Raw genomic sequence first — 144179 nt, 5'->3', positions numbered from 1 at the left:
GACAGGCTCGGCTGGGACTAGGCAGCAGGCATGCGCCAGGCGTCGTGTAGCAGGACAGGCAAGGTATACAGCATGGCACGACTTCAGTTCAACACAGCACTTGACCAGTATAGCATGGGATACACGTTACAGGTTGCAGGTACGGGGAACACTGGGAACTGGAAAACACTTAGGAGACCATTTGCATAGACATACTAGGATAACAACAACAAGGCTCAGGCAAGGAAAGAAGGGGCTTGGCCCCTCTTATAATCCAGGGCTCAAGGGCTAATTTTGTACTACTTTCAGGTTCGCGGGCTGGCCCTTTAAGAGCGGGCACGAGCTCACAGTTCCATGGCTGCGAGCGTCAGGAGGTGAGTGAGCCTGATGGCCCGCAGCCATGGGCATGACAGTATCCCACCTCTTACGCCCTCTCGTCTTGGGACCAGAACGAGAGAGAAACTTCTTCAGGAGAGTAGGGGCATTAAGGTTCTCTTCTGGCTCCCAGGACCTCTCTTCAGTACCAAATCTTCCAATCCACCAAATAAAAGGTCCTTCCACCCACTCTCTTGGTGTCGAAAATCTCCTTAACCTCAAAATTCTCTGATGAAACGCTGGGAGCCACTGCAGGAGTGGAAGTCTTAAAGTAGTGGTTCAAGATCACCGGCTTCAGCAGGGAGACATGGCAGGAGTTGGGGATCCTGAGCGTAGGAGGCAGCCGAAGCTTGTAGGAAGCAGGGTTGATTTGTTGCAAAATCTCGAAGGGTCCAAGGAACCTGGGAGCAAACTTGTAGGATGGCACCCACATTCCTAGAGGACAGCCAGACCTTAGTGCCTGGAAGAAACTGGGGAAGCTCTCATCTTCTTGTGTCTGCCTTTCTCTTCATGCGGTCGACCACCAGCAGAATAGAAGATCGCGTCTGCCGCCAGATCTGTAGAAAGTCCCCGAATGCAGAGTCAGCTGCAGGCACCTGGGACGTAGTGGAAACAGGAAGAGGCATATGAGGGTGTTGGCCATAGACAATGAAGAATGGACTCTTAGCGGTGGACTCACTAGTGTGGTTGTTGTAGGAGAACTCAGCCCAAGGAAGCAGCTGCACCCAGTCATCATGCTGCTTGGAGATAAAGTTTTGTAGATAGTTCTCCATAATCTGGTTTATTCTCTTGACTTGACCATTGGACTGGTGATGGTAGGCAGAGGAAAAGTTCAACTTCACACCGAGGAGTACGCAGAGGGCTCTCCATAACTTTGAGGTGAACTGAACCCCCTGATCCGAAACAATATGCAGAGGCAAGCCGTGCAAACGGAAGATGTGTTGGATGAAGAGACTGGCCAGTCAGGAAGCGGATGGTAGGCTGGTCAGTGGAACGAAATGAGCCATCTTGGAGAATCGGTCCACCACCACCCAGACCGTACTGCAACCAGCAGAGAGAAGCAGGTCCGTGACCAAGTCCATAGAAATATATTGCCAGGGGGCATCGGGCACAGGCAGCAGCTGGAGCAGGCCCGTCAGTTTGGAGTGGGCCACTTTATGTGTTGCGCACACCGTGCAGGAGGAGACAAAGTCCGTAATTCTTTGGGCAGCATGGGCCACCAGAACTGACGGGCAATTAGGTCTCGGATCTTACAGGCACCCGCGTGACCTGCCAGCTTGGAACTGTGACCCCAGCGAGGGATTTTCCCTCTGTCTGCCAGACGTACAAAAGTCCTTCCCGGAGAAATGTCTCTACCTTGCAGAGGGTTGACAGAGAAGATGCAGGAAGGGTCAATAATATTCTGTGGGGACACCACAGAGTCCTCTATCTCAAACGACCTAGACAAGGCATCGGCCCTCATATTCTTGTCGGCAGGAGATACTCTGTGGAGACTCCATAGTGTCCTCTGTCTCAAATGACCTGGACAAGGCATCGACCCTCACATTCTTGTCGGCCAGAGGCTAGTGGGATTCGAACTGGAACCGGGCTGACGGGGATTCAGTCATTGGGCCGTCTGGAGATAAGCGAGGTTCTTGTGGTCCGTAAATATCAAGATGGGAACAACTGCGCCCTCTAATAGATGTCTCCACTCCTCCAGAGCCAATTTGATGGCCAGTAACTCCCGATCCCCAATCGAGTAGTTGCGTTCTGCGAAAGAGAAGAGCTTAGAGTAATAACCACATACCATAGACTTGCCCTTGGAACCTCTCTGGAACAGGAGTGCACCAGCACCGACAGAGGAGCCGTCCACCTCCAACGAGAACTGTCGAGAAACATCTGGATGATGGAGGATAGAGGCTGACATGAAGGCACTCTTCAGGTTATTAAATGAGGCCTCCACTTCTGGAGTCCCCACCTTGGCGTTCATGTCTTTCTTGGTGAGGTTAGAGATAGGAGATGTCAGTGAGGAAAAGTTTGGTATGAACTGTCTGTAGAAATTGGCAAATCCCAGGAAGCGCTGTATGACCCTCAAGCCTTGAGGGCGTGGCCATTCCAGGACAGCCTTTACCTTTTCAGGATCCATCTTGAGACCCTGATTCGAGATGTTGTAGCCCAGGAAGGGTAGAGCATCTTTCTCAAACACACACTTCTCCAACTTGGCGTACAGGCAAATCTCCCTCAACCGTAGCAAAACTTGGCGGACATGTCTCCGATGAGTCATTGGATCTGGAGTAAAAATCAAGATATGATCAAGATAGACCACAACACAAACATAGAGGTGGTCACGGAAGATGTCATTAACGAACTCTTGGAAGACCGCGGGAGCATTACACAAGCCAAAGGGCATTGCCAGATATTCATAGTGTCCATCACGGTTGTTAAATACCGTCTTCCATTTATCACCCCGGCAAATCCGGATTAGGTTATAAGCCCCCCGCAGGTCTGGCTTAGAATTTTTTTGGGCTCCTTGTACACGATCAAACGGTTCAGAGATCAATTGCAACGGATATCTGTTTTTTACCGTGATCTGGTTGAGAGATGCAGGGCCGCAGAGAACCATCCTTTTTCTTGACATAGAAGAACCCAGCTCCAGCTGGAGAGGAGGACTTTCGTATGAATTCCATCTCCAGGTTCTCCTTAATATAAGCAGACATGGACTGAGTCTCTGGCAATGAGAGAGGATATAGCCTACCATGGGGAAGGGAAGCACAAGGAATCAGCTCGATAGGACAGTTATACACCCAGTGTGGGGGCAGCGACTCTGCCTCTTTCTTGCTGAAGACATCCGAGAATGTGGAATAATGACAAGGCAATCCTGCCAAGGCCCGAGGCAGAGGAGACTGAGCCGGATGAACCTGTACCAGCCAACGGTTGAGATACTCGGAACCCCACTGGAGAACCTCTCCGGAATTCCACTCCAGGACTGGGGCATGTGGTCAGAGCCAGGGCAGGCCCAGCAGCACAGATTCGACAGCTTTAGCCAGAACAAAGAACAAGAGGAGCTTGGAATGGAGGCCTCCCATCTGGAGCCTCAGCGGCTTGGTCACAGCTACAACCGGGTCTGGCATAGGCAGTTCATTCACAGATGCAACCCTCAAAGAACTCTCCAGAGGGGTTGTGGGCAATTGGAGAAGATCCACCAGGTCTCTTCTAATGAAATTAGCAGTGGATCCAGAGTCCAGATTAGCAGAGACCTGGTGCGTTTTTTCGTCGGACACTATGGTCACAGGAATGGACAATTTAGACAAAAGTCCTTTTTTGCCCAGGGTTGTCTCTCCCACCAACCCTAGGTTCTGGAGCTTTTGGGGGCACAGACGCACAAGATGGCCTCCGAGCCCACAATATAGACAGAGACCCGAGGTGCATCTGCATTGTCTCTCCTGGGTAGACAGCTTAAACTGGTCCGTCCTCACAGACTCCTTTGGTGGATCAGCAACTGAGGACAGCAAGGGTTGCTGTAAAGTAGGAACTGGGCTAGGGAATTGTCACTCCCGACGAGATTCTTTGAACTGTTCTCGGATCCATATATCAATATGGGCAGCCAGAAAGATGAGGTCATCCAGGGTAGACGGTAGATCTCGGGTGGCAAGCTCGTCCTTAATCTCGGGAGACAGTCCCTGCCAGAATGTAGCCACCAGGGCCTCATTGTTCCACAACAATTCTTCTGCCAGGATGCGGAAGTGGATGGCGTACTCGCCCACAGAGGTGTCCCCCTGGCGTAGTTTCAGCAAGGAGGCGGCTGCAGATGAGACTCGTCCAGGCTCCTCAAACACCATGTGAAATGTCCGTAGGAACCCCTGGAAGTCACGGGTCTCTACTCCTTGTCTCTCCCAAATAAGGTTCGCCCATGCAAGAGTCCTGCCAGTGAGGAGAGAGACGATGAAAGCGACCCTTGCGCCGTCAGACGAAAATGTCCTTGCACACAGGCTAAAGTGGATCTGGCAATGGTTCAAAAATCCACGGCAGGTCTTCACGTCTCCATCATAGCGGTCAGGAAGCGGCAAAGAAAATCGGGGATCAGCACGGCCAGGAGGTATAGCCAGAGGATCTGTACTGCCAGGAGGTGTAGTAGGAGGAACGGCAGTCTGCACCTCCAGCTGATGTGCAATAATTTTCAATGCCTGGAGGAGTTGGTCCTGTTGAGACTGGAGGTCTAGCATATCCGCCCGCATCTCATGTGACGTCGTCATGGTCTTGGATCAACCAGCGGGGTCCATGGCCTGAGCCTACTGTCACGAGGGGTACGTGGACCCACTGGGCCATACCGCCTTGATGGTATGGCAGCTGGCCAACACGACACAGGTCACAGTCTATAGTTGGTATAGTGTACCTGTGGTAGCGCAGACAGTAGCAAGACAGGCTCGGCTGGGACTAGGCAGCAGGCAGGCACCAGGCGTGGTGTAGCAAGACAGGCATGGAACAGAGCACAGCACGACTTCAGCTCTACACAGCACTTGACCAGGATAGCACGGGATACAGGTTACAGGTAGCAGGAACGGGGAAAACTGGGAACTGGAAAACACTGAGGAGACCATTTGCATAGACATACTAGGGTAACGACAACAAGGCTCAGGCAAGGAAGGAAGGAAGGGGCTGGGCCCCTTTTATAGTCCAGGGCTCAAGGGCTAATTTTGTACTACTTTCAGGTGCGCACGCTGGCCCTTTAAGAGCGGGCACAAGCGCGTGTGCACCCTACGGGACCCGGCCGGGAAAAGCGGAAGTGAGCGCCGGAGTCTCCTGAGGAGGAGATGTGGACCAGCGTTCACAGTTCTATGGCTGTGAGTGTCAGGAGGTGAGTGAGCCTGACGGCCCGCGGCCATGGGCATGACAATATGTATCTCTACAAATGTAACAAATTTGGATGATATATTGAAATGACTGCCTCTGCTCTCACAGTGTGTATCCTTCATACAAAGGATCAATATCTGTAACAAAAAAACAAAAATGAATATACATATTTTTTATATTAAAAGATAATTGTGACACAATTCTGAAAATGTTTATGTGAATTTAAAAACAATAGATGTAAAAGTCTTACTGACACCCAGGAGAACAATCTTGATCAATTCACTAGGACTCATGGCAAATAGCTTGAAAAAAAATGTAAACAGATAAATGTGTGGAATGTATGCATAGTCTACATTAAAGGGATCCTGTCATCAACATCTTACCTGTTAAACTAGCCTGACCCCTCAATGGCCGCAGCTGTCCAGAGTTCGTTCCTGTTCTCTTCTTTCCTGAAGTCCTCCTCTGTCAGTAAATATAGTCGTTTAAACTTTTCCCGCCTTTTATGGTAATTATTTTTCCCTCTGGGACGGATCTTCTTAACCACGCCCACTGCCACCACCTGTCCGGCCCTGACTGGCTAAGGAGTTGTCAATCAAAAAGAAGGAGGTGGAGTCCATTCTGAGATGCTGGAGGAATGAAAATCTGACTTTTCAGATGAAGATTTGATTCTTTTCTGCTCATTTGCATACGGTGTGGGACCACTGAAAAACGGAATACTAAAGCTACAGAGCTTACTTAGAACATATTTATAGCTTAGATGACAATGATTTTTCACCCACTTTCACCAGGTATTGCTGGCTTTATAGCTAAAATGCTGGTGACAGGTTCCCTTTAAGTCCTTTTGGAGACATGGTTTCTAGAGTAAATATCCACTCCAGTTCTTTTCTTTTAAGTGCCAGTTCTCTATCGCCTCCCCGTCTATTATGGGGTACTGAATCAATGATTTTAAAACACAACTGGGATACGTTGTGTCTGCATTCTACAAAGTGTCTAGACACTGGTAAGTCTCGTCTTTTGGTATTGATAGTGGACTTGTGGTTCCTCACCCTGTGGGTTATTTCAGTAGTGGTCTCACCCACATAATATAAGCCACAAGGGCAACCCAATAAATAGATTGCAAAAGTGGTCTTACATGTATAAAAGCCTTTAATTTTAAAAGATTATCCTGTCTGAGAGTGACAGAAACTGTCACCCTTAATCATATTACATCCAAGCCAAGGGTAACAGCCACGTTTTGGAGGGGCTAAAACACTCTGTGATCCTTTAACTTTGGAACCGATATCTGCTTTTACCAGCTTATTCCTTCGGGTTTTATCTTTCCGATATGCTAGCATTGGCGGCTCTTGAAATTCCTGAATTAAGGGAAAGCTCTAGTCAGTAGGCGCCAATCCCTTCTCAGAATATTCCAAATTTCTGAACTAGAAGTAGAGAAAGTTGAGACAAAGGGTAAACGGGCGTGTCATTAAAAAAAAACATGAAATTTGTTTAGTTCCTCCTCAGAACCAGTCCAGATGAGGAAGACATCGTCTATGTATCGCCACCACCGCAGGACTCCATTTTTGGTGCTGTTACTTGCTCTCTGTTCCTGCTGTTCCAAGGAGTTGATTCATCCTTTCACTGTTAATGTGCACATGGCCTGATGTTCAGCTTGCTTTGAGTGCTGTGTTTTCGCTATTTTTTTGACCTTTATAAATCCTAACACGTACATCTCTGCCCAAAATGTTGGAAGGAGAAATTGAAATTGTTGGAAATCCACCACAAGTGTTTACTTATACCCAGGAGGATGTGGATCGTATTCTACAGGGACTCACTGGAAATGTCGCTTTTTTGAGTATACCTACAATTTAAAGTGTAAGAAAAAAATGGGAAGCAGATTGCAAGAGGCTGATTGCTTTGGAGCTACATCTCTCTACATTGGGGGAATATTTTAAGTGCCAACGCATACCACGTGGGTTGCGATATCATCTGAGACCCAACTTATTTCCATCAAATATCAGCTTTAAGGAGCGATTTGAGGGCATCTCAAATAAATATTCTCAGGACTTATTACTCTTGAATATCGAATATTTACAAAAAGAAATTGATATGATTAAGATACGAGTGAAAGGGATGGTCAACTCAAGGAGATGATGGTGGCATCTGAATATCAATTGTATCAAAACAAAATGTCTGATTTTTTCAAGAAATTTCTCATTGAGATTGAGAGAACAAAACATCAAAAATGGCAACGCGATCTGGATGATTATACATCAGGAAAAAATCTATTGCTGGCAAGGGGATGAAGCAGAATACAGAGGCCCATTGAGGAAAGATAGAAACACACGGAGACATCATAAGATGGCAGACACCTTTGTAACCGACTCAGAATTATTGGATGATCCATACAATGTTCCATTTTTAAGGGACAACACCGAAACCCCAGGAGAAAGCAGTCTCGCAGGGGCCATAGGAGGCAAAAGAGAAATGGTAACCAACACCAAATTAAGGGGCAAGACAATCGCCATTACCAGACTAGGAGAAAGAATCCTTAAGCCTTGTGGTGAATATTTCATCTATTTCATTGAATATGTTGCAATTTGAAATACTTAATCGTGGACTATCATTCTGTCCCACGACTTTGCTAATTGGTTTGAATTGGATCTTGATTTAAAGTGTTTTTTTTAGAATGTTAAGATTGAAGGCACATTTTTCAGGTCAACCCAGTTTTGTGCCACTGATTTAAGCGTGCCTTTATCTAATGATTGCATGTTTGATATGAAGAGTCTAAATGTAACTAAAAAGAGTAGATTTCAGCCTCCTCATAACTCACATGAGATAGAAGCATATATTTCATTGGTAGATAAACATACTAAATCATTTAGTAAAAACAACTTAAAAGAGAGAACCATCATAGGAATATGACATGTCTAAAACAGATAGCGTTAAAAGAACTAATTTATAATACTTGTCTTACTGTTAAACCAGCAGATAAAGGGAGTGCCATCGTGGTGATGGACACGTCCTTTTATCTGCAAGAAATGGAGACACAGTTGAATAATCATGATGTGTAAATTTTCATTCATGAATAATTGGGATTACTTGTTGATGAAGCTTTTTCTACAAAAGTCATTGAACTGGATCTCTGTGAATTTTTGAAGGTCAGACATCCGGTTACTCCAGTACTGTACCTTCTTTCTAAGATTTATAAGGACCCATTAAAACCCCCAGGTCGTCCAATTGTATCAGGGAGTGAATCTTTATTTGTTCCAGCAGTGATGTTTGTAGATACAATTTTGAGGCCGTTTTAAGCATATTTACTCAGAAACCATGTCTCCAAAAGGACTTAATGTAGACTATGTGTAATGTCCGTGGTCGCTGACCACGAACTCCTTCCATCCAGTCGACGCTCTTCTCTCAAGAGATGTCTGCACATACGGCCGTCCTGCTCCACAGTGGCAACCAGGGTGCTCTCACGAGCGCAGTCCAGACTTAAGAAGCCAGAGCGCACGCATGTTGGAGATTGAGCTAATTGCTCGCAGAACACCCTGGGCTATAAGAAGGTCCCAGCCCCGTCCTCCCACACCTGAGCGTTGTTGTTGTTTTCCAAGTCTGTCTTGCAAATGGTCCCCTAGTGTTTCCTGCTCCCAGTGATCCATGTTCCTGTATCCTGTAACCTGTATCCGGTTTTAGTGCCGTGCTGAGCAGTTGCCGTGCTGTACTGTATACCGCGCCTGTCCTGCTTCTCAAAGCCTGACGTCTACCTGCTGCCTAGTTCCTGCCAAGACTGCCTCGCTACTGTTCAAGCTGCCGCAGGTACCCTATATGGACTATAGACTCTGACCTCCGCCCTGTTGGCCAGCTGCCATACCGCCAAGGCGGTACGGCCCAGTGGGTCCACGAACCCTACATGACACTATGCATACATTCCACACATTTAGTTGTTTAAATAATTTTTCAAGCGATTTGCTGTGCGTCCTAGTGAATTGATCAAGATTGTTCTCCTTGGTGTGAGTTAGACTTTTACATTTATTGTTTTTAAATTGACATAAGCATATTCTGAATTTTGTCACAATTATCTTTTAATATAAAAACATGTATATTCATTTTTATTTTTTGTTACAGATATTGATCCTTTGTATGAAGGGATACACACTGTGAGAGCAGAGGTAGTCATTTCAATATATCATCCAAATTTGTTACATATCTTTATGTCATATAAACAGATTTTTTTAATTTTTATACATATATATATATACTTTATGCCCTCTTTTAGTGATGCGTGTGGAATAAACTTGAATATTACATGAAAAAATATGACTATTGGTCTCAATGAATTACTTTGTATCTTATATTTAATATGATATTTGTCTCTATATACTATATTCGTTAACCCCTAGGCGCACCACGACGCAACTGTACGTCCGGGTGGCCAGTGTCTTAGCGCACGAGTTACTGCGCGGTTCCCGGTGCACACTGTCGGTGACAGTGGGCACTGGAAACAGGGAGGACAGCTGCCCCCAACAGCTGACACTCCCCAGTCACCGACATTGGACCCGTAAAAGCGGTCCAATGCCGGCGATCGATGTAATTGGTGGATCTGTACAGATCCACCGATTACATCATTTCTGCAGATAAAGTGTAAAAAAATGTTCTGGGACTTGTAATTAGTCCCGAAATGGTTACTATAGACACCCCCCCCCCTGCCCCATGCCCCATGTAACAGGCAATGGACGAATAGGAGTGGTCCATTACCGGCGATTGCCTTGATTGGTGCGTCTGTTCAGACCCACCAATCACAGTGTATTCTTAGCCGGGGGCGGGTAAAAAATACCCTCCCCAACAGCTAACACTCCCCAGTCACCGGCATTGGACCCGTAAAAGCAGTCCAATGGCGGCGATCGATGTAATCATTGGATCTGTACAGATCCAAGGGGTGTAGTTCCCAAATGGGGTCACTTGTTGTTTTTTTTTTTTACAGTGTTGAAAACTGTTTCTGGACTTGAAATTAGTCCGGAAACAGTTACTATGGACCCCCCCTACTGCCCCATGCCCCATGTGACCGGCAATGAACCAATAGCAGTGGTCCATTGCCGGCGATTGCTGTGATTGGTGGGTCTGTTCAGACCCACCAATCACAGTGCGTTTTTTACACAGGGCGGGTGAAAAATACCGGACACAGGCTCTGATCTCTTTGTTGGTGAAGAGAAGTTGGAGAGATCAGAGCCTGTGTCGTGTTGTGTGCCCCACACAAAGTTAAAATCAGAATTAACCCCTAATTTCCCTCTCCCCTGTTCCTAGTGTGTGAGCCCACACACCTCCCAGTGTATAAGGGAGATTTTCTTTTTTTCATCCAAAATAATTTAGTGGCAATCCGTAGCGTCATTGGTCAGTTAGCGTCAATCCGTAGCGTCAGTTAGCATCAATCCGTAGCATCAGTTAGCGTCAATCCGTAGCTTCTGTTGTCAGCGTCAATCCGTAGTGTCAGTTGGTGTCAATCCGTAGTGTCAGTTGTGAGCTAGCGTCAATCCGTAGCGTCAGTTGCGTCACTTGTCAGTTAGTGTCAATCCGTCACTGTTAGTCGCGTCATTTGTCAGTTAGGGCCTGTTCACATCACCGTTGGCTTTCCGTTCCGGGGTTCCGTCGGAGGTTTCCGTCGATTGAACCCCGCAACGGAAAGTGAAACTGAAACCACAGCTTCCGTGACCATTGATATCAATGGTGACTGAAACATCGATAATGGTTTCCGTTTGTCACCATTCCGGCAGGTTTCAGTTCCGCTATTGATTCTGACGATAAAACGGAAACCTGCCGGAATGGTGACGAACGGAAACCATTAGCAATGTTTCTGTCACCATTGATATCAATGGTGATTGAAACAGAAGCTGTGGTTTCAGTTTCACTTTCCGTTGCGGGGTTCACCCAACGGAAACCTCAGACGGAACCCCGGAATGCTGTCAACGCTGATGTCAACAGGCCCTTAGTGTCAATCCGTCACTGTCAGTCTCATCACTTGTAAGTTAGTCAGCGTTCATGTTAGTTAGTAAGTGGTACTAAGTGTTATAAAAAAAATAAAAAAAATAGTTTGTTCGTGTTTAGTGTTTTCCATAAGATAATTTAAAAAAACTTAGTGTGTCAGTGTTAGCATTAGTTAGTGTTTAGTGTGAAAAAAAATCTTTGTTATACTACGGTTTGTTAGAGCTACGTGTGTATAAACTACATATATATTTACACACAAATTAATAAAATGGCTGTGAAGCGTTACACCGCTGAAGAGGCATATGCCATGATCGCATCCGATACGGACTCAGCGAGCAGTGAGGAACCAAACTTCTTTCTCTTATCCTCCTCCTCATCTAGTGACAGCGAGGAACCTCCTCGTAGTCGCAGGAGGGTTAGTGCCCAGGTTCTGCCTGACCCTGAAACTGCCGTTCTGCCTGACCCTGGTACTGCCAGCAGTGATTGCTTACCCCCAACCAATTACACCCCCCCCAAATACCAGAATTTACTGATGCGGCAGGAATTCATGTGCAGACGGAAGAACTGCCTGTAATTGAATATTTCAAATTGTTCTTTACCGACAATTTTATACAGCTTATGGTGGACCAAACCAACATCTACGCGCACCAATTTATAGCCGAAAACCCAAACTCCTTTTATGCCCAGCCCAATCGTTGGCAACCAACTAATTGTGCACAAATGGAAAAATATTGGCGTTAGTCCTCAACATGGGTCTCACTAAAAAGCCCAAAGTGAGATCCTACTGGTCCACAAACATTCTCTATCATTGTCCACTGTACCGCCATACAATGACCAGACCCCACTTTGAGGCAATCCAAAAATTTCTGAACTTTAGTGACAACTCCCTATGCCCCCCAGGATGACCCCAATTCCGACAGACTTTTTAAAATTAGGCCCCTCATAAACATTTTTTCTCAAAAATTTCCCGAAATCTACACCCCCGACAAAGAGATTTCAGTTGATGAATCTGTGGCATGTGGGACGGTCCGAAAAAACCAGCGGCACCTTCCCAAGTCCCTCATTGGCCAATCCCTGCAAATTGGAGAAAGCAGGGCATTGCTGCAGGATGGGTTCCTGTGTCTGAAATACCTGGATAAAAAACATGTATGCATGCTGACATCTATACATGACGCCAGCTGCACCCGTCCCCACATGTGGATTCACAATGTCCACGATGAAGCCTGTGTGCATTCAGGGATATAATAAATTCATGGGGGGGGGGGGGGTTGATCTGAATGACCAGGTTTAAAAACCGTATAGTGCCATGTGGAAAAGCAAAATTTGGTAAAAAAAAAATTGGCAGTGTACCTTGTACAGTTAGCACTGTACAATTCATTTTTAATTTTCCGTAAAGCTGGCCACCCGGGTACCTACTTGGAATACCAAGATAAAAATTATAAAATTTCTATTGCTTGGAGACGAGGTGGGGGAAACATCTGCAGCTTCAAGTAGTTCTTGCCATATCGTTCCTGGGCAGCACTTTCCAAGTGAAGTGCCTACAACACCAAAAAAACAGCGGGCACAAAAAAGGTGCCGTGTCTGTGCAAAAAGGGATATCCGTAAGGATAACATATATCAGTGCGACATCTGTCCATCAAAACCGGGACTCTGTATGAAGGACTGCTTCCGCATCTTCCACACCTCCCTGGATTAAAAAAATTTATACTTTTGAAACCCCCACCCCTGCCATTATCATTCTGGTCTTTTACCCATTTTTAAAATTGGACACTCTAAAAAACTCTATAACAAAACTAAAAACCCTCAATATACCCCTAGATGAATACCTAATACTATAACAAATGTGTATGATCGGCACCATTTTTTAGGCCTATGCTTGTGGCTAAAAATCATCCAAGTAAAAATAAGGCCTCAAAATCCTTGTTGTGCTTCTTCACTTCCAGGGACTGCTATGTGTCCAGACAACATATTTAGACCACTTTGGGGGTATTTCTAAAGTCAGAAGAAATACCCCAATAAATATTGAGGCGCTTTACTTCACTTATATATTGTGTCTGAAAAATCTGCCCAAAAAAATGGCGCATTTGTAAAGAATGTAACATTTTATTTTTCAAGCCAGAAAAACTATGGGGGTCATAAAAGTGATCACACCCCTACATAAATTCCTTGAGGGGTGCAGTTTCCAAAATGGGGTCACTTCACTGTACTGGTACCTCAGGAGCTCTGCAAACACGGCATGGCACCTGAAGACCATTCCAGCAAAATCTGCGCTACAAATTGCGTTCCTTCTCTTCTGAGCCCTGCCGTGGGTCCAAACAGCAGTTTATTACCCCATATGGGGCATTGCCGTAATCGGGAGAAATTGCTTTACAAATGTTGGGGTGCTTTTTCTCTTTTAGTCTTTGTAAAAATTCTATGTTTTTTCAGGAAAAAAGTAGATTTTCATCTTTATAGTCTATTTCCACTAAATTCTGCAAAAAACCTGTAGGGTCAAAATGCTAACTATACGCTAGAAATATTCCTTGGAGGGGTGTCGTTTCCAAAATGGGGTCACTTTTGGGGGGATTTCCACTGTTTTCCTTCCTACAGGGCATTGCAAACACGACATGGCACAGACAACCATTCCAGCAAAATCTGGGCCCAAAAATCCAAATGGGGCTCCTTCGTTTCTGAGCCCTGCTGTGGGTCTAAACAGCCGTTTATTACCACATATGGGGTATTGCCGTAATTGTGAGAAATTACTTTACAAATGTTGGGGTGCTTTTTCTCCTTTATTCCTTGTAAAAATTTAAAAATTCCATGTATTTTCAGAAAAAAAGTAGATTTTTATCTTCACAGTCTATTTCCACTAAATTCTGCAAAAAAAAACTGTGGGGTGAAAATGCTAACTATACCCCTAGTAAAATTCCTTGAGCGGTGTAGTTTCCAAAATGGGGTCACTTTTTTGGGATTTCCACTGTTTTCCTTCCTCCAGGGCGTTGCAAACACGACATGGCACCAACAACCATTCCAGCAAAATCTGCTCCCAAAAATCCAAATGCTGCTCCTTAGTTTCTGAGCCCTGCTGTGGGTCTAAACAGCAGTTTATTACCACATATGGTGTATTGCCATAATCAGAAGAAATTGCTTTACAAATGTTGGGGTGCTTTTTCTCCTTTATTCCTTGTAAAAATTTAAAAATTCTATATTTTTTCAGAAAAAAAGTAGATTTTCATCTTCACAGTCTATTTCCACTAAATTCTGCAAAAAACCTGTGTGGTAAAAATGCTAACTATACCGCTAGAAAAATTCTTTGAGGGGTGTAGTTTCCAATATGGGGTCACTTTTTGGGGATTTCCACTATCTTCATTCCTCAAGGCCGTTGTAAACACGACATGGCCCCGAAAACCATTCCAGCAAAATCTGCACCCAAAAATCCAAATGTTGCTCCTTCATTTCTGAGCCCTGCTGTGGGTCTAAAAAGCTGTTTATTACCACATATGGGGTATTGCCGTAATTGGAAGAAATTGCTTTACAAATGTTGGGGTGTTTTTTTGCCTCTAGTCCTTGTAAAAATGCTATGTTTTTCCAGAAAAAAAGTAGATTTTCATCTTCACAGTCCATTTCCACTAAATTCTGCAAAAAATCTGTGGGGTAAAAATGCTAATTATACCACTAGAAAAATTCCTTGAGGGGTGTAGTTTTCAAACTGGGGTCACTTTTGGGGGATTTCCACTGTTTTCATACCTCAAGGGCATTGAAAACACGACATGGCACCGACAACCATTCCAGCAAAATCTGTGCTCAAAAATCCAAATGGTGCTCCTTTGTTTCGAGCCCTGATGTGGGTCTAAACAGAAGTTTATTACCACATATGGGGTATTGCCGTAATCGGGAGAAATTGTTTTACAAATGTTGGGGTGTTTTCTTGCCTTTACTCCTTGTAAAAATGTAAAAATTCTTTTTTTTTTCTGAAAAAAAAGGAGATTTTCATCTTGACAGACTAATTCAATTTAATTTAGCAAAGAAAATAAGGGGTGAAAATGCTAACTATACCCCTAGATAAATTCCTTGAGGAGTGTAGTTTACAAAATGGAGTCACTTTTGGTGGGTTTCCACTGCTTTGGCACCACAAGATTTCTTCAAACCTGACATGGTGCCTAAAATATAATCAAAAAAAAAAGGAGGCCCCAAAATCAACTAGGTGCTCCTTTGTTTCTGAGGCCAGTGCTTCAGTCCATTAGCATACTAGGGCCACATGTGGGATATTTCTACAAACGGCAGAATCAGGGCAATAAATATTGAGTCGCGATTCTCTGGTAAAACCTTCTGTTTTACAGAAAAAAATGTACTACAAATGAATTTCGGCCAAAAAAATGAAATTCTAAAATGTCACCTCTACATTGATTTAATTTCTGTGAAACGCCTAAAGGGTTAAGAAACTTTGAGAATACTGTTTTGAATACTTTGAGGGGTGCAGTTTTTAAAATGGGGTGATATATGGTGACTTTCTAATATATAAGGCCCTCAAAGTCACTTCAGAACTGAACTGGTCCCTGAAAAAAAAGCCTTTTGTAATTTTCTTGAAAATGTGAGAAATTGCTGCTAAAGTTCTAATCATTATAACGTCCTAAAAAATTAAAAGTATGTTCAAAAAATGATGCAAAAATAAAGTAGACATATGGGAAATGTTAACTAGTAACTATTTTGTGTGGTATTACTATCTGTTTTACAAGTAGATACACTTAAATTAAAAAAAATTCAATTTTTTGCTAATTTTCTCTATAATTTGGTGTTTTTCACAAATAAATATTAAATTTGTCGACCAAATTTTTTCACTAACATAAAGTACAATATGTCATGAGAAAACAATCTCAGAATTGCTTGGATAGGTAAAAGCATTCCCAAGTTATTACCACATAAAGTAACACATGTCAGATTTGAAAAAATGGACTGTGCCACAAGGCCAAAACAGGCTGCGTCCTAAAGGGGTTAATGCTTGCCTTATAGTTATACACAAAAAATGTGTGAGTAGTAGACACCAGTATTCTGGTGTGGTTTCCTGTGTTCAGGTATAACCTTTCTTCTCATTAGACATTGTAGTTACTATACTATAATAAGGTTCTATTTTAGAGCTATTCAACATACATATCTATATATACAAATTAATCCTTTTAAAAAACAATTATATTCTGTATTTTTTGTATTATGAGTCATACCTGCGTATGCATTATTACTATTATTCCATATATCTATTTATATTACCTTGTTTTGTTATTCAGGCGTATGTGGAGACAGTTTTGTCTCCGCGCAAGCGCGATTTCCCTGCGGTCCAAAGATGCGTTCAACTTGCGCACTTCCAGCATCAGCGCCATCTTGCGCATGCTCATTATGGACTGTAGGTCACCGATGTTTGCTCCATGCTGTCATGGTGTGGGGTGTGGACCCACTGCGCCGTACCGCGTAGCGGATAGGCAGCTGGCCATACTGGTACAATAAAATGTCCATAGTCCAGAAAGGGTACCTGTGGCAATGTAAACAGTAGCGGTGATTCAGGCTTAAGATAAGGCTCCGGCAGCAGACACCTGGTGGGTGTAACACAGCAGATGCAGCGGAAGACAGCTCGACTTCAACTCTAGACGGCACAGAGGCACAGTAGCACAGGATACAGGGTACAGGCAGCAGGAACAGGTAACACTGGGAACTGGAAAACACTGGGAGACCATTTCCAAGACAAACTTTAGGTATACAACAACGCTCAGGCAATGATCAAGATGGCAGAGCCCATTTAATTGTCCAGCAGCATTCTGGACTGATTGCAGAATACCTGCAATTGTGTGCGCACTGGCCCTTTAAGGCCGTGCACGGGCGGGCGCGCGTCTTGCGTAAGACAGTCTCTGAAGCAGGAAGTGAGTGCCGGCGTCTCCCAGGAGGGAGATGCCGCCGAGAACTCACATGTCCATGGCCGCGGAAGTCAGAACGACGGGTCACGGCCATAGACGTTACACATTCATTTCTGAGAGGTGGCACTGTAAGTTTGATTATAATGTTTATGTATCTATTTTCAATATATTATTGGCCTCTGCTTCTTCTCCCCTTCATTAGGAGTTAATGATATGGATTAATACAATTACAACTTTTTCATTTATATTTAATGTGCTATTTTTCATTATTGAGAGATGTTGTGTTCGAATATACCTATCATATTACACTGATCCACATGGTTACACTGTGTTATAGTTTTCATATTAATATGTCTCTATATATGTTTATTTATAATACATTATCTATTAATTGAATTGTATACTGTATACCTTATGTATTTCCTATATAAACTTGGCACTATGCACTTTTGAATTAGGTTGAGAAAGGTTCAGGTGTGAACTGAAACGTTGCTCATTCTTTTCACTTTATGGTGAATAAACCAACATCTCTCCAATTTTGAAGTCTTGGTGCTGTTACTTGTTCTCTGTTCCTGCTGTTTGTGTTTCACTGGGAGGATACCAATGGGAATTTTATTGGTTAGGGCCTAACCTTAAGGCCCCATGCACACGAACGTAAAAACGCCCTTGTATGTCTTCTCCTGTCTCTTTTAACTGTGCTCTCTGGAACTCTCGGTCCGTGTGCAACAAACTCACCTTTATTCATGACTTATTCCTTTCTAACTCTCTCAACCTTCTGGCTCTTACAGAAACATGGCTACACCTGTCTGACACTGCTTCCCCTGCTGCTCTATCTTATGGTGGTCTCCAGTTCTCTCATGCCCCCAGAACTGAGAACAGGCAGGGTGGAGGAGTAGGTATACTTCTTTCCCCACACTGCACTTTCCAGGTCATTCCCCCGGTCCCCTCACTCACATTTCCCTCTTTTGAAGTCCACACCCTCAGACTCTTTCACCCTTTTCCCCTCCGAGTGGCAGTTGTCTACCGCCCACCGGGCTCACCTCGCCAATTCCTGGATCATTTTGCTGCCTGGCTTCCACAATTTCTATCCTCTGAAACACCCACTCTCATCATGGGTGACTTCAACATCCCCATTGATAACCCAATCTCCTCATCTGCCTCCCAGTTTCTATCTTTAACCTCGTCCCTCGGTCTGTCACAACTTACTAACTCTCCTACACATGAAGACGGGCATTCACTTGACCTGGTCTTCTTCCGGCTCTGCTCAGTTTCTGACTTTATTAACTCTCCTCTCCCGCTTTCTGACCACAATCTTCTCTCCTTTACTATCAAATATTCTCTGCCTCCTCAGGTCATCCCTACGTATCAGACATACAGAAATCTACATGCCATTAACACTGTGAAACTCATAGACAGTCTACAGTCCTCATTGTCCCCTATCTCTTCCCTCTCCTCTCCCAATCTGGCTGCCAAACTTTATAATAACACTCTCAAAAATGCATTGGATGAAGCAGCCCCCACTACACTCCGAACCACCCGACAAAGACGACGACAACCCTGGCACACGCCTCAATCCCGCTTTCTTCACCGGTGCTTGAGATGTGCCGAACGACTGTGGAGAAAATCGCATTTGGATGCAGATTTCCTCCATTACAAATTTATGCTCAAAACTTACAACTCTGCCCTTCACCGCGCCAAACAAGTCTACCTCACTTCTCTCATCTCCACACTATCTAATAATCCAAAACGCCTCTTTGATACTTTTCACTCCCTCCTTAGTCCTAAAGTGCAGACGCCAATCACAGATCTCAGTGCTGAAGACCTGGCCAATTATTTTAAAGTTAAAATTGACAACATCCGGCATGATATTCTCTCCCAGTCCCCTAGTAACATCGATCCCCTTCCCCCCCGCACTCCCTCTTCTTCACTCTCAGCATTTGACCCAATAACTGAAGAAGAAGTCTCGAGGCTCCTCTCTTCTTCTCGTCCTACTACCTGCCCTAGTGATCCTGTCCCCTCACACCTCCTCCAGTCCCTCTCCCCAGCTGTCACTAGTCACCTCACTAAAATATTTAACCTCTCTCTTTCCTCTGGTATCTTTCCCTCCGCTTTTAAACATGCCATTATAAACCCATTATTGAAAAAACCAACACTTGACCCATCCAGCGCTGCCAACTACCGACCAGTCTCTAATCTGCCCTTCATCTCTAAACTCCTGGAACGCTTGGTCTACTCTCGCCTTATCCGCTATCTCTCTGCTAACTCCATTCTTGACCCCTTACAATCTGGTTTCCGCACTCTACACTCCACAGAAACTGCCCTTACTAAAGTCTCAAATGATCTCTTGGCGGCTAAATCGGACGGTAAATCCTCTCTCCTGATTCTTTTGGATCTCTCTGCAGCCTTTGACACTGTAGACCACAAACTCCTACTTAACATGCTCCACTCTATTGGCCTCAAGGACGCGGCTCTCTCTTGGTTTTCCTCCTATCTCTCTGACCGCTCGTTCAGTGTGTCATTTGCTGGTTCCACCTCTTCTCCTCTTCCCCTTGATATCGGGGTTCCTCAGGGATCAGTCCTAGGTCCGCTCCTCTTTTCTCTCTACACAGCTCCTATTGGACAAACCATCAGCAGATTTGGCTTCCAGTACCATCTCTACGCTGATGACACCCAATTATATACCTCTTCCCGTGACATCACCCCTGCTCTAATACAGAACACCAGTTATTGTCTGTCCGCTGTCTCTAACATCATGTCCTCTCTCTATCTGAAACTGAATCTTTCTAAAACTGAGCTCCTTGTGTTCCCACCATCTACTAACCTCCCTAAACCTGATGTCTCCATCTCTGTGTGTGGCACTATCATAACTCCTAAGCAGCACGCCCGCTGTCTCGGGGTTATTTTTGACTCAGATCTTTCCTTTACTCCTCACATACAATCACTTTCACGCTCCTGTCATTTTCACCTCAAAAACATCTCCAGAATCCGCTCTTTTCTTACGGAGGAAACTGCCAAAACTCTCATTGTTGCTCTGATTCACTCTCGTCTTGACTACTGTAACTCATTACTAGTCGGTCTTCCCCTCACTAAACTCTCCCCTCTCCAATCTATCCTCAATGCAGCAGCCAGGCTCATCTTTATGACCAACCGCTACACCAACGCCTCTAATCTGTGCCAGTCACTGCACTGGTTGCCCATCCCCTTCCGAATAAAATTCAAACTTATTACTCTCACCCACAAAGCTCTCCACAGTGCTGCACCTCCTTACATCTCCTCCCTCATCTCTGTCTACCACCCTACTCGGACTCTACGTTCTGCCAACGACCTTAGATTAAAATCCTCCATAATCCGAACCTCCCACTCCCGTCTCCAAGATTTCTCTCGTGCTGCACCCGTCCTCTGGAATGTGCTACCCCAGACAATCAGATTAATTCCCAATATCCACAGTTTTAAACGTGCCCTGAAAACACATCTATTTAGACAGGCCTATAACATTCCCTAATCTGACTCCTTTCCATGGCCCTCCATTTAGATTAGTCATCAGAATAAGATTCCCTCACACTCCTTCTCTTCATGTCCGTCATACACGGATAGTGGCTGGTGACCGGCTCATGCAGCTTTATGTTACCACCGCATGTGTATAAAAATGGCCGGACTATTGTACAGAACAAACACTGTTACACTTTGTGTCTCCCTTATGTCCTCATAGATTGTAAGCTCTTGCGAGCAGGGTCCTCACTACCCAGGTTTGAATTGTAAATGAACTTTGTCACTATGTAATGTCTGATATTGTTTGTATCATGTTCCCTCTAAATTGTAAAGTGCTGCGTAATATGTTGGCGCTATATAAATAAAGATTATTATTATTATTATTATTACTTCTATTGGCCACGGGTACCTTCCCGTATGCTTACGGGAAGGTGCCCGTGCCGTTGAAAAATATAGAACATGTCCTATTTCAGGCCGTAATTACGGCATGGGCAGGCCCATAGAAGTCTATGGGGCTCCCGTAATTACGGGTGACTACGTGTGTGCACCCGTAATTACGGGAGCGTTGGGGATAGTCACTGTCCAGGGTGCTGAAAGAGTTAAACGGTTGGCAGTAACTCTTTCAGCACCCTGGACTGTGACTTCCGATCACAATATAGATCAACGTGTAAAAAAAATAGAAGTTCATACTTACCCAGAACTCCCTGCTTCTTCCTCCAGTCCAGCCTCCCAGGATGACGGTTCGTAAATACTGGTGCAATACGGGTCGAATACATGTGACCATGGACCCGTATTTACGCCAGTATTTACGGGAGGAAAAAAATACGTTCGTGTGCATGATGTGAGATTTATTTCACTTTTTAGCAATTTATGATAGTGATACAATGCTGTTTGTTCTTTTCCAAGGAGTTGATTCATCCTTTCACTGGTAACGTGTATATATATATATATACACAGTGAAGGAAATAAGTATTTGATCCCTTGCTGATTTTGTAAGTTTGCCCACTGTCAAAGACATGAACAGTCTAGAATTTTTAGGCTAGGTTAATTTTACCAGTGAGAGATAGATTATATTTAAAAAAAAAACAGAAAATCACATTGTCAAAATTATATATATTTATTTGCATTGTGCACAGAGAAATAAGTATTTGATCCCTTTGGCAAACAAGACTTAATACTTGGTGGCAAAACCCTTGTTGGCAAGCACAGCAGTCAGACGTTTTTTGTAGTTGATGATGAGGTTTGCACACATGTTAGATGGAATTTTGGCCCACTCCTCTTTGCAGATCATCTGAAAATCATTAAGATTTCGAGGCTGACGCTTGGCAACTCGGATCTTCAGCTCCCTCCATAAGTTTTCGATGGGATTAAGGTCTGGAGACTGGCTAGGCCACTCCATGACCTTAATGTGCTTCTTTTTGAGCCACTCCTTTGTTGCCTTGGCTGTATGTTTCGGGTCATTGTCGTGTTGGAAGACCCAGCCACGAGCCATTTTTAATGTCCTGGTGGAGGGAAGGAGGTTGTCACTCAGGATTTGACGGTACATGGCTCCATCCATTCTCCCATTGATGCGGTGAAGTAGTCCTGTGCCCTTAGCAGAGAAACACCCCCAAAACATAATGTTTCCACCTCCATGCTTGACAGTGTGGACGGTGTTCTTTGGGTCATAGGCAGCATTTCTCTTCCTCCAAACACGGCGAGTTGATTTAATGCCAAAGAGCTCAATTTTAGTCTCATCTGAACACAGCACCTTCTCCCAATCCCTCTCAGAATCATCCAGATGTTCATTTGCAAACTTCAGACGGGCCTGTACATGTGCCTTCTTGAGCAGGGGGACCTTGCGGGCACTGCAGGATTTTAATCCATTACGGCGTAATGTGTTACCAATGGTTTTCTTGGCGACTGTGGTCCCAGCTGCCTTGAGATCATTAACAAGTTCCCCCAGTGTAGTTTTCGGCTGAGCTCTCACCTTCCTCAGGATCAAGGATACCCCATGAGGTGAGATTTTGCATGGAGCCCCAGATCGATGTCGATTGACTGTCATTTTGTATGTCTTCCGTTTTCTTACTATTGCACCAACAGTTGTCTCCTTCTCACTCAGCGTCTTACTTATGGTTTTGTAGCCCATTCCAGCCTTGTGCAGGTCTATGATCTTGTCCCTGACATCCTTAGAAAGCTCTTTGGTCTTGCCCATGATGTAGAGGTTAGAGTCAGACTGATTAATTGGACAGGAGTCTTTTATACAGGTGACCATTTAAGACAGCTGTCTTTAATGCAGGCACCAAGTTGATTTGGAGCGTGTAACTGGTCTGGAGGAGGCTGAACTCTTAATAGTTGGTAGGGGATCAAATACTTATTTCTCTGTGCACAATGCAAATAAATATATATAATTTTGACAATGTGATTTTCTGTTTTTTTTTTATTTATATAATCTATCTCTCACTGGTAAAATTAACCTAGCCTAAAAATTCTAGACTGTTCATGTCTTTGACAGTGGGTAAACTTACAAAATCAGCAAGGAATCAAATACTTATTTCCTTCACTGTATATATAGATATATATAGATATATATAGATATATATATATAGTTATTACAAAAATTCCTTTTTTTTAAAGAAATAAAGAAGAAAATGTGCAGAGATGGTTTGTCATATTGTGTGCAAAACATAGGATGTTACTGAAGAAATATTAACAAGTAAACAATATATCTTCTTTCATGTAGTGCAGCTTATGAGGCGTTCAATACATTTTAGAGTCCACAATTACAAAAGGAAGAAAACATTTTGAAAAACCTGTACAATATGAGAGAAAATTACAGTACGTATAAAGTAACATAACCAATATATATCAGCAAAGCAACATACGGTAGCTCATTCAGAGGAGTCTCCAAAAGTCACACTGTATGAAATACTATCTCAGACACAGAGAAAGAACACAAATACTAGACCATGGGTCCAGGTGGTCGTGGAGAAGGAGACAATAAAGGGCTTCAAATTCCAGCACCGAGGCAATTTATATAGAAAGGGGTAGCTATCAATCTGTATTGGGCAGCATATTCGATGACTAATACCAAGGAGGCCAAGTCTTATATAGTTAATCAAGTGTACCGAGGTGCATGGACATCAGTTTTTCTGTAGCGGTGGGATGAGTTAATTTTTTTAATCCACTGGGCTAGGGTACAAATATGGTCATTCATACTATTCTTGGCTATTGGTTTTCATGCCTGGAATAAGTTTTTGTGCAGGGATATACGCTGAACTCATGACAGCTGTGGTAATAAGCTGAGTATACAGCACTAACAAGTCAGTGGTATGGGTAAACCCATAATGTTGTGGAAGACCCTTACCACGTGGACCCAGAAACTCTTAGTCTGGGGGCATTGCCAGAGGGGTCTTGGATAGATTTGGGACATACATTGTCTCTACCAGGACAGTTTATAGCCGCACTTTCTACAGACAAATAATGTAAATACTGTATTTTTTATCAGTAATTACAGACAGTAAATACTGACAGTAATTACGGACCCATTCATTTCTATTCGCGACGGACACCTTTCAGTATTTTTACTGGGTGTCCGTGCTGAAAAAATTATAGAACCTGTCCTATTCTTGTCCGTAATTGTGGCACGGACTCTCCTTTAGAAGTCTATGGGCACTTCCGTAAATACAGACGGCTACGGATGTGCACCCATAAACTGTCCGTATTTACTGAAGCATTGCTATGCAACATGTTGGTGATATCATTTGCAGACTCCCTCTTTTTTTACGGATTCGTATGTACGGATCAAATACGGATGCAATATAGACCGTATTTACGGACACCCTTCTGTATATACGGATGAATTACGGATGATTACGGATCCGTATTTACGGACAGTATTTACAGATAGATGAAAATACGGTCGTGTGCCTCAGTAGCCTGTTTTGGATAACAAGGGGATACTTGAGTAAGAATTTCCTCCCAGTCATCTGTAGTTAGTTCATCAACAACTACTTCCCATCATAAATTACTTAATACCTTTGGGGCTACCCTTCATTATTTGAGTGACATTGATTTCTGCTTTAATTTCTGCTAGTTTCTGCAATAAATTATAAATTTGTTGAATCGCAGGTGGCTCTCCCCTTCTCTAAACCACGCACACTTTTCTAAAAAGTGCCATTAGCAGCATAAAAGAGAAAAAGTTGCAACATTTTTACGCAGATTGGGGCCATTATATGGAAGGAAACTGGGGTAAATCATTTAATAAATTTAACCACGTATTTTTAAAAACTCTCCATTTAGCTTCTATATCCCTATTTACAAGTACATGGTCCCAGTCTACAAGACTAAGAACTTCTCTCAGTTGATTTAATTTTCATCCCCTAAAATTTCAGATTTTTGTAGCTCCCTTTTGTACTGTTTTATTGAGTATTATTTAGAAACTTACCATATAATGGTCACTTTTACCCTATTGCTCCCGGACCTCTACATCGATATTGTGTCTCGTCTATTAGATAAGACCATGGCCAGTACATTATCTCCTCTTGTTGGTTCATCTAAGTGAGTGAAATAATTATCTTGAATAGTGGATAAAAAGTTTAAGCTCTTAGCACAAAAACTAAGCACAATGTAAAAAAAATTTTTCTCAAGCACAATGTAAAAAAAACAATCAACATAACTGGTATTCCGTCTGTAAAAGTCTGAACTATTACAATATATCATTATTTAGTCCACACGGTGAACACCGTAAAAAATAAAAAACTTCAGATTTGTTGCTTTTTTTGTCACTTATCCTCCCACAAAAAAATTCAATAAAAAGTGATAAAATATACCCCAATCATACCAATGGAAACTACAGCTCGTCCTGCAAAAAAATAAGCCCTCATACCGCTAAATCGACTGGAAAATAAAAAAGTTATGGCTCTCAGAATATGGCGACAAAACTCAAATTTTATTTTTAACAATCAGTTTTTTCCTTGTAAAAGTAGTAAAACATAAAAAAAGCTATATAAATTTGGTATCGCTGTAATTATATTGCCCCGCAGAATAAAGTTAACATGTCATTTTTACCACACGGTGAATGCTGTAAAAACAAAAACACCCAAAATATTAAGCGAATGAATGAATCAATCGCTGTTTTTTTTTCCTATTCCACCCCACAAATATTTTTTTCCGTTTCCTACTACATTATATGGTACATTATATGGTGCTGTGAAAATCTACAACTTGTCTCGCAAAACACAAGCCCTCATATGGCAATATTGATGGAAAAATATTAAATTTACGGCTTTTGGAATGTGGGGAGGAAAATCCGAAAGTGAAAATCCGGAAAATGGCTGTGGCGCGAAGGGGTTAAACATTTATACACACTCTATTGTTTTTGTACAATTATCCTCGCACCTCTCATTGTGTGTTTTCCTTCGTACCCATTATATCTTGTGCAGCATTATCCATGGATTTTATAACGATACTATTTCTTCATTTTGTCTGTTTCATTGACTGTGTGGGCTCTATAGTGTTATTTTGGTGGATTGTAGGTGGCTGTTGTGTATACCACTGGGTATTCTTCCATCTTATGCTAACTTTATATCTCTCTGTACATGGTTCTTTTTTAACAGTTTTTTCTTACTATGTATTGTATTTAACAGATGTGTAATAAAAATTTTCTATGTTGTGATTTTTGGGCTTTTTTCTCTCTTTTGGTTGCATATAGGTTGTCTGAAGGACCCTTTTGGACAGAAAAATGGTATGATATCTTTCCCGTTGGAAGTAGATTATAGGGTTTTGTCAAGGTCAAGACAACCAGACAGGGCCCCCATCTGATTTTGATTAAATTTCTGTCTTCTCTAGGCAGGAACCGAATAATCAGAGGGGCACGTGACACTCATAATCTACAATACAATGGTGTATAAATTTCATCATTCCTTGGTTATCTCTTATCACAAGTAAAAAAAAAACGAAATTATAGTAAATGCATCAGCATGTGGGTGAGAACAACATCTGACACTTAGTTACGCCCACTTTAAGAGAAAAAAATAAAATGTGGCTAAAATGTGGGGAAAAGGCCCAAAAACATTTTTGCGGCTTTTGGGCCACTTGCAACATTTCTACACCAAATAACTGGAATAGAAACGTTGTTACCCCCTTTGAGTATTCGGTCATGCCTTTCGGTCTCAGTTGTTTTCCAAGAATTTGCTAATGACATTTTCCGTTGTGATGTGGTGTATTTGGATAATATTCTTATTTTCTCTCCAGATCTCTGCTCTCATCAAGTATGACTTGTCTTACAGCGTATCAGGGTTGAACTATGTTTGTGTCAAGCTGGAAAAGTGTCTTTTTTGAAAGATCCAGTTTAATTTTCCTCACTCCAAATGGATCCAGCTAAATTATCCGCAGTAGTCATGTGGTCTAGTTCCCAATATCTTAAAGCCATTCAGTGATTTTTGGGTTTTGCCAATTATTATTAGCAATTCATTCCTTATTTTATTTGGTAGCCCTTATCTCTGCTCTTACAAAAATGGAGCTGACTGAGCTTTCCTCAGCCTTAAAGAGGCTCTGTCCAGGGGCGTAACTATGACACAACCCCCCCCCCTTGTAGATAGTGCCTTTTTTACAGCCCCCTCCATGTAGAGAACGCCATACAGCCCCCCTGTAGATAACGCCATACAGCCCCCTGTAGATAACGCCATACAGCTCCCCTGCAGAGAACGCCATACAGCCCCCCCTGTAGAGAACGCCATACAGCCCCCCCCTGTAGAGAACGCCATACAGCCCCCCTGTAGGGAATGCCATACAGCCCCCCCCTGTAGAGAACGCCATACAGCCCCCCTGTAGGGAATGCCATACAGCTCCCCCCTGTAGGGAACGCCATACAGCCACCCCCCCTGTAGGGAACGCCATACAGCGTCCCCCCCTGTAGGGAACGCCATACAGCGTCCCCCCTCCCAAAAAAATGCGACCAACAGTGTGTCCTACAAAATACATGTATCCCCTCTCCACAGGATCTCCACAGGATAGGGGATACATGTGTGATCGCTGGCATTGATAGGGAGAACGGGGGACTGAAAGTCCCCTGAACTTCTCCATGACAAACCTCTGACTTCCGGCGTCTGCGCAGCTCAATAAAAATGAAAGGAGCGCTGGTCACGCATGCGCACAAGCACGACCGGCGCTCCATTCATTTCTACGGAGCTGCCGACACAGACCCTGGAAGTCCGAGGTTTGTGATGGAGAACTTCAGGGGACTTTCAGTCCCCCGTTCTCCCTATCAATGCCAGCGATCACACATGTATCCCTTATCCTGTGGAGATCCTGTGGAGAGGGGATATATGTATTTTGCTCTATTATGCGCCTTCAGGACCAGACACAGTTTAGCCATTTTTAGCACGTGTTAGTTAAATGGCTATAACTTTTTTATTTGTTGGGCTAACGACGTGATTTTTGCGACGTTTTTTCCATAGACAATGCAGGTTTAATTTTTTATCGTTTTTATACACACCTTTTTTGCTATTTTAGAATTTTTATTCATAAAGTTTGAAAATAATAGTAAAAAAATAAGCTTTTTTACATTTCAGCTATTTTTTTTTGGGTAATAACATAGTTTTACCCTAAAATAGACCTTTTATTTGTGATCACCATTGTCTACCGTAAATTTTTATATATTACATGTCTATATTAGGGTAATTGGGTCAGCGCTAGCGTTACAACAATGATTGGCGGGGGGGAATGTTTTTTTTGGGGGTGGGTATTTTATGTGTATTTATTATTTACATTTTTTTTGCACTTTACTTTATTATTTTTTTATTACTATGGTCTGTCCCCCAAAGGTCAAAGAAGACCTTTGGGGAACTTTATATATTTTTTTTCTTTCTTTTACACCATGTTTTTCCACTGTAACTGGGGCTGCACAGCAGCCCTAGTTACAGTGGAAATCAGCCCTCTCATAGTGACGATTATCACTAACTGGGCTGTGCTGGGTCTAGTAAGACCCAGCAGCAGCCTGCCACTAATGGCACCCGGCGATCATGTGACCAGTCACATGATCACTGGGAGGAATAGAGACAGCGCCGCTGCTGCTGTCTCTATTCCTGTACACAGCGCGCATTCAGCGCTGTGTACAAGTGATCAGAGAAGACATAAGCAGCGAAAGCTGCTTCTATCCTCTCCTCAGGGTCCCCGGCAGTCACTGACAGCCGGAGACCCGACATTCAGCTGCCCGATCGCGCGGGCAGCAAGTTAAAATCCGAGCCGTAGAAAGTCTATTGCTCGGGTTTTAAGGACCCTGACCGCTGGCCGTAAAAATACAGCCAGCGGTTGGGAACCAGTTAATGGCAGAGCGGGGAGATACCTCCCTGCTCTGCCGTAGTGTTCAGTGGCGTCCCGCTGTAGCAGCCATAGCGGCTGCTAGCGGAGCCTCCGGCCATGGTGGGGGCCCGTGCCGGCGGGCAACACGGGCCCCCTCATGCCGCGGGCCCCGTAGCAGCCGCTACTGCTGCTACGGCGGTAGTTACGCCACTGGCTCTGTCACCAGTTTATAAGTACCCTATCTCCTACCTAATCTGATAGCCGCTGTAATGTAGATAACATCAGTGGTTTTTATTTTGAAAAATGATCATTTTTTAGCAAGTTATGAACAATTTTAGATTTATGCTAATTATTTTCTTAATGCCCAACTGGGCGTTTTTTTACTTTTTACCAAGTGGGCATTGCAAAGAGAAGTGTATGACGCTGACCAATCAGCATCATACACTTCTCTTCATTCATGTTTAACTGTACTCACAGCACAGAGTGATCTCGCGAGATCACACTGTGGTGTCACATACTCCCACAGTAACTTTACCAAAGTGTTTTGAGAGTGAATAGACATCACCTCCAGCCAGGACGCGATGTTTATTCACACTCCCGAGACTTCGGTAAAGTTTCTGTGGGATTGATTGGTCAGCATCATACACTTGACTTTACAACGCCCACTTGGTAAAAAGTTAAAAAACGCCCATTTGGGCATTAAGAAACTAATTAGTATAAATCTAAAATTGTTCATAACTTGCTCAAAAATGATAGTTTTTCAAAATAAAAAACACTATTGTTATCTACACATTGGCACATAAACTGGTGACAGAGCCTCTTTAAAATAAGCCTTCTCCTCTGCTTCAGTTCTTAATAGACCAGACCCCAAAAAACCTTTTGTTTTGGAAGTGGATGCTTCTTCAGCAGGAGTAGGCACAGTAATCTCTCAGAAAGAAGATGAAGGTAAAACCCTTTCCTGTGGGTTTTCTCCAAAACCTTTTTCCTAACTGAGAAAAATAATGGCATCGGAGAAAGTGAACTACTGCCTATTAAGTTGGCCCTCGAGGAATGCAGACATTTGTTGGAAAGAGCTTGTCACCCCCTCACCATTTACACTGACCATAAAAAATTACTGTACCTGCAGACGGCACATCATTTGAATCCTCGTCAGGCTTGTTGGGCTTTGTTCTTCTCTCGATTCAATTGTTTCCTCCATTACCGAACAGCAAACAAGAACATCAAAGTTGATTCCCCATCTTGCTCCTTTGACTTTGAAGATAAATATCCTAAACCACAATAAATTATTGACCCCAGTCGCATTTTGCCTTTGGCTCCAGATGCAGTTTTAGTATTCCTCAAGGGAAGACTTGGTGCCTTCTAACCAAAGAAAACAAATTCTCCATTGGGTTCATTCTTCTAAATTCTCGGGACAAACTGATATTAGTCTCTCAAAACTCTAGATTTAGTCTCTTATCACTGCTGGTGACCTTCTTTAAGGATTATGTTGCAGCTTGCTCCACTTCTGCTCAAAACAAAGCTTCACACCAAGGGCCTGCACGGTTGCTTCATCCTCTGCCTATTCCCCACTCTCCCTGGACTCATATCGCTATGGATTTAATTACTAATTTACCAAATTCCTCTGGCTGTGCCATGATCTACATTCACAGTTGACTGTTTCTCTAAGATAGCAAGATTTTTCAAATCTGGCATGTTTCCCTTTATATGGTAATAACTTTGGAATGCTTTTACCTATTTAAGCGATTCTGAGAATGTTTTCTCATGACACATTGGACTTTATGCTACTGGTAAAAATTGGTCGATACATTTAGTATTTAATTGTGAAAAACACCAAAATTTAGCGATAAATTGCAAAAATTAGCATTTTTATAAATTTAAGTGTATCTGCTTGTAAGACAGATAGTTAAACCACACAAAGTAGTTGCTAAGTAACATTTCCCATATGTCTACTTTAGGTTTGCATCGTTTTTTGAACACCCTTTTATTTTTCTAGGATGTTACCAGGCTTAGAATTGTAGCAGAAATTGCTCACATTTTCAAGAGAAATTTAAAAAATATATTTTTACAGGTACCAGTTCAGTTGTGAAGTGGATTTGAGAGGCCCTATATATTAAAACCCCAATAAATCATCCCATTTTAAAAACTTCCCCCCTCAAAGTATCCAAAACAGCATTTAGAACGTTTCTTAACCCTTTAGGTGTTTCACAAGAATTAAAGAAAAGTAGAGGTGAAATATACAAATTTCAGTTTTTTGCAGAAATTCATCTTTAATTCATTTTTTCTGTAACACAGAAGGTTTTACCAGAGAAAAGCAACTCAATATTTATTGCCCATGCGTGGCCCTAGTGTGCTTCTGGACTGAAGCACAGGCCTCAGAAAAAAGGGAGCACCTAGTGGACTTTAGGGCCTTCTTTTTATTACATTACATTTTAGGCACCATGTCATGTTTGAAGAGGTATTGTGATACCAAAACAAAGGAAACACCCCAAAAAAGACCCCATTTTGGAAACTACAACCAAAAGGAATTCATCTAGGGGTGTAGTGAGTATTTTGACCCCACAGGTGTTTCATAGATTTTATTAGAATTTGAACATGAAAATAATTTTTTTTCCAATAAGATGTCGTTTTAGCTAAACAAAACATGAAAAAAAATGGCAATTTTTCCATAGATATGCCAATATGTGGTGCCCAGTTCGTGCCACCATGAAATGACAGTTCTCTAATTATTAAGCTGTGTTTCCTAGTTTTAGAAACACCCTACATTTGGCCCTCATCTTTTGCCTGGACATTCGACAGGGTTTAGGAGTGAAAAAGTACCATGCGAAATTGTGGCCTAATTTGGCGACTTACAAAGTATTGGTTCATTATTGCAGAGGTTCTGATGTGAAATAATAAAAGAAACCCCTGAGAAGTGACCCTATTTGGAAACTACACCCCTCAAGGCATTTATTAAGGGATGTTGTGAGTATTTTGACCCAACAGGTCTTTTCCATAAATGATTGCGCTGCGGATGGTGCAAAGTAAAAATTGCAGTTTTTTTTCCCCAGATATGCCATTTCAGTTGGAAATATGTATTTACAAGGGGGGCTGTGTGGAGCTATTTACAGGGGGCTGTGTGTGGATCTATTTACAAGGGGGGCTGTGTGGGGCCATTTACAAAGGGAGCTGGGTGGAGCTATTTACAAGGGGGTGCTGTGTGGAGCTATTTACAAGGGGGGCTGTGTGGAGCTATATACTAGGGGAGCTGGGTGGAGCTATTTACAAGGGGGAGCTGTGTGGAGCTATTTACAAGGGGGCTATGTGTGGAGCTATTTACAAGGGGGCTGTGTGTGGAGCAATTTACCAAGGGGAGATGTGTGGAGCTATTTACAAACGGGAGCTGTGTGGAGCTATCCTCAAGGGGGGCTGTGTGGCGCTATCTACAAGGGGGTTGTGTGGAGCTATTTACCAGGGGGGGCTGTGTGTGGAGCTATTTACCAGGGGGGCTGTGTGGAGCTATATACAAGGGGAGTTGGGTGGAGCTATTTATAAGGGGGGACTGTGTGGCGCTATTTACAAGGGGGGATGTGTGGTGCTATTTGCAAAGGGGGCTGTGTGGCACTATCTACAGGGGGCACAAAGGGGGCACGGTTACTGATGGAGCACTATTATTGTGTCGAGCACTGAGGGATCATTATTAATGTCTGGGACACTGTGGATTACGAGTTTGTTTAGAGGATGGTATATACAAAATTGCCACCGGCTATTTCCCAACTACCACTAAATGATTGTTATTAACTTTATTAACCCCTATCCGCACGAGTAAGTAACTGTACGTCGTTGTGGGAGGTTACTTCCCGCACGAGGACGTACAGTTACTGAGATTTTTCCTGGTGCACACTGTCGGCGACAGTGTGCATCGGGAACCGGGAGGTCAGCTGTCGCCGACAGTAGTGTAGTGTAATGTATGTATTCTAGCAGCGATCAGAGCTGCAGGTCAAAAAGATAAAGTGTAAAAATTTAAAAAAAGTTAACAAACAAAAAAATAAAGTGTAAAAAGTAAAAAAAAATTTAATAAAAATGTTTTAGAAAAGTGTAAAAATAAAAGTTTTTGTTTTCCTATAATAAGACATTTATTATAGGGAAAAAATGAAAACGTTAAAAAAAAGTACACATAATTGGTATCACCGTGTTCGTAACATCCCAAACTATGAAACTATAATGTTAATTTTTCCGCACGGTGAACGCCGCAAACAAAATAAACGGAAAACTATGTCAGCATCGCTATTTTTTGGTCACCACCCCTCCCAAGATATAGAATAAAAAGTGATCAAAAAGTCGCATTTACCCAAAATAGTACCAATGAAAACTACAACCCGTCCCGCAAAAAACAAGACCTCCCACAGCTTTTTTGACGAAAAAATAAAAAAGTTACGGCTCAGAATAGGGTGTCTCAGAAAATAAATTATTTTATAGAAACGTAATTTTATTGCGCTGAAAAAAAAAAAAGCAGCAAAACGTAAAAAAAAACTATACACATATGGTAATCATACCGACCGGCAGAATAAAGTAAAACGGAATTTATTGCGCACAGTGAACGCTGTAAGAAATAAAGAATTTAAAGCCCCAAAATCGCTGTTTTTTGGTCACCTTAGCTCTAAAAAAGATCCTGTGGGGTCAAAATGCTCACTATACCCTTAGAAAAATTCCTTTAGGGGTGTAGTTTACACAATTGGGTCACTTTTGGGGGGTTTCCACTGTTTTAGTCCCTCCGGGGCGTTGCAAACCCGACATGGCACTGAAAACCAATCCAGCAAAATCTGCGCTCCAAAATCCAAAAGGCGCTCCTTCCCTCCTGGGCCCTGCTGTGGGTCCAAACATCAGTTTATGACCACATATGGGGAATTGCCGTAATCAGAAGAAATAGCTTTACAAATGTTGGGGTGCTTTTTCTCCTTTATTCCTTGTAAAAATGAAAGAATTCTATGTTTCCACAGAAAAATAGGTGATTTTCATTTTCACAGACTAATTCCACTAAATTCTGAAACAAAACTATGGGGTCAAAATGCTAACTATGACCCTAGAAAAATGCCTTGAGGGGTGTAGTTTCCAAAATTGGGTCACTTTTGGGGGGTTTCGACTGTTTAGGTACCACAAGACCTCTTCAAACCTGACATGGTGCCTAAAATATATTCCTAAAAAAAGGAGGCCCCAAAATCCACTAGGTGCTCCTTTGCTTCTGAGGCCTGTGTTTCAGTCCATTAGGACACTAGGGCCACATGTTGGATATTTCTAAAAACTGCAGAATCTGGGCAATAAATATTGAGTTGCGTTTCTCTGGTAAAACCTTCTGTGTTACAGATTTTTTTTTTATTACAAATGAATTTCGCCCCAAAAAATGTAATTTGTCAATTTCATCTCTACATTGCTTTAATTCCTGTGAAACGCCTAAAGGGTTAAAATACTTTCTGAATGTGGTTTTGAATACCTTGAGGGGTGCAGTTTTCCAAATAGGGTGATTTATGGGGACTTTCTAATATAGAAGGCCCTGAAAGCCCCTTCAGAACTGAACTGGTCCCTGAAAAAATGGCCTATTGAAATTTTCTTGAAAATATGAGAAATTGCTGCTAAAGTTCTAAGCCTTGTAACGTCCTAGAAAAATAAAAGTACGTGAAAAAAAATGATGCAAACATAAAGTAGACATAAGGGGCATGTTAACTAGTAACTATTTTGTGTGGTATTACTATCTGTTTTACAAGCAAATACATTTACATTTAGAAAAATGCTGAAACTTTTTCACAAATAAATATTTATCGACCAAATTTTTTCACTAACATAAAGTACAATATGTCACGAGAAAACAATCTCAGAATGGCTTGGATAGGTAAAAGAATTCCGGAGTTATTACCACATAAATTGACACATGTCAGATTTGAAAAAATCATCTGCGTCCACAAGGCCAAAACAGGCTGTGTCCTAAAGGGGTTAAGCTACATTAGCAAACAAATGAACCACATATATGTTTAAAAATAAACATGCATGCTGCTGGAGTAGTACCATAGGACAATGCCTATGTAGTGTATGGTACACAGTGCTAATGATGTCCGGCGGCTGCAGAACGCTGAGCCAAATCAATAGTGAAGTGACAGGATCCAGCAGCAAATCACGTTGTTAAAAATTACTCAGAACCCCCCCGACATGTTTTGCTACACATGCAGCGTCCTCAGGGGTATTGGGGCTATTGACGGCACGCTGCGGATTTCCTGGCATAAAGTAGACCGGAAGGGTGCAACAGGTAGGGAATCGGCCAATCAGATTCAGGCAGAGAGGTCGAGCCTCTTGCTGTTTGACGAGCACCTGAATGGTTCAATTAGGATACTATATGGTTGGACTATGGAACAGTGTCCCTGGCGCATGCGCATAAGGGGCATGCAGTCACAAATTGATTTATCCATTAAAAATCAATAGAGAACTGCCCAATCAGGTTGGAGCAAAGGGGTCGAGCCTTTCACTGTGTGACAGGCACCTAGATTGTCCAATTAGGATGCCATATTGTTAGCCTGTAGCACAGTGTCCCCGGCGCATTCGCACATGGGGCATGCAGCCATGAATTGGAACACTCAGTCTAAGTTTCTACACGGGCACATTGATACATGACAGCGTCCCCGGCGCATGCGCAGAAGTCATTGCATCGCTACGTGAACTGTAAGTAAAGCCATAATAGTGGCTATTGGCACAATGTTGGAGGGATTATAATATCCCAAGGGACTTTCACTACTGCGCGTTTGTGCAAATTAGATGCACATATTGGATAGTATCCATCATGGCAATATAGGTATTAGAATTGAATATATAGACCAGGAAAAACGAAAAAGCGTAGCTATCAATATGTCATGATAAAAATAAGGTGGTTCAAAAGAATACGAGTAAGACATAAGCAGTGTATATTATGTTTCAAGAAACTAGACCTCTCATTAAGGGAGAAACTCCTCTGAGTTGAGACATACAACTGATGAGAAGGTGTGTCTCTAGAGTTAAATTATAAATTTGTTTATAACCCAAGATCAGTATTTAAGATAGTATAAAAAATTTTAGTCATCAAAGGAATGCTGCAAAAGTAAAGCCTACGTTGTGTCCCATAGGGCTAAGAGTGCCGAAACAGTGAATCCACCTTCCTCTTGCAAGAGTTTACGATCAAGGTTCCCAACTCTTGGGCCCAACTTGATCTGAGTGATGCCCCAAAATTTTAGTGATCGGGTATTGCCATCATGGACAGATCGAATGTGTCTAGATAGAGGTGTATCCACTTTATTGTTGATGGCACTGAAATGTCTGGAGATTCTTCTCCTCAGTTCTTGGACAGTTTTGCCCACATATAAAATGAGGTCACTTCTGGGGGGTTTCCAGTGTTTTGGTCTCACAGGATAGGGGCATTTAGCTATATAAACAACTCCACTGCTTTGACAGTTAATGAATTGTTTGATCTGATAAACTTTGCTGTCTAGAGGATTACAGAAACTTTTAGTGGTGAGCATAGACAGGCAAAAAGAGCATCCCCCACAAGGGTGGGATCCTGTGACTGACAATTTAAGCCAGCATTTGGATGCTGATGAGGACTGAGAATAATGACTATGCACAAGGTAGTCACGTAAGTTCTTACCTCTTCGGTAAGTAATATTAGGAGTGATAGAGATTTGGTCACAGAGATCAGAGTCTGCACGAAGGATAAGCCAATATTTTTGAAGGATTTTTGTGACCTGATAGGAACAGGCATCAAAAGTGCAAATACATCTGACAATCGAGGAAGATTGGGCAGGTTTAGAGCCTGACCCAGTATTAGAGAAAGACTTGAGATTTCTACAATTTAATTCACACAAGCGATCTCTTCTGTCTGTCGCCCTGGCCCTGGGCTTTGTGTAGACATTTTTTTGGGTAGCCTCGGGCAAGGAATATGGAAAATAAACCATCACATTCTATTTTAAAAGATTGCTCATCGGAGCAGTTTCTTTTTGCTCTCAGGTATTGTCCTATTGGAATTCCCCTCTTCAGGGAGGGAGGATGGTGGCTCCACCAATGTAGGAAGCTATTTGTAGCTGTGGGTTTCCGAGAGATGTTAGTTTGGACACCACCACCAGGATCCACGGAAATTCTGAAATCCAGAAATGTAATCTCTGTATGGTGTATTTCATAAGTAAATTTCATACCAATTGAATTACTATTAAGTATTGACATGAAGTCAGTAAATAAAGAAGAGTCCCCATCCCAAAGAATCAAAATATCATCAATATATCTACCCCAAAATAAAATGTGACAAGTGAAACAAAGTAGATACTCGTAAAAAACAATAGTGTCTTCCCACCACCCCAAAAATAAATTTGCATAAGTAGGTGCACAGGTTGTGCCCATGGCAGTGCCTTTCAATTGATGGTAAAAAAAATTGCGAGAGGCAATGTGGATTTTCGGTAATGCGTAAAAGGAAGCAGTAGTAGGGCTTGGATTGAATAAAAACCTAAATTCATCCTGTGTGATGATATTTTGAATTTTGGCATCAATTAGAAGAACACGTAACTCTGCCAGAAAAGTCAAGCAACCTGTGGACCATATGGACATAGTCTTTCTCGTCCATGACCACAATGAATGTTGCCTCCTTTGTCGGATGGTTTCAAGACAAGGTGTTCCTTTTTACATAGTTCATCTAATGCCAATCTCTCTGTCTCATTAAGATAACTTAGGGCCCTGGCTTTATCTGGTTTAAGCTTCTCCAATCAGCACTGACCATCTTAACAAAGATATCGATGTGAGCACATTGAGAGAAAGGAGGTGTTATTTTAGAATTAGGATGTAATGAGGAGAAGAGGCATTGCACACTGGCGCCTCCAACCTCGTTTTCAAGTAGCACATTTTCAAGATCTTTTAGGGTATTAGTTTCTGCCAATGTCACTCCTACCTTGTGCATTATTTTTAAAGAATTTACATAAAGCAATCTTCCTGGCAAATAAATTGACGTACTTAGTCCAATTAAACTCGTCGAACGCAGGAATTGGGGTGTACGATAGTCCTTTACGTAGCAGGGTCTCATGATGCAGGCTTAAGTAAACAGAGGAGATATTGCAAATTTGCATTTCATCTCCCCCAGTGTTATCACACGAGATGATTGATGATGCTATTGGTTCAGACCCCAGCGCAGATTGTGTGGTCCTAAAAAAGGAAAACCATGCAGTGTGGAACTATTTACAAAGGGGGGCTGTGTGGAGCTATCTACAAGGGGGACTGTGTGGCGCTATCTACACGGGGAAGCTTTGATGCACTATCTACAAGGGGGGGCTGTGTGGTGCTATTTGCAAGGGAGGGCTGTGCGGCGCTATTTTCAAGGGGGGGGGGCTGTGTGGTGCTATCTACAAGGGGGGCTGTGTAGCGTTATCTACAAGGGGGGGCTGTGTAGTGCTATCTACAAGGGGGGCTGTGTGGTGCTATCTACAAGGGGGGGCTGTGTGGTGCTATCTACAAGGGAAAGCTTTGTGGGCCTATCTACAAGTGTGGCTGTGTGGTGCTATCTAAAAGGGGGGGCTGTATGGCGCTATCTAGAGGGGGTGCAAAGGTGGAACGGTTACTGATGGGGCAATATTATTGTGTCGAGCACTAAGGGATCATTATTAATGTCTAGGACACTGTGGATTACGAGTTTGTTTAGAGGATGGGGTATAGGCGTGGAGATTGCTGGAAAAGCGAGAAACCAACATGTCTGTGTGTCAAATTCTGCAGAGACGAGTCGTCGCTAGAATAAGTCATCACAGTGGTCTGGGCCGGATGGAGAAAGAAAGGGAAAGTCAACGACTAATCAGAGAAAATATCACCTAAGTTAGCGGGGGAAAGCTACAGGCGATGATTGGTGAGTCTTCCTAGCACACTGCATAGTGCACAGGCAATGATTTTCCGTAAAAATTTTGGTCTGTCCGTGATTTTTAGCTCAGTTGTCCAGAAATTTCTGAAGTGGAGGTTGGCAACCCTGGTGTGTGAATATACCCTGACCATAGATCAATTTTTCCCTTGCAACTTTCCTTCCCATTGAGTACAATTACTTTTAGAAACACATACGGTACATACTGCATGTACATGGATTGAACAAAGGTGGAACTTTGTTTCGTTTATTATAGTATGATAACATAATCTGAGTGTAGCATCTTTTGGTGGGTTGTATATCCCCCAAAAATGACAAACATAAAAATATAGAAAATGTCCATATACATTTGGAAATGTTGTGATGTCTCATATATGCATAAACAGATTTTCCACATTTAGCTATGTAGTATAGATTCACATTATATTATACATTATTTCTTCAATATGTATTTATTATTGCTTTGTATCCAATATATAAAGGGATTGGTCAGAGATGGCTCACTTTTAGTAGTAAATAAAAAACAATAAGCGCATTTCCCCATGTGTACACGCTGCACTAATGCTATTTTCTAAGCTACAAAGCAATGTGTGAGATGACTCTGCAGGACTTCAGCTTTCTAAATCTGGTAACTTTCTTGAGCATTATACCTGGCACATTATCACATAATGTAGTTTATCTTTCACAGCAATTTCAAGACAATGTTTTTAGTTTTTTATTGATCAGTGCTTTTCGTAGCTAACATAGGTGTTGTATAATGATGATGGTAACATAATAGCTGTCAAAAAAAGCCATGGGAAGATTATTGCATCCTACTAGCATGTTTCAGTAAAAAGGAAACCAAACTTATAAATTTATTTTATAAACAACTCTATTGTATTTTTATTTCTTCAAAAAAAGAGAAAGCACATGTGGGAAAAAGCAATGCGAAATATAGCAGAATGAGAAGTCCAGGTAATGCTGTAACCCAAAGTGCAGACAATTTGCATTTTGGAAATGAAAAAGGGAAGACAGAGAATGAAAAAGAGGAAAAGAATGGAGGGGTAGGAGTGGGTTGTAAACAAGATCCTTAATTGCATTGGATGGAATATCATATAAGTCCAAATGAAGAAGTAAACAGAATTTAATATTTAGCTGAAAATACAAGAAAACTCTGAAAATAGGTCATGGGTGCCTGATACTGGAAAGGAGAAGCCAAAGGCCAGTTCACTGCGCATAAGAAAGAGAGATCTTCTGTGTAGGTCAGAGCTATTATGTATTAAAAAAAGAAGCCCTACCATTGGGACCATATTGTCTCACATACTGGGACTTTGTCCTCCAAAATAGCTAAAAAAGTCTCAAATATCTCTGAGTTTTGAAACAGTTTTCTGAAAAGGAATTGAAAGAGATTTCCAACTGACAACAATTGTCCACTTGGCAGCGGAAATAAAATGTGTTGTTTTAAAGAGATAATTGGGATGGATGCATTAAGTAATGCCGACCAAGGAGATAGTCTGACATGAAGATTCATTCCGGCCTGGAACAACCTCTCAGTATGTTTTGCCGACACACTTGTAACAGCGGTTCACAGTATTACAGCCATCTCCCATTGAAGTGATTGGGAGAAGGCTGTAATAATGTGAATCGCTGCTACAAGTTGCGATTCACAGTGCGAGCAGTAAAGGGAATGAAGGGGAAGCAGCGCTCGTACGAGCACTGCAGCATCTTCAAAACAGCTGATCGGCGGGGATGCCAGGGAGTCCGACCCCGCCCAATCAGATATTGATAGCCTGTCCTGAGGATAGGTCATACATTTTTTGGGACTGGACCAGTGGCGTAACTACCGCCGTAGCAGCCGTAGCCGTAGCCATATCCTGTGGATAGGGGATACATGTCTTCTGTAGGACACACTGTAGGTCGCATTTTTTTGGGAGGGGGGACGCTGTATGGCGTTCCCTACAGGGGGGGGGCTGTATGGCATTCCTTACAGGGGGGGGCTGTATGGCGTTCCCTACGGGGGGTTGTATGGCGTTCCCTACAGGGGGGGCTGTATGGCGTTCCCTACAGGGGGGGGCTGTATGGCGTTCCCTGCAGGGGGGGCTGTATGGCGTTCCCTACAGGGGGGCTGTATGGCGTTCCCTATAGGTGGGGGCTGTATGGCATTCTCTACAGGGGGGGCTGTATGCCGTTCTCTACTGGGGGGGGCTGTATGGCGTTCTCTATAGGGGGGCTGTATGGCATTCTCTACAGGGGGGGCTGTATGGCGTTAGCGCCATACAGCCCTCTCTGTAGAGAACGCCATACAGCCCCCCTGTAGAGAACGCCATACAGCCTCTCTGTAGATAACGCCATACAGCCCCCACTGTAGAAAACGCCATACAGCCCGCCCTGTAGATAACGCCATACAGCCCCCTCTGTAGATAACGCCATACAGCCCCCCTGTGGATAACGCCATACAGCCCCCCTGTAGATAACGCCATACAGCCCCCTCTGTAGATAACGCCATACAGCCCCCACTGTAGAGAACGCCATACAGCCCCCTCTGTGGATAACGCCATACAGCCCCCTCTGTAGATAACGCCATACAGCCCCCACTGTAGAGAACGCCGTACAGCTCCCACTGTAGAGAACGCCGTACAGCTCCCACTGTAGAGAACGCCATACAGCCCCCACTGTAGAGAACCCTATACAGAGTCCCCCCTGTAGATAATGCCATACAGCCCCCTCTGTAGATAACGCCATACAGCCCCCCCTGTAGAGAACGCCATACAGCCCCTGTAGATAACGCTATAGAGCCCCCTCTGTAGATAACGCCATACAGCCCCCACTGTAGAGAACGCCATACAGCCCCCTCTGTGGATAACGCCATACAGCCCCCTCTGTAGATAACGCCATACAGCCCCCTCTGTATGGCGTTATCTACAGGGGGATGTATGGCGCCATCTACAGAGGTGGCTGTATGGCGTTATCTACAAGGGGGGGTTGTGTGACACCCTGGGGAGGGGGGCCCCAGTCAAAAGTTTGCTATGGGGCCCAGTCTTTCCTAGTTACGCCCCTGGACTGGACCCCTTTAATCTTTTAATATATTCCACCGAACCATTCATTGCTTTTTTGACGCAACTTTAAACTTTATGTATCTGCTTAATACATTTTTAAAACCCTCTTTATATGGTTAAAATAAAACATATCAGAATGCCTACATCTATATAATATTTTATATTATAATCAATAAGGGAGACAGCGGCCTGACCATGTGTGTGATATTTTTCTAATAATTTCATTTTTTTTTTAACACTTTGCAATTGAGAGCACATTTCCTAAATGAGACAGTGGTGTTTTAAATAAAAATACCTACAAGATTCTCATATAGTGATAAACAGTAGGTGCCATATAGGAAGCGGGGGCGGCGTTTCCAGAGCAGAACAGGTCAGTTAGGCTTTATGGACATGGTTTTGTACGGAGCTATCATAGGGCACATATAGAGGTGAATGGGGCCTTAATGGTACCTCCATATGCCTTTGAAATCATATGGAGGTATACAGAGGCTTTTTTCCATCAGTTTCTGTACATACGGAGCTATTCTCCCCTAGAAGCACCAGTAGGCCATACGGCTTCCTGCACAAGGCTCTGCATGCTACCTGCATCTCTCCTGTAAGATCGGGCGAAGGTAAAGGGACACTTTAAGCATCCTATAGCAAATAACAAACTATAATAACCTCCAACTTCTGACAGGCCATGACATAACAAAAACAGCCTTTTGCAGGCTACAGCTCCTGCCAAGGCAGGTGACAGTCAATAAATAAATTGAGTGACCTAGTATTCTGCAGTGAAGAGGGTAACATAAATTTCTACTATGCATTTTTAGGTTACTTCAGTTGAACTCACATAGGGTAATGTTTCAGGCGATAAAAGGTGCTAGTTATTGGTGATAGGCAAGCAATTGGCAATATCTGTTGTACTTTTCCCCAGAACGGTTAAACCCCTTGCCACCGCAGCCATAATGTAGCCATAATGTGATTCCTGGCAACTTTAGAGTGATTCCTCCATTGTTTTTTGGGGTTTAGTTTTTACGGCACTCCCCATGTAGTATAAACCACATGTTAACTTCGTTCTGCAGGCCGTATAAAAAATATATATAAATTTGGTACCACTGTAATCGTATTGATTACAGTGGTACCAAATTTATATATATTTTTTAAGTTTTAAAACATTTACAAAGAAAAACAAATACACTACACCCCTTCCAGCAAAATGACGGGTCTGGTACGTCGGTATTGCAAGTAACTTACCACAATCAATCTGATGTACCAGACCCGTTACGTAGATGAAGCGGGCACAGGAGCTGTGCTCGCTTCATCTTCATCTGCGGTAATATACACCGTGTTCCAAATTATTATGCACATTGGGTTTAAGTGTCATAAACATTTAATTATTAGTTTTTCAATTAAACTCATGAATGATATTGTGTCTTAGGGCTCATTCCGTCTGGAATTTGAGGCAGATTTTCACCTGCCTGCACGCCGTTTGCTGCGTTTTTTTGCTGCGTTGTTTGACCGCGGCCATTGTGCGCCATGGGCAAATTTCTCTGCCTCCTATTGTCAATGGGAGGTCAGAGACGTAAACGCCCGAATATAGGGGCAAGTAGCTTCTTCCCGTGAGTGGGAGGCATATTCGTTCATTTTTTTTACTCGTTTTCCGACATGGTATCAGCGTAAAAAAACTCAGTGTGAACTCCCCCTTACACATATACTGAAGCCTGCCTGGCCCTGCCGTCTGCCACGTTATATAACTTCAAACTTCACACACATTATATTAAAGGGGTCCTCTGGACATTTTATATTGATGGCCCATCCTTAGGATAGACCTACAATATCAGATCAGTGGGGTCCGTGATTGATGGGACCATAGCGTTCTTCGCCGTGAACTTCTCAGTTAACAAGCACAACACCATACATACAAGGGGCGACTGTGCCTGGGATCGCATTCAAGTGAACGGGACTGAGCTGCAATCCCAGTCACAACTGCTACCAATGTCTACGGCATTGTGCCTGGTAAACACTGAAGAGGTCAAGGTGACTAATAATTCGGCCCCTTCAAAAAAGCTGATCGGCGGGTGTGCCGGGAGTTGGACCCCCACCGATCTAATATTGATAACCTATCCTAAAGATAGACCATCAATAAGAAATGTCCAGAGGACCCCTTTAACACCCTAACGACATGCCACGTACATGTACGTAGCAGCCATCATGGGGAAGTATGGAACGGGCTGAGCGCCCCCCATACTAACCAGGGTTGCGTGTTTTTTTTTTAATTTCAATAAAATATTTTTTCTATGTCTATGTATTTTTTTAAAACTTTATTTCTACCTCTTTAGTAATAGCCGCTGGATGATTGACAGCATTAATTACTAAGGAGGGGCTTAATGTTAGCCGATGCAGAGGCTAAAACTAACCCCCATTATTATCCCGGTACCCACCGCCACCAGGGGTGCCGGGAAGAGCCGGGTATGATCCAGTACCTGACCATCTGTAGTGGTGGTTGGGCACTGGGGCGGCCACTGGCTGGTATTATTAGGCTGGGAAAGGCCAACAACAGTGGTCCTTCCCACCCTGCTAATGCTAGGCTGCTGCTGTGTTGTATCTGGCTGGGTATGAAAAATGGGGGGGGACCCCACTGCATTTTCTTTTTAAATGGAAAAAAAAACAATGTGGTGTCCCCCCCATATTTCATAACCAGCCAGATACAACACAGCAGCAGCAGGCAGCATTACAAGGGTGGGAAGGACCACTGTTGTTGGCCTTTCCCAGCCTAATAATACCAGCCTGCTGCCAGCACAGTTCCCAACCGCCGCAACAGATGAGCGGGAACTGGATCTTCCAGGCAACCCTAGTGGCAGACGGTATCGGGGTAATAATGGGTGTTAGTGTTAGCCTCGGCACCGGCATAACATTAAGCCCTGCCTTAGTAATGGACGCTGTCAATCAGCCAGCGGCCATTAGTAAGATTTTAGTAATAAAGTTTACAAAAAATACAAGGACTTAGAAAAAATATTTTATTGAAATAAAAAAAAAGCACCACCTAACCCTTGTTAACGACTTTAAAAATAAAAAAAACTTTGTCATTGACGTAGTACTTGAATCCGAAGTAGACCAACAGCCGAACCTGTAAAAAAAAAAAAGACAAAAAAGATTAGTAACACATAAAAAAGTAAAACAATTATTATCTTAAATTTCCTGGTCCAGCGCTGGAGACGCAATGTCAGTGAGCTGAGTCCTATATCTAATCCTATGATGTGTGATACTGTCTGCTGAGCCACTGTATCTAAACCTATCCATAGCTACAGGGTCATAGTGCTATAGATATGCTGCCTCCTATATATACAGACACATACAAGTACACACATATACATACACGCACACACATTTTTTAGGTGATATGTATTGGGGCTATTGCCCCTGACTTTTTAGGACCTTAGTGACGCCCCTGGCTGCTAGTCCTGCATCGTTGATTCACTTAGGAGACCCAGCTATGCAGCTGAAAGTTGGAGGGTTCCAAGAAGGACTTTTGTATCAGGGCCTATGAGCCTTCAGCTACGCCCTTGACAGCGAGTGGGCTGTATGACACTATCTACAAGGGGGCTGTATGCTGTATGGCTCTATCTACAGGAGGGGCTGTATGGCGCTATCTACAGGGGGCGCTGTGTGGTGGAATCTACAAGGGGGGGTTTGTGTGGCACCCATGGGAGGGGTGGGCCCAGTCAAAAGTTTGCTATGGGGCCCAGTCTTTCCTAGTTACGCCCCTGAGTGGAATCCCCAGTCAGAGCATTGCCGATGCTCTGGCTGGGGATTCTGCTCAAGAAGAAGCCCCTAACATCACTGTCCATATATGGACAGTGTTGTCAGGGGCAACCCCAGAGCCATAGTCCCAGGCAGAGCACTACTAGCACTCTGCCTGGGACCCCTGTTCTGCTCCTGACATCACTGTCCATATATGGATAGTTATATACGGAGAAGAGCTGAACTCCCGGGCAGAGCGATAGTAATTGCTCTGCACCGGTACTCCAGCTCTGGGGAAGCCCCTGACATCACTGTAAATATACGGCTAGTGATGTCAGGGGCAACCCCAGAGCCAAAGTCCTGGGAAGAGCGTTTCTAGCACTCTGCCTGGGACACTGCTCTGCTCTTGACAACACTGTCCATATATGGACAGTGATGTCAGGGGCTTCCCCAGAGACGGAGTCCCGGAGCAGATCCACATCTAGCGCTCTGCCTGGGACGCCTTCTCTCCTCCTGACATCACTGTCCATGTATGTTTCCCCAGACACGGAGTCTCGGAACAGAGACACTTCTAGCACTCTGCCTTGGACTCCTATTCACGTCCTGACATCACTGTCCATATATGAACAGTGAAGTCAGGGGCTTCCCCAGACACGGAGTCCCGGAGCAGAGCTGCTAGCTCTCTGCCTGGGACTCCTCTCCTCCTGACATCACTGTCCATATATGGACAGTGATGTCAGGGGCTTCTCCAGAGACGGAGTCCTGGAGCAGAGACTCTTCTAGCGCTCTGCCTGGGACTCCTTCTCTCCTCCTGACATCACTGTCCACATATGGACAGTAATGTCAGGGGCTTCCCCAGACACAGACAGATTCTCGGAGCAGAGCCGCTTCTAGCGCTCTGCCTGCGACTCCTCTCTTCCTGACATCACTGTCCATATATGGACAGTGATGCCGTGACGATGGCAGCGTTAGGACCCAGCAGCCGAGTGGGCCCCCCCAAGGGTAGTGGGCCCCCGGCACTTGTCCGTGTTCGCCGTGTGCTGACGTCGGCCCTGATAGTCAGGGCCAATAGTATAAAGGATGAGATTCACCAACATTTATGGTGGAGTTGTTCAAAGTCCAATTAATGGCTCTTCTTTCTCTTAGAAGAATTCCTTCTTACAAAACTGTACTCTTCTTTCTTTCTACGAACTTCTCTATACTCTTCTTTCTTTATGCGAGCTTCTCTATAGCCTGGTGTTATAGGCAGCCTGTCTCTGCATACTAGATTGATGGATCCAGGAGCAACTCCAACTGAACTGTTCTAACTGACTGACTAGTGTAACTAACTGAATATCTGGGTCAGGGCCCACTATATCTAAGCTCCTCCCACCATCTGGAAACTTCTGGGAAAGGCTAGTCCTATATAGGCTGCAAAACAGTGCATTGCAAACTTACATTTATATTTTAAAGTGACAATACCTAAAAGTGCAAAATGTCATAAAACATTATAAAACGTATTCAAAACATATTATTTCCCAAGTAATGTTTTGTGGAACACTACTTAGGCCTCATGCACACGAACGTGCTTTTGCGGCCGCAATTCCCCCGAAAATGCATGGGAGAATTGCGGCCCCATTCATTCCTATGGAGCCACGCACACGACCGTGGTTTTCACGGTCTGTGCATGGCCCAGGAGCCCGCACCGCAGAAAGAACGGGCAAGTCTTATTACGGCCGTGTTCTGCGGTCTGGGCTCATTGAAAATAATGTCTGTCACTCCGTGGCCGGCCGACCCGAAAATCACAGCCGTGCACATGGCTACGGTCGTGTGCATGAGGCCTAAATAAGGCTGATGCAAGACACAGTTGTGATGAAGCAAATTTGATAGGAAACAGTTCTCTATATTTTCTCTATATGCAATTCCCAGTTGCAGGGTGCACAACGTTTTGGGTTAGTAATTCTGTCTGCACGGTACCAAACTAATATCTTTAGAGCAGGCAGCATGGTAGATGCAGGAATTCTGCTAGGTTAGGCCAGTGACCATGTAACCTAGTCCCAGGTGTGAGGTCCAAGGAATCTTTAGCTCACAAACTTTCTCTAAGCTCCTTCTTTGAGCCTCCTCTCTTCACCTCTTCCAGGAGCATCTTAGAGATGCTCTATAGTGACCCTGCTTTGTTTCCTGTGACCAAGATCTGTAAGTCAATGTCATACACAGGGCCGCCATCAGGGGGTTATTAGGGGTACTGATGTGAGGGGCCCGGCCAAACCTAAATTGAAAGGGGGGCCCGGAAACTGCCGCGACTTGCCTTTGGTAGAAAAAACAGGCTCCTGCAATGGGGCCCGTTTTTTTCACCAAAAGAATTTCGTGAGCAGCGGACCCCCCCCTCTCGTCATGGGGGCCATCAAACACCGCCCGCCCCCACGCGCGACCGATCGCGCGCACCCACAAACTCCCGCGCGTGCGCACTCGCGAGCGTCCGCGAGCGCGCACCCGCGAACGCCTGCACTCGCGACCGCCCATGTGCGCGCACCCACGAAAGCCCGGAAGCGCGCACAAGCGACAGCACGTGCGCGCCCGCGATCGCTCAGGCGCGCTCGCGCAACCGCGAACGAAGTGCGTGCAGCCACGGACACACAAGGACATAACTTACCTGGAGCCTGGCTGGAGGTGAAGGACTGGACGTCTGGACCGAAGACATCGCCTGGAAGGCATCGCCTGAAGAGGACTGGAGTGGGAGCCAGCAGCTCTTCTGACACAGTGAGTAAAGTGCGTCACCAGGACTACGGCCGGGGTATGTCTAAACTTTTTTATAAATTTAAAAAAGTACCTTTTTTTTTTCTCTTTTGTGATTTTTGCGGCAGAACCGCAGCATTTCCGCAACAGAGGAGCAGCGATTCCACAAAATAAATTGACATGCTGCGGCTTAAAAAGCCACACTGCAGGTAAATTTTTTTGCAGCGTGTGGATGAGATTTGTTCAAATCTCATCCACTCTGCTGCGACTGTAATACGCTGCGGATTTTCCACAATAAAATGTGTTGCATAAAAATCCGCAGTGTTCATGCCTAGTGTGTTCCTACCCTAAGGCCGGATTTACACAAGCGTGTGGTTTTTGCGCGCGCAAAAAACTTGGCGTTTTTTCGCATGCAAAGGGTCCATAACAGCTCCGTGTGTCAGCAGCGTATGATGCGCGGCTGCGTGATTTTCGCGCAGCTGCCATCATTATGACACTCTGTAAACAGAAAAGCACATGGTGCTTTTCTGTTTTCATTCATAGTTTATACGGCTGCGGAAGTGCTGGGCGTGATTTTCACGCACCCATTGACTTCAATGGGTGCGTGATGCGCGAACAATTCACAAATATAGGACATGTCGTGAGTTTTATGCAGCGGACGCACGCTGCGTGAAAATCACTGACAGTCTGCACGGCTCCGTAGAGTAACATAGGTCCGTGCGAGGCGCGTGAAAATCACGCGTGTTGCACGGATGTATTACACGTTCATCTGAATAAGCCCAATAAGGCCCAGTTCAGAGTTTTTGGGCCTTGATATTGACTCGGACACTGCGTCAGAATCAGCACCAAGCAACTTCCAAAACCGCCTCCCATTGATTTAATCTGAAATCAATGGGAGCCAGTCGCGGAAAAAAGAAAAAGCAGCATGTCCTTTCTTGCCGCTGTTCCACCTCTGACCTCCCATCGAAATCAATGGGAGGCAGAAAATGCATTTTTCCCTGCGTTTTTTATCTGCTGTCCTCAATCGCCGCAGGCAAAAAACGCAGCAAGATAGTGTGGACAGAATCTGCCTCAAAATTCGGTGCGCGGTTCCAGCCGGTCACGGGTGCGCGCTCGCGGACGCTCGCGAGTGCGCACGCGTGGGAGTTTGCGGGTGCGTGCGATCGGTCGCGCGGGCGGTGTTTGACGGCCTCCATGAGGAGAGGGGGGGCCCGCAGCTCACGACATTCTTTTGGTGAAAAAAACTGGCCCCATTGCAGGGGCCTGTTTTTTTTCTACCAAAGGCAAGTCGCGGCAGTTGCCGGGCCCCCCTTTCAATTAGGTTTGGCCGGGCCCCTCACATCAGTACCCCTAATACCCCCCTGATGGCAGCCCTGGGTAGCATGATATAGTGCTGGACGGAGTACCGTTAACAGGCGGTGCCATGGTAGGGGGGCCCAGAAAATTTAGCTGTATGGGGCCCTAAAATTCCTGATGGCAGCCCTGTTCATACAGGTACATCAACATCATAAATGCAACTGTAGTGTCACTCCTGTACATTACATTTGGCCCTTTTGTTCAGGTATTGACAGAAGTTAAGCCTCACTTTGAAACTTACAAGGGATTCATCAACCGCAATGGGTTTTTTGGGTATAACCTTTGGTGATTTTAAGATTAAAGTGTTCGGTGACAGCTGCAACTGCACCAAAAACAAGAACCCACGGAGTCGCAGGTCGCCATTCTTGAGTTCCAGCCACATGGGTCAGTACTCTATTTTCCACCTTAGATTTTCCTTGAAAACCTTTCTTGCACTCAGCACTTTATGACTGGTAGGTGTATATTCAATGGAATCAGTAGCATAGGCTCTATGCTGTTATTTAGTTTATGATCTACAAGTAAACCCAGATCATTCTTAACAAGTGACTCCCCCAGTGTAGCTCCCCCTAGGACATATGATGCATGCAGGTTGCTGATACCCAGGTGCATAACTTGCAATATGCGTGTGTGTGTGTGTGTGTGTGTGTGTGTGTGTGTTTATATGTGTCTGTGTGTATAGTTATCATCTACGACATTATCTGCACTCAGAGAGTTATCACTGTGTTATCTGTGGTGTTACATAGGACTGCAGGTAACGCTACTACGTTATCTGTACTCAGAGACTTACCACTGTGTTATCTGTGGTGTTACTTAGGACTGCAGTTAACATCTACTACATTATCTGTACTCAGAGAGTTATCACTGTGTTATCTGTGGTGTTACTTAGGACTGCAGGTAAACATCTACTACATTATCTGTACTCCGTTATTACTGTGTTATCTGTGGTGTTACATAGGACTGCACGTGAAATCTACGACATTATCTGTACTCAGAGAGTTATCACTGTGCGTTATCTGTGGTGTTACATACGACTGCATGTGAAATCTACTACATTATCTGTACTGGGTATGTATGGGTCCGCTTGTGAATGTGCCTTTGTGCTTGTATATATATATGCTTTTTATGTATTTGTATATGTTCCTGTCTGTGTATTTATCTGCCTGTGTGTGTGTGTGTGTGTGTGTGTGTGTGTGTATGTGTCTGTACATCTATATATTTACCTGTATGTACTGTATATATTCCAGAATGTGTGTATGTATATTTGCCTGTATGTCTAATATCTGTCCTTCTGTATGTACAGTATATGTGTTCCAGTATGTGTGTGTTTATATATGTGGTTAATTTTTGGTTTGTGTAGGGGGCGGCAATAGAGAGTCCCGCACAGGACGCCATCCAACCCAAGGCTGGCCCTGGTCAGGGGTCACTGTAGATGTAACGACAGCAATAAAGGGGGGCAATATGTAGGGATCGTTCTTCACAGTGACTGGGCTCTTACCTCTTACTGGAGCATTGAGGAGGAAATCTGGGGGGATCGTTCTTCATCTCACTGGGACAACGAAGGGGAGATCTGTACACCGACTCCTACAAGTTCTCTAACAGAAATGAGCTTGTCAGAGTTGGTGATGCCAGTAAAACAGAGCTTTTGTAATGCAGAGCTGTGATTGGTCAGTCATTTTTGACTGACCATCAGGCCTCATCAGGCCTCATGCACACAAACGTATTTTTCCCCTCCCGTAAATACTGGCGTAAATACGGGTCCTTGGTCACACGTATTCGACCCGTATTGCACCAGTATTTACGGACCCGTATTCTCTGCAAAATTACACTGCACTAATCATCAGCCCTTCTCTCTATCAGTGCAGGATAGAAAGAAGGGACAGCCCTTTCCGTAGTAAAAGTAAAAGAAATTCATACTTGGTGACGTGTCCCTCTTTCGACATCCAGCCCGACCTCCCTGGATGATGCGGCAGTCTATGTGACCGCTGCAGCCTGTGATTGGCTGCAACGATCACATGGGCTGAAACGTCATCCCAGGAGGCCGGACTGGAGGAAGAAGCAGGGAGTTCTGGGTAAGTATGAACGTCATTTTTTTTTTACAGGTTGATCTATATTGTGATCGGTAGTTTCTGTCCAGGGTGCTGAAAGAGTTACTGCCGATCGTTTAACTCTTTCAGCACCCTGGACAGTGACTATTTACTGACGTCGCCTAGCAACGCTCCCGTAATTATGGGTGCACACACGTAGTCACCCGTAATTACGGGAGCCCCATAGACTTCTATGGGCCTGCCCGTGCCGTAAATACGGCCTGAAATAGGACATGTTCAATGGATTCTGTAGGTTAAAGGGGTTGTCCAGTCCCTAAAAATTGATGGCTTGTCCTCAGGATAGGCCATCAATAGCTGATGGGTTGGGTGTCTCACTCCCGAAACCACGACGATCATTTTGAAGGGGGTGCAGCACTCGTACGAACGCTGCTTCCCCTTTATTTCTGCTTGCTCACTGTGAATCGTCAACACACAGTGATTCACAGGTTTTGCAAGCTTCATCTACCATTCACTTCAACGGGAGAAGAAAGCTGCAATACCGGTGAATCGCCGCTATATCTGTGTCAGCGATTCACAGTGAGCAAGTAGAAATGAAGGGGAAGCAGCGCTCATACAAGCACTGCTCCCCCTTCAATACAGCTGATAGGCGGGGGTCCCGGGAGTCGGAACCTGGCCCATTAGCTAATGCTGGCCTATCCTGATAGGCCATCAATTTTTAGGGACTGGAAAACCCCTTTAATATATATGAATCTGTTGTGAGGGGTAGACCATATGAAGTACTCAATGCTGTCGCTCAATAGGCTAAGTTCAAGGTCAACCCAGAGTTTATGCCTAGGAGAATTTTGCTATTCAAGGAATATACAGATGTGAACACTACAAATCTACAAACTTAAAGGGTTATTCCCATCTACAAAAATCGAGCTATTAAGCTCACCCTTCTAAAGATAATAATTTTTGTAATTACCTGTCTTTAGCCCAGCGATGTCGTTTTCGGGATATTCTTGCTTGAAGCCGCCGTCAGTCCCTCTTTGTTTATAGCTCGAATGTCTAGGGATTCGGCCACCACTATTTACCTTTAGCAGTGGCCGCACATGCGCAATGATATCCTCTTTGTCCTTAGGAGAGGATGTAATTTCTAGCATGAACGCGCATATCGGCGCATGTGTATTAGATGCGGGGTCGGCCACCAGCCGTGAGGAGAAGTCAGCTGCCCGCTCAAGGTACTGCATGCAACGTGTGTTTGTTTGTGTCTTTGTGTTTGTGTGTGTGTGTATATGTATATGTGCATATGTGTGTATATGTGTGAAGGGTGCTGTGGTGTTGCAATTCACGGTGTGCTCGTCTCCACCAGGCTTACCATGCCTGGTTGAGACGAACATTCTCCCGATGTTGCTAAAACTACATTAGCTAGCAATGTTGGGAACGCGCACACTGCAGAGCGGCTTGATTGACATCAAGCCGCTCACGCCCCTTTTTATAAAAGATAACCAGCACTAGCTGAGTTATCAAGTTTCAAAAAACGGTAGTTAGGGAATTAATTTTGAAAAAATTTTAACAGGAAATTATTCTTTATTTCATTTCAGCATAGAATGCCTAAAAAATATATTTTATGAATACCGATGTGTCGGGATTGTGAATAGACATCACGTCCTGGCTGGAGGTGATGTCTATTCATTCTAAAGACACTTCAGTAAAGTTAATGTGTGAGTAAGTGACAGCACATCGTGATCTCGCAAGATCACTATTGTAACGTTTATGGCCACGGTCCGTCGTTCGGTCATTAACCTCGACGGCCGTGGCCATGGACATCTTACCTCGCTGCAGCGTCGTCCTCCTGTGAGGCGCCGGTACTCACTTCCGGACTTCGAGTGTCTCCGGCGGGCACACGCCCGCACGTGCACAGCCTTAAAGGGCCAGTGCGCGCATTTTTGCAGGAAGTCGGCAATATAGCCCAGGATGCCCTGGGCTATAAAAAGGGATCTGTCCTCTTGCTCTTTGCCAGAGCGTTGTTTGTTACCCATCGTTTGTCGTGCTTATGGTCTCCCAGTGTCTTCCAGTGTCTTCCACCTTGCTCCTGTATCCCGTATCCTGTTTCCGTGCTACCTAGTTCTAGTGCCGTGCTGTGCTATTGCCGTGCTGTGCTACAGTCTAGGCTTGATCTGCTACGCCTCACCTAACGACTTCCCGCCGCCTGGTCCTAGACGTGCCTGCCTCGCTACTGCCTACGATTGCCTCAGGTATCCTCGCTGAACTAATTGAACTCTGTACTTACCTGTTTGGCCAGCTGCCACCCCGCTACGTGGTACGGCCCAGGGTCCACACCCCGCATCGTGGCAACTATGTGCGGAGTACATGAATGGAGAGAAGTGTATGACGATGATTGGTCAGTGTCATAAACTTCTCTTTACAACGCCCACTTGGTCAAAAGCTAAAAAACGCCCAGTTGGAAAGAAAGTCATTATCATAAATCTACAATAGGTCATAACTTGGTCAAAATTGATCATTTTTCTAAATAAAAAACACTGCTGTAATCTACATTACAGCGCCGATCACATTATGTAGGAGATAGGGCTCTTATAATGTGGTGACAGAGCCTCTTTAAAAACCATAAGGAATTAATACGGAAAAGATATTGGAAATTTGTATAACTTTTAATTATACAAAAAATTACATTAACATTAACTTACTGAAACCGAACAACCCCTTTAACCCGTTGGCACATAATCACGCAGAAGCCATGCCCGCAAGATCACCGCTGGAGCCCGGCTGTGACTGACAGCTGGGCTCCCGCTGCAACAGCTAGGATTGGAAAAACCTCCAATCCCGGCCTTTTAACACCTTAAATGCCGTGGTCAATAGCAACCGCGACATTTAAGTTATTTGACAGAGGAAGGGAGCTCCCTCTGTTAACGATCAGCGGCCTGTGAATACAATCACCGACCGCCGATGGGTTGCCATGGCAGCCAGGGGCCTAACAAAGGCTACCAGGCCTGCCCTTGCTGTATGCCTATTAGGGTATGTTCACACGATGAGAGGCATTTACGTGTGAAAGGACAGACTGTTAACAGCTGCCTCGTTTCACACGTAAATGCTCCTCCTCGCATTTTGCGAGCTGTCTGAGACGCTCGTAAATCTTGAGCTATGCTTCATTGAGTTCAATGAAGAACAGCTCAAATTACGTGGCAAAGAAGTGCCCTGCACTTCTTTGCCGAGGCAGTCCATTTACGCGTCGTCGTTTGACAGCTGTCGTCTGCACAGTACGTCGGCAAACCCATTCAAATGAATGGGCAAATGTTTGCCGACGTATTGTAGCCCTATTTTCAGCCGTAAAACGAGGCATAATACGCCTCCTTTACGCCTGAAAATAGGTTGTGTGAACCCAGCCTTAGGCCGCACCAAAGGCATGTCCTAATAGATTGCCTGTCAGTTTTCCACTGACAGGCAATAATGCTTTGGTATACTAAGTATATCAAAGCATTATATAAGCGATCAGAAGATCGCATGCTAAAGTCCCCTAGTGGGACTAATAAAAAAAAAATTTAAAAAGTTAAATAAAATGTATTAAAAAATAAAATAAAGATTACAGTAAAAATTAAAATAAAACCACTTTTTTTTTTTCCATAAAAAGGGGTTTTATTTACGAGAAGTGCAAAAAAAAAACACAAAACACACACATATATGGCATCGCCGCAATCGTTACGAACCCCTGAAATGAAGTTAACTCATTAAGTAAACTGCAGGGTGAACGCGGTACAAAAAAACACACAAAAACTATGACTCAAATTATTATTTTTTCCATTCCCCCCACCAAAATTTTTTATAAAAGTTAAACAATAAGTCCCATGTACCCCAAAATGATACCAAGGAAAACGACATCTCGTCCCTCAAAAAACAAGTCCTCATATGATGACATCGACATACAAAATAAAAGTTAGGGTATGTTCACACGACAACGCAAAATACGTCTGAAATTACCAAGCTATTTTCAGGCGAAAACAGCTCCTGAATTTCAGACGTTTTTACAAGTGCATGCGTTTTTCGCGGCGTCCATTACGGACGTAATTGGAGCTGTATTTCAATGGAGTCAATGAAAAACTGCTCCAATTACATCCCAAGACGTGTCCTGCTCTTCTTTAAAGTGGGCGTAATTTTACGCGCCGTCTTTTGACAGTGACGCGTAAAATTACAGTTCGTCTGCACAGAACATCGTAAGACCCATTGCAAGCAATGGGCAGATTTTTGCCGACGTATTGGAGCCGTCTTTTCAGGCGTAATTCGAGGCGTAAAATGCCTCCATTACGTCTGAAAATAGGTCGTGTGCACATACCCTTACGGCTCTTGAAAAGCGGCGATGAAAAACATCTAATTGTTGTTTAAAAGTGTTTTAATTGTGCAAAAGTAGTAAAAAAACTATACATATTTGGTATTGCTGTAATCGTACTGACCCATAGAATAAATGTAACATGTTATTTACACCGCATAGTAAACAGCGTAAATTTAAACCGTGAAAAACAATGCTGGAATAGCTGTTTTTTTTTTCAATTTCCTCCCTAAAAAAATTAATAAAAGATAAGCAATATAATATATACACCCAAAAATTGTGTAATCGAAAAATACAAACTTGTCCCGCAAAAAACAAGCCCTCATATGGCTATATCGACATAAAAATAAAAAAATGATGACTATTGGAAGGCGAGGAGGAAAAAACAAAAAAGAATGCTTGGCCCTTAAGGCCAAAATACACCTGGTCTTTAAGGGGTTAACATTGTACGGAATACCCCATATAAGAGATTTTGTACAGTGTCCTGTGTATAATGTAAATGGCCATGTAATGTAACAGACACGTGATCACTGGTATGCAAAAAGGGAGGCACAGCGGGAGAACAGGTTTGAATTTATATTGGTAAGTGGCCTTATTTCATATATGAAGCACGATTTTGCTAAGAAAAAAAAGAATCCTGTTCAACCCTTTTATCTAATTCTGTATTTTTTTTCTTTCACCTTCCAAAGGTGAAACTTTCAAAGTATTTTTCTGTTTTTTGGTTTTATTCTTCAATAAAATGTGTTGTGTCTGAAAAGATGTGTATTATTATGTAATAGGGCCTGGTACTGTTTCTTCCCAATGTTACTATTAGCAAGGACAAAGGGCAGATTGTAACAATATGATCTAAACCTAATATATTATGTATCCTTCCCACTTAATAAAAAGAGCGAAAAGCAATACTACTCATGCTGTTATGAGATGAATGTAGATAAATGAAATACTGAATGACTATTAAGGTATAATATACTTAAAATGAAAAACCCAAAAACTTCTATTAAAGCAAAATTTTGAACATCTGATATGAAACCCCCTTCCAATAAAAGAATGAAATACAATTTGATGATTACATGCTGGAGAGATATAGGATCAGGCTGAACATCAAGTTCCTTTCTTGAAAACAAACTGGTGTCATGATGGGAATTCTGGTACAGAAAATGTAAGCACAGTAGGGATTTTGAGAGATAAAAATTCTTGTACAATACTAGATTGTATTTGTGCTGCCCGCAGCATTTCAGGGACACTGTAGAACAGGATGTTTAAAACATACAATTCAAACCATACTCAAAGGAATAAGCAACCGTTGAGAAATTCTAAGTCCAAAGTCTTGTTTTGTCTACATTAAAAAATAACAGTAGACCCCTAATGTGAGAAAAACAAGACAAAGTGTGTCTTGTCTACAATAAGGGAATCAAGTTTTTCATCTAGAAAAGCAGTGCCAGAAATGTGCTGCTAGGAAAAAAACATGCAGTAACATGTGTATGGAGGGACTCAGAGTCCTGATGTCAGGATTTAAACGCAGAAACTCCTGTGTCCCAGGCAGCAGTTCTTCTCACTGAGGTAACTGGTGCTGCTGGACAGCTCTACTGGTGCTGCTGGACAGCTCCACTGCCGAATCTGTTGTCTTGTTTCTCTTTACTTTTGCTTTTTTGGTTTGTTTACCTAATTGATCTCACCATTTTGGCTTACTATATATGTCTGCACTTGCACTTTCTGATTGCCAGACTATTGAGATCCTGCCTGTAGTCTAGTTCCTTTTTTGCCTTACTCTACAAATTGTTGCTGCTCATTTGTGTACCTAACTTGGATTGTTTCCTGACCACATCTCTGCCTAACGCTGCAACCTGTTGCGGCTTATCTGTGTACCAAACTTAAACTGATTCCTGACCACAATAATCAGTATATAATTTTTAACCTATTAAGAAAAAAAAAGAGCAAAATGTTATTACTGGAGAGACAAAGTAATACAACACCCACATCACCCATGAAAGAGAAGTAGTTACCATAAATTTTCTATGCAGGTTTTAAACAAAATTTCAGAAGAAAAAGCAATTTAAATATTCCAGTCTGGAAAGTACCTCGCTCACAGTCATAATGTGCAACATTGGGTTAATGTGTGAGGTACATGATGGGATTAATTACAATTAATGTGAGGCACATGGAGGTTCAAAATTGATAACACCATGTGCCTCACATCAGAAAACGGAAGGACATTTTTGTGGCTTTTTTTATTGTTGGCAAAGTATCGTGTTGGTATCGAGTATCGCAATACTACTCTTAAGTATCGGTATCGAAGTCCAAATTCTGGTATCGTGAGAACCCTAATAGCAATCATTAAGCCATCTTTTTGCAGTCAAGTTGTAATCATTATAGTTAACTATATGGCTAACTTTTCATTGATACAGATGAATATACAATGTATACACATATATGTGGCCATAGGGAATGGGGTATTTACTGGGTGGGAGCGATATTCTATTACACTGTCACTGGATATCTGGGTAGGTTTGGAGCAGACAATGACAATTTTGGAACTGAAAATACTCTCAGCAACACAGTTGGCAAACTGAGTAAGTACTGGGTATTGCTAGAGTTTAGTAGTCATTTTCTACAGACCAAGCTGTTTGGGAACATTTTGTTGATTGAAATTCTAGTCCCTGTTACATAGGAGGCTTTGCAAATCACAACAGATTTTTTTGAGCTGTCACATTCGAATTATAAAGGTAATTTTAAAGCCCAACTAACCAGCTGTCACTCAGGGTTATTCTCTCCTAATTAAAACCCAGAAGAGGCACGCTGACACAATCCCAAAGGGTTTAGAGTTAATCCAGGAACAACTTCTTGGCCAAGCTGTTTGAGCAGCCTTGCTTACCTGTCCAAGGTGTTTGTAAAAGAGTCTACAGAAAACTGCTCTAAAGGGATACATTTCAGCAAGGAAAGAACTTCGGGGCCATGCTAGGATACCTATTCTCTGGAACAGGCTGTTTGGGAATCCTTTTCTTCAGAATTTTGATAACAGAAAACTTGTATAACCATACTAACTACAGTATGCAACTATGTAAGATTGCACCAGGGCTCCCACAAACAAGAAGCTTTCCCAAACTATTGTACCTACTACTGCACAGACTACTGTTGAGACACAATCCACTCATTGCTCTCCATAGATCTCATGTCATAGTTACATAGTTTGTACGGTTGAAAAAAGACACATGTCCAACAAGTTCAACCAAGGGATGGGAAAGGGGAAGGAAAAAATTTCTACACATAGGAGCTAATATGTTTTAGTTCTAGGAAATTATCTAAACCTTTTTTAAAGCCATCTACTTTCCCTGCTGTGACCAGCTCCTGCGGTAGACTATTCCATAGATTCACAGTTCTCACAGTAAAGAAGGCTTGTCGCCTCTGCAGATTGAACCTTTTTTTCTCCAGACGGAGGGAGTACCCCCTGGTTTTTTGAGGGGGTTTTACATGGAACAGGATTTCACCATATTTTTTGTATGTGCCATTCATATATTTATATAAGTTAATCATCTTCCCCCTTAGTCGTCTTTTTTCAAGGCTAAATAGGTTTAGTTCTTTTAATCTTTCCTCATAACTTAGATTCTCCATGCCCCTTATTAGCTTCGTTGCTCTTCTTTGCATTTTTTTCAATGCCAGGGCATCCTTTCAATGAACTGGAGCCCAGAACTGGACTGCATATTCTAGATGAGGCCTCACTAATGCTTTGTAAAGTGGTAATATCACATCCCTGTCCCATGAGTCCATGCCTCTTTCAATACAGCTGATTGACATTGCATGCTGTTATTTAATTTATGAACTACAAGTACACCCAGATCCTTCTCAACAAGTGACTCCCCCAGTGTAGCTCCCCTTAGGACATATGATGCATGCAGGTTGTTCGTACCCAGGTGCATAACTTTACATCTATCTACATTAAACTTCATTTGCCAAGTGGACGCCCAAACACTTAGTGTGTTCAAATCAGCTTGCAATTCACGAACATCTTCTAATGACTGAACTATATTACATAGCTTGGTGTCATCTGCAAAAATAGAAATAGTGCTATTAATCCCATCCTCTATATCATTAATAAATAAGTTGAATAATAGTGGTCCCAGCACTTAACCCTGGGGTACACCACTTATTGCCGGGGACCATTCAGAATAGGAATCATTGACCACAACTCTCTGGATACGGTCCTTGAGCCAATTCTCAATCCAATTACCAACTATAATTTCTAAAACTATAGTCCTTAATTTACCCATTAGACTTCTATGAGGGACAGTGTCAAATGCCTTTGCAATGTCCCAAAAACACTACATCCACAGCGGCCCCTCTGTCTAGGCTTCTGCTTACCTCTTCATAAAAACGAATCAGGTTGGTTTGACAACTTCTGTCCTTAGTAAAACCGTGCTGGCTGTCACTTATAATACTATTTTTTGTCACATAATCCTGTATATAGTCCCTCAATAGCCCCTCAAACATTTTCCCCACAATGGATGTTAAGCTTACTGGTCTATAATTACCCGGGGAAGACCTAGAGCCCTTTTTGAAAATAGGTACCACATTTGCCCTACCCCAGTCCCTTGGAAATATACCAGTCACTAGAGAATCTCTAAATATTATGAAGAGGGGGACAGAAATAACTGAACTAAGCTCCTTAAGAACTCTAGGGTGTAACCCATCTGGTCCCGGGGCCTTGTGTACGTTTATCTTATTTAATTTAGCTTGCACCATATCTACATTCATCCAATTCAGTATATCAACTCATATATTAACAGCACTGGCACCAGCTACATCAGCTTCTATTTCTTCTGTTGTAGATACAGAGCTGAAGAACCCATTTAGTAACGCTGCCTTCTCTTAATCCTCAGTGACCAACTCCCCATTACCACTATCTAGGGGTCCTACATGTTCAGACCGTGGCATTTTTGCATTTATATACTTGAAGATTTTTTGGGAATTTGTTTTGCTATCCTTGGCCACCTGCCTTTCATTTTGTATTTTTGCTGATTTTATTACCTTTTTACAGATTTTATTAAGCTCTTTATATTTTACAAAGGCTACAGATGTACCCTCAGATTTGTATTTTTCAAATGCCCTTTTTTTGTCATGTATTGCCTTTTTTACAGAAGGTGTAAGCCATGTGGGGTTTAATTTTAGTTGTTTATACTTGTTACCTATAGTAATAAATTTTGCACTATAATTACCGAAAGTAGGTTTGAAAATCTCCCATTTTTCATTTGTACCATTATTTTACATCAGTTCTTCCTAGTCTATATCCTGAATTGCACCCCTCATCCTGGGGAAATTGGCCTTCTTCAAATTAAGTGGTTTTTGTCCTCCCAGCCTGTGTTTGTTTTTTACAGTATATGTAAAATATAACTATATCCTGATCACTGTTACCGAGGTTTTCACAAACATTGACGTTCCCAACAAGCTCTGCATTACTAGAAATGACCAGATCCAACAGAGCTTCACCTCTAGTCGGGTCTTCCACAAACTGGCCCATAACATTTTCCTGCAACCGGTTGAGGAAATGTCTCCCCTTTGCAGTTGAAGCCGAACCATGACACCAATTAATATCCCGGTAATTAAAATCTCCTATTATCACTACCATACCAGCCTGTGCAGCCCGCTCCATCTGTTTATATAGCTGAAATTCCATCTCCTCAGTTATATTAGGGGGTCTATAGATTACTCCAAAAGTAATTTTTTCAGTGTTTACCTCCCTTTGTAATTTGTAACCTCCTCACAATCTTCACCCTCTAATGTCTCATTCACACTTACCTTCATATCACTACTCCCATACAGACATACACCACCACCTTTCCTATTCGCCCTGTCTTTCCTAAATAGTGTAAAACCTGTAAATTTACAGCCCAGTCATGTGACGAGTCCAGCCATGTTTCAGCAACACCAACTACAGTGAAGGAAATAAGTATTTGATCCCTTGCTGATTTTGTAAGTTTGCCGACTGTCAAAGACATGAACAGTCTAGAATTTTTAGGCTAGGTTAATTTTACCAGTGAGAGATAGATTATATTTTAAAAAAGACAGAAAATCACATAGTCAAAATTATATATATTTATTTGCATTGTGCACAGAGAAATAAGTATTTGATCCCCTACCAACCATTAAGAGTTCAGCCTCCTCCAGACCAGTTACACGCTCCAAATCAATTTGGTGCCTGCATTAAAGACAGCTGTCTTACATGGTCACCTGTATAAAAGACTCCTGTCCACAGACTCAATTAATCAGTCTGACTCTAACCTCTACAACATGGGCAAGACCAAAGAGCTTTCTAAGGATGTCAGGGACAAGATCATAGACCTGCACAAGGCTGGAATGGGCTACAAAACCATAAGTAAGACGCTGGGTGAGAAGGAGACAACTGTTGGTGCAATAGTAAGAAAATGGAAGACATACAAAATGACTGTCAATCGACATCGATCTGGGGCTCCATGCAAAATCTCACCTCGTGGGGTATCCTTGATCCTGAGGAAGGTGAGAGCTCAGCCAAAAACTACACGGGGGGAACTTGTTAATGATCTCAAGGCAGCTGGGACCACAGTCACCAAGAAAACCATTGGTAACACATTACGCCGTAATAGATTAAAATCCTGCAGTGCCCGCAAGGTCCCCCTGCTCAAGAAGGCACATGTACAGGCCCGTCTGAAGTTTGCAAATGAACATCTGGATGATTCTGAGAGTGATTGGGAGAAGGTGCTGTTTTCAGATGAGACTAAAATTTAGCTCTTTGGCATTAACTCAACTCGCCGTGTTTGGAGGAAGAGAAATGCTGCCTATGACCCAAAGAACACCGTCCCCACTGTCAAGCATGTAAGTGGAAACATTATGTTTTGGGGGTGTTTCTAAGGGCACAGGACTACTTCACCGCATCAATGGGAGAATGGATGGAGCCATGTACCTGAGTGACAACCTCCTTCCCTCCATCAGGACATTAAAAATGGCTCGTGGCTTGGTCTTCCAGCACGACAATGACCCGAAACATACAGCCAAGGCAACAAAGGAGTGGCTCAAAAAGAAGCACATTAAGGTCATGGAGTGGCCTAGCCAGTCTCCAGACCTTAATCCCATCGAAAACTTATGGAGGGAGCTGAAGATCCGAGTTGCCAAGCGACAGCCTCGAAATCGTAATGATTTACAGATGATCTTCAAAGAGGAGTGGGCCAAAATTCCAACTAACATGTGTGCAAACCTCATCATCAACTACAAAAAACATCTGACTGCTGTGCTTGCCAACAAGGATTTTGCCACCAAGTATTAAGTCTTGGGATCAAATACTTATTTCTCTGTGCACAATGCAAATAAATATATATAATTTTGACAATGTGATTTTCTTTTTTTTTTTTTATATAATCTATCTCTCACTAGTAAAATTAACCTAGCCTAAAAATTCTAGACTGTTCATGTCTTTGACAGTGGGCAAACTTACAAAATCATCAAGGGATCAAATACTTACTCCCCCATTTTGCTTGTTAGACTTCTGGCATTTGTGAACATACACTTTAACTTGCCTTTAAATGTTTCACTTTCAGTATCAGAAATTTGATTATTTGACAGTATTTGGGCATTTTTATTTTCACTGCTGTTTTGTAACGAAAGGATCTCCTTATCTTGTTGCCTAGTCCTCTCCCCACAGTCTGTTTCTACCCCCCCCCCCACCAATATAGTCTGACCCCTCTCTAACCTAACTATCACTTTATTTTCTACATTGGCTCCCCTTCTCAGCCCTAGTTTAAATACTCCGCCACCCCAGCAAAGATTCTCTCCCCCATTACAGCGGACCCCCTTCCATTTAGGTGCAAATCATCTGCAGAATACAGTTTGTACCCCAATGAAAAGTCAGCCCAGTGCTCTAGGAACCCAAAGCCTTCTCCTCTACACCAAGACTTAAGCCTTGCATTTAACTCCCTGAGCTCCCGCTGTCTTTCCTGTGATGCGCATGGCACAGGCAGTATTCCTGAGAATACTACCTTGGAGGTCAGCTTGTAGCCAAGTTCTTTAAAATTATTCTTAAGGCTCCTCCCCCTACCATTTATTCTGTCGTTGGTACCTACATGGACCACAACAGTTGGATCATCACAGCCCCTCCCAGCAATTTGTCCGCACGTTCCACCACATGCCGAACCCTGGCACCAGGGAGACAGCAAACCATTCGGTTGAGGCGGTCTTGGCGACAAATTATTCTATCCATCTTCCTGATTATAGAATCCCCTACAACTATCAATTGTCTTGCCTTACCTGCATTACCATCCCGCCGACTACTAGCTGGACTGTTCTCCCGGCTGTTAGGGAGATCAGTATCCACTAGGGCTGCCATTTCTGAGACCGACACCCTCGCATCATCACCGAATTTGGCAATTTTGCTTGGAATGTCAGAAACAGGATTGGCCTTCCTTTTCTTGGACCCCTTTCTACTGCTGATCCTAACTACATTAACCCAGCTACTTGCCTGATCCTGCTCACCCATGTCTTCACCCTCCAGTTCTAACCCACTAGATACAGACAAATATGCAGTGGGTGTAAGTAAACTGACAAATCTCACCTGCATGCACAGTTTTAACACAACTAGAAATAATTTACAGAGGTTGTCTTATGAAAATAACCCCTGTCTGTATGCCCTATTAGGGCATATGGATAACATTGAACTGTGGCTCTCACTGTGGTGGACTCAAGCGAGTTAAAATGAACAGTTTGCCAGGGTGTCGGAAGCCAAACCCACAGCGGTAAGCTGATTGAAGCTGCATCTCCCATATTAAAGGGTTTGTCCAAGGCGAGACTTTAAAGAGGTTGTTTAGGTTAAACAACCTTGTTGTAACTTACTTGAAGATTACTAGGTGGAACCACAACAAGTTATAGGTATATGTCTTGTTTAGGAGATTGCTCAAAGTGCTAATTTTGTGATTATGATCTTTTAATTTTTCTACAAGAAACCAGACGCAATCAGTTATTCTGTATGTTAAATGCATATATTTGCACAGCACACAATAAACACAATATGAAGTATTACATGGTGTCACAAGTGGGATACCTGAACCAGAAAGACTTGTCTATATGAAAGGTATGTTAAAGTAATGTTGTGTTTTTATTCTATTCCATGTGTTTAAAGGTTCTTCAAAAATGTAGCTTTGTTAGCCAGACACAAAACTAAGTAGTAAAATCTAGTTTTGGCTGGTTCATAAAGGCAGGGACATAGGACCACTCTTTGTTCCTTTTGAGAGACACATCTGGGTGTATCATACTAGTATTGTATGCATACTTTGCTTATCTTTTAAGATGTTAGGCTAAATTTCTATTGGTTATCGACGTCCGACTGACGTCGAATTATAGGTTTTGTCAAATGATGCTCTAAAATGTACTCTCATTTTGCTATACAATAAAAGATGGGGGCTGAGGGAATATCCTTAGAGACTCCACATCAGGCCAAGAACTGTGGTCTGACATGGAGGAAGGGGAGGGCCCAACTACTTGCTCTCCGACAGCTGTCATCCATTACAATTAGGAACACAGGGTGAACTGATTTGATAGCATTTGCCTATCACCTAACCTTTGGATTACTTTAACATTTTGGTGCCGAAACCCAGGAGACAATCCTCCCCAGCACAGATGGCCAGTAGTCAGGGGACAGCCAGAGTAATAAAAACCATGTTCTTACACTTTTACTCCGCCTGTGCTCTGTTCTGTCTAGTGCTGTTTGCCTTGGGGATCTGTCTCCTATGAAGTAAGTTCACCCTTGTGTATTGTGATAAGTTTGTGACAAACTGAGGACCTCAAACACCTTGCATCATTTTGGATTCCTAAGAAAATTCTAGAACAAGGGAGGTCAGGGATTTAGAGACTCCAACAACCCTAGTATAGGTGTAACGTCTATGGCCACGGTCCGTCGTTCTAACTTACCCCTCGACGACCGCGGCCATGGACATCCTGCTCCTGTGCTGCGTCGTCCCCCTGTGAGGCGCCGGCACTCACTTCCGGGTATCGAGACTGTCTCCCGGAGGGTGCGAGCGCACTCGTGCCCGCTCTTAAAGTGCCAGCGCGCACACATTAAATCATCATCATTAACTCACATTATTTCCTAGACTATAAGAAGGCCACCGCCCTTCTGATCCTCGCCTGAGCGTTGTTGTTTCCCAAAGTTTGTCTTGCGAATGGTCTACTAAGTGTCTTCCAGTTCCCAGTATTCCCCGAACCTGTATCCTGTGCTATCCAGTACTATCCTGGTCTACTGCCGTGCTGAACTGTTGTCGTGTTGTGCTGCATTCCACTCCTGTTCTGCTACTCCACGCCTGACGTCTACCTGCCGCCTGGTCCCAGCCGAGCCTGCCTTGCTACTGTCTACATTGCCTCAGGTACCCTTTCTGGACTATAGACTCTGTACCATACCTGTTTGGCCAGTTACCATCCCGCTACGTGGTACGGCCCAGTGGGTCCACACCCCATATCGTGACAATAGGGTTCAGGAAACCCAAGAGAGGCCAGGGGATCAGGTATCCCAACAATCCCAACATAAGGGTTCAGGGAAACCAAGAGGGGCCAGGGGGGTCAGGGACCCCCAACAACCCTAATATAGGGTTCAGGGAACACAAAGGAAGCCAGGGTTTTCTAAACTAGAAGCATTAATGGGTGTCCATTGATGCAAGGAACAAGAGGAAAATGGCCATAGAGGTGGTAGGGGCGAGGTCAAGAAAATGGCCATTAAACCATATAGAGAAAGTGTTTAAATGAGCAGGGATGCCCAAAGATAGAACTTTGGATGTAGATCAGTGGAAAACGTTTCAATACAGAAATAAAGGATGGCTTGAGGATCACAAGGTGGATCCTTAAGTAACAGAATGGATTAGAGTGTGAAAGGAGGTTGCAATGACAGGTTATAAGGAGTGTAAATCTGATATGCCTGTCAATAGGATACTGGACAGTAGTAGATGGAAAAAATCAGAATGGGTTTCAGGACTTTATGAAAGCGTGGATAGAAGTGTTTAACAGTTGAAAGTGTGAGATACACTGAAATGTATGATGGGGAATAGTTTGTGTATACAGGCATAGTGTCATGTTGGGTTTGTGGATCCACTGGACCGTACCACCTTGGCGGTATGGCAGCTGGCCAAGAGGGCACTGGTTACAGTCTATAGTTCGTATAGGGTACCTGTGGCAGCTCGGACAGCAGCAAGGCAGGCTCGGCTGGGACTAGGCAGCAGGTAGACGTCAGGCGTGGTGTAGCAGGACAGGCGTGGTATACAGCATAGCACGACTTCAGCTCAGCACAGCACTTGACCAGGATAGCACAGGATACAGGATACAAAAGCAGGGAACACTGGGACCTGGGAAACACTAGGAGACCATTTGCATAGACAAACTAAGGGTACAACAACAATGCTCAGGTGCGGGAGGAAGGGGCTGAGCCCTTCTTATAGTCCAGGGTGCTATGGGCTAATTAAACATGAAAGTCCGTTGCGCTCCCTGTCCCTTTAAGAGCGGGCACGAGCATGCACACGCACCCTACAGATCCCGACCGAGGTGAGCGGAAGTGAGCGCTGGTGTCTCCTGAGGAGGAGAACTGGGTCCAGCGCTCGCAGATCCATGGCTGCGGGCATCAGGCGGTGAGTGAGCATGACAGCCCACGGCCATGTGCTTGATACAGAGACTTTGACAAGAAGAGTGATTGTACCAGTGATGATGATGACTAATACAACTAGGCACATTGCAGTGAGTAATGTGGATTATGACGAGAAGTATTATGTAGACATGCATACAGTGTGTGTATCGCAGACTAGTTTGTGGAGCAGACTGGTGCAAATGACAAAGGACTGACAAATGTGTTAAAACGCTTCCCAATTTGAGAAAAACAAAAAGAAAGCAAACAAAGCAAACGTGTGTAAAAAAGCTCTAGAACACTGAACTTAAAGAGGCTCTGTCACCAGATTTTGCAACCCCTATCTGCTATTGCAGCAGATCGGCGCTGCAATGTAGATTACAGTAACGTTTTTATTTTTAAAAAACGAGCATTTTTGGCCAAGTTATGACCATTTTTGTATTTATGCAAATGAGGCTTGCAAAAGTCCAACTGGGCGTGTTTAAAGTAAAAGTCCAACTGGGCGCGTATAATGTGTGTTACATCTGGGCGTTTTTACTTCTTTTACTAGCTGGGCGTTCTGACGAGAAGTATCATCCACTTCTCTTCAGAACGCCCAGCTTCTGGCAGTGCACAGACACACAGCGTGTTCTCGAGAGATCACGCTGTGTCGTCACTCACTTCCTGCCCCAGGTCCTTCTTCTCTCAGTGGCGTCTCTACTGCTGTAGCAGCCAGAGTGGCTGCTAGCGGCGAGACTGTGCATGATGGCGCCCGTGCCGCACGCTGGGACGCCCCCACACCATGGCGAGCTCGCCGCTAGTAGCCGCTGTGGCTGCTACAGCGGTAGCGATGCCACATTCAATAGTATCTGCATCCTAAGGACGCAGATAATATTGAAAACTATAGCAGAACAGAGCGGTATCTACCTGCTCTGCTATCTACTAGGCCAGTGGTTTCCAACCGGGGTGCCGCGAGAACCCTTAAGGGTTGTCACGACACTCCTCTGAACCACAGCCGTGGCAACTCCTGAAGCGGAATACCCGTCCACAGCGATTTCCGACGCTGTGACCGGGAATTCCACTCCAGGAGAAGCCCCTGACGTCTCTGTCCATTTATGGACAGTGACGTCAGGGGCTTCTCCTGGAGCCGAATCACCGCGCCAGCAACGCTGTGGACAGGGATTCCGCTTCAGGAGTTGCCCCTGATGTCACTGTCCATATATGGACAGAGACAGTGGTGTAACTATAGGGGTCGCAGTTGCGACCCGGCCTGGAAGCCAGGGGGGCCCGCGGCCCACCACACCACATCAATGAAAAGTTACTATAGTATCTGGGGCCCATGTAATAAACTACATGGGCCCCTGTTACTGTACTTACCCACCCCCCTCTTTCCGGAGCGCAGTGGAGGCTCTGAAGTTACAGCGCTGTGCTCAGCGCATGACGTCACGACACTATGCACTGCGCACAGCCTCCCGACACTTGATGGAGTAAGGACCTCCGCTACAGAGGAGGTAAGTTTAATATTACTGTTTTGCTGAAGCTGATGGGTTGGGGTCCGACTCCCGGGTCCCCCGCCAATCAGCTGTTTTGAAGGGCGTGCAGCTGCTCGTACGAGCGCTACTTCCCCTTTATTCCGGTCACTTTCTCACACTGAATCGCCGATACGGACATGTCAGCGATTCACAGTGTGAGCAAGTAAGGAAAATGAAGGGGAAGCAGTGCTCGTACGAGCTCTGCACCCCCTTCAAAACAGCTGATTGGCGGGGGTCCCGGGAGTCGGACCCGGATCCATCAGCTATTGATGGCCTATCCTCAGGATAGGCCATCAATGTTTAGGAACTGCACAACCCCTTTTAAGCCTACCATGTGGTAGGCTTAGATACAGGGCCCCAGCAGACAGTAATCTTATACTGTATAAGATTACTGTCTGCCGGACCCTGTATCTAAGCCTACCTTAGGCTTAGATACAGATGCGCAAACAGAAAAAATGGGACATAGATAACATCAAAACCACAAAAAAAAGGCCATACTTACTAGGTAGGTGGGTGGGTGAAAACCCGACTGACACCCCATGTACTATTCACAGCACTGACCCCTATTCATCACATTTATTTATTTATTTTTATTACATTATCACACAGTTCTGACACTTTCATACATACATATTTTTTTTTTTAACATCCATTCACACCCTAGCACTACACTAACACTGACACTCATTTATCGCACACCTTTGAGCACTTAGTTCACCACTCCCCTCAAGACTAGTGGGAGGGGCTATCACTATTTAATGCACACTCCTTCTGCAGCATTTTTTGACCTGTCTGCGTCCTGCTGGGAACGGGTTTTCACCCACCCACCTACCTAGTAAGTATGGCCTTTTTTTTGTGGTTTAGATACAGGGTCGAACAAACAGTATCACACATGCACATGAGCCCTGTATCTAAGGCCCTATTCACATCACTGCTGCCCTTCTGTTGAGGGGTTCTGTCAGAGGTTTCCGTCGGGTTAACCCCTCAATTGAAAGACAAACGGAAACCTTAGCTTCCGTTTGCATCACCATTGATCTCAATAGTGATGGAAACATTGCTAATGGTTTCCGTTTGTCACTGTTTTGAACGGGTTCTGTTGTTTTGGCGGAATCAATAGCGTATTGGACAATGCAAAACAACTTAATCCTGTCACAGCGGTGACAAACGGAAACCTTTAGCAACGTTTCTGTCACCATTGAAATCAATGATGAGGGAAACGGAAGCTGAGGTTTTAGTTTATCTTTCTGTTGAGGGGTTACCCGATGGAAACCTCCGACGGAAGGGCAGCGGTGATGTGAACAGGCCCTTAGTAATGGTGTTTTTGGTGGGTTTGTATCTGGCTGGTTATGAAAAATGGGGGGGGGGACCCTACGTCATTTAAAAAAAAAAAATTATTGGAAAGAACGATGTGGGGTTCCCCCATTTTTATAACCAGCCAGATACAACGTAGCAGCAGCGGCCTAGCGTTACCAGGGTGGGGTCGGCCACTGTTTTTGGGCTTTCCCAGCCTAATAATACTAGCCTGCGGCCACCCCAGTGCCCCTCCGTCACTACAGATGGTTGGGTACTGGATCGTACCCGACTCTTCCCGGTACCCTTGGTGGCAGTGGGTACTGGGGTAATAATGGGGCTTAGTGTTAGCCTCCTCATGTCTAACACTAAGCCCTGCCTTAGGAATGGACGCTGTCAATCAGCCAGCGGCCGTTACTAAGGTGGTAGCAATAAAGTTTAAAAAAATACAAAGACATAGATAAAATATTTTATTTAAATAAAAATCCCACACACAACCCTCGTTATCCATTTTATTGAGAATAAAAAAAACAGTTATCGAAGTAGTCCTCGAATCTGAAGTAGTCCAACAACCGAACTTGTAAAAAAACACAAACAAACAAAAATAATTAGTAACACATAAAAAAGGAAAATAATTCTTATATTTACCTTTCCTGGGTTCAGCGTTGGAGCCCCAATGTCAGCGAGCTGGGCCCTAAATCTAATCCTATCATGGGTGATACAGTCTGCTGAGCCACTGTATCTAAGCCTATCATGTCTGATAGTCTGCTGAGACGCTGTATCTAATCCTATCCATAGCTATAGCGTTGTATTGCTAAGGATATGCTGAGATTATATATATATATATATATATATATATATATATATACACACACGAAACAAGAGCAAATAAACACAGCACTCCACGAATCCAGACAATAAGGCCATGTGCTCGTCACCAGGGGATGAATCAATTCCCCTTCTTTTTAGATAGAAACCAGCATAGAACGTAGTAACGGCACCAGGACTCCAAGACAGATGAAAAACAGGGTGGATTTATTCACCTCAAATACAGCAACGTTTCGGTTCAACAGGAACCTTTCTCAAGCCATCCCATGCACTTAGGGGGCATTATACTGTGTGGAGGCCACTAAGCGGACATTATACTGTGTAGGGGCACTACAGGGGGCAATATACTGTGTGTGGCACTTAGGGGCCATAATACTGTATGGGCACAAATAGAGGACAAAATACTGTGTCCTTGAAGGGGTTATAATATATTATATTAATAAATATTATTATACTGTATGAGGGGCATAAAAGGGGCATTAAACTGAGTGTGTGGCACTAAAGGGGCATTAAACTATGTGGGGCAGTGGCGTAGCTAGGGGGGCAGGCAGGGCATGTGCCCCGGACACAACTTAGAGGGGGGCACCAGGGATGCACCGTCCATGATGGCGGCCTGCTGCCTCTCTGAGGGGTCGGCAGCGCCACTGAAAACACCCGCCACCACCCCCTCCTGCACTATAATTGTACTGGCATCTATAAGTTCCGTGCCCGGCCATTCAGCGCCTTTATGAGTGAAAAGGCGCAATATTTTGCGCCGCTTGTGTCGTTGAAAGGCGCTGATTGACAGGGAAAGTGCCCTGCCAATCAGCGCCTTTCATAGACGCAAGCGGCGCGATCACGTCATCGCGCTGCTTGCGTCGTTCAATCCCAGGAGACCTGCGCAGAAGACAGCAGGTCTCCATTGCCGCCGGACGGTGCGGGAACGGTATTAAGGTGAGTTTGTATGGTTTGTTTCTATATCCTAATAAAAAAGTGTGTGGCATTATCTACGGGGGATGGCTTTATCTACGGGGGATGGCTTTATCTACGGGGGATGGCTTTATCTACGGGGGATGACTTTATCTACAGGGGGGCTTTATCTACGGGGGGCTTTATCTACGGGGGGCTTTATCTACAGGGTGGCTTTATCTATGGGGGGGGGCTTTATCTACGGGGGGGCTCTATCTACAGGGGGGCTATCTGTGGAGCACTATATATTAGGGTGGGCTATATGTGGAGCACTATATACAGGGGTGGGCTATATCTACAGGGGGGGCAATATACAGGGGTGGGCTATATGTGGAGCACTATAGGGGGAGATATATGTGAGGCACTATATACAGGGGTGGGCTATATGTGGAGCACTATTTATATGGGGAGATATATGTAGGGCAATATCTATAGGGGGCTCTATGGCAGGCACTATCTACAGGGGGCACAGTGTGTGTATGTGTGTTGGACACAGTGTATGGTGCTATTATAATTAGAGGTGCAGTGTATTGCACATTTATATTTATGAGCGTAGTGTATCGTATAATGAGAACTTTATCTTTGTTTATAGGTGTATATAAAATATGAAATGTTTAAAAACTGAAAAGAATAAGGCTATGTTCACACTGAGTTTTTTTTACGTGGAAACCGCGCTGCAAAGCTCGTCAAAAACGGCCGAAAATGCCTCCAATTGATTTCAATGGGAGGCGGAGGCGTCTTTTCCCCGCGAGCGGTAAAAGCAGGAGAAAGAAGGGACATGCCCTATATTTGGGCGTTTACACCTCTGACCTCCCATTGACATCAATGGGAGCCAGAGAAAGCGTATTTCGCGGCGTCTTATGCGAAATACGCAGCGAAAAATGCTGTGAAAATCGACATGCAGGGAGAGGAAAATCTGCCTCAAACTTCCAAACGGAATTTTGAGGCAGAATTTCCGCCTGCAAAAAACCCCTAAAGAGGCTCTGTCACCACATTATAAGTTCCCTATCTCCTACATAAGGAGATCGGCGTTGTAATGTAGGTGACATCAGAGCTTTTTATTTAGAAAAACGATCTATTTTTACCACTTTATTAGCGATTTTAGCTTTATGCTAATGACTTTCTTAATGCCCAACTAGGCGTTTTTTTACTTTAGACTAAGTGGGCGTTGTACAGAGGAGTGTATGACGCTGACCAATCAGTGACCAATCAGCGTCATGCACTTCTCTCCATTCATTTAGTCAGCGCATAGTGATACTGCGTTATTCACTATGTGCTGTCTTATACTGACATATTAACGTTACTGAAGTGTTTAGACAGTGAATAGACATTCATTCCAGCCAGGACGTGATGTCTAGTCACAATACAGACACTTCGTTAACATTTCTGTGGTACTTACAGCAGAGAAAAGCGTAATCTCCCTGTAACCTGTCATTTATAGCGTGATCTCGCGAGATTACGCTTGCTCTGCTGTTAGTACCACAGAAACATTACTGATGTGTCGGGATTGTGAATAGACATCCCGTCCTGACTGGAAGGAATGTCTATTCACTGTCAAGACACTTCAGTAACGTTAATATGTCAGTATAAGACAGCGCATAGTGAACAACGCAGTGTCACTACGCGCTGATTAAATGAATGGGGAGAAGTGCATGACGCTAATTGATCAGTGATTGGTCAGCGTCATACACTCCTCTGTACAACGCCCACTGGGTCTAAAGTAAAAACACGCCCAGTTGGGCATTAAGAAAGTAATTAGCATAAAGCTAAAATCGCTCCTAACGTGGTATAAATAGATAGTTTTTCTAAATAAAAAGCACTGCTGTCACCTACATTATAGCGCCGATCTCCTTATGTAGGAGATAGAGAACTTATAATGTGGTGACAGAGTCTCTTTAAGACATCTGAGCGGCAAACTACAGAAATGGGCTGTGACCGGGAGAAGTCATCATTGAGGTCTGGACCGGATGGAGAAAAAGAACTAGAATCTGACACGTCACCTGTGAGTCACTTAATGTAAATGTTTATTCTGCCTCTAATCAGCACTGTACAAAAGATGCCTGCCGGCAACAAAAGCCCTGTTTTCCAACTAACAATGAATTAAAATAACAAAGTTTTATTGTGCAATTATAGCAAAAAACAGACTACATAGAAATTAAAAGAATCAGGTCCAAAGCTGACGCCGATCAGCATAGTGCAATGTTGACAACTCTGTTAAGGGAATACAGAGTGCCAGCGGCTGCAGAGCGCTGCACTCAGGTCCACAGTTTAATTATTAGTAGTCAGCAAGGACTTGGATTTAAAATTTCAGAAAGAGCCCCCGATACCCCTGTAGACGATACATCCGTAGCGAAACATGTCGGGGGGGCTCTTTCTGGAATTTTAAATCCAAGTCCTTGCTGACTACTAATAATTAAACTGTGGACCTGAGTGCAGCGCTCTGCAGCCGCTGGCACTCTATTCCCTTAACAGAGTTGTCAACATTGCACTATGCTGATCGGCGTCAGCTTTGGACCTGATTCTTTTAATTTCTATGTAGTCTGTTTTTTGCTATAATTGCACAATAAAACTTTGTTATTTTAATTCATTGTTAGTTGGAAAACAGGACTTTTGTTGCCGGCAGGCATCTTTTGTATTGACTTCTATGTGCCCACCAACTATTGGGGTCCATCTCTCTAGTATTTGCTAATCAGTACTGTAGTCACTGTATGATCTGCAGCGAGATGATGGGTGGTATGATTATGATATGATTTATTTTTTGTAAAACCGCATCTCCCAGCATATCCTTACCATTGTTTGGGCCATGCTGGCAGCTGGAAACAATTTAGTGCAAACCTATACGGCAGGGGTTGCACTAAATTGAGCTGTATTTGTGCTGGTGTTGTATATATGTACTGAGCTTTGTTCTGGTGCTGTATATATGTAGTGAGCTGAGTTCTGATGCTGTATATATATGTACAGATCTTGGTACTGTCGCTGTGTTTATGTACTGAGCTTTGTTCTGGTGCTGTATATATGTACTGAACTTGGTTCTGGTACAGTATATATGTAATGAGCCCTGTTCTGGTGCTGTATATATGTAATGAGCTTTGTTCTGCTGCTGTATATATGTACTGAGCTTGGTTCTGGTGTTGTGTATGGAACTACATTGCTTGTAAAATGTACAAATGTTTTTATGCTCGAGTTACATAAAAAAAATGTGGAAAATAAATGACACGTCATTGGTAGAGAAAACAAACATGGCGAGGGGGAAGGAAATGTCGAGATGGGGGAGGGGGCACACTGAATCTTTGCCCCGGGTGCTGGAGAACCTAGCTACGCCTCTGGTGTGGGTCCACTATATAGGGCATTATACTGTGGGGGGCATTATACTTTTTTTATGGGGCATTTTTTTATGCTGAGGTGGGGCGCCGCAAAATTATTTCGCGCGGGGCGCCATCTATCCTAAGGCCGGCCCTGCAGACTTGTCATATGACAAGCATGCACTTCTTTGGTTCATTTTGAACCTATTTTTTTTTTTTATCTGCATGTAAATGCAACTCAATATATCCTTATGGACAGAAGCTATCGCAATACAAGTCTGTGTATAGCCCCAGCCTAAATCACACATGACAATTTTAAGGTTTGATTGGTGCAATGCATGGTCAGCCCTTGGCACTTCAGGACTGGAGAGCAGACAAGCCCGCCGTATAACGTGGTGGGCGGAGTCAGACAGAGCACATTTAGATCATATTGCAGCTCACGTTCTTCTCAATGACGGCCTTCGCAACAGATGCGCTTACCTTCCTGCTCCCTATTGGCTGAGGGGGAAGGCTGTGTCTACTCTGCAATCAGCGATTGGCAGAGCCGGAATTGACGCGCTTGAGTCCCTAAAGTTGTGTATCTCACCTTTGGGCTACTGATTGTCCCTCTCCCGGGGGAGTCTTGCTGGTGGTACGGTCCGCCAGGTAGTTTTGTCACTGTCACGTCGGTGCGAGCAGGTAGGTAAGCACGTCCTTCTCGTCGTTTAGCTCGTTACCGTCCCGTTTACGGCTTGCAGGCCTGCTATGAGCGCACATTTCCCGTTCTGTCTTGTATGGATGCTGCGCCATGGCATAGCAGGACGCAGACAAGTCACCGAGAAACGTGTTCCGAGCATGTGTATGCGGCTGCGTCTTTGTCATCAGCTGTTCTGACCACGCTATGGGGCGTCCTCAGACAGTGCGTTATGTGCCAGTGAATGGGTACTATTGTCGGGGGGATGTAAAGTTCTACCCAGCACAGGGGAACTTGCTATGTTGATCAGGTCTGTTCACACTGGCTTCAGGTTTCTGGATACTCTGCTACAGGTCTGTGCACACTTGTATTAGGCGCTGTTCACATTTGTGCTCACAATCGGTCGGTCTTTCCTGTGTTTCTAAAGCCAGAAATAGAGCAGTTAATGGTGTCCTTCAAGATTTGCTGCATCAGTATTTTTTTTTTTAATCAGATCTAGCACTACAGTTATTACAACTATGTTGTAAATGGAAGCCATGACGCTAATGTGAACAGAGACTGAGCCCTATTCTGGTTTCTTTTGAAGGTCAGAATGGTGTAACATTCTACGCACTAAAAGTAAACCTACCCAGTAAGCGGACAAATCCATTATAAATCAATACTAGTGTTAAGGTCCCAGCTCTAGTGAGGTGACTGCTGTGTCCAGGTGGAGAATAAATATAAAGGTGGTCCGTGCGTGCAGAACTTCCCACTCACTTGTATGAGATCTATGGAAAAGCTGAGCTAGTGTGTGTGTGTGTGTGTGTATATATATATATATATATATGTATTCCAGAATAAGATGGTCAAAAGGTTTGAAAAGAAACAAACTTTCACGTCTATGACCTGAGAAAATCAGAAATGTGGAACATCAAGACTATTTCTGTTTAGAAGAAAAGTTGCTTCATAAAGTTTTTGTATTTTAACCCTACAAGGTCTTACCATGCGGCAAGTTCTGAAGTGCCGGAGATATAATGCAGTTTATAACCACTTGGTACGTGGTCACCACAAAGCTGTACTCGCTATAAGAAGAGAAGACATCAATGCCTGGGAGAGGCGAGCACCTCTGGCTCCTAAGCATGTGAAGGAGCTTACAAACCTTGGCTACAAGGTCCTGGTGCAACCATCAAATAGAAGAGCTATCCATGAGAAGGTATGGTCCTTGTAATAAAATTGACCAAGGTCTTGTACGTTTAAACTGGGGTGTGTGAGGTTTTTTTCCCCCTACTTTAACCAAGATATCAAAGAAAAGTGAATGGAGGGTTTTAAAATGAATATTCCTCTGCAGAAGAAGGAATCCTATGTAGGTCAGATAAGCTGATCCTTGAAGATTTCTCATGGGGAACTGTGATGCTCATTTTTTGACCTTTTTTTTAATTTTATTTTTTTCTAGATCTATGTCATTAATAAAAAATAAAAAAACATGGCGAAACTACAGTACAACCGCATATTTTTGACATGTATACGCCGCAGTTTTTGCCGGGATGTTTTTGGATGTGTTAAAGAGAAGCTATTTGACTGCTACCAAGGGTCTGTCCGCGCTGAGGATGTTAAATGTGTGTCAAAAAAAGTTAAAATAATCTCTGTAGGGTGCATACTTTAAATTTGACACTTTTATTATAATTATTTGCTTCGTGCATAATGGTGGAATTATTTTGTCATGACCTGGGTATTGCTATCTTAGACATTTGTGGCATATACACAGGATATGTCATAAATGTCTGCTAGATGCTTGTCTCAATTCTGGGACTCACACCTATATCGAGAATGGGGGGTCACTCGACCCTCCCCCCTTATTTTGCATTGTGAAGTGGCTGCTGGCCGCAGGGGACTAGTGGAGAGAGGGCCACGCATGCGTGCGTCTTGCTCTATTCTGAGAGAAAGGAAAGAGATGCGTGTGGCCCCTTTCTCCACTTGTCCCCAACTAGAATCTGCGACCAAAGGCTCCCAGAGCTAGCACCTGCATCTGTCAGACATTTATGGCATAACTTGTGGTAAAGCCATAAATGTCCAAGATGGGAAGAACTCTTACCACCCACCCCACCTAAAAGAACGGGCTAATGCCACATTCCTTTTGCCAGGAACACCTCATTTTAAGTGCTGCCTTTAATGGTACTGTGCACTTTTGCATTGAATGCCATCAGCAGGGATAGAGATGTCACACTGACAGCCTGATCCTGTACTGTAACGGAACGAAAATAATCAGTTTCCTGTCGTTCAAACCCCTGAACTTGGCTCTCCTATTGAACATTGTTCCCTAATGCAGAAGCGCTGCTTTAACCCCTTCTTGACATTTATATACAGTTCATAGCAGGGAAGGGGAAATATGTATGGAATAGGCTGTGCCCGCTCCACACTGAGCGAATGTCGGCTGTATGTTACAGCCTATATCTAATGGCCGTCCTCGAAGATAACTCTGATCCACGCCATTTACTAACTTACTTAATTTTCCTTGGGCAATAGCGACCGATGCATCTAAACTGTTAGAGGAATGCGTCCCCTTCGACAATCCATCAAGAACCGCCCCCGTGAAGCAATCGCGGGGTGCCAATGGTCGTCACGGCAGCCGGATGGCTAAATGAAGGCCCCGAAGTCTGCCATCTTTGCCCCTATTAAGTCCTCTTGCAGACGACGCAATAACTGTTTTATAGGCATCTTATGCTCCTAAATGCCTTGAAATCTGTTTCAGGTGTATCCTTTTTGCGGGAGAACGGAGCTGGCGACACAGTATGACAGGTAATAGAAGTGCATAAGAAGAGGTTCTCAGGACCTCTCTTTATGTACTTCTTTAAACTGTCGTACTGTGCCGCCAGCGCAGCACTGCCGGGTGGCTCCTAATAATAATAATCTAATGACACCAGTAAGGCTCTATGGGGCACCTGTGTAACATGCTTAGGAGCCGCTACGCGGTCCTGCCCTGGCAGCACTCAGGACTTAGAACAGTTGCTAAAAACAGAGCGGAAGGGAGAATAGTCTGAAAGTGTTAGGGTCCTTGCAGGATGGAGAGCTGGCAGTCAGAAGAGGTGACTCTTTTCAGTCTGGGCGGTGTAATGTTTTCTGTATGACGCTGTCCAATCGGCATACAGCTTCTCCCCCGACCCTGCCCAGCAACACAGTGTGATCTTACAATACACATCTTCCATTCCCAACTGTGTATTCAACTGGCAATATCTCTGGGTTTTGTCACAGCTAGAACTGCAATGGTATCATATGAAAGATTAGAATCTCCTCTTTCATATGCCATCAGAACTGCGGGCTGTTCTAGGTGGTCCACAGCCTGAGATATGGCTGTTTGAAGTGATCCCCCTTCCCTCCAGCCTCAGTCTCTCACACTGTGTGAAGCAGCTTCATGCTGATAGGACAGCGTTAGGGGCTGTGAGGTAGCTCCACCTCAGGAGAATCGCTGCTGTTACTTCTCAGTTGTCTAATAAAGGCTCTTTTACATATTTAGAAAAAAGCTAGTAACATTTAAAAAAATAAACTTTTTGCTACACAATTTTAACGATCATCAGTGTGACAGCACCTATTAGATTAGCTAGGAGACTGGGCACTACTAAACTAGCGACAGATCCTCTTTAAGTCTTGGTGTAGAGGAGAAGGTTTTGGGTTCCTAGAGCACTGGGCTGATTTTTCATTGGGGTACAAACTGTATTTTCTTCAATAAAAATATATTTAACACAAATCATCTGCAGAATACAAAGAGGCACAGTCTATGTAGTCAATACTTGTGTTTCGGCTCACAGGCCGGCATCAGAAATAAATATGTACAGAGTTTACAAAGACTCAAAATAGGCAAATAGAAATCAAATACCGGTCCACATGTTGTAAAATTAACAAGCCGCAAGGCAATGAGATTTTGGTGCCGAAGTGGTTATAACCTCAGAAAAACATGGTAAATATTTTAACAGAGAAACAACAACATTAACAAGTGACTATCATGAGATCATCTTGGAAAGCATCATGAAATTAATTACGTAAATAGGGTTACGCCCTACCTCTATGTTGGTTAGTAAAATTCGTGCAGAATAGGGGAGGACAATGAGCGTTCGTATATGGGACTCTTAGGGTATGTGCACACGATATCGACTATTACGCCTGAAATTACGGAGCTGTTTTCAGGAGAAAACTGCACCGTAATTGCAGATGTAATTGCTCGTCCTCGCATTTTGCGAGGCGTCATTGACGGCTGTAATTTAGAGCTGTTCATTGAATTCAATGAAAAACGGCTCAAATTCCTTCCAAAGTAGTGTCCTGCACTTCTTTGACGAGGCAGTCATTATACGCGTTGTCATTTGACAGCTGTCAAGCGACGACGCGTAAATTACAGGTCGTCGGCAAACCCATTCAAATGAATGGACAGTTGTTTGCCGACGTATTGGAGCCGTATTTTCAGGCGTAAATTGAGGCACAATACGCCTCGTTTACGCCTGAAAATAGGTCGTGTGAACCCAGCCTAAAGGAAGTCTAGCCAATTCTGCCAAGTCTTTAGAAATGTAGGGTGAGTTCCCAACTAACCAGTTCCTCCATTCTAAAGATCTGACAAATCTTTTCCAACCATTGAGGAATGTTAGAAGTCATGGATCTCCACTTAAAGAGGCTCTGTCGCCAGATTATAATTGCCCTATCTCCTACATAATCTGATTGGCGCTGTAATGTAGATAACAGTGGTTTTTATTTTGAAAAACGATAATTTTTTAGCAAGTTATGAACAATTTTAGATTTATTCTAATTAGTTTCTTAATAGACTGGGTGTTTAACTTTTTACCAACTGGGCATTGTAAAGAGATGTGTATGACGCTGACCAATCCGCACCATACACTTCTCTTCATTCATGATTAGCTGTGCTCACAGCACCGCGTGATAACACTGTGCTGTCACTCACACATTAACTTTACCGAAGTGTCTTGAGCGTGAATAGACATCGCCTCCAGCCAGGATGCAATGTCTATTCACACTCCCGACACTTCGGTAAAGTTTCTGTGGGACTTAACTCATCACAGCGTGATCTCACTGTGAATGACAGCACAGCGTGATCTCGCGAGATCACGCTGTGCAGTGAAACAAGCTGGGCTGGAACGATGAGAAGTGTATGACTCTGGTCAGTGTCATACACTTCTCTTTACAACGCCCAATTGTCTATTAAGAAACTAATTAGCATAAATCCAAAATTGTTCATAACTTGCTCAAAATGTATCGTTTTTCAAAATAAAAACCACTGTTATCTACATTACAGCGCAGATCAGATTATGTAGGAGATGGGGCACTTATAATCTGGTGACAGAGCCTCTTTAAGAGGGATGAATAGTTTAGCTGCTGTCAGTAAATGTGTTACTAAAGTTTTTAGAAGGTTGAAAGGAGGAGCTCGGCAATGACAACACCACAATTTCAGGAGTAATGTGTAAATCAACATCACATATTATTTTTATATGTCTCGTTATCTCAGACCAGAAGTCCTTAACGGTTGAACAGTGAAACCATATATGTGAAATAGATCCCACCTCAGACTGGCATCTCCAGCATAACTCGTCCGTAGTGAGACACCACTTATAAAGTAGCTGGGGGGTCTTATACCATCTCGTGAGAGTCTTGTATGAGTTCTCTTGAGTTTTAACACATCGAGAGAAACCGTGTGAGTTGGACAGAATATTATTAACTTCATAGGTGGTAAAAACTATGCCGAGCTCCCTCTCCCAAGACAGTAGGTAAGCAGGTTTGGACGGAGCTGCTAGTTGCAGGATTTTTTAAAATCTATTTTAGGTAGAAGGCCTTTAGGGAGGTTCGGGAACAACAGAAAATACTCTAGCCAATTAATATCCCGTAAGGGTGTTGTGTATTTTGTGTAAAATTCTTTACACACTGTTTAATGCAAGGTCATGTAGGAAGGATAAGGAGGTGGGCTCTAGAGGTGGCATTAAAGAAGATGGCTTTGGTGAGACCAAAACGTTTTTTAGGGTAGGATAAATTATATGAAATAGGTGTGACCAAGGGAAGGAAATCTGAATGGCGTCAGCTTTTAGAAAGGCCGGGAGAATGCCGAGTGGCATAAGTGGGGAAGTTCTCTTATCTGTCTGGCTCTTCAGGAAGAAGTTCTGCCACACATCCACCTTGCTATAATTGACCACTGTCAGTGGTACATTAGACCAGAGGTGGATAAGACCCTAGTCTCCAAGAAGATGTCTCTTAATGTGGACATAAGGTGACATTTGCTGTTGCTTATGTAGTAAAGACCACCATCTCGCCAAATGGTTCGCTCTATAATAGGCCTGAACATCTGGTAATCAGTATCCCCCACCCCTGTTGTCTACCAAGTTGTAATCGAGCATAGGAAATTCTAGGATGAGCAGAATTCCAGACAAACTTGGAAAATAGGCGGTGAATCTGAGTGAAAAAGGATTGTGGAAGCCATATCGAAATTGTCTGCAATACATGCAAAGTTTCCGGCATTATCTAGCATTTTAATATATTTTTCCTGCCCAACCAGGAAACATATGTAATCTTAAGGCTTGAAAGATGCATATCTATTTTCTGCATTAACGGTTTATAGTTATACTCCAACAACCTGGCAATTTCTGAAGGGATGCGGACACCTAAGTATGTTGTATATAAGCCTTACCAATGTCCTTTAATATCGAGAGAATCTCTGGAAATGCTTGAATGGGACTCGATATAAATAAAAGTCATCAGTGAAGACCGCGGTGGAATGTGTGACATCCCCTATCTATACCATGAACAGGGGACTGTATGAATTTCTGGATCAAGTATTCTATAGTTAATACAAAGAGAGAGGGGGGATAACGGGCACCCCTGTCCCGTTCCATTGTGGATGTCAAAGGGTAGGGAGAGGATGCAGTTTGTTCTAACTTTAGCATTTGGGTCTTTATAAAGCGTGAAAATGGCTTTGATAAAGGAAGGGGGAAAACCAAATCTGGCTAAGACTGCTTCCATAAAGTCCCACGCAACCTGATCGAATGCCTTTTCTGCATCAGTGCTAAGGAGAACCAGTGGAACCCCCTGTCGTTGAGCAAAAGATATGACCTTTATCACTCTGGCGTTGAATTTCCCTTCCCTATTTGGGACAAATCCCGTTTGTTCTGGGTTAATAAGTTTGGGGAGTATTCAGTTTATACTGTGCGCCCGAAGTTTTACCCACCACTTTACATCTGTGTTCAATAGGGAGATAGGCCTATAACACCCACAGGGTCTTTTCCCTCTTTCGGGATAACCGTAACATATGCTTCTAGCATTTGTCTGGGTAAGCTGCCTCCCGTCATAAGTGAATTGCAAAGTGTCACAAAGTACGGGAGCAATGTCGTGGCGAAGGTCTTGTAGTAAAATATAGGGAACCCATCAGGGCCAGGACTCTTACCATTGGGTATGGAGAACAACACCTCCCTAACCACCTGATCAGTGAACGGGGATGTCAGGGCCGTTAAATCATTAGCATCTGTTTTCGGTAAAGAGATGGAATGTAGGAATTATTCAATGGAAACAGAGCGCCCTTCCAGGGCTGGAGAAGCAGTGGTCTATATATTGTAGAGGGAGGAGTAAAATGTATGAAATTCTTCTGTGGAAGAGATTAATTCCCCTGTGTCCGTTTTCATTTTGGTAATAAAAGATTTTTCTTTTTGTTTCTTGATAAGGTGCAACATTATTTTGGACCCCTTTTCCCCATGGGCATAATATTAAAATTTACACCACTGGAGGGCATTTGCAGCCTTGACATTCAAGAGATCCCTGATATCGTTTCTCAGTTTCGTAAGTTCAGTTTGGGAATTCTGTAAAGAGGATTGTTTTCTAAGTGTTTCTAGGACGGAGATCTTGTTCATCTGGGCATCCCTAGCTTTTTTTGACTCTTGAGCCCAAAGCCATAAACTCTCCCCTAATGCAAGCCTTATGAGCCTCCCATATGATCCGTGAAGGGGTCTCCAGAATATCATTGAGGGCAAACTTATGGAGTATTTTCGCTTCAATCAGTGAGATATGGTCCGGTAAACCAAGTAATGTCTCATTCAGCGACCAGGACAGCGTTTTTCTTGGTAAGGATGAAACTGGGAGTGACATTGCAATTAGAGCATGGTCCGAAAGCAGGATTAACCCTATGTCTTAAGCATTGACTACACTAAGGTGTTCATTAGATATGTAAAGGCGATCCAGTCTATATATCCCGTGTACTGGGGAATAATAAGTGTAGTCTCTTGTCTCTGGGTGAGCAACTCGTCATACGTCCACAAGAAAGAGGGCAGCCTGAGCCCTCTTAACTGTCCTGATAGCCCTATGAGAGAGAGCAAGAGATGTGGAGGTAGTATCAAGATTATGTTCTAAGATGTAATTGAAACCCCCCCAACACTAGAATCCCTTCCTGGAAAGTTTGTGATTTATACAAGGTGCTGGCTAATTATCTGTCCTGGTGTCTTTATTAGGTGCATATACGTTGGCCAATGTAATGTGTTGCCAATTTTCCATTTGACAAATACAAATCTGGCTGTAGGGTCTATTTGTTGGGCTAGGAGAGTAAAAGGGACATACCTACTAATGGCAATGCTAGCGCCTCTCGAGGCAGAAGAATGCGTGCTATGGAACCACATAGAGAAAGGAGTATGCGATAGGGAGGGAACGTGAGAGTGCTGGAAATGGATCTCCTGCAGAAATATTGTCTGACCTGGCAATAGAAAAAATTTGGCTGCGTTTCTAAGGAGTGTTGAGACCTCTCACGTTCAGCAAGACAATATTAACTTGTTGTATTCTCAGGAATACTGCCTGTGCCATGCGCATCACAGGAAAGACAGCGGGAGCTTAGGGAGTTAAATGCATGGCTGAAGTCTTGGTGTAGAGGAGAAGGATTTGGGTTCCTAGAGCACTGGGCTGACTTTTCATTGGGGTACAAACTGTATTCTGCAGATGATTTGCACCTAAATCCGCTGTGCTGGGGGAGAGAATTCTAGCTGGGGTGGCGGAGTATTTAAACTAGGGCTGAGGAGGGAGGTCAATGTAGAAAAAAAGGGGTAGCCAGGTTAGAGAGGGGTCAGACTATATTGGTGGGGGGAGAAACAGAATGTGGGGAGAGGACTAGACAACAAGATAAGGAGATCCTTTCGTTACAAAACATCAGTGTAAATAAAAAGGCCCGATTAATGTCAAATCACATTTCTGATAATAAAAGTGAAAAACTGACAGGCAAGTTAAAGTGTATGTTCACAAATGCCAGAAGTCTAGCAAGCAAAATGGGGGAGCTGGAGGCCTTGATACTGGAAGAAAATATAGATATAGTTGGTGTTGCTGAAACATGGCTGGACTCTTCACATGACTGGGCTGTAAATCTACAGGGTTTTACACTTTTTCGTAAAGACAGGACAAATAGGAAAGGTGGTGGTGTATGTCTGTATGTGAGAAGTGATATGAAGGCGAGTGTGAAAGAGACAATAGTGGGTGAAGACTGTGAGGAGGTTGAAACCTTGTGGGTGGAACTAGAAAGGGAGGTAAACACTGAAAAAATTACTTTTGGTGTAATCTATAGACCCCCCAATATAACTGAGGAGATGGAAGTTCAGCTATATAAACAGATGGAGCGGGCTGCACAGGCGGGTACTGTAGTGATAATGGGAGATTTTTATTTCCGGGATATTAATTGGTGTCATGGTTCGGCTTCAACTGCAAAGGGGAGACATTTCCTCAACCTGTTGCAGGAAAATTTTATGGGCCAGTTTGTGGAAGACCCGACTAGAGGTGAAGCTCTGTTGGATCTGGTCATTTCTAATAATGCAGATCTTGTTGGGAATGTCAATGTTCGTGAAAACCTCGGTAACAGTGATCACAATATAGTTACATTTTACCTATACTGTAAAAAACAAACGCAGGCTGGGAGGGCAAAAACATTTAATTTTAAGAAAGCCAATTTCCCCAGGATGAGGGCTGCAATTCAGGATCTAGACTGGGAAGAACTAATGTCAAATAATGGAACAAATGATAAATGGGAGATTTTCAAATCTACTTTGAGTTATTATAGTGCAAAATTTATTCCTACAGGTAATAAGTATAAACGACTCAAATTAAACCCCACATGGCTTACACCTTCTGTGAAAGGGGCAATACATGGCAAAAAAAAGGGCATTTAAAAAATACAAATCTGAGGGTACAGCTGTAGCCTTTGTAAAATATAAAGAGCTTAATAAAATCTGTAAAAATGTAATAAAATTAGCAAAAATACAAAATGAAAGGCAGGTGGCCAAGGATAGTAAAACAAATCCTAAAAAATTCTTCAAGCATATAAATGCAAAAAAGCCAAGGTCTGAACATGTAGGACCCCTAGATAGTGGTAATGGGGAGTTGATCACAGGGGATCAAGAGAAGGCAGAGTTACTAAATGGGTTCTTTAGCTCTGTATATACAACTGAAGAAAGAGCAGCTGATGTAGCTGGTGCCAGTGCTGTTAATATATCAGTTGATATACTGAATTGGATGAATGTAGAGATGGTCCAAGCTAAATTAAATAAAATAAATGTGCACAAGGCCCCGGGACCAGATGGGTTACACCCTAGAATTCTTAAAGAGCTTAGTTCAGTTATTTCTGTCCCCCTTTTCATAATATTCAGAGAATCTCTAGTGACTGGTATAGTGCCAAGGGACTGGCGCAGGGCAAATGTGGTGCCTATTTTCAAAAAGGGCTCTAGGTCTTCCCCGGGTAATTATAGACCAGTAAGCTTAACATCCATCGTGGGGAAAATGTTTGAGGGACTATATACAGGATTATGTGACAATAAATAGCATTATAAGTGACAGCCAGCACGGTTTTACTAAGGACAGAAGTTGTCAAACTAACCTAATCTGTTTTTATGAAGAGGTGAGCAGAAGTCTAGACAGAGGGGCCGCTGTGGATTTAGTGTTTTTGGACTTTGCAAAGGCATTTGACACTGTCCCCCATAGACGCCTAATGGGTAAATTAAGGACTATAGGTTTAGAAAATATAGTTTGTAATTGGATTGAGAATTGGCTCAAGGACCGTATCCAGAGAGTTGTGGTCAATGATTCCTTCTCTGAATGGTCACCGGTTATAAGTGGTGTACCCCAGGGTTCAGTGCTGGGACCACTATTATTCAACTTATTTATTAATGATATAGAGGAAGGGATTAATAGCACTATTTCTATTTTTGCAGATGACACCAAGCTATGTAATATAGTTCAGACTATGGAAGATGTTCATGAATTACAGGCAGATTTAAACAAACTAAGTGTTTGGGCGTCCACTTGGCAAATGAAGTTTAATGTAGATAAATGTAAAGTTATGCATCTGGGTACCAACAACCTGCATGCATCATATGTCCTAGGGGGCGCTACACTGGCGGATTCACTTGTTGAGAAGGATCTGGGTGTACTTGTAAATCATAAACTCAATAACAGCATGCAGTGTCAATCAGCTGCTTCAAAGGCCAGCAGGATATTGTCGTGTATTAAAAGAGGCATGGACTCGCGGGACAGGGATGTAATATTACCACTTTACAAAGCATTAGTGAGGCCTCATCTAGAATATGCAGTTCAGTTCTGGGCTCCAGTTCATAGAAAGGATGCCCTGGAGTTGGAAAAAATACAAAGAAGAGCAACGAAGCTAATAAGGGGCATGGAGAATTTAAGTTATGAGGAAAGATTGAAAGAATTAAACCTATTTAGCCTTGAAAAAAGACGACTAAGGGGGGACATGATTAACTTATATAAATATATTAATGGCACATACAAAAAATATGGTGATATCCTGTTCCTTGTAAAACCCGCTCAAAAAACAAGGGGGCACTCCCTCCGTCTGGAGAAAAAAAGGTTCAAGCTGCAGAGGCGACAAGGCTTCTTTCAGTAAGAACGGTGAATTTATGGAATAGCCTACCGCAGGAGCTGGTCACAGCAGGGACAGTAGATGGCTTTAAAAAAGGGTTAGATAATTTCCTAGAACAAAAAAATATTAGCTCCTATGTGTAGAAATTTTTCCTTCCCTTGGTTGAACTTGATGGACATGTGTCTTTTTTCAGCCGTACTAACTATTTAACTATGTAACTTCTGCCATAACAGTACATGTACATTGGATGAGAGGCAGATATAAGGTATCCATGGATTGTCACCAAAACCATAAACTCAAAACAAATTACATGAGAAAAAGAAACCATACAAAAATCACAGTATAGATCCCATTTAAATCTTACCAGTTTGCATGGGAATACATAAAACGAAGCACCTGAAAGGGAAAAGTATCCAGACCAGAGATCAATAACAAAACAAATGTGTACATTAAGATAAATAAAATATATATTAGGAACCGCATTTTCTGATAGGTGAAAAATAATTGGGGATACCAATATAATCTAGCTCAACAAAAGATACGTATCATTATGGGCAAAGACCTCTAATGACTAATAGGCCTTCCACATCCGGGAAGCAAGAGCACAACGTAAATTGGGTCACTCCTTGGACCTCAGTAAAAGAGAGAACCAGGCCCGTAGCTCAAGAGTTCAGGTGAGAGCTAGTCTTTGGAGATTTAGACTTGACATGGGTAGACCAGTCATCCGGGGGCGGAAGATCCAGAAATGGAGTATGTAGATGAACCGGCAACCACGATGGTATATCTATTGGAGTGAGCCGGAACACTGTCCAAATTTTTTGCAAATCTTCAGGTTGTTGAACCACTAAAAGCTTTCCATTATGCATAACCGAAACGCCAAAGGGATACATCCATCTGTAAGGAATTTTACGTCCTCTTAGAGTCTTTGAGAGGCTTCAGAACTCTCCTTTTGGCCAATGTACTGGCCGCCACATCTTGGAAGAACAGAACTTTGCAATTTTCATAATAAATGTCTTGTGATTCTCTGGCTTTTTGCAGAAGCGCCATTGTGTCAACAAAGCTCAGCAAGCCACATACCACATCCCTCGGCGACTCTACAGGAGCGGGCTTAGGCCTCAACGCTCTATGTATGCGTTCAATGACAACTTGGGAGGCACGTTCAGGCCCTAGCAGATCGGCGAATATAGATAGCGCTGCTGATCTTAGTGCATCTGGTGCAATAGTTTCCGGCATGCCTCCTGATCCGAATGTTTTTTTTTTTTGTTTTTTTTTCTCCTATTAGTTTTCTTGGTCCTCTAGCTGGAGAATGCATTGTTTAAGTGATCCTGTTGAATAAGCACATTGTTTTGTGTAGAAGCGCTGAGATAGTAATACAGTTTGGACGTTTTGACATCCGCTTTAAAATATGATAGTTCTTTCCGTACTGGCGATTAAAGCTTGTGTTAAACATTTCTTGAGAGCGGCTCTAGAAATATGACGTGCATCAGTTTCGTCAATGGAGGCGGCCTGTGCAGTGCTGCCCTCTATCGGAGTCACCATCTTGTGACATTTCAGTATCATCATCATGTGTGTCATGTCCGTGGCTGCGGGCCGTCAGGTTCACTCTCATCCTGACGGCTGCAGCCATGGGTCTGTGCGCGCTGGCCCCAGTCTCCTCCTCAGGAGATGCCAGCGCTCACTTCCACTCACCTTGGCTGGGTCCTGTAGGATGCGCCCGCTCTTAAAGGTGCAGCGCGCGCACCAGACTTTAAAGTGTAATCAGCCCATGAGTGCCCTGGACTATAAGAAGGGCCCATCACCTTGCTTCGATTCCTGAGCGTTGTTTGTCGTTTGTCTAAGCAAATGGTCTACTAGTGTTTTCCAGTTCCCAGTGTCTCCTGTATCCCGTGCTATCCTGGTCAAGTGCCGTGCTGTGCTGTAGTTGTGCTGTGCTGTATTCCACGCCTGTCCTGCTACTCCATGCCTGACGTCAACCTGCTGCCTAGTCACAGCCGAGCCCCCCTTGCTACTGTTCGAGCTGACACAGGTACACTATACGAACTATAGACACTGACCTGCGCCCTGTTGGCCAGCTGCCATACCGTCAAGGCGGTACGGTCCAGTGGGTCCACGAACCCTACGTGACCGGGTGTAATGGTGGCGATCCGCAAGGGATGCAACGTTCTGTTGATTTTTGTGCTTTTTAGGAGTTCTCTGTACATCCTTGAGCTTTATCTTTCCTCGGTTTCACCATCTTTTATTTCTTATGGTACCGAAAAGGAAAGAAAATGCGTGATCCTTCAATGACTATTACATTTGGTTCATAGAACCGTGCTTACAGCTGCCCCTACAACCTCCCTATGTAGTGGCAGGGAGGAGAGGGTCCCCTCGCAAAAAAGTTGGATCAAAGTTCAAATAACTACTTAGTAGGAGACTTTGTTATCAGCACATAGACCTTGGATGAGATTCCAGCAATTAAAACTAGAGCCTCACTCTGATAAACAATGGCGAGTAGAAGAAAAGGTGGGGGTGTATTTGCCACTTACTCAGCAGTCTTTGGACGATTGTCTGCAGGTTCGTCTGGGGAGCAGACCCAGAGTTCTAGTCCTTCAGATCCCCCTGTCACAGGAGAGAACTGGAGCAGAGGAAGCCATGATGAGACCAAGTTGGCTGTAATGTACCAGCTGCTACCAACCATCGGCGACTGCTGTGACCGCAGATGAAGGGGCAGACGTTTGCCAATGAGCCGCAGGTCGAGCTTCAAACCCCAGCGGCCCGTGCCGCCGACACTCCGTTCGGCCAAAAATTTAGGCCACTGTCTGACACGAGGCGCAGGCCTCACTCGTCCATCGTCAGGGAAGTGCAGGAAATGGCGGCGGGCCAGCACATCCGCAATGCCCAGGCAGCAGGTAAGGAGAGTAGGCCAGATGGTGAGTTTCCCTCTATGGGAAACAGCCAGATAGAGCCAGATGGTTAAAAATGCCCACAAAATGTCAATCACGTTTCTGATACTGAATGTGAAAAATTGAAAGGCAAGTTAAAAGTATCTAGCAAGCAAAATGGGGCAGCTGGAGGCCTTGATACTGGAAGAAAATATAGATCTAGTTGGAGTTGCTGAAACATGGCTAGACTCCTCACACGACTGGGCTATAAATCTTTCTTTTTTATGGCGGCAATTCCCCCGAAAATCCATGGGAGTATTGCGGCCCCATTCATTCCTATGGGGCCATGCACATGACCGTGGTTTTCACGGTCCGTGCATGGCCCAGGAGCCCAGACCGCAGAAAGAACCGACATGTCTTATTACTGCCGTGTTCTGCGGTCCAGGCTCATATATACGGATCCAATACAGACTGCATTTACGGACAGTATTTCAGGATAGGTGAAAATACTGCTGTGTGCATGGGGCCTAAAACCAGGCAAGCCAGGAGTGATCTACAGTGTAGTTGTGGTGGTCCATCCTTGCTTAGAAGCCACATGCAGAACCGGTAATACTATGAGCCGTGAAGGCTCCAGGTTGAAAGCCATTTGAGGGAAGTTGAATAAAGCTGAGTTTCTACATCATTATGCAAGGTACAGAAGTTAAGACCCACGTATAGAATCTTCTATGAATCCCGTTTTGAGTGTAAGCTGTAATGTAACAGCAGGTCTCTCATAAATGGCAGACAATTTCAGATGCGTTCTCCTTTTCTGTACAGGTATGGATGAGCTTCTCATAACACAATGGCTTCTCAAATGTTCCAGTTCAGGAACACTCTCTTGCTTCGAGTGGTTTCTGAACATAAAAGGTTTTTAGTGAAAGGTCAGGAGATACTACATAAAGCCACACCATACATAACAACACCTGAATAGAAGTCAGGGAATGTTTGTAGTGTAACAACTGATCTATATAAGCACATGTTAGCTTTTAAGGGTTAGAAAGTGTTTTCATAAGGACCTAAACAATAAAATGGACCGAGCTCAGCCATTCATTTTGTTTTTAAATGTAACAGTATTTCTTCAACTTTTACTCTTGTACTGGGGTCAGCTATCTGAGCATTTATTGCATTTACTGGGCAATGTTGTTCAAGACATCGAACATGTAGAATGAAAGTGTTTTATTCCAGTGATTCAAGGACACCGCCTGTTACCAGAAAGATACATTTTCCCTTACTAGTACAAAAACAAACTAATGGAGAATGGCGTCAAGTCTTTCTTTCATTGCAACTCCTTGGAAAACATAAAAAGAGGATTTAGAATTATTTCCTCTACACCCAGTTCACCTCACTTGAAACTGGAAAGAAGTAAAACTTTAGTAGCTTTTCTTAAAGTGAATAAAGCAGATATATTAAAACTGGTGCAAAGGAAAAGTGGAGTAGTTGCCCATGGCAACCAATCGGGTTGCAGCTTTCATTTTCCAAAGTGCCTCTGAAAATGATTTTCAGAGGTGGAACTTGATTGGTTGCCATGGGCAACTTTTCCATTTTTCCTTTGTACCAGTTTTGATATAGCGCTCCCGATGTGTTTCAACACCGTGCTGCTGATGTCTAGACAGAAGGGACAGTGCCCAGCCCAAGGATTGAATAAAAGACCTTCCATAAGCTAGAATATGACCTACACACATTGTAGTAGTGATTTTAGCAGGGGGATTCTTAAAATAACTTGACCACTGAAGTGGTTGAATTTCTTATTACTATTGAAGAACCTGTCCTGTTGTAAAATGTCTAGGACTTCCATACATAAGAAAACTGCAATAATGTTTCATTCTACTTATATTATTTGTGTCATCAACATATGTCTCAAAGGAATAGTCAGTATAGGGACTAGGTCACCGACAGTGCAAACTTAGAGGCTCTATCACCAGATTATCAAATCTCTATCTCCTATTGCATGTGATCGGCGCTGCAATGTAGATAACAGCAACGTTTTTTTTGTTTTTTTTTTGAAAAACTATAATTTTTGGCTAAGTTATGAGCAATTTTATATTTATGCAAATGAGCCTTTCTAATGGACAACTGGACGTGTTTTGTGTTTTTAGCAACCTGGGCGTGTTTACTTCTTTCACTGCACAATCACACTGTGCTGTGGATCATGCTGGGCTGGAACAATGAGAAGTGTAGGACACTGATCACTGATTGGTCAGCGTCATACTCTCCTCTGTACAACACCCAGTTGGTAAAAAGTAAAAACACGCCCAGTTATCCATTGAGAAACTAATTAGCATAAATCTAAACTAGCTCATAACTTGCACAAAAATGATTGTTTTTCAAAATAAAAACCACTGCTGTTATCTACATTACAGCGCCGATCAGATTATGTAGGAAATGGGGCATTTATAATCTGGTGACAGAGCCTCTTTAAACCTCCCCAAATATTGAAAATAGAAACTCCACTATACATTTGAAACAAATAAGGGAAACAAGGAGTCATGTACTATTTAAATTTAAATGCCAACAGTTATAGAAAAATATATACTTTATTGGACAATACAAAATACATTTAGTTAAAACAGACTTCAAATCAGACAACTGTATTTCAGTTGCGCAAAAAAGACATAGGAGCACATAAGTGTCAATGGGGAAAGCTCCGGAAAAGAGGCTATATAGCCAGGTCTACAATAGCAGTCCAATAGCAGTATTAAATGCAAGACAGAATGTAAATGAGTTTACATCATATGCTACAACGTATCAGAGGTAAAGTGTGTACCGTACTAATCACTGTGGAAGACGAGGTAGCTATCATTCAGTAGTAGCTCACATCTAGGGGATGCCAGTCATTAAACTTAACATCCCTAAACCTCAAAAGAAGACAGAGATTCCAAAAGTATAATTGTAGTGTCAATTTGTTTATAATAAAAAGTTAGATAACGAACCCATATTGCTCCTATGGTCCAGTAACTCCAGAGTACTTATTACTTATTTGTACACCTCTAAATGTGCACATCTGTCCATTTAAACATATACTTAGTACCGAAATTGTGTCACTGCCTATATGAACGATTAAAATTAGATTTTTATTATAGGAAAACCATACTAAAATAGGGCTAGATAGCCAAAGATACTGATAGAGGCGTAAGCACGGTAGACCACACCGAAGGGGGGGCAATTGGGGGTGCTATTGAAGGCACCACACACTGCTGAAACGATAAGTCCCCCTGGCTGTGTTATATTATAAACACCTGGTCAATCCGTGCCAATAAAACGTGTCCCTACGCGTTTCCGCACCGCTAGTGATCAGGGTGCTTCATCAGGGGTCACACTGATGTAGAATTAACACATCTATATTATGGCCGGGAGACACCTATTGCGTGTCTCAAAACATTCACCCGGCTCGTGCACGACACTAGTCAGCTGGTCGAACACGAGCCGAGTGAAATGCCGGGCATAAGTAGTGCTGGCCACTCCCTCCCAGGGATGACGCGGCGGCCAGGAAGCCAATCCGCAACGAGTCACGCCAAGATGCGGCCCGAACAGGGCCGGCCCCCGGATGCTCGCTGTCACCGCAGGAGGGAGCAACCAAATAGTGTCCCTAGTAACCAGGGATCATAAGGCGGCTATATAGAAATAGCATGAAATAAATAGCCAGGAGGAGGACCAGCAACAGGAGACATAGCGATCGTAGAACCAAATTAATGGTACACTAGATCGCTATGTGTGACTTAAGAAATAGTGCAGCAGATCGCTATATATAACTTAGGGAATCACTCAGGGCGTCCCCTAGCGACAAGGGTGACCACAAAAGGTCACAACGAACGGCGAGGAGGGGGAGGAGGGAAGGAGATCGGTGTAATAGGCAATACGAAACATGGCAGAATGATAAAGCACCCAAACCAGGATCGAACAACAAAGTGTAGCAGAGTAAATATTCACCCAGACCAAGATCAAGCAAACGGTGGCCAGAAATCAGAGGAAGCAATTGAACGATATCTCTTCATTGAGACCCGCCGGTTTCATGGTATGCATGTGGAAAATCCATTGGGCCTCTTTCTGTAGGATCCTCTTGTCCCAATTGCTCCCCCTAGCCGATGGCCGTATATGCTCGATCCCCTGGAATTTGATAACCTTGGTGTCACCGCCATGCTTTTCCCAGATGTGTCGGGCCATCGGGGTATCCATATTGCGACGAATGTCGCCTATGTGGTCCCTGATTAGTCTCCTAAATTCTCTAATTGTCTTGCCGACATATTGCAGTCCGCAGACACATGAGATCAGGTAGACGATGCCCCTCGTTTTGCAATTTATAAAGGATGTTTTCAAATGTCCTACCGGTTGCATGGCTATAGAAATTCTTGCTACATGATATAGATTCGCAAGCTTTGCAGGACCCTGAAAATGTTCCCTTTATGTTATGCGTAAGCCATGTTGTAGGGCGGATGGATTGCATGTGGCTATGAACCACACGATCCCTGATATTCCTACCCCTCCTATAGGTGACCGAGCGTCTATTGCCCACAAGATCACCTACATCTGGGTCAGTCCTAAGGATCCCCCAATATGTCTGTAGGATCCTGATGACTTCGCTATTCGACGAGTCGGAAGTGCCTATGATGCGCATTTGGTCATCAGTCGTGCGCCTTTTAGGATTTAAGAGTGCGCTCCTATTGCAATAAAATGCATTGCGGTAGGCTGATCCAAGGACATCACGGGGATAGCCCCTCCGGCGAAATCTATTTTGTAGATCAAAAGCAGCTATTTTGAAGTCCGTCATGGTGGAGCAATTCCTGCACGCCCTCAAGTATTGACCTTTGGGTATCCCCTTTCTTAATGGTGCGGGATGCCAGTTCTCCCATCGAAGGAGACTATTAGTTGCTGTCTCCTTCCTGAAGATATTAGTTTGTATGTATCCCTGTTCTGTTTTACATATGTTGATGTCCGAAAAGGTAATTTTGCTCTCATGGATGACAGATGTAAAAAAGAGCCCCATTTCGTTGACATTAAGAATGCTTAGTACCCTGTAAAATCGACAGTTGTTTGATACTTGTCGATTTTCATTGGTCCAACAAAAATATAGGTAATATTTAACTCTATTTCTGTGGAGGACGATGTTTTTATTGTATATTGAAGCATCTCTTTAGAGCAGCTTATAAACTACTCTGAATATTCCAAAGTCCGATCCTTTGAATCGAAATTATCTTCTTACAGTACTCCCTCATTTGTACCTTATCCTTATGCCTTTCGTGCCGGACGTTCCATCCTTGGTCTCCGCTCCAGCTTCTGATCGTACCCTTCTGCGCGGTTTCCAGAGCCGCGCATGCGTGGTCGGGTCTCAGAGGTCTGATGCGGGACTCTCGCGATGCCTCGGTCTGACACGCACGGCCATGCGTCTCAGGTCTCTATTTGGCTGTTAAGTCATCAGCTGTTCTAATTATTCAATGTATTTAAAATAGCGCTATGAACAGACGTTAGAACACCCCTTGAAAAAGCCGTCCACGCGAAAAGTGCGTTGGGGTCTCTCCCTACTCTGGAGTTACTGGACCATAGGAGCAATATGGGTTCGTTATCTAACTTTTATTATAAACAAATTGACACTACAATTATAATTTTGGAATCTGTCTTCTTTTGAGGCTTAGGGATGTTAAGTTTAATGACTGGCATCTCCTAGATGTGAGCTACTACTGAATGATAGCTACCTCGTCTTCCACAGTGATTAGTACGGTACACACTTTACCTCTGATACGTTGTAGTATATGATGTAAACTTATTTACATTCTGTCTTGCATTTAACTGGTTGCCGACACAGGACGAGTATGCTCGTCCTGAGCGGCGAGCACGTCGCGCATTAGGACGAGCATACTCGTCCTGTGTGACAGCCGTCCCTGCGCGCGCGATCGAGAGCGGGGCAACGGCTGTAATACACAGCCACGGCGCTGCTCTGACAGCGGAGAGGAGAGAAACATCTTCTCTCCGCTGTTAACCCTTTGAACGCCGCGATGACAGCTGATCGCGGCGTTCAAGGAGAGGGGACTGCACATTGATCGCGTCGCAGAAAATAACTGTTACGCGATAAAAGCCCACAACTCGTATGGCCAGACAGCCCAGGGTCCAGTGAAGGACCCCAGGGCTGTCTGAACATATTTCATGTTTGTTAGGGCATACTGAGGTATGCCCTAACAACTGCCTGTGTACGATCAGTAACAGGCTAATGTACTGGCATATAGATCTATGCCAGTACATTGCAGTTACAAAATAAAAATCAAAATGATAAATCCCTTTATGGGATTAAAAAAAAAAGTTAAATGATTGTAAAAAAAAAATAATGATAAATAAAAAGTAAATAAAATACAATTTTTTTTTACAATAAATCAACTTTTTAAAATATAAGTCCCAAAACATGAAATAATATAGACATATTTGGTATCGCCACGACCGTAACAACCTGTACAACAAAGGTATACCATTATTTATTATGATCGGTGTATGGTGTAAAAAAAATAATATTAAAACTGCTTTTTTTTCTGCATTTTAATCTAATTAAAAATTTATAGAAATTAAACGATAATGTATTTGTACCAAAAAATGGTACGTACATAAAGTACAACTCGTCCCGCAAAAAAACAAAGTCTCATACAACTACTTCGTACAAAAAATAAAAGCGTTATGAGCGTCGGGATGCAAAGAGGGAAATGTAAAAAAAATTGCTCTGTCCTTAAGGCTAAAATTGGCCGTGTCCTTAAGGGGTTAATACTGCTATTGTAGACCTGGCTATATAGCCTCTTTTCCGGAGCTTTCCCCTTTGACACTTATGTGCTCCTATGTCTTTTTTGCGCAACTGAAATACAGTTGTCTGATTTGAAGTCTGTTTTAACTAAATGTATTTTGTATTGTCCAATAAAGTATATATTTTTCTATACCTGTTGGCATTTAAATAGTACATGACTCCTTGTTTCCATTATTTGTATCAATTATGTTATTTGTGATTGACACATGGGTCAAACCAATTTAGATGACCAAACCATTGAATGCATAAACTGCATCAAATCGTACCTACAAGAATGCACATGTAAACCAGTTATGTGCTCCTCCGTGTGTAAATTCTCGTTTCGCTCTTTTTCATGTTCTGTTGATTATACAGTAGTTTTTTGAAGGTTTATAAGCCCTACAGAATTTTCTATATTTCTGCATAAATTTGACCTTCGACTGCATCAGATTTTCACACAAGCCGTAAAAGAACCAAATCCAATAAATGAGTCAATAAATAAATGGACCATGTCTCATATTTTTAAGGATTATGATCCAGTATCACATATATGTGAGTGGCAAAAGTATGTGAACCTTTGCTTTCAGTATCTGGTGTGACCCCCCCCCCCCCCCCCTCCCCTGTGCAGCAATAACTGCGTCTAAACCTTTTCGGTAATTGTTTTAGTCCTGCACATCAGCTTGGAGGAACTTTAGCTCATTCTTCTGTACAAAAACAGCTTGGACTCTTATGTTTAACTATGTTTAACTTAACTTTATTCTTGTTTAACCATTGTTTGGTAGAACGACTTGTGTGCTTAGGGTCATTGTCTTGCTGCATGACCCACGTTCTCTTGAGATTTCGCTCGTGCACAGATGTCCTGACACTTTCCTTTTAGAATTTGCTGGTATAATTCAGAATTCATTGTTCCATCAATGATGGCAAGCCATCCTTGCCCAGATGCAGCAAAACGGGCCCAAACCATGATACTACTACCTCCACCGTGATTCACAGATGGTATGAGGTGCTTATGCTGGAATGAAGTGTTTTCCTTTTTCAAAACATAACCCTTCTCCTTTACACTAAAAGCTCTATTTTGATATCCTCCGTCCCCAAAACATTGTTCCAATAGCCTCCTGGCTTGTCCAGGTGATCTTCAGCAAGCTGCAGACAGGCAGCAATGTTCTTTTTGGAGACCAGCAGCTTTCTCCTTGCAATCCTTCTATGCACACCATTGTTGTTCAGTGTCTTCCTGATGGTGGACTCATGAACATTAGCTAATGTGAGAAAGGCATTTAATTGCTTGGAGGGTACCTTGGACCTCGTGGACTATTATATGCCAAGCTTTTAGTGTGATCTTTGTTTGTCGACCACTCCTGTGGAAGATAAAAATGGTATTTCATTTCCTCCTAGATAAACTTAGGAGGCTGTACAACTTTTGGCTCTCCTCCCCTATCCCTCCAGGCCGCTCCTTTCCCCCTCTTCATTGGCAGGTCTGATCAAGTGACGCAAGTCTCCAGGTGTGGGGAGAGGCCTTCTGGAACCTTACCGAGCCTGTGGTCCCAACATAAATCCTGTCTACCGATAAACATCTTGGGGTATGTTCACACGCAGTGTTTTCCAGTGTAAACACTGCAAAAAACAATTGAAAGAACGGAAGCTGAACGCCTACAAACCTCTGTCCATTGATTTCAGTGGGAAATACGTTTCGATCAGACAGGGCGTTTTTTTTTCTCTCAGCTGTTTTGAAAAAACGGCATGTAAAAAAAGCACCCTGTAAAAAGTAGCATGTCACTTCTTGAGCTGTTTTTCATTGTTCCAATAGAAAAACCGCTCCTAAAATGCTTTAAAAAGCATTTGATGCTATAAAAACGACTGAATCAGAGGCTGTTTTCCCTTGAAGACCGCTCTGTATGTCATAGCTGTTTTTACTTTAGCGTGTGAACATGCCCTTAGAGGAATTTCGCCTTCAACTCTGTAACTGGATGACTCTTCTGCTCGGCTGCCTGTCTGAGTCCAGGTGGAAAATTGGCAGAGCTCCACGTTCCTGCTCTCTCGGCAGTGCACATTGCAGGGGTCGACCATTGGATTGTGCATTTCCTCAGTCACAAACTAGTTAATCCAGGGGAGTGGTCTCTGTCACGAGGACCCAATTTGCTTCAGGTGGAGTACGCTGGGCATCTATTTGCTGACGTCCAGGTTCAACCACAAGATTCCCCAATTTATATACTAGGCTCAGTATCCCAAAGCGTGCGCAGTTGTTGCATGTGTGTCCATGGGACAAGTTCAGCCTAATTTAGCTTTACTCCCCTCTGCCTCTTCTTCCCAAGTTCCACAGAAGGATCAAGGCTGAGGTATTTCCTTCCATCCCTGTGGCTCCAGATTGGCTGCGTAGTTGTTGAAATTGCGGCTCTGCTGGCCGACTTGCCCTGGCTGTTGCCTCTCCAGGCCGATCTGCTTTCCCAGGGACGAGACCTCTCCCACCCGAATTTACAGTTTCTTTGTTTAACGTGTGGCTGTTAAATCAGCAGTGCTAAAAGCATGGGGCTTGTTGGGTCGGGTGATCCACACACTGCTGAGGGCTAGAAAGCCTTCATCGGCTTGCATTTACCACTTCACTTGGAAAACATATTAGTGCTGGCGTGAGGACCTGCGTCTTCCGTCCTTAGTAGTTGTTGTTTTTTTTTGTTTTTTTTTCTGTCCAGGATTCTTTTGTTCCTCCAGGAAGGGTTGGATTGTGGTCTTGCCCATAGTGCTCTTAAGGGGATGATGTCTTCATTGTCCAGACTCAAAGGACCACTGGCTTTCAGTGTTGTGTGAACTTTCTTACAGGGGGTTGCTCATGCAGTGCCCCCTATCGGCCCAGACTCCTACTTGGTATCGTGCTTTGGTACTCTGTGCTGCAGTTGGCCCCATTTGAGCCTCTTCGAGAGATCTCATTTGTCTCCTCACCTGGAAAGCAGTGTTTCTCATGGTCGTGACCTCTTTCCAGAGGGTTTCTGAGCTGACTCCCATGTCTTGTTGCTCGTCAAATTTAACTCTCCATCAGGCAGTGCTGTACCGTTCTTTTAACTGTAACGAGGATAGAATTTTGCCGTATTTCTGCCATGCTTCAGTTGTAAGGAACACTCTTCACAATATGGATCATGTCCGCGCCTTGCGGGTCTACCTCTTGCACATTTTCTCTTTTCTCAGATATGACTCATTGTTCCAATGATAGAAGCGAGTAAAAGGGGCTTTGTCTTGAGTGCTCACCGTAAAATCCTTTTCTTGTGCAGTCTATTTGGAAACACAGTTCCCACCCCTTGTTTATACAGTTGATAAGGTTGTTCGCCGGACATGGTTTTTGATCTGGTTCTGATATTGTTTTTCGTCTTTTTATCTTGTGTTCTGCATCTCCTACTGCTTCTGTACAGACTGAATTAGCACAATTCCTGTAGGAGAGTCAACACCACTTCCTCTCATGCCTCAGTGGCAACCGTATATACCCACGGTCTGTGTCCCCCCTCCCCCCCCCCCCCCAATGGACTGGACAAAAGGATTATATGGTGAGTGCGCAAAAAAATAAATTCTCCCCCCCCCCCCCTCCTTCCGTAATAATTTCTTAAAATGGTATTATAATCGTGATATGCCATCAATGTCTATGACATACCGTCAGTCTGTTGGGTGTCCAATCTCTTTGATTTTCCTCCTATGCAGTACCACTCCTGATCCGGTGCTGTGTAGAAGCTGCAACATCGCCCCGTTAACTTACAGTAATATGCTGCAGAAAACTTGACACTGTAAGCCTATTGTAAAACTATTCCGCAAGGCAAGAAATAGAGATCTGTGGAATATTTTTTTTTTTTCCCCCTTGACATCTTTCGCAGGGTATTTTTTTTTTTTTTTGCAAATATGCCACGCAGATGGCGCCTTTTAAAAGTACTTTGTGTTAATGTCTCCACCCGTTATAATATATTTTCTGAGTTGTGTGTTTTTTTTTTCTATTAAGAACTATATTAAAGCTGGTGGAATTCTTCAGGAAGACATATCAGATGCATCGCTAATTGTGGGTGTTAAGAGACCACCAGAGGAGAAACTCCTTCCCAAAAAGACTTATGCTTTCTTTTCTCATACTATAAAGGCTCAAGAGGCAAATATGTCATTGTTGGATGAAATTCTGAAACAAGTAAGTATTACAATTTCTGTTCTGTACTATAAGACATAATATACAAGCTTATGTTTCTTTGTTTTTTTAAAGTGCCTGTGCCATGAGGGCTTCTTTATGTCCATAATGGATTGCACTAAAGCAGAGGTCTCAATCGGGTGGGTAAATGGGCCGCACAAAGATAAAATGTGAAGTTGACGGGCCGCATTACTTTTGAATTTGATACAATACAATATTATTGTTAATCAATTAGTTATTTGAACTACTAGAACAATACTACATTACTATGATACCGATTAGTCTTAAACTTACCGGAAATTTTCGCATTCGCTCAATTATGCTTATTTTAACAATTCAGTTTTCCAGTAAGAGTCGCTAAATGCAGTCTGGCTGCTCAGTTGGCAGAGTTTGGCAGACACGAGTGTCAATATTGGGCATCCCCTCTGTAGATACTGCCACGTTAGCTCCCCACGAGAGTGTGGGATAACTACAGGGGGGGTTGCACTACAGGGGACTGTCGGGCCACTGTTCACCTACCACCAATGTGTCGGCAGCGCAGGACAAGGACTGACGTCATGAAGGAGCGTTAGATATGCCAATATTTGGTACTGGGCACCACACATTGGCATATCTATGGGAAAAATGCAATTTTTCACTCTGCACATGAATGGAAAACACCTACGGGGTTAACATGCTCGCTAAAACGACATCTTATTGGAAAAAATGTAAATTTTTAATTTTCATGTCTAAATTCTAATCTATGAAACGCCTGCGGGGTCATAATGCTCACTACGCTCCTAGGCGAATTCCTTGTGGGGTGTAGTTTCCAAAATGGGGTCTTTTTTGGGGTGGTTCCTTTTTAATTTTGGCATCAAGACTTCTTCAAACCTGACATGGTGCCGAACATAATCTAATAAAAAGAAGGCCCCAAAATCCACTAGGTGTTCCTGGGGACTGTTTCAGTCCAGTATCACACTAGGGCCACGTGTGGAATATTTCTAAACTGCAGAATCTGGGCAATAAATATTGAGTTGACTTCTCTGGTAAACCCTTGTGTTACAGAAAAAAAATGAATTAAAAATGAATTTCTGCAAAAAGAATTGAATTTGTAAATTTCACCTCTACTTTGCTTTAATTCTTGTGAATTAAAAGGTTAAACTTTTCTAAATGCTGTTTTGAATACTTTGAGGGGTGCAGTTTTTAAAATGGGGTGATTTATGGGGGTTTCTAATACATAGGGCCCTAAAAGCCACTTCACAACTGAACTGGCCCCTGTAAAAATAGTGATTGAGAGAAATGAGATAATGAGCAATTTCTACTAAAGTTCTAAGCGTTGTAACGTTCTAGAGAAATAAAAGGATGTTCAAAAATTGATGCCAATCTAAAGTAGACATACGGGAAATGGTAATTAGCAGCTATTTTCTGTGGTATAACTGCCTGTCTTACAAGCAGATACATTTACATTTATAAAATTTGCTAATTTTTTGCAATTTTTTTTGGCCAAAATTTTGGTGTTTCTCACAATTAAATACTATGTTACTGGTAAAATTTGGTCGATACATTAAGTCCAATGTGTCATGAGAAAACAATCTCCTTAGATTTGCTTGGATAGGTGAAAGCATTCCAAAGTTACTACCACATAAAGTGACATGTCAGATTTGAAAAATAAGGCTGTCAGGAAGGTCAAAACAGGCTGCAGTGGGAAGGGGTTAAACATGTTTTATAGTTCATTTTCAATGTTTTTTTGCACTTTGGACTATTATTCACATGACTAAAATAACTTTGGGACTTGTATTCAAACTTTATGCATTGAAGCAAATCAATGTTAGTGTTTTTTTAAATGAGTTTTTTTCTTTTGAATTTTATTGACTGCCATTTATTTACCTCGTGAATAAATTCCCGAAGGTCTTAACAAATATTATACAAAAATGTGGTTGTCACAAGTGTGGTTTGTTTGTGGTAAACAAGTATTATGCCTATATTGACTACTGTGCAACTTTTGGCATTGGAGGGAAGGAGGGGGAGGGGGGAAGTGTTTTTGTGTTTTTTTTTTTAGATTTGTAATTGTGTATCTGGGGAGCTTGGAGCTGCACCATGTTGTTGGGTAACATCCCTGCTTGTGAACAAAATCGGAGCTCCCTGTGAGTGTTCCCTGTGTAGCATGCTCTTAGTATTTTTATTTATTATTCCTTTTTTATATAGCTTAGGCAATAGCTTTAGAGGTTTTTGTCAGGGGGAAAAAAACAACTTTTTAGAACTATATAAATTTAAGGGGAAAAAAAATAAACTATGTAGCACTATAGTTTAAGGGAACCCGCCCCCCCCATAATCTGTTACATGCTGATGTAGAATCCCTATTCTTATTTATAGTATATGAGCCCGGCAGCCATGTTTTGATCAATGACTTCCCTAAAAGGAGGTTTTCCTGCTTTCATTGCTTAGTTTTGTATGAAAGAGCGGCTTCAGCATGACTCCCCATACATGGAGAGGCACTACTATCTTTGCCTATATAATTTTGTAGCATTTACTACCCCATCATCCAGCATGGTGATCGCCACAGTACATTAAAGCCTAACCATAGAGACAATAGTCCATGGGAGAGCAAGTTCCGACAGACAATTGTCATGAAATGGTACTCGGCTATTAGTTCATATCTATATTAAAATGCAAAGTGGGAAAGGCTATCCCGGTACATCCAGGTAGGAAGGAGTTGACTATAATATGGATAAAAAATTTGTAAAGAAATAGAATTTTGCCCACCTTTGCACACACTTCGAGCTTGTCTCCTAGGCTTCCCTGTACCGTACAAAAGTACTTTCTTTTGAATAGGAGCCGTATAGCGAGGTTCCCCTGGCTTTGCATGTTTGCTAATTATGCATTTTTTATTCAAAGAAAATTCGACTCATTGATTATGAAAAAATGATGGATCATAGGGGAATGCGAGTTGTGGCCTTTGGGCAATGGGCTGGTGTGGCAGGTACATATCTTATATTCATAGACGCTAATTGTTATTACTTCGGTATATAAATCATGCACCTTACAAAGAGGCACTCTTTTATAGTCATAGAAATATGAATCCATGGACATATTAACAAAAGAAGAAACCTATGTATGCAAAGAAAGAAAATTTAAATGGAATAAAAATCGCATACTTATATACTATATACATAGTTAAAATTCCACTCTTGAAAAGCTGCGGCCGTGTGTAAACAATATGGCTGCAGTGGCATTTTATTCTAGTTCTGTAACCTCTATGCAGTCATGTGTTCACCTTTTCCCTATGTTCTGATGCCATACATTCATCTGTGAATGACAGACCTTGTGCGCCCATGCATGTACGCAATCGGCATAGGGAAAAGAGGTGGTCAGGTGACCATATTGATTTGATATTACAAGAATGGACTACCAACAATCATTAAAAAAAACTACATGTTTAATCTATTTATGCAGGAATGATCAACATGTTGCATGGGTTGGGCCTGAGATTTCTGGCATTGGGACACCACACTCCTTTCATGGTAAGATGTTCTTGTGTAAAATGTACGTGTATAATTGCGGTTAACAGGCTATTTGAACATCGAAATACAATTTTATACCAATTAACAAAATATTGTTAGCTATTTTTTGGCTTCTCAAGTGGTTCAGCCTTTGTTGCAGTTCTTCCATTGTGTCTTTCTGCTGTGTTCTAATCCGGGAAATGTGTTTGCAGCACATAGGTATGGCCCATAACTACCGGAACAGCAGCCAGGCTGTCCAGGCGGTGCGGGATGCAGGATATGAAATATCTCTTGGCTTGATACCAAAATCTATTGGACCCTTGACCTTTGTGTTTACTGGGACAGGCAATGTTTCAAAGGTAAGAGGTTTTTGGCCGCATAATGACTCCCTTGATCTTTTATACGGCTTTAGTTACGCAATGTATAGAATGTAGATTCCTTTCCAATCACTTGGTAATCTGCCTAAATGTCTAGATTCCGCAGCCACCATTATTCGAGCAGACTTGCCTGTATTTCACTGCAGAACTTTAGCCCCGATGCAGCAAATACTGAAGAATTTTTCATAAATCGATTCTCTTTTGTACATTTAGGGAGCGCAGGAAGTGTTTAATGAATTGCCCTGTGAGTTTGTTGAACCTCATGAGCTGCAAGAAGTTTCCAAGACTGGAGGTAATACACATTTCTTGGCAGATTTTTGTCACAACGGCCTAATGTGTTGACATTTTAATCTTTCTTGTAGATCTCAGCAAAGTCTATGGTACTGTATTAAGTCGTCATCACCACCTTGTAAGGAAAACTGATGGTGTCTATGACCCAGCAGAATATGACAAGAATCCAGAACTTTATACATCGAGGTTTAAAAGTGATGTAAGTTTGTGTGTATCTATCACTATACGTATCTCCATACATATCGCTACCTATCCGTATCGCTCTCTCGCTACCTATCCGCATCGCTCTCTCGCTACCTATCCGCATCGCTCTCTCGCTACCTATCCGCATCGCTCTCTCGCTACCTATCCTCATCGCTCTCTCGCTACCTATCCGTATCGCTCTCTCACTTATAACTCTTGTTGGTTGCCCAATCCATATGACATGGCAACCTTTCTAATTGTATTTCCTACTTGTGTTTTTCCAAATAGATTGCGCCTTACACAACTTGCTTGATTAATGGAATATATTGGGATCCACATACTCCCCGTTTGCTCAACAGACAGGATGCTCAGAGGCTGCTAGCACCTGTTAAATCTTCTGCAGTTGTTACAGAGGGATGTCCGGTACTACCACACAAGTAGGCACTCCCCGTTTCTGATCAAAGAAAATCATGTGTACATCTCCAATATTTTATTTTCGAGAAATTTAATAGGTTTTATGCATTTGTGTTAATGTTCTGTAGAGGATGCAACAATTTTGGAGAGTTTTTCACAATTCCCATTGAATCGTTCGTGCATGGCATATGTGTCTTTCTCTACACAAATTTAGTCGTGTAAAAAAATAAATAAATAACTCATGCCAATTCTTGGGGCTTTTTACGTGTCCTGTATTCCATTAAATTCAACGGGAGGCAAAAAAAAATACAAATCAAAATAAACATATTCATTGAAAAGCAGCTTAAAAAAACCCGAATGTTTTTGATGTGTATTACGTGTGGTGTTTTTTTGGTTTTTTTTTGTCTCCAAATTAGGCTGTGTGAACATAGCTTAGACTGAAATGTTACAGATTGTGTTGGTGATTGATTTTACGCGTAGACAGTGAATTTAGTGAGAAATCAAATGTGTTAAATTAAAAGGCAGGATTTCCTTTAGGCTGGGTTCACACGAGCATGTTATGTCCGTAATGGACGGAATGTATTTCGGCCGCAAGTCCCGGACCGAACACAGTGCAGGGAGCCGGGCTCCTAGCATCATAGTTATGTACGATGCTAGGAGTCCCTGCCTCTCTGCAGGACAACTGTCCCGTACTGTAATCATGTTTTCAGTACGGGACAGTAGTTCCACGGAGAGGCAGGGACTCCTAGCATCGTACATAACTATGATGCTAGGAGCCCGGCTCCCTGCAGTGTGTTCGGTCCGGGACTTGCGGCCGAAATACGTTCCGTCCATTACGGACATAACATGCTCGTGTGAACCCAGCCTGAGAAATAATTTTAGTTCGCTTTAAACTAATAAGCCAGTGACACATATTTGTATTCATAGTTTAAAGTTAAAGCTAATCTTCACTTAAGTGAAAGGTTTATGAATAAAACATAGCTTTGTGTGTGCCTAGTATATGGTTGTGTTTGATTTATTTCTGTGGTTTGTCGTCGCTCCCCCCTTTGACAGCTATTCTACTAGTTTCTGTATAAACTATCATGTCAGGTTTATAGTTACTACCTCAATCTCTTATAATAATGGTAGCCCCTATCCCCTTTTGATGAGATCACAGACCAGCAGCCTAGTCTATAAGTGGTAGGGGTGTCATGTGGTGTAGCTTTACTTCGATGTCAGGTTACATGTCGTGTATATTTTGATTTCTCCAGACTCCTAGCTATTGGTGACATCTCTGCGGACACCGGGGGATCCATAGAGTTTATGACTGAATGTACAACGATTGATACGCCATTTTGCATGTATGATGCGAACCAGCATATCATTCATGACAGGTGATATTTCACTCTTAATTTTGACATATGGAACAAATAAAATGTTCAATTCTATTTGGAATAAGAGGAGTAACTTGGGTACTGCTTTCTAGTGTTGAAGGAAATGGAATTCTGATGTGCTCGATTGATAATTTGCCTGCACAGCTTCCCATTGAAGCGACGGAGTACTTTGGAGACATGTTGTTCCCATACCTTGAGGAGATGGTAAGTGCATAAGGGATTTCATCTGATGTCTTTAAAAATTGACCCATTAGAAAAAAAACTATAAAGACGACAGTAAAAATAGAATGTTAAAGACCCCGCTTTGCAAAGGCTTGGCAGTCTCAGACACGGTCCAGAAAATTTAGTTTCTCAGGCCAAGACAGGACGTTTGATTCTGTGCATCCTTGTAGGAGACATTATGCTGAGGAACATCTCTTTGTGAAGCTGTAGACGCTTTACCTGTACAGTGAAAAATATTTTAGGTTTGTTAATGATTCCTGAATAACATTGTCTGTTTCTTGAGAAGCTATAGTTCTTTTAGATGAATCCTGTGTTGTATTCCTTGTGATGTATTAACCCCATTAGGACAACGCCTGTTTTGGCTTTGTGGGCAGACTATTTTTTCAAATCTGACTTGTCGCTTTATGTGGTAATAACCTTGGAATGCTTTTTACCTATCCAACCGATTCTGAGATTGGTTTCTCATGACATATTGTACTTTGTTAGTGAAAAAATGTGGTGGATTTAATTTCAATATTTATTTGTGGGAAAAACTCCAGATTTTAGAGAAAATTTGCAAAAATTCGAGTTTTTAGAAATTTTTATGTATCTACTTGTAAAACAGATGGTAATACCACACAAAATACTTAGTAGTTAACATTTCCCATGTCTACTTTATGTTGGCATCGTTTCTTTCACGTCCGTTTTTTTCTTTTTTTTCCCCCCTCACATTTTCAAGAAAATTTTAAAAGCCTAATTTTTTTCAGGAACCAGTTCAGTTGTGTAGTGGCTTTGAGCGCCTTATATATGAGAAAGCATATTAAAACAGAATTCCGAAAGTATTTTAACCTTTTAGGCGTCTCACAGGAATTAACGCAAAGTAGAGTTGAAATTGACTAATTACATTTCTTTTGCCGAAATTCATTTGTAACAATTATTTTTTTTTTATATGGAATACCGAAGGTTTTACCAGAGAAACGCAACTCCGTATTTATTGCCAAGATTCTGCAGTTTTTAGAAAATATCCCACATGTGGCCCTAGTGCGCTAATGGACTGAAACACCGGCCTCCGAAGCAAAGGAGAACCTATTGGATTTTGGGGCCTCCTTTTTTTAGGAATATATTTAAGGCACCATGTCCGGTTCGAAGAAGTCTAGTGGTGCCTCAACAGTTGAAACCCCCAAAAGTGTCCCCATTTTGGAAACTACACTCCTCAAGGAGTTTTAGTAGTAGTATAGTAAGCATTTTGACACAACGTTTTTTTTGCTGAATTTAGTGGAATTAGTCTGTGAAGATGAAAATCTACTTTTTTTTTTTTTCTGACAAAACATAGAATTTTCTAAATTTTGCAAGGAATAAAGGAGAATAAGCACCCCAACATTTGTAAAGCGATTTCTCCCGATTACGGCAATACCCCATATGTGGTCATAAACTGATGTTTGGACCCACAGCAGGGCTCAGAAGGGAAAGAGCGCCTTTTGGATTCTGGAGCGCAGATTTTCCTGGAATGGTTTTCGGTGCCATGTCTCGTTTGCAACTAAAACCCTTAAGGAATTTTTGTAGGGGTATAGTTAGCGTTTTGACCCCACAGGTTTTTCTGTAGAATTTAGTGGAATTAGGCTGTGCAAATTAATATCCACATTTTTGTCCACTAAAATGTAGAATTTTTTTTAATTTTTCACAAGGGATAAAAGAGAAAAAGCAGCCCAACGTCTGTAAAGCAATTTCTTTTTTTCAGACTTTTTTGATTTTGTGTGTGCACATACCCTTAATGCTAGATCAATAAAACTTTATGTAAAGGGTTCTCCTTTTAGAAGTCCTGATGGCTACAATCTACTTCATCTTGTCCTCGGTCGATCTTTTCCTGTTATTCAGTAATAACATGTTGCTGCATTTCCTTCCAGCCCTAGAACTACAGCGTGTACCATGTCTGGAAGTTGTTCTATTAACTATCCCACTTCATCGTACATTTTCAAACCCCAAAGTGTAAAAACCAAGTAATAGTTGTGAAACGTTTTTAAAGCAGATCTGTCATCAGACTGTACTTTATGTAAGGGCAGAATTGTATAAGGATATGTCCCTCACTTATTAGCCAAAACAGCACAAAATATAGTTCCATTTGGCTATAGGAGCCATTCAGGAATACCCTCAGTAATGTAGTGTACGCTGTTACACAGCAGCCAGCCATCAATCATTGTCGAGGGGGAGAGGCGGGGGACTCCTCCCTTCGTTAATAACTAGGAGACAGTGTATTCTTTGAACGCTCCTATTAGCCAAATGGCACAATCCTACTTTTATTTTATTTATTTTTTGTGTGCTTTTGTCTAATAGGGTGGACCTGTCCCCTTGCTACGCTGCCCTTACATAGGGCAGCATAATCTGTTGACTGATATGCTTTAAACGGAATAAGAACTAAATTGCTTAAAAGTTAGATGTACAGTAAAAATGCATTTACAGGATCATAATTAGAGAAAAATATGTAAAAGATGGCAGTGTACCTCCTCGAAGGCCGCTCAAAATAAAATGCTTATCTAAAACCTGGAACTTGCATTTTGTTCTGTTTCGTTTTATGTCTGAGAAATTTTCATGCAGTTGTGGATCTGTGCTGGACTGGCATAATTTCTATCCTATCACGTGTTCGACTAGAGGAATTTTATTCTATTAATTTAGAGGAAGAGTGAATTTCACCTTGAATTACTCAAATTGTATCTCTACACATTTAGGACATGCTCATAGTGCAGTTTTGATGACATTCTCTGCTTTGAAACTGACCTGAAACCAGGCTAAATAATGTATATATGTTTTTGTTTTTTCTCATCTTCAGCTGATGTCTGATGCTGCAAAACCTATTGATCAGGAACGCTTTTCTCCTCTTGTACGAGATGTAAGTCTTTTGTACGTTCCTATCCGTTTAATCTGTTAGAATACTTTACTTTTGACGAAGCATTAATATATTATTTTTTCTATTTTATAAACCAGGCAGTGATTGCAAGTAACGGGTCACTAACTCCTAAATACAAATACATACAGAAGCTCCGGGAGAGCAGGTAAAAGGGATTACTTTTCACTGATGAGTTATCATTCTTTATAACATGACTTACACACAAAATATAGAAGAAATCTTCTGATAATCTTCTATTGACTATTTCACAGAATATACAGTCTGCTGTAACTTGCATGGTACTATCTACTGGAGATAAATGCATTAGTTAGGTTAAGGCCACACTGAGCAGCCCTGACCTGGCCACGATACGGCCAACCACCGTGCTAAAGCCATGTTCGGCGCACCTGTAAATGGCGTTATATTAACAAATACACCCTTTATGGGTGCACTATTTCACAGGTAAAGGGCCGTTTTACCCGCAACAACACACGGCCATTAACAGGCAGTCTAACAGCTGCGCCGCCTGAGCGATTGTTAACTGCATCACAGCCGGATCAGTGCCGCTCTCTGTGGCCTTGGGGAAAGCGTTTCGTGTACTGCTGGAGCTTCGCTGCTGGAGACTGGTTCTCTTTAAACAAATAGCAGAGGCTGTGATTCTAAATATTGGCCCTGTAAATCTCCGGATATAACCGTGAGGTATATATGACTGATGATGGCAGGGTTTATTTTGTGTGCGCTCTGCACATGCCCAGTTGTATTTTTGAGCCTATGGACTGTATTGGCTGTCAGTAATGTGGTCTCTATGGCCACATGAATGTGCTTTTGCGGCCACAATTTATCCGCATTTTTGCAGATTAATTGCGGACCCTTCATTTCTATGGCCCCGTGAATCTGTGCTGCTGCCGCAAATCCGGATCACAAAGACCTCAGGACATGTCCATTTTATGGTGCGGATTTACGGGTTCACTAATACTGGTCAATTGTTGATCCATGAGTCCTGGTGACACACAGATGCACAACAAAGATTTTTTTGCGGTCTGATGGACCCATGGTTTTGTGGGCTGCAAAACACGTGTGTGTGTTCTGTGCATATGTATAGTTATATAATACCCGTGCACAGATAGATGGTTTCTTACTTGAATCACAGTTCTAATACAGGTGTGCGCGTGCGTGCGCCCGGCCTGTGTGACTTTATATCTGCTCTCATTGTACAGCCTCACAACCATTTGGCTGCAGTTAGTCACATGACATATAATTGGGTGTAGCTTATTTCAGACTTCTAAGTCTAAACTCTGGTGTTTCTGGACAATCCATTTACAGGAAAACCAATTATTTTATCACACAGAATACCAGTCAGTCTAACATCACATTTAATGGTCTGTCCAGAGAAACCATAAAAACTAGCAACAAAAAACAGGTGATGGGCTCACTTAGGCTGCGTTCACACGACCTATTTTCAGACGTAAACGAGGCGTATTATGCCTCGTTTTACGCCTGAAAATAGGGCTACAATACGTCGGCACACATCTGCCCATTCATTTGAATGGGTTTGCCGACGTATTGTGCAGACGACCTGTAATTTACGCGTCGTCGTTTGACAGCTGTCAAACGACGACGCGTAAATTGACTGCCTCGGCAAAGAAGTGCAGTGCACTTCTTTGCAACGTAATTTGAGCCGTTCTTCATTGAAATCAATGAAGAGCAGCTCAAGATTACAGGCGTCAAAGACGCCTCGCATAATACGAGGAGCTGCTTTTACGACTGAAACGAGGCAGCTGTTTTCTCCTGAAAACAGTCTGTCATTTCAGCCGTAAATGACAGCTAGCGTGTGAACATACCCTAAAAGCAGATTCTTTTATCATACTATGCTGCCCATTGAACGGCAGAATAGTATGGAGACGGGTTCACTGCACTATTAGGCCAAACAGATATAAAAAAAATATTGTTCCGGGTGACTAATCTAACCTAGCAAACCATACAACAGACTCCTACTCATGAGTCTGCTGTATTGATGTGGGGAGCCGTTCCTCCACCAGTGAGTGACTGACCAGCTGCTGTGTATCTGGTTGTGTAGGGGTCGGAGGCGATGGAGGCAAAGGGGAATTGCTCCTCTCAGCAGTACAGCGGACTCCTAACTAGAAGTCCTCCTAATTCTTTGTTAGCTGCAGTTAGCCAAAATGGCACTATTTTGTTTTTTTTGTTTTTTTGTGTGTGTTCTGTTTGTGCTGATGGTGCAGCAGATGTCTCCATACTTTACTGCCCTTAAACGATACAGGATAGTATGGTGACCGTTCCAATGTAAATCTATCATATAGTGCCTAATAATTCTATTTATTTAGCCACCCTCTAATGTGCGAAGTACAGGTAGTTCCACATTACATATGTGACACTGTTATATAGGATTTGTACACAAATTGGTGTAAAGGCTTAGATGAGACTAAGTGTGACGTAACTCCAGCTTGCACCACCTTAGTCAATATGATGTGGTGATATATTTAATCCGAGAATTCCGTTTCAGCAAAGCTTTGATTGCTTTACTTTGGTTACTATTCTGATATTCACTTTGTGCTGCAGTAGTGTGACACGTGGCAAAAGCCCACGTGGTTTTACAGCTAATTTTTGCCGTTTTGTTATGCACCTGTACATGTGAAGCCCATGATTTCCATGTGCGGCACACTTCAGCAGCATGGCCGTTGCATATATGGGCAACCTGATCGACAATTCTACCTTATGTATGAAGTATAACTAAATTATATTTTATTGGCAGAGAGTACGCCCAGTTAATGACCGTGGGATCAAAGAAGAGGATTCTGGTGCTTGGATCTGGTTATGTTTCAGAACCTGTCATAAGTTACCTTACAAGAGATCCTAATGTTGAAATTACTGCAGGTAATCATGCGTATTGTCCACTTTTGAGGTCATGTTCTAGTCCTACTGATCTGTGTAAAATGGTGCTCAAAAGGTGGAAATACCATTTATAATATTATCATTTTACATATACAGTAAATATAATCTATATAACAAGTTGATTAACTATGCCAAACCAATGCTTTACATATCTTTTACAGAGTTGCAGCCTGTATTATAACCCAGAGCACCATGGGCATCAGGTCATTCTTAATTTCTTCTGTAATTGCTTTGCAGTGGAATTGAGCACCTGCTGCTATATTCCTCCAGAGATTGCAGTTGATCGCTGGGGGACACCATGTTATCCGCTTATTTTCAGGAGACCCTTTTAACAAAAGATTGTCAAAAGCAATTACAAGCCCCAAGTGTTTTCCAATTTTAGACATTTTTGGCATATTTCCAGGCAATGCCATAAGGTCTTGGTTCCTCACCTATCGGGAGTTCGGCAAGTTTTTTGCCACCTTATACTAGAGGAGACCAAACCGAAAGGTGGCCTCTTCCGTTGAGGTTAAAAAAAGCTGTCCAGATTTTACTGAATGTTCAAAGGTGAACTTAAGCCTTAAAGAGGCTCTGTCAACACATTATAAGTGGCATATATTGTACATGATGTGATCGGCGCTGTAATGTAGATTACAGCAGTGTTTTTTATTTCGTTTTTGACGAGTTATGACCTATATTCGCTTTATGCTAATGAGTTTCTCAATGGACAACTGGGCGTGTTTTACTATATGACCAAGTGGGCGTTGTGGAGAGAAGTGTATGACTCTGACCAATCAGTGACTAATCAGCGTCATACACTTCTCCCCATTCATTTACTCTGCAGATAGCGATATAGCTATGTCACTAATTGCAGTCTCATAAACACACTATAACGCTACTCATGTGTCATGACAATGAATATACATTACCTCCAGCCAGGACGTGATGTCTATTCAGAATCCTGACCACTTCTGTAGCGTCTGTGTGATGCACAGCACAGCGAAATCTCGCTGTGAATGAAAGTTTACAGCGTAATCTCACGAGACTACGCCTGCTATGCTGTAACTCACAGACGCTACAGAAGTGGTCAGGATTCTGAATACACATCACGTCCTGGCTGGAGGTAATGTATATTCATTGTCATGACACATGAGTAGCGTTATAGTGTGTTTATGTGACTTCAAATAGCGATATAGCTATATCGCTATCTGCAGAGTAAATAAATGGAGAGAAGAGTATGACGCTGATTGGTCAGCGTCATACACTCCTCTGTACAACGCCCACTTGTTCATATAGTAAAACACGCCCAGTTGTCCATTGAAAAACTCATTAGCATAAAGCTAATATAGGTCATAATTCCGTAAAAAATGATCGTTTTTCTAAATAAAAAACCACTCACGGCCTTGAGGACAAAACTATTATTTTTTTTTTCCTCTTTGCATCCTGGCACTCAAAAAGCTACATTAAACAAAAAATAAAGATTGTACTTTTATGTAGGTGCTATGTTTTACTTTAATTTTTTTGGGTACATTTACATGATCGTTTCATTTTATATAATTTTTTATTACCGCATACACCAATCCTAAATGACGCTATAATTTTGATGTGCTGGTTATTACGGTCGTGGCTACACCAAATGTGTGTATTTCGTGTTCTGGGACTTCTATTTTCTAAAGTTTATGAATTGTAAAAAAAAAAAGTGCATTTGTGTGTATTTTGGATTTATTATTTTTTTTTGTTTAATCCCATAGGAGGATTTTTTAACTTTAATGTACTGGCATATTTTTACATGGCCGTACATTAGCCGGTGTACTGATAGTACACAGGCAGTTGTTAGGGCATACCTAAATGGACCCTGGGCTGTCTATCCATATGTAAGGTTTTTCCCTGGAATCCTTGTGACTCTATCAAAGGGGGGGTCCCCCCTTGAATGCTACGGTCCGCTTTGATTGCGGCGTTAAAGTGGTTGACGGTGGATGTCAGTTTCCTGCACTAACGAGCGGTCGCTGTCTGGCCATTTAACCACTTAGATACCCTTAGGTTGCTATTGACATTGGCATGTTCACACGCTAAACTAAAAACGGCTGTAAAATATTGAGCGGTTTTTAGAGAAAAACGCCTCTGAAAAACGCCTTAAACTCCAAAAAAAAAACCTTCATTTTCAGCTTGAAACACCTTGAAATCATAGTGTCAATTGATGATCAGCTCCAAAAAACGCCTCAAGAAGGGACATGCTACTACATTTTATGAGGCGTTTTTTAATTCAGCAGCGTGAAAATAAGCCTCATGTGAACAACAGTGTATTTCACATTGAAATCAATGGGAAACTGAAACCGGCTTATTTCAAGTGTATTTTGGAGTGTAAAACTAGGGTTTTCTGCTCTCAAATCAGCCTGAAAGTAAGCCGTGTAAACATAACCTCGGGTCTGCCTTCTTTCTGCCTCTGTTAAAAAATCTGTCACCGAATTATAAGTGCCCTATCTCCTACATAATCTGATCGGCGCTGTAATGTAGATAACAGTGGTTTTTATTTGGAAAAACGATAATTTTTGAGCAAGTTATGAGCAATTTTAGATTTATTCTAATTAGTTCTTAATAGACAACTGGGCGTGTTTTTACTTTTTACCAACTGGGCGTTGTGAAGAGAAGTGTATGACGCTGATCAATTGGTGACCAATCGGCGTCATACACTTCTCATTGGTCCAGCCCAGCTTCTTTCACAGCACAATCACGCTGTGCACGATCACTCTGTGCAGTGATAGAAGGTAATTAGCATTAATCTCAAATTGCTGATAACTTGCTCAAAAATTATCGTTTTTCAAAATAAAAATCACTGCTGTTCTCTACATTACAGCGCCGATCAGATTATGTAGGAGATACTTATAATCTCGTGACAGAGCCTCTTTAAAGGGAAAGTGTCGCAAATGAAACTTTTTTTTTTTTTTTATTTGTTTAAAGCAAGTTACTTATTTCTATTATATTAAGTATTTTGCTTAATTTTTTTATTTTTATTTTTTCTTCCACATGGTGGAAAGTATTAAAAATTAAATAATTTGACATGTTTTCCTATGTTGGCCACCAGAGGGAGCACTTCCCAGAATTACAGCAAGGTGAATAAGGCAAAGCAACCTGACTCACAGCTGCCGTAAATGTGGGAGGGAATCTCACCCCCCCCCCCCTCCTACAAGCCAGGAAAATGTGTCTTCAAATTGCTAAGCAGTGTCCGGCTGCCATTTTGGGAGTGATTGTACAGCTGGCAGAAGCTATGACGCACCAAAAGGCTAAGGGTCTGTTCACACGCTTACTAAACAAAGGGAAAACGGCTCCTGATTTTCAGCCATTTTTTAATCAAATTGTGTTTTTGGCCGTGTTTTTTCAACCATTTTTGTAGCAGTTTTTCTATAGGGTCAATGAAAAACTGCTCCAAAAACGTCCCAAGAAGTGACATGCACTTATTTTTGGCGGGCATCTTTTTAGGTGCAGTTTTTGGAAAACGGCCGCGTAAAAACCGCCCTGTCGGAACAGAACGCCGTATTTCCCATTGAAACCAATGGACAGATGTTTGTAGGCGTTCTGCTTCTGATTTTTCAGCCGTTTTTCGGGACGTTTGCGGCCCGAAAAACGGCTGAAAACACTGCGTGTGAACATACCATTAGAATAATGACAGTGAAGTGAATGACTTTTCAGTTGACCGGTTCACATGGTGTGTATTTGACATTTTTTTTCTTTTTTTTGCGCATTTTAAGTGCCAAAAAACGCAGAAAAAACGCCTGAATACGCTTTTTATTTACATAATTGGTAAAGTGCACGGTTAGTACATACAACGCACATTTTTACACTTTTTTTTTTAAAAAACGCGTTGTGTAAATAAAGAGATGTCGAGTCAATTGCCACACACACACACACACACACACACACACACACACCCCACTCTGCTACACACACAGACACACACACACACACACACCCCACTCTGCTACACACACACACACACCCCACTCTGCTACACACACACACACCCCACTCTGCTACACACACACACCCCACTCTGCTACACACACACACACACCCCACTCTGCTACACACACACACACACACCCCCCACTCTGCTACACACACACACACCCCACTCTGCTACACACACACACCACTCTGCTACACACACGGGTGTGGGGGTTTCGAGGGGGAGTCACGAGAGGGGGGGGGGGTCTGAGAGAGCGAGGGACAGACCGAGACACACAAATGTTCAATAGTATCGGTGTCCTTGGGACACAGATACTATTGAATGTGGCATCTCTACCGCGGCACGGGCGCCCTCATGCCCGATGTCTTGGCTATGGCTGCTACAAGCGGCAGCGACGCCACTGAAAGAATCCACTTGGCGGAAAGGCAGCTGCTGAGTCGCCGGGTGCCGGCCCTTCTGAAACCCAAGCAGAGGAAGGGAGCCAGCGCAGCGCCTCTTCCACCTGCTAGAGTGATATGCCCTGTGCAATAGCACAGGTCGCACACCCCTAAGGCCGGCCCTGGTCATGGCGATGCGTCCCTCAGTTGCTGTGCAGTCCAGCCTCCTGGGATGATGCTGCAGCCCATGTGACCACTTTAGCCTGGGATTGGCTGTTGCAGTCATATGGGATGAAACGTCATCCCAGGAGGCCTGGAAGAACAGAAGAAAGTGTTATGACAACGCCCGGGTGGTAAGTATAAGTTGCAACACTTGGCTATTTGTTGCAGGTTTTACATCCCAATTAAATTCAATGGAGTAAGCCCGCAACAGAAAAGCAACAAAAGCACAGCATAAATTGACATGCTGCGAATATAAAATCCGCACTGCAGGTCAATTCTTGAACTCCGTGTGGGCATGAGATTTTCAAAATCTCATCCACCTTGCTACTACTGTAAATGCTGTGGAATTTTCGCATAAAATTCCTTTGCAGAAATTCTGCAGTGTTTGTGCTATGTGGGAACACGGCCTTAGGTCTTCATGACAACACTACTCACAGAAGTCATATCTTCTCAGCATGGAAAGTTCTCCTCTTTATGCACACCAAAAGGACCTCCTATAGGTAGGTATGTTTCTAATTGTCAAGCATGCTGACTTGTCTGTGTCCGTATCTCCAATAGAGTACAATGGGGTGTGTGTGTGTGTGTGTATGTATGTATATATATATATATATATATATATATATATATATTTTAGAAACTTTTATTTTTTTACACATGCATCTAATTGACCAAAGTGCGTGTGGGTCTCTTGCTTATGAAACCCTTCCTAAATAAATCTGTCTAATATATGATAATTAGGCCATGCAAATCGCTGAAAATGGGATACAATCTACTCCAAATAGCAGAAAAAGGCCATAGTTATTTGATTTTAAGTGCAGGTTAAATAATTTACAACTTTTAACCTGCCCTTGTAGTAAGTTTGGCCTTTTTCTGTGAGTTTAATCATGCCATGCAATAAGATGAACTTGAATCCACTAAATCTATATATTTGGAAGTTGAAGTGGCTGAGTTAATATTTGTGTTCCTAGTGTCCATGATTAAAGACCAAGTGGATCATTTATCAAAGAAATATAACAACACAACCCCACTGGAGCTGGATGTCTTCAAGAGTGAAGAGAAATTGTCCTCGTTAGTGAAGAAACATCAACTTGTTGTAAGGTAACACTGGAAATTTTCACAATGTTGACAATATTTGTTTTCTGGGAAAGTGTTTGTGTTTTGTTTTGCAATTTCATTGTTGCAAATTTTAGCTTGTGTAATTGAGTGTTTTTCCATGTGTTCTTTTTCCAAATTTTTTATTTTTTTTGCAGGACAGGTTGTAGTTTTTATCATTTTGGAGTACGTATAATTGACAAACTTTTGTAATTTTTTTTCAGGGAGGCTTCTAAAAGCCTATTTAAAGAGACTCTGTCACCACATTATAAGTGCCCTATCTCCTACATAATCTGATCGACGCTGGAATGAAGATAACACCAGTGGTTTTTATTTTGAAAAACGATCATTTTTGAGCAAGTTATGAGCAATTTTAGATTTATGCTAATTAGTTTATTAAAGACCAACTAGGCGTGTTTTTACTTTTGACCAACTGGGTGTTGTAATGAAGTGTATGAGGCTGACCAATCAGTGACATACACTTCTCATTGTTCCAGCCCAGCATGATCCACAGCACAGTGTGATTGTGCAGTGAAGGAAGCTGGGCTTGGACAATGAGAAGTGCATGAAGCTGATTGGTCACTGATTGGTCAGCCTCATACACTTGATTACAACACCCACTTGGTCAAAAGTAAAAACACACCTAGTTGGTCTTTAAGAAACCAATTAGCATAAATCTAAAATTGCTCATAACTTGCTCAAAAGTGATCGTTTTTCAAAATAAAAACCACTGCTGTTATCTACATTATAGCGCCGATCAGATTATGTAGGAGATAGGGCACTTATACTCTGGTGACAGAGCCTCTTTAAACCTTTTGTGAGGGTAATGCCAAGGGTCGCTAACAGTCGTCAAACTTTTGCTTAGTAGTGAGATAAATCTATAATTTCCCCCAAACTAACATTACAATATCTGTGTTCTTGTTACTTACTCTTGTATCTGTTTCACAATATTCAGTTTACTGCCTTATTCTGCGCATCCATTAGTGGCAAAGAAATGTATCAAGAATAAGGTGAACCTGGTAACTGCCAGTTACTTAACACCCTCCATGAAAGAACTCCAACAAAGGTATAACATGTTGCTGTTTTTTGTTTTTTTTTCTTCCTATGTTAGTACAGTTTGTTTCTTTTTGTTGTTTTTTTAAATAAATGAAACATTTGCAAATAAACACTTCCTCAGATGGTCCCATGCAGTGACATGGACTTGATATGTCTACATATGACTTTTCCAGCAGTTCTATATGGACCATCTCGGCAAAGAGTGCACCATAAAAACATGTTTTTAAAATTCCCTCATCTTGGCTAGAATGCATTTGTTTTGTCTCTTTTGAAGATGTTTCTCATGTTCTATTTTCCCTGCGTTGCCTACCTCACCAGTAGGTAAGTAGCATCACTAGAACAGCGCTTACTGCCTCATTTGTTCTAGCTTAGTAATCTGCTATTCATGGATGTTCTTCTCTGAACCATTAGTTTGTTTATCCATTCATGCTCCATATAGATACATTTAACAAGTTCTACTTTTTCCTTTATGGTCCTATTTATGCAGCACGTTCTGCTTGTGGCTTATTGCTACAATTTACAGAGTTTCAGGGTCTTCCATTAATCAGGTTTCCTTGATGCTGTTTAACTCCTGTGACAGCATGGAGTATTGAATTATTATGTATTTTGCTTTTACTGTATAAAAAGCTTTTCATTTTCACAAGCACAACCCTGGAACTCTGTGTATTATTATATTCTTTATCATGCAAATACAACAGTATTTTATTTTTATTTTTTTAACTCCTGGTAAATGTTGTTTTGTGATAGTGTTGGTATAATATGTAAATATTCAATATGACTGTCCTTGAACAACTAAAGAGTTATGATTATTTAGTTCTACTTGAGTAAAAACAGGCATTACTATATAGCAGGAAATGTGGGCAGTTATATGTATTTATTTGTATTTCATTGCAGTGCGGAAGATGCCAGAATTACAATTGTTGGCGAAATGGGTTTGGATCCAGGTCTTGACCATATGTTGGCTATGGAATGCTTTGACAAAGCTAAAGATGTAGGAGCCAAGGTAAGTATTTATTTAGATAGGTTTACAGCACAGACGACTTCTCTTTCAGGTTTATTTCGTATCAAGAGGATGCCCATGTAAAACCTAAAATAGGAACCTGTTGGTAAATCAGGTGTTAGACCAGAGGACACAGTTGGTTAATGACAGCGGGATTCACCGCCACTTGTAAGTTCGCTTCTCAGCAACTGTCAAACTCTGCAGCACTTTCTCAGTATGTTCAATTGATCACAAGATGAATGTTTTATCTTCAGTTACTGAGAAGCTAATTCAAAAGTGACAACGTATATATGGCTGCGCTTCCCTTTTTCTGTGAAAATAGCCACCCCAAGTGAATATAGAAAAGTGGGAATTCGGCCATTTTTGCTGGACATCCTGTAAGATTTTGGAAAAAGGGTTGTGTGACGTGTCCTCTATGCTGATTCATTTCTTTTTTCTTTTCTACAGGTGGAATCTTACATATCTTTTTGTGGAGGTCTTCCTGCCCCTGAGTGTTCTGACAATCCACTGAGATATAAGTTTAGCTGGAGCCCCCTGGGTGTTCTCCTGAACACAATACAACCTGCCACCTATCTAAAGAATGGAGAGGTTGGTGAACCAATAGTTTATACATATTTTATGTTTCTAACATTTCTTTTTAGATCTACAAAAGCATATGATGTTGTGGTGTATTTAAATGCCACTGAGCATTCTGGAGCATAAGCAGAACAAACACATTCTTCTAACGCTTAGTGTCTTGAGTACTATTAACCTAGCTGATTTTTACAGTTTATATGTATGTCAGGCGCCTAGAAGACTATTTATATGCTCTAAGTATTGATGCAATACATTAAATGAATTAACCTCAACTACAGTAACAAGCAACCTATAAAAGTAGCCATGTGAGATTTTTGTTGGGTGTCCCTCCCCCCCCTCCCCTTTTTTTTTTTTTCTTTTTGCCAAAGCCTATTAATGTAATTATAACAGCAAGTACTTGGTCTAATGGCTCATGCGCACGGCTGTAACATGCTGTAATATGACTTCCATAGAGGTACATGAGCTCTGTATGCCACAGTTTTCATATGTCACTTTTTTTGATCCGACAGAATAAGAAAAATGGTGCCGTGCTCAATTGGACTCTTAAGTATTCTTCCCTAGATGCATAGTACGGAGCTGTACAGGGTCCATGCCAGTGTGCATAAGCACTCAGACTAACACACAATGCTGTCACATAGTCAACTTGAATTTGGTGGCATTATCTGTGCATACACTAAGTCGTGCCGTTATTTTCCTTCTACATAATGGCACCACATTCTTTTATATGTAAATAATTGTGCCATTTTATACATGCTCACATACCTGTGTATATATAGCCATGCTTATAACTACACACATACCTAAATGCTTGTGGCGTTCTCTTTGCTGCCGGCGTACTGAAGCATACAAGAGCTTCAAGAATTAATGAAGCGCTTGCCACTGGGGATGTGAGAAAAAAAATCCCGATCACAAGTTTTTCAGCGGATTTCACCCTTTGGATAGCAAAGGGTGAAATGTGTGGTAATTCTGCAACATAATAGGCATGCTGCAGATTTTCAAATTCTGTGCAGGTCTTTTCCGCTCCATGGGCATGGGATTTTGAAAACCCCATTCACTTGTATTGTAACTTTGAACACCTATATAAGAAATCACACATTAGCGAAAAATAGACTATTTTATTGAAAGACAAAATCATTAAAAATAAGTACGTTGGCAGTAACATTGCCCATAGAAAAAGGATCCCCACATAGGTCGGGTCCCACAGCCTCTATAGTAAAGTGCAAATAGTGCATGCAAAGACTGGTACATAACTAATACGATGAATATGGATAGAAACCATCCAAAGCAAAGTAATATAAAAAACCAGACAGCAAAAAGGTACAATTAAGGAGGCATACGGACCAGAACTATGGGGGAAATCAACCACAACATGTGTTTCACACGTAGCTTCTTCCGGGGGCTATACCAAGGAGTACAGATATGCGGGTATATAAAGCACAACGGCTGAAACATACAGCTGGTAACAAACAGCAATTTACCTTTAAAGTCCTACATAATATAATCCCATTGGCAGATGCCTCCCAAGTATCATCGCATGGGAACAAGAGGGTGTGGATCTGTGAGTTTGTTCACAGAACAAAACCCAGGTGCAGCTAACCGCAATCACACTGGCCCGTCCCTCACAAAGGGAGGGGCGGGGACGAGTGGGAGCACAGTCAGCCAACCGGGAAATACTCATCATAAGCACATTAGCCCATGAGTGCATTGGAACGCAGGCAAGATGGCCGCCATCACTAGACGCCCGTCCCACCACAAGGGTGGAGGGAGGGGTGAATGGGAGGGCGGCCAGGATGCCACGTATGGGCATAAAGTACAAGAAAAAGAGGAAAACATAGAATAATTGTCACGATTAATATAAGATCCGAACATGTCAGAATTCATGTGACCGCTAATGAAAATTTTTTTTTTCATCCACCGATATCCGAATACACATCGTATAACATCATATACGGTCATTATTATACATTCAGGATACACGCATACAGATCTGATGACAATATGATGTTATACGATGTGTATTCGGATATCGGTGGATGAAATTTTTTTTTTTTTAAACTAAGCACTCGTGAGCCTGTAGTAAACTTGGGGAATCATTTAGGAGGCTGTGTTACTGTACCTGCATCTCCCTTCTCTCCCTACCCCACCAACCGCAAAGCCAGCGGCTTTGATATAAATTAGACAGCTGGCTCTGTAGCAGGCCTTGATTGATAGGCAGGCTTTCTTTCCTTTTCTATTCTGCTGGTCTCCTACTTGCATCACAAAGATGTGGTGTAGGGAACTGGACACAACTGCGACTCCTATAGCTATGCCACTGCTTCTCCTCAGCTAAAAATTCTAAGAGGATATATTTATTTTTTATTCTGCTAAAAAATTGTGCGACCTCTGCTCTCCATGTTGCTTGCGATTTTTTTTTTTTAATGTGTGCTTTTCTTAGGTTGTCAATATTGCTGCTGGAGGCTCATTGCTGGGGTCTGTCACAAACATGGACTGGTTCCCTGGCTTGAATTTAGAAGGCTTCCCTAACAGGGACAGTACAAAATATGCTGAACCTTATGGAATTCAGTCAGCACATACTTTAATGAGAGGAACACTGAGATACAAGGTAAGTTCTAGTTGTTACAGTAGATTATTTTTTATTTTATGTTACATTTTATTAAGTCATTTTACTATTTTCGAAGCCAACACAAAATAAAATTTTCAGTAAACTGTTTCAGTAAATTTCAAATAAATAAATAAATATATATATATATTCCTTTTCCTATGCTGCCCTGTACTTTAATGAGAGGAACAATGAGATTCTGTGTGTTTGTATTTTTCAGTCTCTCAACAACTGCACAAGTTGAAAAATAACAAAAACCCTACTTATAGCTACAACCCCCTGCTGATCTAGCACAGATGCTCTGCCGGTCTCCCACCAGTCTCTGCTGAGACCACTTCTGACCACTTGTAAACTGCCACGTGCTGTACTTACTGGCATCATCTTAGTAAAGGAAAAGTTCTTTAGCCCAAAACATAACAGTTGTATTGACAAGTTAACATCGGAATTCTACACCTTGTAACCCTTTATGGTCTGCCCACTTTTTTTTTATTTTATTTTTTATATAGAGCTAGTTTCCGGTGGGAAGAGTTGTAGATTGTATTGGCTCAATTTTGGGGTACATATAATTTATCGAATAACTTTAAATCATTTGGGGGTGAGGGGGAACACCATTTGCCATTTTTGTGTCACCACGTTCCGAGGGTCATCATTTTTATTTTATTTCTTTCCTTGTGAAATCTTTGTATGAGGGCTTTGTTTAACTTATGCTATTAATTTTTTTGATGGGGGTGGGGGGCTTTTAAACGCCCAATACCATGCGGTATAAATATTTTGACTTTCTTCTAGGGGTCGTTACAATTGCAGTGATACCATATAGTGTGTGTGTGGGCCTTAGATTGTATGACACCCTGTGTGGGACTCTATTGTTGTCCTCCACAAAACAAACATTTATATAAAAAAATATAACGTGTGTGTGTATGTATATGTGTATATATATATATATATACTAGTCCTTCTCATTGAATTAGAATATCATCAAAAAGTTAATTTTATTTCAGTAATTCAAAAAGTGAAACTCCTGTATTATATAGTTTCATTACGCACAGTGTGATCTATTTCCAGCCGGATTCACACGAGCGTGTTCAGTTTGTACGTCGGCCACGTTTGCCGGACCGAACACCCTGCAGGCCTCCTAGCATCATAGTTATCTATGACGCTAGGTGTCGCTGCCTCTCTGGAACTACTGTCCCTTATTGACAACATGATTTCAGTACGGGACCGTTTTCCGCAGCGAGGAAGGGACTCCTAGCTTCATAGATGACTATGATGCTAGGAGCCCAGCTCCCTGCAGTGTGTTCGCTCCGGGGAATGCGGCCGACCTACGGACCGTATATCACGGACCGAACACGTTCATATGTGTGAGGCTCCTTAATGAAAACACAAAATTTAAGGGTGTTTTATACAGGACTATTATCGGGCAGACTAGTGTTCATAGAACGCTCGTTGCCGATTTAATTGCTCTGTGTAAAAAGGGCAGCGATCAGCAGATGATCGAGCAAACGTTCGATCATCCGCTGGTCGTATCGTTTTAAAAAAGCCAAAAGTAAAATTTCTAGTTTTCGGCAACACATCTCCCTGAGTAAACAGTGTGACAGGAGCAAATGAGCGCCGATCAACTATGTCTCGATCGGCGTTCGCTGCACAGGCCGTTTATCGGCCAGTGTAAAAGGGCCTTAAGTCTCTCAGAAAATTAGAATAGTGTGTCACGCCATTGAGTCTACAATCTTCAACATTTACTCAATAATCGGCTAATCAACACAACACCTGCAAAGGTTTCCTAAGCCTTTAAAAGGTCTGGTCTGTTGCTCAGTGGTCCAAAGTCCTGTTTTCAGATAAAAGTAAATTTTGCATTTAATTTGGAAATCAAGGACCCAGAGTCTGGAGGAAGAGTGGAGAGGCACTCAATGCAAGTTGCTTGCGGTCCAGATTGAAGTTTCCACGGTCAGTGATGGTTTGGGGAGCCATGTCATCTGCTGGTGTTGGCCCACTGTGTTATATCAAGTCCAGAGTCAACGCAGTGTCTACCAGGAAATTTTAGAGCACTTCATGCTTCCCTCTGCTGACAAGCTTTATGGAGATGCTGATTTCATTTTCCAGCACGACTTGGCACCTGCCCACACTGCCAAAAGTACCAATACCTGGTTTAATAACCACAGTATCACTGTGCTTGATTGGCCAGCAAACTCGCCTGACCTAAACCCCATAGAGAATCTATGGGGTATTATCAAGAGGAAGCTGAGACGCCAAACCCAACAATGCAGACGAGCTGAAGGCCGCTATCAAAGCAAACTTGGCTTCCATAACACCTCAGCAGTGCCACAGGCTGATCACCTCCATGCCACGCCGCATTGATGCAGTAATTCATGCAAAAGGAGCCCGACCAAGTATTGAGTGCATATACTGTACATACTTTTCAGTAGGCCAACATTTCAGTATTAAAAATCATTTTTTAAATTAGGCTTATTTAATCTAATTTTCGGAGATACAAAATTTTGGGTTTTCATTAACAGCTTGCCATAATCATCAACATCCAGCGGATAGCTATGGCCTTCCTAGCCAAAAACAAGGTTTCTTTCAAGAAAATTTGTATGCAGTTTGGCTGTATCTCTTCATCCAAGATACCAAATAAAGCAACCTTAGGGGAAATCGGCACAGGGGACGGTAAAAGGGAGGAGAGGAAGTTGAATATTTGTGCCCAAAAATCTGAAATATATGGACCGTTCCACATAAGATGCCAGAAATCTGCATCCAAACAATGGCATCTGTGACACTCCATTGTGGGTATTCTACCCATTTTATGCAGTCTAATAGGGGTCAAATAGGATTGGTGTACAATGTAAAGCTGTATCAATTTATTCTTTATTTCTGGGGAAACAGACATGAGAGCTAAACACTGCATCTTTATCATCCGATGTAAGATCTGGAATCTGCATCAACCATCTATCAGACAGGCAACGATACCGAAGTGAGCTTGGAAGAGAGTAAATGGGTGTACAGTGCTGATATGAGGTCCTTAGGTCCCTGTGACTTCAAAATACCAATAAGGGTATAGACCGATGTAACACTAATGTTTGGTGGAAACTGAGAGTGGATGAAATGGCGAAGCTGAAAGTATCTATACCACTGTACAGGGAAGGGGGAAGTCCTAAGCATCTCAACTGCAAGAGTGTAACAAAGGAGCCCTCAGCAAAAACATCTCCAACCCTCCCAACACCTAAGTCCTGCCAAAAATATGAGTCTGCTATACTAAGTAGTGAAGGTAGGGTAGGATTATTCCATAAAGGCAGTTCCTGGAGAATATCATTATAATGCTATATATTTTTCGCAGTGCGCCATACTATCAAAGCCATTCTATGCAAGGGGAGCAATACTGCAGGTCGTGTAAAATGAGGGTACTCTAAGTAACTGATAAGGGTGTTTCCCGCCACTAGAGAGGCCAGATACCTAGTTGAGTCCAACAGCGGTTCATCCAAAATCCATTCCCTAATGCCTCGCATCTGGACTGCTAAGTAATAAATGTGAAAGTCAGACAGTGCCATCTGCTTTGGGGCACTGTAGGGTAGTGAGTTTAAGTTTAGAACTAGTGGAGCCCCAGATGAATTTAATAAATAGGGAGTGTAGAGAACGGAAATATGACTGAGGGACAGAAACCGGAATATGCTGCAATATATATACAAGCATTTAGGTTGGATGACCATCTTTTATCAAATTGATCCGACCAGCAATCGACAATGGTAATTTAGACCACAACTTCAATTTCAAGTTTGTGAGTTTGTAACGGATTGATAGTTTCAGCCATCACACCCGTGTGGTCCAGAACCCTCACAATTCCCAAATATGTGAAATTGCAAACAACTTCCAGGCCACATAGTGACACTATTGGATCCAGAGTTGGAGTAGAGGCTGTATACATTATAGCTGATTTTTGCCAATTTTACCTTTTAACCCTGTAATTTATCTATCTTCTCTATCTATCTATCTTGCAGTGCACCTCCAAATTGGAGATACACTTTAAAAATATTTTTTTCATGAATTTGTTAGTTTTATAGATTACCATATATGAAAATGTTGGGTTTCCCTTAAAGGTAATATAAAATTACTATGTGTTAATACTTGTAACTTATTAATGTAAATACATTTGTAATATACTTACGTTTTCCAAATTGGCCCCGTTTCCAGATGCTGCCTTGGGGTACTTGACGGGTGACATCACTCTCTAGCCGCTGTGTTGATTGTCAATTGTCTTCCGGGTATACGACACGTCACTTGTGCCGTGTATGGGCTGTTCTGTTGTACCGCCCGTAACGCGCATGCGTGGTCCCTGCTGTTCAGATGCACATGTTTGGAGGGTTCAGCACCCTGGGTACTCACACAGGTCGCACACCGCTAAGGCTGACCCTGTGTGTATAAAGCTATTTAACACTATGTATGGAATATGTAACTATATGGACAAATGAATTGGGAAACCTACAAATTACAACTACAGGAGCTTTTATGACATCCCATTCTAAATCAATAGGCATTAATATGGAGTTGGTCCCCTGTGTGTAGCTAAAACCGCTTCCACGCTTCTGTGAAGGTATTGGAGTGTCTGTGGTTGTTATTATACATTTATTTTTTTTTGGCCTATTCATCCACAAGAACACTTGTGAGGTGACCCAGATTTCGAGCCAGACCCTCTCATCCAAAATCACTGTTCTAGTTCATTATATCGCCTAACCAAGCCTTTATTATGGGCCTTGCTTTGTGCTCTTGGGCACAGTCATGCTGGAACAAAAAAGAACTTTCCCACAAAGTTGGAAGCATACAATTGTCCAAAATGTCTCGGTATGCTGAAGCATTAAGATTTCCCTTCTCTGGAACTAAGGGGCCTAGGCCAATCCCTGAAAAACAATCCCATTGCATTATCCCTCCTCCATTAAACTACATTAAATATTTATTTTGGCATTTGCCAAACCCAAACTTGTCCATTAGACTGCCAGATAGAGCTGTGTAGCAAAACTGCTGTGCCCATGTGATCTTCCTAACCGAAAGGTATGTCATTGAACCTCTAGGTCAGGCAATCCCATATGGAACATTTACGTCCTGGAGCGATAAGTGGTTAACTTAAAGAAAACTCAACACCAGGTTTGACACTTATTACTTTCGGTTACAATGCATACATTTTTGTTTTTGCAGGGATTTGCTAAAGCAATGAGCGGGTTTGTAAAGTTGGGATTAATAAACGCCGATCCCTGTCCACTGCTAGCCATAGATGCACCAGCAATAACGTGGGTAAGTGACAATTCTGTGCAACTATATGATTTTGTTTTATCATGAATAAAGACCCGTGTTAAGACAGGTGAGGTCTCAAAGAATAACTAGTTTCAAAAGACTTTTGACAAGTCCTAGTGACATGTCAGAAGTTTTCATTGGTAGGGATCTGTGGGCTGAGTCCCCCACAGATCCATGAAACGAAAAGGCTGAAGCATTCAGCAGAGCGCAGTGCCCCTTCAGCTGTAATAAGATAACTTCGGCTCTCCTTGGCTCATAGACTTAGCTGAAGAGGAGCTCCGAGAACTCAATCTTTCCAAAAAGCGCCAATGCGATACCATTACAGCCGAAGGGGCACTGCACTCAGCTGAGCGCTTCTGCCCCTTCATTTAAGCGATCAGTTGGAGTCTTCGCATCCGGACCCTTACCGATCAAAACTTCTGACATGTCACTATGACAAGTCAAAAGTTTTATGAAACAACTACAGTTATTCTCGAAGTAATGTAGGCTGTATAACTAGCTAAACGCTTTTCCTTCTATGACCGAAAAGAGTAGTCATATAATCAGTCGTATAAGGAAAAGCGTTTAGTTAGTTATACAGCCTACATTACTTCGAGAATAACTGTAGTTTCATAAAACTTTTGACTTGTCATAGTGACCTGTCCCGATAGGTACTGCTGAAGATCCGTCACATTAGCTATAATATAAAGCTGAATAGTTATATTCAGTCTTCGTCTTCTTTTACGTTGCATTTATAATGGCGGCTAAAAGCCACAGCCCTGGGCGCCAGCCGTAGTCTTGCGAGGGACAGTCACCAGAGTCTGCACATACTCCATTCAGCATTTGCAAGACAAAATAGGAGCCCCGGGTTATGGAGGCAGTGTGCATGTCTAGTACATATATTTTTTTTATTAATTATTTAAAAGAAAATTGTCTTTTAATGGCAGCATTTTTTTATAATGGAATGCAGGGCACACAGCTGGACAGTCTCTATGATTAGTTATACGCAGCCTATTGCTAAAAGACCGGTCCATGCCTACATGGGGACTACAGGCTCCATGTAGATTGTGCCCTGCTCAGAATTTCAAGGCAGCTGTGCCATATAAAATGCTTACTTGAGAATACAAAATTGATATCCTCACTGTTTAGTGGGAGCTGATAGTTGAACCTGGGCAGCATCCTTCATCATAGAGTTATTAGAAATACAGTGTCCAACATATGATTGAACATTTTGTTATGGAGGCTAAATCAAGAGATGTTCATAGAGCATTTAGGAACACTGCCCAAGTCCTGCAAAACTCCAGTGTTCGTGATCTGTTTAATCAATATTGATCTTGATTTCAAGCGGTCTTTTGCGTTAATTATTAATTGTTTCATAATGCTACTCTATTTATATGGAGTTCAAGCCAGTGTAGATGGTTTGTTACTAAAGATTTCTTTTTATTTTTTATTTTTTTTAAAATCATTTTGTAATGCTTTTTACGTTTTTTGTGTTTTTTATGGTCTATGTCATTGCATCTCAAAAGTATTGTTCAGTATTTTCAAAAGCTATCCCATAAGTATGTTCTATACACTCCTCAACATTGGAATTGCAACACCAAGAAGAAAGTTTTGGAATTGTGGAAATCACAGGATCGATAGACGAGTTAATGGTATGCAAATAATAATAAAAAGAAAAGGAAACTACTGAATATTCCAAACAACTGGATTAATTGAGTAGAAGCGCAACGTGCAGCAATACATGCGCTTACACATCTTGGCAAGCTGTCAATTAGGTTATCCATGGTTGTCTGAGGAATGGTATGCCACGCTCAATGCACTTGGGCACGCAAATTATCATGATTGGCTGCCAATGACGTCCCAGGTGTGCTCGATGGGAGACTAGTCCGGAGACTCCGCAGGCTGCTCACAGTAGCATGAGTAATGTCCTGTTGATAAAAGGCTTCTGGGACACTTTGGTGTCATGTGGTCAATGGAACACCTGTAACTGGACATCTGGCTCATAGCCCAATGTTGTGCAAACGCCTTCTGATGGTTTGTGTCTATGCTGGTTGCCACCCTATGCTTGGGATGTGATGTCCAATTTCACTTGCAGTACAGAAGGGATCACTACACGCCATTCTACCAATCAGACGATGCTTCTGTGCAGATGTTCGCCCTGTTGTCATTCCCGTTCGTTGTTCTCCCAACCTCCGGGTCTCACAACATTTAACCCCTTAATGACCAGCCTATTTTAAATCTTAATGACCAAGCTATTTTTTTATGTTTTTCCATAGTCTTATTCCAAGAGCTATAACTTTTTTTTATTTTTGTGTCGACATAGCTGTATAAGGGTTTTTTTTTGCGGGACAAGTTGTATTTTTTTAATACCACCATTTTGGGGTAAATATACTTCATTGATTAACTTTTTTTGGGGGGGGAATAGGGAAAAAACTGAAATTTTGTCACTTTTTTTTTTGCGTCCTAAATCTACGCCATTTACCGTGTGGTATAAATAACACTAACTTTATTCAGCGGGTTGTTATGATGGCAACGATACCAAATTTGTATAGATTTTGTATGTTTTACTACTTTTACAGAGTAAACTATTTTTTTCAAAATTATTTGCTTTTGTGTCTCCATATTTGAAGAGCAATAACTTTTTTTTATTTTATTTTTTTTCTGCCTATGCAGTTGTATGACAGCTTTTTTTTTGCGGGACGACTTGTAGTTTTTATTGGTACCATTTTGGAGTAGATGCGACTTTTTTTTTTGTGTTTTTTTTTTTTTTATCACTTTTTAAAGTATTCATAGAAAACAGCAATTTTTTCCATTTTTGTTTTTTTATATTTTTTTTTACGCCGTTCACCGTGCGGGTTAAATAATGTAATAGCTTTATAGTCTGGGTCGTTATGGACGCGGCGATACCAAATGTGTAACTTTTTTTTACTTTTATTTTGTTTTTTTAATAGTAAAGTATTTTGTAAGGGGGAAAAGTGGGTTTTTAATTTTTTTTTCACGTTTTATTATATTAACTGAAACCTTTTTTTTTTTTAACTAGTCCTACCAGGGGACTTTAATATGCGATCCTCCAATCGCTTTTATAATACACTGCAATACTTTTGTATTGCAGTGTATTACTGCCTGTCCGTTTAAAATGGAAAGGCATCTGCTAGGTCATGTGTCTGCCTGTAGTGAATGCCTGCTAGGCCATGCCAGACCTGGGGACCTTTATTAGGCCCCCAGCTGCCATCGGAGACAGATTCTCAGCGATCTTATTGCCGGATGTCAGTGGGAGAGAGAGGGAGCTCCCTCTCTCCAAAACAAGTCCGATGCGGCGCTCGCTATCGAGCGCCGCATCTGAGGGGTTAAGCGGGTGAGATCGATACTGATATCTCTCACCCGTTCGAGCAGGGATGCCCTAAGGCGTATTGGCGGTCACTAACGGGTTAACAGTGCTGACCTCTTGGCCCAGGTGCGTAGCTACCTGCCCGAGTGATAAACCAAGGTCTCTCAGTTCAAGGATTCTGTCCCTCTCAGTTTGCGACAAGTGGCGATAACTGGCATGTCGACTAACAGGAGGCATCGCACAATCCTGATTAGATTTTTAACGTTTCATGTGGGTAAAAACTTTGCTATCATTCTGGCTTTTACGCCCTCCCACATGCAAGAGATTGGAGCTAAGTGCTTTAAAATGTGATCATTTGCAGATCTTAGTGACACCTGCTACTGCCCGCATTTTTGCATAGCCCTACGGTTTGTCTTTCTTGGAGTTGCATTTTCAATGTTGAGGAGTGTATGTAAAGGCCTTGATGTATTTAAATTTGCAATTACATGTCCTTCAATGATTTAATATGTATGAATGTAACTGCCCTAATTTGCAATGCCTAAGATGTATTTACAAACCCCACTATGTAGAAGGAGCTCCTTTGTCATCTGCTAAAGATTCCAGCCACAACCAGCGTGGACCATGTCAAAGAAGCAGTGTATAATAAAGTAGGAAAGAATGACCGCTACATGGAAGTGGTCCAATGGTAAGAGCTATATCTAGTATACTAACAGTTAGTTATTCTTTTTCTTTTAATGTTAAAACATTCTTAAAGTAGGTGCAGAGTAGTGTAACATATTAAGCCACCTATGCTATGGGGCCAAAAGTACAACACGTCTATATAGGCTCGTTGGGCATCCCATACCAAAATAAACTTCACAAAAATTGCACTTACAGTTGACAAGTGCAGATCTAGCAGATTAAACGTGGCCGGATCATAGAATGCCACAAGTCAGTTAGTGCAATTTTTAAAGTCACAGAGCACTTGAGTATGACCCATACCATATACTCTTATCAATATTTTCAATGGTTGTGGCTGAAACACCTGAACTCAACAATTAGGAGAGATGACCACATAGTGGATCTTGTGTGCCTCCCCCACTGCACCTGTTGTCCATACTTCAGGTTACCGCAACTACCAGTTGCAGACTGCAGCAGTGACCTTCTAACTATATATATTTCTGAGGTCAGCCATTGCCTACTGCTGTCATCTGATCTTGTCACTTTAGAGCATATGTTTTAGTAATGTTTATTTGAACTGTAAATATAATGAAATAAATGTTGTAATTGTATCAGTAATTAAATTGCATTTTGTCTGAACAGGTTTGGATTACTAAGTGACGAACCAGTGCCTGTAGCAGAATCAATTGTTGGTGCTCTAACTAAACATTTGGAGATTATGCTTTCTTTTGGTAGGTTTGACTTTGCTTAACTCAATGCTATTTTGCACTTAAACTGTTAGAAAATATAATATACTGTTCAGGATCATGGGATCAAACTATGGCTCATGGATGGATTTTCTATTTTTTTATTTTTTTTTATTTTTTTTTTAAAACCAGTGCCTGTTGCCTTTAACAAGTTCTGCTCTGTAGTACTTTCCAGGACTATGAATTACTGAAGTAAAAGAATAGAAATTAGACATTGTCCTGTTTTTGCACACGAGCATTGTTGGCTCTCTCTCGCGCGTTGTCTATCTATCGCGTTCTCGCGCTCTCTTGCTCTCTCTTTCACGGGGATGAGACCGTACAATGGCTAGATAAGATAATTTGTTCTCTATCTTGTTACGGAAAAATGCTTTCCTCCATCTATCGGTTTATGGGAAAAAAATGTAATGACGGTTACTCTTTGACACACTAACATCTGGCTTCTCCAAGTTGTTGTTCAGTCCAGTGACCTGCTATTTTTTTCTTTTTCCAGGTCCGGGAGAGCGTGATATGATTGTTATGAGAAATGATGTTGGCATCCGGCATCCGTCTGGACATCTGGAGTCCAAAAACATTAGCTTAGTTGTGTATGGGGAGGTTAATGGCTACTCTGCTATGGCAAAAACGGTGGGATACCCAACAGCTATCGCTGCCAAAATGGTTTTGGATGGTGGGTAGTACAGTGTATTCACAAGAGTAAAAAAAATCTAATCGTATAGCTTGGTGTGCTGCTCGAAAAACTATTGTATTCTTTTGTTATATTATCCGGCACATCCACTGTTTTGTTTGTTTTTTTGTTCACTTTTTTTATTTTTCTGTTTTACAATTTAATAAGACCACTTCAAGCTGCTGAGCGCACATAATGTTCTATACTGGCTAGCTTATATAGAGGAATAAACAGAATCTTCCAGGATAAGGCAGCAGCCTTTATGTAGCTTAAGTACATACAAACAGTAATTCAGGTGGCTGATTGTTCTCACCCAGCAACACTTAACGGCCATCAGCACTAGCGGTCTTTGTTGTGCCTGACATTTACTTCTAATTTTGCTTCAACCTCCGGCAACATACGATATAGTAGAGATAACGCTTTTGCAACTGGATGAGACTGTTTCAGAGATCAGGCCTCTGACTCCCAACTCTTTGAACAGTGTCCCGTCTCCAGATTTTTAAGAATGTGTATTGCCATTTCAATCTTCTAAAAATTGTTGGCAGCTCTTATTTGGTTGGGTGGTTTTAACTCTGTCTCTGAGCTTCTTGCTGGACATATCAAATATCTTATGAAATCTACCTTCTGATGTTCTTAGCTACTTGTACGCTTAAAACATGGATTCCCTAATATTTCTTTTTCTTCTTTACTCAGGTGAAATTGAAAGCAAAGGCTTGGTAATTCCATTGACAAAGAATATCTATGGACCAATCTTAGAACGAGTTACAGAAGAAGGCATTTTCTATAATACCAAAAGTACATTTTCACTTTAACTGAAAGAAGTATTTCCCCTATATAGTACACTGGGTTACACTTAATCAGTGTATTGTGTGGATGTTAAGCTTCAAGAAATACAATGAGAGGGTCAGTTTTCTTCAACCCAAAGTACTACTGCTCAATGCAAAGAATGTATGGGGAAAAAGCAAATAATACTTTTTGTGATATTACTGTGAACTAGGAACGAACTACAGGGTTATTCAAAAGTCTCCACACATGGGGAATTTCCGAACTCTTATTTATCAAAACGGTCTCATAGAAAAACTAGCCTTGTTGCCCACAGCAACCAATCATTGTACAGCTTTATTTTTTCCAGAGCTAAAAGGGGTTTTTTCCAGTTTTTGATATCTATAAATCCTAAAATGTTCTAATATACAGGTATTGAACATTCTGCCTTCCTTCCTGTCTTATACCAGTGTCGTTTCTTAAAATGATTGTCAATAGAAATTGATCCATGGGCTAACTGGTGCGTTACATGACTGATGCCATGTTTTGTCCATTGACCTGAATGCTAGTGGTCACATGAAGTATGGGGTGACACTGCTCCTCAATAACCTTTTTCTACTTGGAGAGAGTCTATAAGGCCCCATGCACACGACCGTAAAAAACCTCCGTTTTTGCGGACCGCAATTGCGGTCCGCAAAAACGGAGCCATTCACTTTCATTGAACACTGACACCTTTCTGTAGCACTACGGAAGGGTGTCCGTGCCGCGGAAATGTTCCGGAAATTATGGAACATGTTCGTTCGCATTTTGCGGGCTGTGCTGCCATACTTTGTATGGGAGCACGGCCCGAAAATGCGGCTGTCAGTTAGCGGCCGGCCGTGCCCGCAATCGCGGGCCGTGATTGCGGGCACGGTCGTGTGCATGGGGCCTAAGGTATTTGTAACTACAGTAGCATCTCATCATCATGTCTTCCATTGTATGTGCAGGAGCATCTCTTACATTCTTCTCTCTGTGTATTTAACAGTTAACTTTAGGATATGTTGATAGGTTTTTCATAGAGACAGGCCGCCATGTTATACATTACCTAGAGATAGGCAACGATGTATACAAGTAAATACAGACACCGTGAAGCAGCTGTTCATCATTATTCATTTAGCCCATAGATGGGGCTGCTATGTTGCCCCAACACAATTGTCATATTACCCTGATGCTAACTGAATGCTAGTGGGTCACATGATGTGTGTAGGGGGAGTCACATAACTGACGCCCTGTTTAGTCTTGTACAGTTAGCCCAAGGATGCATTACACAGGACTGATCTGTGGGCTGTACCAGTCTACTGTGAAGAAACCGGGACCTGCTACACTATTATATAAGAAATGGATGTGAGCAGAATTTCTTAATTAAAAAATAGGAAATCACAGGGTTTGTAATATTTTATTTAAGAAATTTAAATCCGAGCATTTCGTTGGTTGCAGGGGGAAGATTTACTAAGCAACATGCGCCACGATTCTTACACAAATTATGTTTCATACAGATTTAAATAAAAAAGAGAATTTAGGCATAATTACTCCTTACAGCCATTCCCCTATAACATGGCTAGTTAGTTGTGCCAAATTTATCATACAGCACTTGCCATTCTGATAACTTTGGCACAGTTTGTCTGTCTAGTCTTGGTTTTTCCTGTCAAAATCTAGGACAGTATTAGTAAATCTGCCCCGCGGGGTGGAGACTTGAATCTCGTGTATATCTACTTTGCTGCACAGTGGATGACAAAAATGCTTTTCATGTGACAAATATGACATCTGTGATATTTTTTATATATGAATGTAAGAACCCGTTTAGTTACTCCATAATCATACAGAGATATACGAAGCTGAATTATTCAGGTATGACTAAAAAAAAACAGAACTCCTGAACATCCCTGGGTCAGGACCAGAACGATAAACGCTGATCTTCAACCTTCTCGTGTGACCCTCACTGTCCTCTTTGAATCTACTAAACTACAATTTGGAGACTATGGACACAACTAAAATCCTGAACTACCTCGGCAGTAAAGTCCTTTCTCTAGCCCAATAATACCAAGCCTTTACTACGATTCTTGCTCTAGTCTATGAAATGTTTTCTTGGTTTCTTAATCTCATTGTGATGTCATTTATGTTGTACTGCAAAGTTATATGAATTATCTTACTGGATTTATGCTACATGTCTCTTTCCCCTTGAAGAGGCAGTTAGAATATGGTGTTTTCAGGCATTTGATAGACATTGAGTCCCTCCACCCCTATAATGTTGGCTGTATTCTGTCCTCAGTTTATGGCACTTTTTTTTTTATTAGTATAACCAATTAATTTGTATATTTTATTGTCTACATTTGGTAGCAATGTACATGAGTGCATATGAGTGATATTTATATATACACACTTACAGTAGCTCTTTTGATATTTTCGAATGTGAACAATTTTTACTGAAAAGCCCCCACTCTCTGCTGCTGAAAGCACTTCCCACCAGATGCACATTTACATTGTGGGATCACTGCAAATTAGTAGAATGTTATCTGTAGAATTAACTTTTTTTTTTTGTTTTTATTTATTTTTATCTGTGTCCATTGTTTTAGGCCATCTATTATATTACATCCGAGATGAACTAAAAAAAAACTGATTTACATTTGTGCTTTTTCACATAGTCACCAACACTTGACATTGATGATACAGAGCCCAAGTAGAGAATTTGCCACACCGTTCCATATAATTACAGCAGTATAGCTGGTAGCGAACCCTCATTACTCACTCTGAAAAGCTTTTTTTTTGTTTTTTTTTTTTCTCTTCCGCTATTTTTGTTATTTTATTGCTCTAACAAATCTAAAATAAAACAACATTGCAAAAGGGTCTTGCGTTAAAAATATTGTACGGTTTCATTTTGTATACAGCTCAAATGCAGACTTATGTCTGCAAAGTTGATGATTAAAGAATACAATCAAACCCTTGGTGTGGTTTAGGGTATGTTCACACGTAGTCAACAAAAACGTCTGAAAATCCAGAGCGGTTTTCAAGGGAAAACAGACCCTGCTGTTCAGACGTTTTTTTACCAACTCGCATTTTTCGCGGCGTTTTCGCACGTCCGTTTTTGGAGCTGTTTTCATTGGAGTCTATGAGAAAACAGCTCCAAAGAAGTGTCCTGCATTTCTTTTGACGAGGCTGTATTTTTACGCGTCGTCGTTTGACAGCTGTCAAACGACGACGCGTAAATAACAGGTCGTCTGCACAGTACGTCGGCAAACCCATTCAAATGAATGGGCAGATGTTTGCCGACGTATTTGAGACGTATTTCCAGACGTAAAACGAGGCAAAATACGCCTCGTATACGTCTGAAATTTGGCCGTGTGAACATACCCTAAATCCTACAATCTTGTATTCCTTCCCTTCTTTAATATTCTCCTCATGAACACTGTACAAGTAAAGGCATCAGTCGTCCGTACAGGGCAACATTATTCACTCACCGCATAAAAACATTTGCATTGCATTTTCTCACAAAAATCCGTTTACGCAGCCTTTTCGGAGAGGGAGGGGTGGAGATACAGGCCGATTGATTCATGTGAATCATGCAGGTTGCAGCAGTCCACCTTCACTGATCATTCTTAAGGTAAAAAGGGGGATAAAAAAAAAGAGAAAAAAAAAGAAAAAAACGGCGCTCCTCTAAGGTGATATCGTTCTGGTATTTGTAAGATAATGAGTAACTTAATGAATGGAGCTCACCTTGGTGAGTTGTGCAATGTCGCCAGCACAACTTAACTTTGTAGCTTGTACACGCTTGTTCACACTGTGCTTGCCTCTGGAGCCATAACCGCATGGGGTGAATTCGTATCAGGAACTCCTCTCCTTGCGGTTTTGAAGTAATGCAGATTAGGAAGAAAAAGCTGCTCCTCTGAACGGGCGCTCAGGTGTGGATTGTACTGGTATCTTCACAAAATCGTCAGGGTATATTTTCAACGATTTTATTATTAAAAAAGAACAATATAAAATTCGATTGCTGCAATCGAATTTTATATTGTTCTTTTTTGATAATAAAATCGTTGAAAATATACCCTGACGATTTTGTGAAGATACCAGTATAATCCACACCTGAGCGCCCGTTCAGAGGAGCAGCTTTTTCTTCCTAATCTGCATTACTTCACTGATCATGTTGCTTAGGTCCTATGCCCACTTCAGTTTTTTTTCCTTCAGGGTGCTATCCGTTGTTACGGATAGCACCCTGAACCCATTCAATGCGGCCATGCACACTTTCGTCGTTTTTAACGGTACCGTGCGGCTGTTCCGTCAAAAGTAGGGCAGGTCCTACTCCTACCCGTTTTTGATGGAACAGTCTCTGCCTTCTCATTGAATTTGGTCAGTGAAACAGGCTGCACAGGTTGTTTTGTTTTTTTTCCAACTCCACCCCATAAAGACGTTTTTCCAGTTTCCCAGCACATTATAGACTAGAATTTGCATACCGAAATTTTAATTTCCTGCAGTCCGAAGGCAGCACACCAATAAGTTAAACTCCTTAGGCTACAGCCAGAAGAGACTGCTATTCATTTAATCACTGCTTATTAACCAATTAGCTACTGCCCACCTATAAATGCAGAGGAAGGCCTCACCAACTTGTATTAGTATGAAGCAATAATTCCTTTAGGGTGAGAAGCTGTGCTGCCTTTGGCCTTCAGGAATTGAGAATTTTGGTAAGCAAATTTTTGCCTTTCCTGGTCGTCCTCAGGCAGCACATCAATGGGACTTGGAAAACAATAACTTAAATAGAATGGGTAGAAGTCGTCTTTTTTAAAAAAAAAAAATTTTAAGCCGTGTACCTCCAAATCCCGAACCTGCCGATGCTCGTATGTCAAGTCTGTAATGCTTGACAAACGTGGGAGAAGCTCATGTTGCTGCCTTGCATATTTGGTCCAAGGGGACCTGGCCTGGTAGAGGTTGACCTTGTAGAATGTGCTCTATGATGTATGGGTGAGTCCTCACCTTGAAGAGCATAACCTCTAGTGGTATCGCTCACCCATCTGGCAAAAATAGCCTTGCTTGCTTTCTTCCCTTTTGATGCACCATAGAACTGCACGAGCAAGGACTCTGATGTCAGAATGTCTGTGCTTCAATACTTACAAAGCACAGCTCCTTTCAGAAACTCTAAGGTGTATGGGGATGCTTGGTTTTCATCTTCTGGATTAGGAAGGAAAGCTGGAAGAAAATTTTCTTGATTTAGGTTGATAGATGATGCCGCTCTGGGGGTAAAACCAGGAAGTTGATTAATCCCAGTTAATGACCGACGGGCTGGTTCCTGTTGTACCTTCCAAATTACAAGCTTGTAGAAGAAGAAAGGGTTAATATTTAAAATGCAACCTTTAATCATGTCCATATAAAAATTTAATATCAATATAGTATAGTTATACTGTTGAGTTTCTAAGACATACACAACATACTCTATTCACAGTGATGTATAGAGGGTTCCAGTTCCGTGTGTGTGTGTGTATATGTATATATATATATATACAAACGAAAGAAATCCCACAGCACTCCGATGGTTCCAAAAAGTATGTGATCTATTCAGTTAACAGCTGCAACGTTTCCGTCCTGCTATAGGACCTTTTTCAAGCATAGTGACACAGCAATACATGCAGGTATATAAGACATGTGCCTCATTACCATAATGAGGACTCATTAACATAGTGCTCAGACAAAATATTGTACAAGATATAAGTAATCATAAGAACGACCCTGCCAACTGATCTACTATGCTCAATATCTCCCTGACGAACCAGCATGTAACTGGGGAAACGCGGTGGAGCACAAGCTTTAGCTAGGGAACTACTATGCAATTTTAGGGATAGGCTCTGCAGACAACAGGGTCGTTATTTTCAGAACAGGTGCCCGTTACGTTGTCAATAGTGAGGGCTGAGTGTGAGGCTTAAGGGACAGACAGAATGCCATTGTGCAAACGTGCATGATCCAAGTTTACTCTGCTATGTATGTATGTATATATATATATATATATATATATGTGTATTACATATACACACACAAGGAACTGGAACCCTCTATACATCACTGTGAATAGCGTATGTTGTGTATGTCTGAGAAACTCAACAGTATAAATATACTATATTGATATTCCATTTTTATATGGACATGATTAAAGGTTACATTTTAAATATTAATCCTTCCTTCTACAAGCTTAAAACCAGGAAGTGTGCGAAGTACAATACCATTTTGGAGCACACGGTGGTATGGCTCTTAACAGGATAGAGCTTGTAGTTCACCCAGTCTTCGAGCTGAGGTGATGGCCACTAAAAATAAGGTTTTTAAATACCGTTGTATAAGACTCGCTTGAGATAGGGGCTCAAAGGGAGGACCTGTTGAAGATTGTAGTACCAAAAGGTAAGTCCCAAGATGGTATGGGATAATGTAAGGTTGGCTTCAAATTCCTTATGGCTTTAAATTAGCGTCTTATCAGAGGCTGTCTAGAGAACTTAGTCCAACTGGGTATTAAGAGCTGTAAAATGGACTTTGAGTGTGTTGAATCTGAGACCTTTGTCAAAACACTTTTGAATGAACAGCAAGACAGATGAGAGAACATCTGGAGCAACTTTTTTAGATGAACACCAGTCTTTGTAAGTTTTCCAGATTCTGTTATAGACTGTGTTACTAGCGGCATTCCTAGAGGCAAGCAAGGTCTTCATTACTTTTTCAGAAAGACCGGAATGAATCCTAGTCTCCCGCTCAACTTCCAAGCCGCGAGATGGAGATTGTTGACTTGTGGATGAAACAGGCCTCTCTGGGACAGAAGATCTTGTTCCGTTGGAAGCCTCCAGTATCTGCCTTTCGATTAGAGATGATACGAGTGTGAACCAGGCTCTGCGGAGCCAAAAGGGTATTCTCTCGAAGGCCTCTGCCTGTTTGTCCACAATTTTCCTCCGTACCCTGTGGATTTATGGAAATGGGGGAAATACATACATCAGTCTGGTCCTCCAACTGATGAAGAGACCGTCTATAGCAACTGGGTGGTCCAGCCGAGGTTGGGAGCAAAAGTTCTCTAACTTTGTGTTGTCGCCATGACATCTAGGTCGGGCAATCCCAACTTGCCAAAGATCTTTAGGCTCCACCCGGACAGGCGAAAAAGTTTGCGGCTGAGACTGTCCGCTTTTACATTGTGAATTCCTCGGATGTGCACTGCTGTTATATTAAACAGATTGACTTCCATCCATGTCATTAACATCTTGGCTTCTCTAGCTAAGGCACGACACCTGGTTCCTCCCTGCTTGTTTATGTACTAAACAGAAGGTAAGTTGTCTGTCTACACCAGAACATTGCAGTTGTGAAGAAGTTGGTGGAAGTGGATGCTTTGTCTTCTGATCGCCCTCAATTTCCTTATATTTGAGGAAAGTTGACTTTCCGGAAGGAGGCCAGATCTGCTGACACCATAGATCCAACACATGAGCCTCACATCCCCAGGAGGAGGCATCTGTTGTGCGTGTTATCTGGGGGTGATGAGTCCGGGACTTGCCAAGGAACAACTTGGCAGGGTCTATCCATCATGTCAAATCCAGCCTGGTGCTTTGGGAGATGGTCAGATTGTCCAGAATGCAGATTTCTGTTCTATGAAGATAGAAAGTCTGCCTGTAAGGAGCGAATGTGGGCTTATGCCCATGGAACAGTATATACGGCTGACGTGAGTAGCTCCAAAATACTCATTGCCGTGTGTATATATACCGTCAAAACTGATATGAGGTGAGACACTCCTTGAATGATCTTCAAGCATCTTTATGGAGATAGTTTCAGATTCATCTGCTGAGAGTTTATGATAAACCCCAGATATTTTATCTCCTGCACTGTAAGAAGTTGTCACTTTTTCTTGTTGACTGCATGAGCTTTTATATAATCTTATGATAAGATGAAGAAAGAGTTTCCCTTGTTGGAGCTATAATCAAACAATCATCTGATGGTGATGGTGATACCTTGAATACGCAAGACTTCCCTGAGAACTACCACATTATTTGTGAAAACTCGGTGAGCAGAAGTGATGCCAAAGGGGGGCACTTTATTTAACCCCTTCCCCCTGCTTGCATTCTGGGC

At 42.4% G+C, this 144179-nt stretch overlaps 1 protein-coding gene and 1 long non-coding RNA gene across 6 annotated transcripts; one reads left to right on the top strand and one right to left on the bottom strand.

Annotated features, from left to right (window-relative positions):
* The first annotated feature begins 75875 nt into the window (after nt 1–75875).
* On the top strand, nt 75876–138970 carry AASS (aminoadipate-semialdehyde synthase). 4 transcript variants are annotated; one of them, XM_075857154.1, is made up of 24 exons: nt 75876–76036; nt 77006–77223; nt 101645–101689; nt 104561–104645; nt 105119–105186; nt 105378–105524; nt 105756–105834; nt 105905–106032; nt 106305–106453; nt 107681–107803; nt 107896–108007; nt 110829–110888; nt 110984–111051; nt 113656–113777; nt 119306–119435; nt 120385–120495; nt 121380–121488; nt 121933–122073; nt 124496–124663; nt 129839–129934; nt 133811–133926; nt 134544–134632; nt 135138–135314; nt 136005–138970. In XM_075857154.1, exons 2-24 carry the CDS (start codon nt 77014–77016, stop codon nt 136121–136123), a joined length of 2652 nt encoding a protein of 883 aa, XP_075713269.1. In that variant the 5' UTR covers nt 75876–76036; nt 77006–77013; the 3' UTR covers nt 136124–138970. The 4 variants fall into 4 exon arrangements, with proteins under 4 accessions (XP_075713269.1, XP_075713265.1, XP_075713267.1 ...); XM_075857150.1 differs by having other exon boundaries at nt 101513–101689; XM_075857152.1 differs by having other exon boundaries at nt 75876–76040; nt 101513–101689.
* Nucleotides 121339–128913, bottom strand: LOC142749304 (uncharacterized). 2 transcript variants are annotated; one of them, XR_012882401.1, is made up of 3 exons: nt 128814–128913; nt 122862–123137; nt 121339–122058 (listed from the first exon to the last, which is right to left on the bottom strand). It is a non-coding gene; the product is annotated as an uncharacterized LOC142749304 (long non-coding RNA). The 2 variants fall into 2 exon arrangements; XR_012882400.1 differs by lacking the exon at nt 128814–128913 and adding an exon at nt 123540–123759.
* Nucleotides 138971–144179: the final 5209 nt, after the last annotated feature.

The sequence above is a fragment of the Rhinoderma darwinii genome, chromosome 3, assembly GCF_050947455.1.
Source record: "Rhinoderma darwinii isolate aRhiDar2 chromosome 3, aRhiDar2.hap1, whole genome shotgun sequence".
In the NCBI taxonomy this organism is placed as follows: Eukaryota; Metazoa; Chordata; class Amphibia; order Anura; family Rhinodermatidae; genus Rhinoderma; species Rhinoderma darwinii.
This window is presented reverse-complemented; position numbering and strand designations above follow the sequence as displayed.

Excerpts from the sequence above, each read along its gene's own strand:
- AASS (XM_075857150.1), top strand. The coding sequence starts at position 77,014 with ATGCGGCAAGTTCTGAAGTGCCGGAGATATAATGCAGTTTATAACCAC. Across the intron at positions 101,690-104,560 it reads TGGATGAAATTCTGAAACAA|AAAATTCGACTCATTGATTA; the intron begins GTAAGTATTACA and ends TTTTATTCAAAG. Across the intron at positions 110,889-110,983 it reads TTTCTCCTCTTGTACGAGAT|GCAGTGATTGCAAGTAACGG; the intron begins GTAAGTCTTTTG and ends TTTATAAACCAG.